This window comes from Sebastes fasciatus, chromosome 15 (assembly GCF_043250625.1).
Source record: "Sebastes fasciatus isolate fSebFas1 chromosome 15, fSebFas1.pri, whole genome shotgun sequence".
In the NCBI taxonomy this organism is placed as follows: domain Eukaryota; kingdom Metazoa; phylum Chordata; class Actinopteri; order Perciformes; family Sebastidae; genus Sebastes; species Sebastes fasciatus.
Window position 1 is genome coordinate 12,068,813 of NC_133809.1, and position 144,179 is coordinate 12,212,991.

The following is a 144,179-nucleotide window of genomic DNA, read 5'->3' on the forward strand; positions in this document are numbered from 1 at the left end:
GCAGAAATGGAATATAATATTCATAACTATGTTTTCATTAGTGTATAATCACCTGAAACTAAGTATCATTGTGTTTTCATTAGCTTAGAATGAGCCATTCATATCTAAATAGGGAGCAGGTCCTCTTCACGGAGTCCTCTAGAGAGAGCCTTTTGCGTTTTTACGTTACCTGAAGGCCACCGTAGTTCTCCAACGCGCTTATGAAACTGCAGTAATGTGAGCCGCAGAGTGCAAAACCGTGGTACAGCCAGCCGCAGTCTGACTTCTGTTGCTCCTAAAATAGTGTTGTTATAATAAGGATGGCCTCTGAGCGAGGGGAACGGCGTGAAAAAATCTCACGTACTGTTTCAGCGTTTTATTCTTTATTTTTTTTTTTTTACTTTTGGAAAGAGCCAGGCTAGCTGTTTCCTTCTGATGCCAGTTTGTGCTAAGCTAAGCCTCATATTTAATTAACCCACACAAGAGTGGTATCGATCTTCTCGTCTAATTCTGAGCAAGAAAGCTAATATGTTTTTCCAAATGTCAAACTTTTCCTTAAATCAGATAAAATCTTGCTCTAATGTTTTGTCAAATTCCACTTCCACATTCTCCGATTCAGTGCTATGTGCTGGAAATGAACTTTTCCAAGTCACAATCACAGATCAACAAATACTGTACCTCCTTTATTGTTGATTTGACAGGCCCGAGCCTTGTCTTCCTGAACCACAGGGAGCTAATGAGAGCTAATAGGTGTCCGCAGGCTTGAGGGACAATGAGCAGTTCAACTACATGCTGGGATAAAATAGATCAGAGGCGGGACCCTGTCATCTTATGCCAGTCACTGGCTGATGTACAACGGCCCCTGGTCACAATTAGAGTCCTGTGTGCTCTGTGTGCAAGTATGAGCAAATGCACATGCCTATTATTAACCCTTAACCCCCCACGAGAGCTGGCAGGGAGCTCTTAGCTTTTAATGTCAACGTGTGTTTACTTGAATCTTTCCTCCGCGGGGGCACACGCTGCCCGTCAGCGTGACATGTCAGGACTGAGAAAAGACCCTCTACAATGGGGCATCAATGCTCAGTGGAACAGAAAACAGTATCTTGCTGTATGCTGCACTGAAGACTGCTCTCAGTGACACATGAGCGCACAAATAACTGAGTGCTGAACCATAGAGAATGATCTATTTGACCCTAGCTGCTTTGAAATGTAGTGGCTCTTCACCTCGCAGTATTTGATGTATCAAAAGTCAGTGTGTGTATGATTGTTGACAAACAGGCTGTGCTGTCTTTACAGCTCTCTAGTTCCCTCTTCTGGTAAGCAGATTTACCATTAACATCACGTAAATAATGATAATATCACTCACAACACAACTACATAATGACCTTCTGCTATACCATAGCGCTCATGAGCATTTACCTTCAGAATTCCTGTGGGTCTGGTCACATCATGGTAGCAGACCATACTTACAAGCTATATAAAGTAAGATGAAGTAGAGGCATTCATCCAATGACGTTCTTAGACTACATGTTGCAGATAGTTGGGTAAAACCTTAGTGTATCGCAGCCTTGAACAGGGAAACAATATCACCACTAACTACTAGATACTTACTGTTTCCAGTGAACTGATACTTGCAGCATCACTACTAGTGTAGACTCACACAGAGACATTAATCAACACTCATGATGAAGACAACAATGGTAATTTAATTACGGTATTTAACTCCATGTGCTCTTTTTTCTTAAAGGTTTCTTTCCTGTTCAGAGTGCTGAATGGCTTCCAGGAGGTAAAGTGTTCCTGTTTTTATCAACTGTCACTGAATTTGCATTTTTTTTTTTAGGTCTTACATTGACGAGACCAGTGGTTCCCAACCTAGGGGTTGATGAGCTGAATCTACGGGGTTGTGAGGTGATTACAAATCTAAATTTTGCTACACAAAGTTCTTTATATTTCAGACTTTTCTTTAATCTTTGCTATTTTCTTGTGAAATACTGGATATGTTTTATCTCCTTGCTCCTCAAAAAGTACAAAACAATAGTCTAATAAGAAAATATCTGTCTTGATTGAACTGCTAACAGTCAGAGACATCGCTGTTGCTTCATATTAAGGGGTCACAAGTGAGTATTTTGACTGATATTGCAATTGTGATATGATTTGCGATATTAGATGGAATGATCATTATCATCATCATTATTCTCATTTTCATTTAAAATCATATTAAAGTGATTATAGTGTGATTTCTGTGGGGATCTCTCTAACAAAGAAAGATGTTTTATTAAGTCTGTCTAATATGATTTGTTGGCCAGGACATCTCTGCAGCAACACAATATTTAAAATAAAATAGTATTTTGACACACATTTCGCATTTAACATTATTGCGCCTCCTGCGATTTGAAAATTGCAGGAGGCGCAATTGCGATTTTGATTGAAATTTGGTTAATTGTAGCCCTACCCTGGACTAGACTATATCCAAAAAATGTCCCATGTGCATTTCATAACATATTACAGATTAGTTTTAACTAGGCAATCAATCGCATGATTGTCCATACTTAATCGCAATTAATCACAAATTAATCACACTGTTATCTGTTCAAAATGTACCTTAAAGGGAGATTTATATGTAATACTCTTATCAACATGGGAGTGGGCAAATATTTTATGCAAACGTATGTATATATTTATTATTGGAAATCAATAACAACGCGAAATAATGACAAATATTGTCCAGAAGCCCTCACAGGTACTGCATTTAGCATAAAAATAAGCTTGAATCGTAACATGGCAAACTGCAGCCCAACAGGCAACAGCAGCTGTCAGTGTGTCAGTGTGTTGACTTGACTATGACTTGCCCCAAACTACATGTGATTATCAAAAAGTGGGCATGTCTGTAAAGGGGAGACTCGTGGGTACCCATAGAACCCATTTTCATCAACATATCTTGAGGTCAGAGGTCAAGGGACCCCTTTGAAAATGGCCATGCCAGTTTTATCTCGACAAAATGTAACAAAAAGTTGTAGCGCTATTTAGCCTCCTTTGCGCCAGGCTATTATGAAATGGTGGGTACCAATGTATAATATGATGTCAGTATCTTCACTCTCCCTCTAAAACTGAGCCTGCTACAACCTCTGAAAGATCGAATTGCGTTAATTTGTTAAAGAAATTAGTGGCAATAAAGCAAACATGCGCTAACGCCTTATTAACTTTGACAGCCTTAGTTTTAACATACAAGTTCACTTCACTCAAATTAAGCCCCTTATGAATTCTGACTGTAATAAGATTGTCTATCCTCTCCTGCATTGATGCTAGTATGAGGGCTGAAAGGTTAAGAGTTTGTTGGTTGGTTTGTATGTGCAGAGCAGCAGAGGAGAGGATGCTGACTGGGAGCAGGAGGGGGATTTGGCAGCAAGGTGTTGGAAGGTAAAGCCAGAGCAGACCTGGCTGATCGGCCTGCAGCCAGCACACGTGTGATAGCAGAACCTTGTGTTCTATACAGAGCAGGTGCAGAGGCCTTGTCTCTTCTCTTTTCATCCATCCCTCTCTCAGCTTGGCTCTTTGTCTTCCAGGCGATGCACTCCTCCCGGTCTCTCTCTCTGTCCATCTCTCCATTTCCGTCCCTGCACCTCCTGGCTCTCCCCCCCTTTACCCTACCCTCCACCTCTCTCTCACCCTGTATCATACTTCATTTGCTCCAGATAACACATCAGCTTCAACGCCCATCCACAAACTCTGTCACCATGATGCCCACAGATGGCAACTTCCTGTGGTCCTGCCCAGTGATTGGTGGAGAGACTTCCAAACAGAGAACAGCTGGTGAGGGATGATATATCACCGAGCGTTTGCACTTTCATTTTCAGGGTTGTCTTGTTAATGCTCCCAATCCAGCATCTGGCAGGAAATAGACACAAAGGCAGAGAGAGGGAGAGAACAACCTGTTCTTTGGCAGACCTTAACAAAAGGCTGACACATGTCTGATGAACACACAGAGAGCCGCAATAGAACAGACAGAGCTGCCGTGAATATGAACGAAAGACGCTTGACGCAAGTATAACAAAGACTAGATAAGAGGATGTGAACCTTTTCTACAAATACATCTCCCGAGGATCAGAAAACAGCATTAAAAAGTTACAATGGAAAAATATTGTTTGTCATCTTTGTACCATAAAGGATAGATAACTCAAAACTTTAATTGTTTTTTAGTCTTTCTTGGAGAAAGATGTTTAATAATTATTTTTATCATATATTACGGTCTGATTTAGCTCAAAGATTAATCCCCATAGGTGCCCTTCGTTTCTTTCGCCGACATCTTTGTGGGTTTTTTGTGCATTCACTGAATGACAACGTAGCGTACTTCTGACTGTTCTCGTCCAGGTGAATGATCAGGTCTGAACACAGCGAACGGACCACATATTCTGTTTAGCGGTCCTGGCTTCGTTTCTTGACTTTTCCAGCTCTTCAATTTCTCTCTCACTAATTTCAGCGTGTCTCCTTTCTTTTTTTATCTTCCTCTTCTATCCTGTCCATCACTTAGCCCACCCAATAAATCAAAATTCACAACAAAATATGACATTTTGAAACATTTTCTGTAGTGCATACTATCTTAATGCGGTCACAGCTATGTGTTAATAGAGTATTTTACAAGTTCGAACGGGGCTCAGCCAGTCATAATCAAGGACTGGAACTATCTGTTTTATAATATAACATTTTTTACATTTTTATGGCATTTTTTATTACTTTTTTGGAAATTCTTTATGATATTTTTTGTGACATTTTTATGGCATACTAGAATATACTGTGACTTTTTATGACATACCATATTATGATATTTTTTTACATTTCTATAGTATACCATAACTTTTTTTATACATTTTTTAAACTTTTTATGGCATACTATATTATGACATTTTTATGGCATTTTCAATTACTTTTTTTTTTTTATAAATAATGGCTTTTTTGTGACATTTTATGGCATGCTATAATATACCATGCCTTTTTATGACAAACTATATTATGGTGGTGGTCAACTTTTTTCAAATAATATTTTCTCCAAATTCTACCTACTACTGCTTTAAGGTTACAATGTATTGAGGATCAGATGTCTAGTCTAGAAAACAGAAGATGTGCTGATTAAGATTCTGATGACTTTTTTATGACATGCTATGGCTATGGTTTTACCATGACTTTTTTTAGTCCACACTATATAATGATATTTTTTGTATATACTATGACTATTGCGTTTTTTTTCAGTATGTCGAAATGTTTTTATAAAAAAAAGTCATAGTATAGTATGTAAAAAATGTTTTGAAAAAAAGTCTTAGAATAGTATATCAATCCATTTTTTGTAAAAGAAAGTCATGGTGTAGTATGTCGAAAACATTTTTGTAAAAAAAAATGTTAGTGTGTTGAAATTGTTTTTATAAAAGTCATAGTATAGTATGTCGAAAATGTTCATAAAAAAAAGTCATAGTATAGTATGGCGACACTTTTTATGTAAAAAAGTCATAATAGAGCATGTCTAAAAGATTTTTTGTAAAAAAAAAAAAAAATATTAGTGTCAAAACTTTTTTATTAAAAAAAGTCACAGTATAGTGTGCCGAAAATTTTATGAAAAAAGTCATAGTATAGTATGTTAAAAAGTTTCATGAAAAAAAGTCATAGTATAGTTTGTCGAAAAATTTATCAAAAAAAATTATAGTATAGTAGGTCGAAAAATGTCACGAAAAAAAGTCATAGTATAGTATGTTGAAAAATGTAATTAAAGTCATAGCATAGTAGGCCGAAAAATTTCATGAAAAAAAGTCATAGTATTGTATGTCGAAAATGTTTTTGTAAAAAAACTCATGGTATAGTATGTCGAAAAATGTATCAAAAGAAGTTATAGTATAATATGTCGAAAAATTTATCAAAAAAAGTCATAGTATAGTAGGTCGAAAATCTTTTTGTAAAAAAGTCATAGTATAGTATGTCGAAAAAAAGTCATACTATAGTATGTAGAAAAAAAGTTATATGGTATGTCGAAAAAAGTCATAAAAGTCATAGTATAGTATGTAGAAAAAAAGTCATAGTTTTCATAGTGATATCAATGTGCACAGCACATTGATATCATAGTCATTAAACGGGTATCTTGCCGGAAAGTAGATGGTCTGCGAGGCAAAATATGAGTAAAGTAAAAAAACAAAGCAAAAATTCAATTAACATTAGTCTAACATAGTTTTAAAATTATTTTCCATATTTTGTCATTTATGAAAAGACCCTAAATAAACATTGTAAGAGGATTACTTTATTATTATAAGCAAAAATAGTAGCAGTATAATTAACAGCATTTCTATAGGAATGAATCTGTCCCAAGCTTTTTTATCCATAGAAGCTGATGATCACTGTAACTGTGATCACTTCAAGCTGTTTCCACTAGGGCTGTCAAAGTCGCAAATTTGTTTTAATGCCACTAATTCCTTGAACGCATTAATGCACCGATCTTTTGGAGGTTTTAGCAGGCTCAGTTTTAAAGCTAGTGAAGATACTGGCATCATACGAAACTTTACATGCCCACTTTATGATAATCACATGCAGTTTGGGGCAAGTCATAGTCAAGTCAGCACACTGAAAGTTGTTGCCTGTTGGGCTTGAGTTTGCTACCTTACGATTTTGTCATGTTAAATGCAGTACCTGTGAGGGCTTCTGGACAATATTTGTCATTGTTTTGTGTTGTTTCCAATAATAATTCCCATATTTGCCCACTCCAATGTTGATAAGAGTATTAAATACCTGATAAATCTTTATTTAAGGTACATTCTGAACAGATAAAAAATGTGCGATAAATTTGCGATTGATTGGTATTAAATATATATAATAAATATAACATATATCAATCTTTTGATAGCCCTAGTTTCCACTATGCTATATATGGTATTTTTCAACATATTATATTATGACTTTTTTTTTGGACAAACTATACTATTACTTCTTTATGATTTTTTTGGACATACTACTATAACGTTTTTATGACATTTTTATGAAATTTTCAAGGTATACTATACTATGACATTTTTTTCATGGCATACTATGATTTTTTAATTTTTTTTCATGGCATGTTTTACTATGACATTTTAATGAAATTTCCATGGCAGACTATACTATGACTTTTTGTTCCATATTATACCAGGGGTTCAGAACTGGAGTTGGTGTTGAGGTCTTGAATTAAAAGGTATTAAATTGAACTTATGGATTCCTGCATAAACCCTGCTACAGGTCTCACTGTTTATGGAAAGGAGAACTATACACTTTCAACACCAGAGGGAGCCAATTTGAACCAAATGGACCACAAGACCTTATGGTAAGTTGGACATGCACAATTGTAATATCTTAACACACTGGTGTGATTGAATGAAGAATGCAGAATCACAAAACAACAACCTTTAATACCTGGTGTCACAGTGTTAGTGGAACTGTAGATATACTGAAATGCTGAGTCTAAGTACAGAACTGATCCGAATATGCCATTTTACAATGTTTATCTTTGTATCACCCAGGTCAATTAACTTTCAATTACTGCCTTAACTAGAGACATTGTTTACCATCTCTAAATACACAAGTCTGGCATAGAGACAGCATCCCCTCGGACAATAATCCACTTACTGATTGAAATTTAATTGACCAATCAGGTCTGAAGAATTAAAGAATTCTTAAAACAGATAATGCAAATACAACAATCTATGATGTAAAACAGGTGTATAAAAACAAATCAACAAAAAAAGTAACAGACACATGAAGCCAACCTGCTGAATTGAGGAAGGCCGACCAACGCTGTTTATCATATGGCTGAACATCAAAACATATTTTTCCAAACTAAAATAAAAAAACAGACAGCTGAGTGATAGCGCTACCATTCCAAAGATCTTTAGAGGCTATTTATTTAACATGTAGAAGTCAGAGAAAAATCATGCAGCTTCATCTCTTGACACAACCGGTTATAAAATATAAATTGCTGCTCATATCCAAACTTGATCTTAGGATAGTTGCAGAGTAGATCTTGAGCTTTTTGTAAAATAAACTTGACCTTGCTTCTCATTTAAGGGCCGAATCTTAGAAGCAAGCCCTTAACTCAGTCGAACTCTCCTATTCCAACACCTGTGCTGATGTTTCATCTGCTTAAGGGGCTATATAGGCCTTTATATTGAGCCCTGACAAGTCTCTTGTGTAGAAAACAATATGCAATTCGACACTGCAGTGATTGTAATGTTTGCTGTTTGGCCCTTTTTATGTTTGTTGCATAATACAGTATCTACCTGTTCAGTGGTGCCAGCAAACATAGGTAAAGGAGAATGTTGTGTAAAAAAGAAACAAATGGAAGTGGCGATGATTTTGTTCGACTTTAGTTAGTTTGTGCCTGCTCAAGACTTTGATGATAGTTTTGTGTTTAAATGAATATTTTTGCACTATTTGAAATTTATCCTGGTGATATCAGAGCCCTGACATTAAATTGTGAAACCCCTTAAAAAGTACAGTTGCAATCTCTCATATGTATTGACTTTTCTATCGAGTAGACATTGACTTCAGTTGCTAAACTCCTCTGTTAAACACAGCAGGCACCATACCACACACACATCACAGATCATATCAAGAAGTAAAACAATGAAAACCCATATACAGTGCAGCGTTTACATAAAGAAGCATTAAAATCGTTTTTTCCACCCTGTAAAAACTGTTAATACATTACAAATACATGGTCAAAATGCACATACAGTAGACAGCTCCGTTTCCTTATCCCTTCCAGGAAATCTGCTTGGCACGATTGTCATAAAAACAACAAAAGCTTGAAGGGTTTAACTATGTTTGGGGGAAAGCACCAAACTTCAAAAGTAGAAAATTGGACTGGCTTTGATATCAAATTATCACACTCATACAGTAGGTGAGGTCAGCGAAAAGCAACGAAGGCTACAGGTAAGGTAGTCAAAATTTAAGGCTACTAATAATTCGGATTCTCCTACTCGATGTCGGAGCTAAATTTATGACAACTGGAGTGAGTTGCAGATTAGCTACTGTTGTTAACTATTGATTGACGTTTTTGGTAACTGTAGCCACACTTCTTATGAAATGCTACATAAACACTGGTAAATCACACCAGAGGGAAGGGGAAAGTAAGCAGTAGTAAATGGCTTATTCAAAACATCTGAATGGCTATGCATGGTAACAAAAACATGATTCGACAGAACACACTGAAATAATTTGTTTATAACAAAATGGTTTCAACCTTTTGTTCCTTTACGAACTTAACATAGATTCACTTTTTTTGTGAATATGAGACATTAACAAATGAAAAAATGGCCAAACGCTGTCCTGGTTTTCAAGCTCACAAACTTTTAAACATAGCTAAAAGACAGTTAACAGCAACACAGAAGATGAAAATAAAACGGTTTCTAAATAACTCCCTGATTAAATAAAGCCATGATATGCGCGTACGTATATGGTGACATTCTGCAGCTTTCACTAGATAAACCTACTCATGACATACAGTTGATTATGACCAATCAATAGCCTCTTAAGAAATGGTAATGTACAAACTTGCATAGATAAAGTGATATAGTATAGAGCAGCTTCTTAATTGTGTGCCCAAAAACGGATCATTCTTTTTTTATTTACTCTATAGGCTTTTTCTAATGCCCCTTGCAGGGAATAGCTGCTTGTTGTTGGAGGTCTAACTACCAACAAAACAAAAACATCGACACTCGGACCACTAACATATGCAAGTTTGCAAGTTGGGCAGGTATTTGTTAAGTCTCAAAGCGCGGGAGATCTGAGGCCTGTACTACGAAGAGAGTTCAACATACCCAGGGAATCTTCTCGTTATCTGGCTTAACTAACCCCAACAACTGCAATCACGCTATGCCGTCCTACAAAAGTTAATTATCAACTCGGTAAGTCAATCAACCCAGGGTTTCTCAATCTGGCTATGAGCGCGTTCACATAAAAGGGGCGGTGTTTGCAGCATATGACCAATCAAAAACATGGACAAATCTACAGTCAGCAGAGCGGCACATTTTTACAAAGGAAGAGTAAACTATATTAGACAAATACAAAGAAGTTAAACACATAATCCAGACTCAATTGACGATGTGCAAATGCGTAAATTAACAGACTTATTAATTTAACGGAATACTCAAAAGTCAGATATATTTGTCTAGATGGGGCCGTGATATATAAATAGCTTTCAAAACAAGATGAATGAATAGAATACAGTAGCCTACATTATGCTATTGTTAATGGCGTGCCATCTTTCAGCTGCGTCCACGACTTCAGCGGTGCGAAATGGACTTGGGAGCAGGTAAAAAAATAAATATAAAAGCATAATTCAAAGCGGTAAACACCCATAGCATAAATCCAGCTGTCCTTCCTGCATTTGTTAGTTTAAACTGTGTTGCATTATGACTTAAAACTTCTTTGTATTTGTGTAATATTATCATACGATCTGCGCACCAATCTTTTATTGGCAGTAGGCTTTTATACGAGTTGATCTCTTATCAGGAACTTAACCTGCTGCAGAGCAGGTTAGCTGTTCAGCATAAGTTACCATGGCGATCTACCCCGGTAAGAAGTGAACCACCGTCGTAGTACTGAAAAACCTGGGTTAACCTTGAAGTTACCTGGCTAACCCCAAATCCTGCTTCGTAGTACAGGCCTCAGATCGGAGTTAAGCTTCAGATCGTTGATGATGATGATGCAGCTCTCCTGCTCAAAAAGACTTAGGAAATACAGGCCCCAGGTCACACAAAACATCAGGTTAGGACAGTTTTTTTGTACAGTATGGCTATTAACAGTGTGGCATATGGATGACATCATAGAATCATTGAATATAAAGGGCTTCACTGACTGTTTGTAATGCTGTTCAACATGCTCTCCCTGGGATTATTTGGACTTTAACTCTTTTTAATGCACAGGGGGACATGCCTGATTTTGTCTCTTCTCAATTTAAGGCTATTCATTCTTATTTGGCTAAACCACCACCTGGGGGACTGGGAATTACAGGAGTGACATCTCTTTAAGTGTAGTATTAAAATGGTCCTCTAAAGACTTTAAATTAATGTTGAACTCAAGGGGAGTACCACTCAATTTGGAAATTTCTGCATCTTGGATCATAAAAATCTGTGTGACATCTTTCAGAAACACACTCTCATAAAGATGTATAATGTCTGGACACCTCCAAAGTGTCAAAGAGAATGAATTCGAGACATGTTGATAATGAAAAACACAAGCTGAAATTGTAACAAAACTTCTCTCCATTGTTGCTCGACCGCAGAAAATAAGTGTATTTTTTAGATTTGAGTGGCAATCCCCTTTAATAAGTGTACCTTACAGTTTGGAAAACACTCAAAAGTACAACACACAGACACTACTCTGAGCACAGTTCTATTAAAAGCAACAGGTTATAAAACATTGACATCATCAAGAAGGACGTGCTGTACATTGAGTTGAGTGACAACAGCCTCCTATCTCTACCTCAGTCGCGAACATGACGTAGGAATCATGTTCTGTGTGCAAATCGAGTGAACACCAATCATGCGTGGTGTAACTCTAATGCTACTGACTGAATCTGTAGAGCTACATCGAGTGTGGTGGTGGGGGAAAAAAGCTTTTGTTGCGTACGACAAACCGACAAAACAGAGCGATAAAGTAAAAAGTTCTTTCTAAGGTGGCTCCTGCATTATATTGTCAATACAAGAGAAAAGCATTTAACTTTGATTTTTCCTTTGTTTGCAGTGACCCGCCAAGATACCACACCACAGTAACCCACAACTAAGGACCACCTGAAGTGTCCCAGACTTCCTTCACGTCCCCAAACCACCAACGTCTAACACACGGACACCGTGGCCATTAGACAAGTCTGACCTCCTCTGACCTTTGATCCTGCAACTCTCTCCAGGCCAAGGTGTGGGGTCGCTTTTCAACCATGCCTCTCTCATGCAGAGCGATGGATCCCGAAGCGGCGGCCGGGGCTGGTGCAGCCCCCCCCAAAAAATGAAGCACTCAAAGCTGGTGGCAGGAGAAGAAACATAAAGGGGGTGAAAAGGAAATAAAACATGGCCCATCCATGAAGCGGCGCTGCGCTCCAGCTCTGATGGCGTGTTTAGGTTGGCAACGGGTCGTCGTCGCCTTTGCTGCACTTGCACTTGCAGCAGAGGACGATGGGAGTGGCCAGAAGGAGGAAGGGGGAGGCAACCAGCAGGAGAAGGCCGAAGCCAGCAAAGATCCCCACGACCTGCAGGGAGACAGCAGAACAAACACATTCATGTAAATACAACACGTACTTACCAGCATCATCCTGTAATACTGGACCAAGTATCAGTGCCTTACTTACTTTTTTGGTAACACTTTATAATAACCATCATTTATAAATGGTAAATTGATAGTTAATAGTTATTTTACAGTTAACAAACAATGAAATGATAATTAATAATTATTAGTAATGCTATGATTTGTTATTTTATCATTAGTTTGGGGAAATATGAAACAATTATTTATACATTATATATTGTATTACATCTGATATAAATAAAATCACATTCTGATTACATTAGTAAACTATTTATTAACAGTTTATTGTTGTACACATTATAACATTTTATATACTATATTAAGTATTTGTTTGTGATTACCAAATGATTTTTAAACATAAGAAATCATTTGTAAAACATCTATAAACATGACATATAGATGAGCCAGAAACCAATTATTAACCATTGACTAATGTTTATTGATGCTTTACAAAGTATTTATTAACCATTTAACAATAATCATCAATTGTAACTTTATGATAGCCATCCAAATGATGTTTATAGACCGTTTACAAACCTATAGTTAGTCATTAAAAATGTTTACAAATATCGGGTCCATCTATCTATGTAATATTTATAGATGTTTTACAAACAATTTCAACAAAAGGTTTACAAATCATTTTGTAATCGTTAACAAATAAAATTTAAATATAAAACGTTTTATTTTGTGCAACAATAAACCGCTAAAATAACAAATTATAGCATTACTAATAATTAGTAAGCATTATTAATTATGATTTCATGTTTGCTAACTGTAAAATAACTATTAACTAAATTTGATTGGTTATTTATAAAGTGTTACAGTTTCACAAGCTATTGCCTTGAATCCTTACAATGAAATGCAATACAACAAGTTGGCCTGCAGATGGCACTCAAAACAAAACTCTTTCAGCACAGTTGCTTCAAAACGCATCAGAAAGCTTTGTTTTCCATGTAACTCTGCAATTTAAGGCACTTTGAATTAAAAATAAATCGATACAGTATCACATGACATAATATGGCGATACTCTATATTTTCTTGCACCCCTAGTTATAAAGTGAGAGAATTAAAGCTTTACTGTTTCTCTGTCCCAGCTGTTGATGGACATCTGTAATTTGGGTAGTGAACACACGATGCTCTGAACAAATATTAACATATCCTTACTAATCATGGATTTAAAAAAACATGAGCAATGATTACATTATCAAGGTAAAACTCTTAACTGTTATGAGCACGGCAAGTTAGTAAATGTACCACATGGGGGAGCCAGACACCAGCGAGTTCAGAGCCACAAAATGGAATACATAACATGCAGTCACATGCCACAGTGACTTATAATAGCGCAATGCTTTTTCCTCCTGTTATGAGGGCAAAAAGACACCTTTCTGGGGTATCGCTTGCAAACAGGTTTCTGCCTGTTATGTAAGAACATATTACCGACTGTCCCTCTTGAAGCCAGTACACAGGCTGTAGATGAAAGCACAGTGTACTGAGCACACTGTGCTCTGATTAACAGACCATCATGATGTTTAGGACATGACCGTCCTTGATTGTACTGTAGACATAGACCCATGTTCTCAGATACATACTGGGAGAAGATAGGTTTTCCCCTGGTACATCTTGTATTTATGAGGGAGGCTTTTTAGATGTGAAGACGCGAAGGGGGTGAAATGAGGAGAGAGAGAGAGAGACAAAGGCACACAGAGCAGTGATGCTATAGCTGGCTTCCACCAGCTGAACTGTAATCATATGACTCAGTCTGCCCCACTGGGCAACAGATGCCAGTGTGTATGCTAATGTTGACAAAATAACAAGTATGTTGAACAAAGGGACGTGCCACCCCATGAATAGAATATTTGGCTAAGGAGGTATACTGAAGGCAAATTTGGGAACTGATTCGGTCTGTGGCGAAGACTTAAAAACACACGTCCTATCTAATCCCGATCATGTGTAATCCACCATTTCACATGTGGGAAATGACATGTCATATCCAATCCTCTATATGTAATCCGTCATTTCATTTGGTAACCTATCGGTAAAGAAGGACATTGGTTATGTAAACCTTTTTTTTTTTTATATATAAAGTGAAAGGTGTACATAATAGGCTTAGTTGAAAACAGCAGGACACTGACCACCAGGCACTTGTCGCTGAACGCGGATCAAGCTGTGCTTTTCCTATTGTGCTGTCAAGATAATGCTAGTCCATCACTGAATGTGAGTGTGTGAGCCAGGAAGAGAGAAAGAAGCAGGACCAGGGAGCACGTGTATGGCCACATGCTGCAGTGTGGTTTAAGGGGGGGGAGACCTGAATGAGTGTGAGAAAGGGGAGAGGGAGAGAAAGGAGAGGGGAGGAAGGCGTGTTTCTCACCTGTGTTCTGTGCCAGATAACCGACGCCCTGGAGTGGCCCAGTTTGTTCCGACAGGGCCCTTTGTCATAGTGGATCAGGAGAAAGTCGTCCTGTCACACAAACACACACACATGCACAACAGTGCAGATAAAAGATTGACCATTAGCAGTCTGAAAGACACGGGCAGCTGTTCTGAGAAAATTGCTTTTTAAATGACCTGTGTGGTCCGGTTGTCTGCACTCACACAATTAAGATTACATAAGGCACCACGGCTCATAAGTCACCCTTATCCAAGCTCAATTTCTAGAAAAAAACATCTCATCACTTTCTTATCAAGACCAAGGTTAAGCTACAATTTCCCGATAATGAAAGCTATTGCTGTCACAGGGAGACAAATGATGTCTACATCCATGATTATCACATTGGGCCTCATTCACAAATCTGTGCTTAAACTGTACAAACGCAAACAAAACTAAATTTAGAACTGTCTCAGACCATTCATACGCACAAATGATGAAGGCCTGGTCGACTGTCTTAATGTAAACATACCTTTTAAAAGGTCTTTTTTATATAGACGAATATTTTTTTTGTTTTTAAATAATACATCCACAGAGCTTTTAGAAAGGTGCCGAATAAAAATATGGCTTTTCCTGAGAAAAGTTATGACTGGATTAATCATTTTAAAGATTTTGGAAGGTCCAAAATGAATGTTTTGTTTATATTTGGGGATGATATCTGACGTTTGGTTCCCATTTCTAACAAGGTTTGTGAGCCAATAGTAAAACAACGTTGGTATCACGTGGTATCTCTGTGTCGTCACTTAGTATGGAAAAAACGAATAAATGGCTGAGGTTGACGGTAAGTGCCTGGCAACCACTTGTTGTGAAGTAAATGCAATGGAACGGGGGAGGGAGAATGCGACATCTAGTGGCTGAGTGTTATCAATGTTGTCAATTGTACCTTTAAATAAGATGCTTTTAAATAAATGCATCTCATATTAAAACCACATTCATTAAGAAAGGCTTTAATAGAAAACAATTTCTGAAACTGTTATTCTACTAAAGCACTGGCCAAATGTATTAAATAATTATGAAATTGACAGTCTTTCATCCTCATCAATTATTTTCATAATTAAAAAATATTTCAAAGCTTCTATTCAGGTTTTCCAATGAAGCTTTGAATGTCTGTCGTCATATTTTATGACAAAAAAGCTGTGGGCCACGCACATCCGAAAGGTTTTTACAGGTGCTGGATAAACATAAGGCAAAAAATCTGAAAACAGGATCTGCACACTGCACAGCTAGCTCCCAACAATTTTAATGAAGCAACGCTTCGATCTAACAGAGATCTTCGTCAGGCATTGTCCTATGTATTGATATATGCCATCAACTTAAAAAAAGGAAATAATAGTAGCAAATAACGAACAGTTTTTTGACCGCAGTGAAAATGTAGTTTTTGAAAGGCTAAACGCCAACAAATAGTAATTGGAAGCAAAATATTTCGTTAGATAAAAACATTTCAGAAATGATATAAATTAAATAAATTTTTACTTTTGGACTTTACAACACTCTGGAGTTAATTGAAAATGTTTGGATCACACGAGTTGGAAACAATCCTATGCAGCCACCACTGGAATTTAATTCTACAAATAGTATAAAACTAATAATATGAGTGTAACCTGAAAACAGTGTAACGGTTTAAACAGAAAGAGTAGACATGCAAAAAAACAACCTAAGCAGAATTCAAATGTTGATTTAGAATTTGAATGTCGACGTCATGAATGAAGCATCGAACTATTTGGTACAGCCCTAATACAATTATGAAAAGAAATGACCATCTGTAGCCTATATCTGGGGACAACCTGAACAAATTCACTGCCTCAGATAGTGCAGCCCAAACTTATTTTATTATCATCGTCACTCCCGTGGAAACACTTTGGAAAAATTTCCCTTTTCTGCCTTCCCGACTAGGCAAATGTATTTCCTTATATAGAGAAATGGGGGCGTGGCAGTACACTGTCACGCGCCTGTCAATTTGGAATGATTCTGATTCACTAACATCTGCACAGTGGTAAGAACAAAATTGGCCAGTGCACATGTGACATGAATCTGTCGGTTATTTTGTGCGCAAAGTAAGAACATTTCTATGCACACATTAGTGAATGAGGCCCATTGTGCAAACACAGTATCGAAATATTAAACTCTGGACATTTATAGAGATAGAAAAAACGCATCTTGCTTTCTAATGCAGTCAACATCAAGGAATAAAGAAATGATGAAGAACCAACTCACATCCAGGGACTCCAGACAGTACCAGCAGAAGGCATGTTTGCAGTTCTTGCACATCATCTGTGCACAGCCCTCGTCCCTCTCGATGTAAACTTTACATTTAGGACAGCGCTTGATTGGTGCGTCGTCCTCTTCATTCTTATAGAAAGAGCTGGGAGGAAGAAGAAGAGAGAGAAACAAGCATGATGACATTTTTTTATTCCAAACACGATATAAAATCCCAAAATCACTTAACATTCGCTTTACACTGGGGATGAGATTGTAAATATTGATTGCTGCATTGAAGCAGTCTTTGGCGTAACAGGATTGTGTGAAACCGTGGATAGCTTTAGTTTAGGAGCTGACGACTCTTCTAAAAACCTCCAGTCACCAAATAGCATTGAACTGCCTCCAACACTCTTATTCTTCCCTCCTGTCGGTGTCAGTATCCATTTCTCCTTTGTCAGTAAAGTGCTGACTCCAGAAACCTTGAGGTGAGCAGGTAGCTGTCATTCTGGGCATTGTCCCAGGACAACTAACAAGCCCATTCATTTCTAGCGGAGAGGGCTGTCATTTGTGAAGAAGAATCAGAATGAAGCTTTTAGAGACATCCTTACAGTGAACAGGTGTAGTTCAATCACTGAGGCTCTTTACTACTAAGAGCAGACCTGCTAATCCTCTCTCCCTCCACTGTGGCCTTTGAGCTTGGTGCTGAACCTGTGCAGATAGTGGAAAGCTCTGCAGAGCTAATGACGTTTCCAGAGTAAGAGGATATCGCAAAGAAAACGGGTCAGCCGTATATGTCTCCGGGCAGCCCTGTTCCAACCTCACGGGCAGATCCCGTATCCTTAAAAGCCCATCCCAGACTGCTGTACTACAGTTTAGTTTCAGCCGATTGTTTTATATCTGCCTATTAATTTGTGCTTGAGGCCTGGCTGATGCTCAACTGAACAGTGGCTGCAAAACCGCCAGGCAGGCAAGCTGTCAGTCTATATTAAAGACTCACTGAGTGAATCCTGCTGTATATTGACAAAGGGTTTAGAACTCCAGTCAGGTGAGCTCAGCTGAAAATGACGTATGTATTGCTTCTCCAGTTCTAAGGAACTTAATATAATTTCCAGGGATTGCATCTGCAGAAGCTTGCCAAAGAAACATACCAAAACGGGATGAATGAATATCTTTTTGAAGGTTGAAGAGGTAGTAAAAACGTTTAGACAAATTATTACTGGAGTGGATACTGCTGGTGTATAACACTTTCAACCGACGATGTAATAAAACTTTGAATAAATTGATGATTCAAGTATTTATTTTTGCTCTTTGTTGTTAAAAAAAATGATTCATATGTTTACACAGTTAAACATTCAAGTTTTAAATATGCTAATAATCACCTGCAACTTAATTTAAACATATAACATTACACTCTTGACTTATTTCAGATGATATTTTTATTATATTTTGTATCCTCTAGTTACTACTTTACTGGTTAATCTGTTAATTATTTTCTCTTGTGGTCCATAACATAACAAAAAAGTGTATAATGGCCATCAGTTTCTCAAAGCCCAAGTTGACATGTTTGATTTTTGCAACCAAGAGTCTAGAATTCAAATGTATTTAGTTTAATATCATAAAAGACCAAGAAAACCAGTAAAATATCCACATATGAGAAGCTAGAGATTTTTGGTATTTTAGCTTTAAAAAGTGTCTTAAATGATAAGTCCATTATCAAAACAGTTGCAGATTTAGAAGAGAAGCATGTATGAATGTGTTAATCAGAGTATGAGGTATGTCGAGGTCAGATTACAGAGGTAAGAGAGAAACACATCTGATATTCTAATATCAGATCTGATAAATAATAGATGAGAGAGAAATTGGTAAAACAAGAATTTCAAATGCAACAGTATTTTCATAGGAGCTCAGCCTCTTACTGTAAGCTTGATTTACCACCCCTCTGGTCTTTATATCCCTGCCTTTGCTGAATTATTTTATCTCTAGTGGGGATAAAATGTATCCCCTTCATAGTGATTAATGCTACTTCACCAATACACGATATGAAATACAAATATTTATTAAGTATGGGGAAGTGGGGGTGCTACAGTTTAACTGCAATGGAAATTATAAATATAAATTATTAATATATTTTTAATACTGTCTCATATAAACCTCTGCAGGGTGAATGTGTATTGGTAGATCCCTCACTCGTTTCCTGTATTAAACGGCTGTATCCTCACTGCCCTGTATTATTATAAACTATAACCTGCGGTCATGGCTCATCCATACACCGCCTCACTCTCTCTTCCTCTCCTCGCAGTTCTCATACATTCGCTCCGTGTTGTCAAGACGTGTTTCTGTTGCTGCTTTGACATACAGTATGTTGATATTCAATTTAGCTTTTTGTAAAATCAGGGATTTACCTGCCATTACAGCGCATTTTTGCAATGCGTAAAAACAACGTGGAGAGCATCCGGACTGGCTGACGCACGGGACGGCACTGGGGACGGGGGTGAGAACGAGGGTGCTGTAATTTATTGATACAACATTCACGTCCTGCTAAAGCAGTACATGATAACGCAGACGAAAGCGAATCATCTACAGTGCAAACAACAATCAAGACGACACTGCATCTAGTACACGTGATGAACGTCTCCACGCTACTGTTCATCTCAGTAAATGGACCACTTCCTTCCCTACGCAGAGATTTGCAGAGATTTGGGTAAAACAGGTGTGACACACTGCAGATGACCCAGCCACAGGAAATCAGAAAAAGAAGACAGAAGTCCGTCATCAAAGCAGACTGTTTTCTTAGTTTGACAAGTAGGCGTATACTGTAGCCTATTCATTTGTATGTTCACAGCACCTTGTGCTATTGCATTTTCAGATAATTTTCTATTAAACATTGAAGTTTATAAATAAGTGTTTTAGCACACCTGGCTAATTGGCACTATTCATGTTACTGAAAGGGGGATTTAATTCTGGCATTTAAACTTTTGTTGTGTATGACCATGAGGAAAGGAGCCATGGAGCCATGGGCCAAGAGAGTGAAAATATTGCGCTACTTGATTAAATAAACTACAAAAGAAAAAGGATTAAAATATTGCTGCAAATTCAGTCGTTAAGTTCAAGGTCCAAAAAGTTTATAATTATTCTATAAATGTTATTTTAAAAGCTGCAGGAAATAGCCTTGCAGGCTTCATAGTCTTCATAGGCCCACTGTGGTTCGTGATTTATTTTCATGAATAGAAACGTTTCAAAAACATCCCCCCCGCCCCCCTCTGATTTTTTCACAAATTGCACCCTGCTTACAAGTACACTGGATCGTAAATGGATAAAAGTCAGTACCTGTTTTCTCCTGGTAGGAAGGAGGTAATGGGCAGGTTGCTCTCCTGGCAGGCCTGTCCGGGGTGCCAGTTGGCCTTGCAGGCCGAGCAGAACTCGAGGGCACAGACGGCGCACTGGACCAGCTGGGGCAGCGCTGGAGAATCGGCTTCCTTTAGTTGGCACACGGCCTGGCAGGTCGAAGAAGGGCACCATGTCCGGCATGGGTCCAGCAGCACCTCTAATGGAACAAAACAAGAGCCAGTGTCAGGGACAGTAGCGCTCTTAAAGGCTTAGTAAACCGAAATCATAAAGACATTTTCATTTTGTTTTTTTTGCAGTAGAAGGTAGTTTTTCCAAAGGTTTCATTATTATTTTTTTTATGTTTTGAGCAGCACAGCTCCATTGTTGCTGATGTTTCAGAGGTATCTCCAAATCTCAGCACGTAAAACCCAGAACAATGTGCATGGATAGAGAAAATCATATTTTTGTGGGTGAATAGACATCTCAAGGAAAGGATAATTGACTTACAAAATGAAATGAAGGTAACCTTGCAAATTATTAAATGGCTTCCTACTCATACATATTTTATATAATAATGTGCAATTTTCAAGGTTCCTTTTGGGACCCGCTTTAGTTGGAAAATTGCTTTTATACAATCGTTAATTTTCGTCAAACTAATTTCCATGACTTCTCCAAACTTTTTTGGAATATGTGTGAAATAGACCAGTTTTAGTGTTTCGCCAGTTCTGTTCTAAGTTGGTAGCGTGATGCACTTGCCCTTGTCCCCTCTCCTTCCTTCCCCTTGCCTCTCTGCCAAGAACTCGGGAGCACACATTCCACATGCACTCTTGGCTCAGTCTGAGAAATATGGAACGGTTACAGCGAACTGTTCTGCCTGACCGGACTGGGACATTGATGAGACGGCTGACTGCCCTTATCCAGCATCAACAGCTATTTCTGAGGCTTTCTGAGGATTTGGATTCGTTTCGGACCCCCCTCTGTGTTCCTATGTGTATTTCTTTTGTCTTTGTGGTCATGCATTTATTTGTGCGAGTGCGATCTGCATGTTTCGTGTACAATTTGTTCCTGTGTGTAGGTGGAGAACCTGCAGGGCGAGTTCCATCAAAGAGTGATAGCGCGTCACGGTTACTGCCTTCTCTGGTAGCGAGGGAACTGTAATGTTACTGATTAGCATGTCTGCGTTGACAGCGTGGAGCGACGCAGACACATTATTTTCCCAGCAATGACATCCAGGCATTTTACCAGCCGGTTAGTCTACAAACAGTGTAAACTGCAGACGTTGAATAGCTGCGCACTGAAGCAGATATAAAAGGATTTAACTAAAATATCTCGCTGTGCTGAGAGACCTGCCCGCATCCGAGTCACTCAGACAGTTTACGAGTCGAGAGCCGAACCAATCCAATTACAATCTCTTTAAACAAAGTCTGGGAGGCTTTCACTTTCATGTATATTTGATGGGAGCTGGTGTTACACTTTTGATGAGGATGACGGGGTTGAGTCAGAATACTATAGTACAAATCAGACAAATGTTAGGTCTGAGTACCTTTCGCAAGAATATTCCTTTCCTGCATGATTATTTATGGTTCATGAATGGTATTGAATCCATAATTTTCAGTGTCAGAAGTCAAAATTAAAACACTTCATTCTGAAGCAGCGGACTTGCTGTTCAGCGCCGACACTGACGAGATGAAATCTACCGAGCAAACGAGCATTGCTCAAATCTTTTTCTATTAGCTTTCCGCTGACGCCCCGTGGCGTAATTTCAGGAGCAAGAATGTCCACGGGGGGTGAATGATTGATTCCAGACCGAGCGAGCGGCTGCACCTGCAAGATTGTCGTCATCCTTTTGTGCGTCACGATAAAATACAGTATCCTGGAAGGACGGGAGGGTCCACGTGAGTGTGTGGGATTGACAGCCATCGCCCGCTCACCACCCACTGAGGAGTGCTGGACATAACGCCGACATGCTGCGGCTGCTACTGCGTTGACTCACCCCTTTCAAACTGAAGCTTCTTGTATCTCTGCATCATCTCCGTGGCCACCATGCACTCAATCTACGGGGAGAGAGGAGACGAGAAGTGGGAGGGAAGTAAGCAGGTCATTGTGCATATTTATAGACAGAAAGCTGCAAGAGGCAATTATACATTCAGTATGTGAATAGCATTTCCAGAACAATGTCAAATTTCTACAAGATCAGAACTTGCTACTTGCTTATCAATAAGGCGTTTTTTTTTTTTTTTTTGCCAGAATGTATTCAAGGTGCATACGCAGGCCCACTCAAGGTTAAAGGCACTCGTTTATTGGGCAATGAAATGAGCATTCAGGCTTTGTAAAAGAGCAGTCAATTACAAGGTGAGGGCACGGCTGTCAGAGCAGACAGGGATGAGGCATGCTTTGCCTGAGTGGCAGGAGAAGCCGGGGTTCCATTAAGGGCCGGTGACACTGATTGATTAGAAACATAAGGCCGTGGTGTGCTGAGCCATGTTGTGCCTACGGGCCTCCGAGACCAAGTGAGAGACTCAGCGAGTCCATCAACCAAAACAGCCTGGAGGATGAGGAACGCTTCGCCCTCAGATTGACCTCAGCTGCTCATTATAACGGAATAAACACACTAGCAGGTGGATGTCTCCAGTCAAGCTTGAGCTTTTGAGGGGGCGTATATGTATTAAACTGTTAAACTAGATGTTAGTTTTAGCAACTTTTTATGTGGGAGGAAAAAAGAGCAGCATGATAGGACATACGTGACATGAGGAAAAATTGACCTGTAGCGATAACGCCACTGTTTTGCTCATTTTTTAGCACATTTCCAGTTATGCACGTACTACATTTGCATGTACAGCAGCCTGTTGTGCAAGTTTCATGCAAAATTCTGTGCGAGACCGTGTGAAAATAAAAAGGGAACATTGTTGGTTGGAAATTGCTGCAGTGGTTGAGTCCAGTCTATTAGACATTGTCAGACATGTTCACGAGCCTGAGGAACAGCAATGGATTGTTCTGATATTGGCAACCAGTCAGCACCTAAAGGGCAAGTTAATCTAACAACAATCAAAGAAAAAATCGAACTTTTGCTTTTTATCAATACCTCATTTTCCTGCAAGTGTCCTCTTTTGGGGCAGGCAGAGTCTGGACAGCTAATTGCAGTTTCAAGGCCTTCTTTAATCAGGAGCTCCACATACTGCTTCAGGCACTGAGGAAAAGCAGACAGACAAATACAACATTGACCCAGTTCAATATCCAGTCAGTCAGTCAGTCAGATGGAAAAAAGAAAAACAGAATAGTATGTAAACAAACACTGGCCTAAGAGTCCCTCTCTTGATCGCTATCTCTGTCGCCTCAGACAAAGCTAGCTGGTGAAGAAAACGGAGCATTCAACAGCTAAAGAGACAGATATTTCCCTTAGGAGTTGGAGGAGACGAGACCAAAACAGACCTTTCACAAGAGTGAATATTAGACTTCTTGCATTCTGTGTCGAGAATCAAAATGCTTAGGCTGCTGTTTGTCTGCTGGATCTTTAAATACACATTTGTTTGTTCAACTTTATAAGGTGATGCAAGGTTGTGTTTACAAGATGTTCTGCTGCCCTCCGGTAGCCCAAATTAGTTTTTAAATCAATGCTGCGTCACATAAAAACTTCTACTATTAGCTCTTTTTGGGAGAAGCCAGTGAGACATCTTCGGTTGCGAATTTACATTTATGAAAACAACAGATCCTTTACAAAGCTGACAAATCTAAAAGATTGTGTGATATTTTATGTGATTTCCATTTAAAAAGACATGCACTAGCATTTAATTAGCTTCTATTCTATATTAATTTTGCAACACTGTGTATTTTGTTTTCTATTTTCTTAAATGATTTAGAAACAGTCAGCATCAAATATGATGTGATAAAAAACTGTTGTACTTTATTATTTCCATTTTCTGCTACTTAATACTTCTACTCCACTACATTTATGTGACATCAGTTACTAGTTACTTCGCAGATTCAGATTATTAATACGAAATATAAATTAATTAATAAATTATGATGTATTAATATGGATTAAGCTACCTGGCAGTATTTAAAGTAGTTGAAATTACTCCCACCTTTACCAGCGGCAACATTAGTGATACTAATAGTAATGCAACATTAATGCAGCACTAATTATAATCCAGTGATATGTTTTTCTGAAATGGGAAATTCCACATAATGATTACTTTTACTACTGGTACTTAAAGTATATTTTGAGGCTAATACTTATGTACTTTTACTCAGGTACAGTTTTAAATGCAGGACACTTATTTATAACAGTATTTTTACACTGTGGTATTGCTACTTTTACTCAAGTAAAAGATCCGAAATACTTCTTCCAGGGTCCACCACTGTGAAAAAGTGTTTATATTGTGGTAGACCTCTGTGGAATAAACTGTACTAACTGAACTTTTGTAATTACCGCCCCCGCCCAGACTGTGTTCTAGGAAGTAGCTTCTATTTTTAGTCATTCTTGGATATTGTTTCCTCATCTCTGGACTACACTGGTTCAGATCTGACAGCCAGTGGGTGTTACTATCCCTGTGTCCCAGCCGATTCACACGGACACAGGAGGGATGTGAGATTTGCTATAGATATAACATAATACAATGAAAAATCCTGTGTGGCTCTTATTGAGTTTAAACATTGACTTCTGAGAATGCTTGTACAGCATATGACTTATGGCATATGGCTTCTGCTCTTTGAAGTGTATTGCTAGTGAACCATAACTTTTTTCTCTGAATCCGCTTTGAATATTGATATTTTTTATTTTTTATAAAATTGATTTGTAAATCATTTATTTTTAATTAAGTCCTTATTCTCAGTGTTGTCAACTTGCCGACTTTGTCACTTTATTTCTAAAAAGCGACTAGTGACAAATTTGGTGACATATCCACATCAGGGAAAAAGCAAGAAATATATTATATTGTAATTCATTCCCATGCATGCTGCTCACAGTAATCACAATCCACGGCTCTTCTGCCAACAGCACGGGCTCTCTCCCGGTTGTGTGTAGAAGGTAAACCCCCAAGTTGCAAAAAAATTGCGAAAACTGGGAAACTCGCTGCCCGGCGACCTATCCTAATGCCTCACCTTAAACATCTCATGAGAGTTTCGCAACTTGGGGGTTACCTTCTAGACACAACCAGTAAGCTTTATGCAAATTATGCATGATGACGTTGACTTTTAGCTACTTTTGGAGCTACTGTTAGCTGCTTTCATTGGAAAAGAGCTGGCAACGCCGATCATTCTGCAGGAAATGTGTCGCTGCTTGTAGAGCGTCCTGCTCACCAGTGTACAGAAGACACATTGGCACTGTGTGATGGTGGTCATCTGCTCCAGAGGGAACTCTCCAAGGCACAGCTTACACGAAACCAGGGGATCCACGGCCAGCTCCCAGGTGGGACGGTACCGTGCCGTGGTCATCTTCACCGCCACAGAGCTGAAAGAGGGTGGAGGGAGGGGGGGGGACAGAGAGCTACGGTTAATGAAGCCAAATGCATCCTGATATTAAGTGAACAAAGTGGAATGGGTAATGCTCATAATCCTGCTGATGGGAAAGAAAATCCTTCGAATATATGTGGCTCAGATTTGTCTGTGTCCGTCTGCATATTAAATCCAGAGTCCAAGCTGTGCTTTATTTGTTGTGACACAATCAGCATGACGGTATGAGCACAGACTGAAAATACATTGTGAGTTGTGTCCAGCGACGGTGCACACACCCACACACACACACACACACACACAAACAAATACAAACACCAGCTCTTGGCCTACATGGCTCTCGTCAGCCGTTCATTTTTATTCCAGGCCTTGTGCTTTCTGGCAAATAAAAAAAAACACACAGTTCAAAAGCTCCTGAAACTCCTGCAGCTATCAGCTATCTCAGCTCCGTGTGAAATGTTCACTTGGGATGAAATAACACTTTTTTTTTCTTCTTCACTTGCGCGTCATCGCGTCTCTTTTGTGCGAGTCAGAAAGGGTTATTTTAGGCCGTCTCGTCTCACTCTCTCCTTCCCTCTGCAGCCGAGAGAAAGAGCACCCACTCGGCTGTTTACAGGAAGTGGTACCGCGCACACGGCGACGTCAACACCGTCAAGCTCTCCCCGTGCTGCTTAGCAACCGGCTGAGGGAGGATTTCGGAGGTGGAGGGGGCAACGGATAGGAGGGAGAGAAGCGTGGCAGAGGAGAAGAGACGTGGAGAGATCGAGGTTTGCTTTCACTGGCCGTGGTACAGTCTGTCTCAAATGTGCAGCTTGATCACAGACATACAAGAAGAGGACGGCGAGTGGGAGGGTTTAAGAGTTCACATGACTCTTGTGTGCTGTATACATGTGCCACCAAGAGAGGGGAGAGAGAAAGAGAGACAGTATGTTCTGGTTTAACAGATATGTTATCACATCACACCGCCCTTCTCAACACCACCTTTCATCTTTTAAGGAGGAGGAAAAAATGCATCACCTTCACTGCAGTGCCAAGTAAAGTCAATCCACAGATGATACATGATGCCAGAGCAATAAAATCCAAACTGAGATGGAGACCAATCTGTTGTGATAATGAGGCAAATCCAGGGAGTCATGTGATGCAAGGTGGTGTGTCAAGAAGAACACGTCTCCATCTCATTTATTTCATATCGTTATTCCTTTGTCCCCACGTAACACAGAAACATACTGGGTCTGTCTTCTCACTTCTCTTACTGCTGCTCAAGGAGAGAGGAAAGGGGGAAGATTCCCAATGGAGACTTCAGTGAGGATAATAATAATAATAATAATAATAATAATATTAGATTTATATAGCGCTTTATAATATTCTCAAAGACGCTTTAACATAGTCGGGGGGGAAAACGGTGTGAGACAGACAGACAGGAGACGAACGACAAGAAGGATACATGAGTACATCAACATGTGGAAGTCTATTATTAGACAGACACTCATTGGAAATCTGTGAGTGACTGGATACTGCAGCTGATGAGGTGAGGTAAATCACTACACTTCTCTGTTGTAAACAAGACCACCCAAACCGAGACCAAGTAATGACCAAGACCAGAGTGGATTGAGACCGAGACATGACCAAGACTTTGAGGGGTTGAGACTTGGGCTGTGTATTGGCAAGAATCTGGCGATACGATACGATACGCATCATGATACAGGGGTAACGATTCAATATATTGCGGGATATATTGCTATTTTTTAAATAGAATTTTAGGAAAACTGTCATAGTCTAAAGAACACACTGCCATGTGTATAAAATCGGAGTAAAAAAAAGTTTACTTTTTATGCAATCAGAACAGTGGGATCTGCATTTATCACAGTCCCTGTAACATCCAACATCACAGCACTACTTTGAGAGGTCACATACACTGAGAGGGCACATCTCGTTAATCTTTGCATGTAAACTATTAATTAAAAATCAATACACTGTTTTTGAGAATCTATACAGTATCACTAAACATAATAGTGCAATATTCAATATTTTCTTACACCCCTAGTTGAGACCAAGTCAAGACTAAGACCAGATAAGTTTGAGTCCCACACTGTATGACACACTTAAGACAAAATGTGGAACATGTATATCATAGGCACGTTTCTCAAATTGATCTGAAAGATCCACATTCCCATAGAAAATGCCCACAGAAAACAAATAAATTCCTCTCCATTCACCTCTTTTATTACCATATATACTGTTTATGTGTGTATGTGTAAGTGTATCATCAGAAATGTAAAGCTGAGACTCTTGTGGATCCAACGAGTCCAATTGTATTCATGTGTGATGATGTTAGTCCCCATAGTAGCTAGGGCTGTACAATTAATGGAATATTAATCACAATCACGATTTTGGCTTCCCACAATTAAATGAAGATGATCGACTGCGATATTGACGTTTAAAATGCTCCGCTCATAGAAAACTCAGCAGCATATCAAATCAAGCGCTTCCTGAACTAACAGCCAGCCACCAGGGGGTGATCAAGATGTTTTGGCTTCAGCTTTTGGGGAGCTGTCATGCCTGCTGTGCCTGCAACCTGCAACAGCAGCCAGTGAAAAACTTTTTGGTGTAGTCCAGAGAAGAAGACTAATAACAGAGAGCATACGGGCAAAACGAAAATGCACTGAAATTGGCAGGAATGTAGCACAACATGAATGTGAAAGCAGTGCTCTGTTTAGATGTGAAAGTGCAATAAAAATATTTTGTCCTTAAAATCAACGAATAATTGTGGTAAATAATCGTGATCTCAATTATATACGTGTGTATATATGTGTGTATTTATACTATGAAAAATCGCAAATATGACACCTTGCTTATAGTATCGCAATATATCGCAATATATTGAATCGTTACACCTGTATCATGATACTTATCGCATCGCCAGATTCTTGCCAATACAAAGTCCTAATCAACACCTCTGTGGTAGAGTCTCACTGTACAGCTGCTGACTTGAATGACAGCAGTTCCACGAGGACTGAAATGAGTCTGCTTCTTTATCTCTCTCCATGTCTAAGCTGCTGAACTCCATTAGCCCTGTGGCAGAAAAAAAAATTACGGTAAAAAGTAATTCGCACTGTACTGTGTGCAGGACTTTCTAATGGACTTCCAGTGTGTGCTTTTACATTCAAATCTGTTTCTCTCCTCCCAGACTTTATATTGGCTGTGCTAATACTGACAGACTGGGTCGATGGGGACAAATGAAATAGTTTTGTGAGGATGGCCTGAGGAGAGGAGAAGGTGGGAGGGAGAGAGAGAGAGAGAGAGAGCGAATAAAGGAAAATGAGTTTTCTTGAGAAAAGGTGGTGCATTGCCATCCCGGTGCTGCATTATTAACTAGATAGTCCATTATCACTGCGAAACACACACACATATACGTTATACTCCCGAGCAATGGCACTGTGCATGCAGGCCTCTCATGCAGGCCTCTCATGCTCTCTCTGTGTGTGTGCTCGTTTCAAATATAGCCCTCCAGAATGCTATATGTCTGAAAAGGTCATGTCACAGAGCAATAAAAGCGAGAGTCAGAAGTCAAACATCCATCCTCGGCAGTGGTCACCATGCGTCAGTCATCAGTCTGAAGGGGCTCCACTCATAGCTTCCCTAGCTGCAGCAGCACTTATGCGATAATGACTCCATAACCAAGAGACAAACACGCACACACACAGGCGGGCATGCATTAACTATCCATTGCATAACCGGGGTGGAAATGGTCATAGAGGAGCAATTGAGGAGAACTTCTCCGGGGAGCTTGAAGTGAGAGATTTCTTGCTGCAGTATACATACCATCCATTAAAGCTTCTTTTTTTTTTTAAAGCTACGTCATATGTTGTATAGTCTCACATAGCTAGACCTATCTCCACAGCTAACTGGGAGGGCAGCCCTACTAAATTTTCTCACCCCAGTGATGTCAACTTCTGCTTAAAAGGGTCTTAACACAAGACCAGACAAAGACTTACACACATAAAATATATTGAATTTCTTATCTCATTACATTTCGGAAAGGACTGGCTTCCACATATCCTTGTTTTCATAGTAGGTCTGATTAAATGTATGGATAACATGCTGCTTCTAAGAGATATCCCACATTGCACTGAGCAGTACTAAAACATTACTTGTCGCCACATGCCTTTGATAGGTTAAGTGCAGATGCATAATACTGTCAGTTCAGTTCTTGATAATGTTCGTATAAGCCAGCCAAACAATTTGAAGATGTCAAGGCTCCGGTCAGTAAAATGTACAATTACAGTTTTACAAACAATTAACTGAAAAATGATCAACAGATTAAGATAGTTTAAAATTAGATTCAAATTTGAATGAGACTACTACCAGACTGATATTCAATACCGCACCCTTAGTATTTCTGCAGCCCTTCTCTGCATTCAAATAAATGCTGCTTTCTACCATACAAAGAAAACAATAGACTCCGACAGAGATATACGGCATGATGAAGCCTCACGCTGCACAGCGATGCAAGGCTTCATTCACGAGGAACTAAACTCAACTAAGTGCTCTCAGTGCACCAGTGTGTGTCCACTCTACCTCGTCACGTGCTCCTACAGAGAGAGAGAGAGAGAGAGAACACTGAAAAAATGTGAGAAAGAGGAAAAAAACAATCTTTCAGCTCTCCATTTTCACCTGGTCTGACAGCGGTTTACTGTTTGTGCAATTATATAATGTCACATCAAAGCATTGCATAAGACTCTATTTATATACCTCACCTATGGCTGATGTGAAAGAAGGCTGCTAACAACTGTTAGCTGATCTGGGAGTGGGAGCAGCCTGCATGTTTTCCTCACTCACTCATTCTCTTGTCGACACATAATACACATTCTTTCAACGCTTGCACAAAGCTGTCCTTCAGCCGATTTACAAGAATGTGCAGTCTGTCAACCAATTAGACAAGTCGGAGAGGATGGAAAGTGAAGGCCAGCTAGAGACGAAGGCTTACTATTCTACATAAAGTCTGGGGACTAGCCAATAGGGTAGGTGTTCAATTGTGTCATTATTTGCTGCAGCAGAATTAATGTAGTGAGAAGCACGATATGATACCAGCTGACTGGAACAAACTTTGTTCTGATCGGGCCTTATCAGCGAAACCGAATCTAAACTCGAGTTAGATTCTTGTCAACATTTCTGTCGGGCATACTGCTATAATCATTTGGTCTCGCTGGACTTGCGGCTGTAATTATATTCCACAAATACATAATGTATATTCACAAAGCATGAGATTTCATTCACCTCAAAATCCACATATACTGAATCACCTGAAATCACTGCACAATGAAGAGCAATTTGATCTGAGGGAGCTCCGTATCTGTAATAAGCACTTAGTGTGCCGTCTGCTCTTCCCTCCCGTGTTCCTTCCTGCCATTCACCGCCTCAACAGCCCAGCCCTGCTCTTCATGGCCAATTAGTAGAGCATTTAAGTTTCATGTATGTCATATCCTCTCCGTGTCCACTGCTCCAGAGAAAACGGAGAGAGACCGAGTAAAAAGAAAAAGAGAGAGAGAGAGAGAGGGGGACATCGGCAACGTGCCAATTTTGTCCATTTTCCAGACTCCCTCGGCTCGCCTTTACTGCCTGCTATTACTTCTAGTCACCTTGTTGTGAAAGCTCCTATGGGCAACGGAACAAACAGGCCGGACAGATCACAGAGAAAACACACACTGTGAAGCACATGCACACAAATGTGGTTCTTAAAATCATACTGTAGGTGGATAGAAGCATACTGTAGACTGAAGCAAATAATCACATGGGAGATGTCAACATCAGACTGTGGGCTTTAGAGTCTAAGGGGAGCATGCTGTATAGACAACATTAGCAGGGCTAATTAATTTGCTTTCATTCATCGGCTGCCATGTAATCAACAATTAATTGATCCCCAAAAGTATAACATTTCAGATTTCTCCTCTATGAAAGCTTTATTTAAAAAAATCACACTGGACTATTTTTTCAGCACAACAAATGACATCATACAGGTGCGATGCAAAAAGCCCCCGAAATAATCTTAAATAAGAGACTGAGATTGAAACTACTGATATTCTGTTTTTCCACTGTATATATTCTGCGGCATTCTGGGAAGATTTGCAGGACTGGCTGTCAACCAAAATCCAACTATACTTGCTCCTCTCACAAGAGAAAATATTGTGTTTGGTATTAACATGAAGGACATTAAGAGTGACTTGATATTGAACAATCTGATACTGCTGGCAAATTTTTTCATCGATGCATTTTTTTACCATTTTCAAAAGGGACCTTGTGGACAATCATGTCAGTGCTTTAAGACTAATGAAAGGACAACATGCAAAGTGTCTCCTCAGAGCTTATGAAGAACTGGACATATATGATGATGAGCCCTAGAGCTACTATGGAAGAGTGCAGTCTTATTATTTATTTATTTATTTATTTATGCATTTCTTTTTTGTTCCTTTAATTATTTTCTACCCCCTCTTTTATTTTTGTTATTATATTATTTTTTATAATTTAAGTTATCTTTCCTATCCAATTGCGCCTTTAATGTTAGAAGTATTGAGTTTAGATTACAATGCCTTAATCCCTCAGATATCGTGGTGTACAAATATGAAACACTGAAATACATGTTATCAAGAGCTCGTTATCCTTAGAACATTTTAAAAGGAAATTATCATCACACTTAATTAATGATGTCTAATTATTTTTTGATATGTTTAGATATATATTTTATTTTATTCTGTACTGCTTTTTTGTATGTATTTCATTGTTTTTATTGGATTGTTTTCCACTGTTTGGTTAGGTTTTTCTGCACATTTTGTGTACTTGTTGTTGTTGTTTAACTTTTGTTGTATTTTTTAAATTATGTTAGTTTAGATCTTTCTTCCTTTTTTGTTATTTGTTTGTATAAGCCTGTGGCTTCTTTACCTTTCCTGACACATTTCTTGTTTTTCTTCATTGACTGGATTTTGTGCAGTTTTATAAAATGTATGTGAAAATACATTTTTAAAAAAAATGAATTTTCTTCAATGAAAAAAAAAAAAAAAAAAAAACTTAAATAAATAAGTAAAAAAAAAAAGCTTGAGTTTTTTTTAACTATTTTTATAAAGTGTTGCCTTTGGTTGTTTAACTTTTAATTGGTTTCTATCACACTCGCATCTCTAGTTCGGTTATCCAGTACATATATCTTACTTTAGCAGAGGATCTTGCACCTAACAAACAGCTTCTTCAACAGGCGGATCTCACTCTATTTTCGTCTTGTTTTGGTAAAACACCTGCCACAACTAACCGTGCAGGTACATTTTCCATCAATGCCACCACTCACCTCTCTTCCTGACTGCTCTGCGTGACTTCGGCCAGGTAAACAACCGGGACTGGAGCCCCTAAGACGGCAGCTTTGGGTCCCAGAGGTTGTTACCGGTGTCCCGGCACTGCGCCTCCAGGATGACCAGCTCCATGTTGTCAAGACAACGCCCACATCATGTCACCGCCCTGGTTATACAGGTGACTCCAACTGTCATTGTTCACGTAGGTAACGTTACGAATGATATCCGTAGGCACCAGAGTGTTAGGGGCGGACGGGTAATCAGCTTTGACAGGGGGGGCATTTTTTTCACCCCATATAGCCTTTATTAAGTGTATCTTTAACATAATCATGTTTCATGAAAGTAATAAACTGACAGAAAGGTGTATACGTGCTGCCACTTATGCGCACAGGCGCGCGCGCACGCATACACATGCTGTTATGTCCACAAAAACAGATTATAAACTAACACCGTGTCCTAACTCGATGCAAGCGTCCGACTATCGCGCTGCATCGCGTAGCATCTGACGCTCTCTGTCCACTGAATACGTTAAATCTGCACTCCTGTTACATCATGTAAACAAACCAGGAACATATCAGCTGTGAGCTCCAGATCAGACTGGAGCTGGAGACATAACCACCCATCCATCCATCCATCCATCAATCCATCCATTATTACAGTTATAAATGAGTAAATATACAACTCTCAATATATTTACCTAGTTTATCTCCTTCTGAATTATAACATTGGTGCAATAGTCAAATAAAATCAATGTGAGACATGTCACTACAATACAGTGAGGACATATCACTGCTAACATTGCCTGATGGAAAAAATACCATTGATAAATCATGCCACCGTCTATTTCGAGCACATTTATTGTGGGCAGAATGTAGGCCATGAGTGTATATGGGCCATAGGTTGATGTAGATCATACAATACAATACAACGCCATGACCCAGCATGCACTAACCCACATTCATAACCCGAAGCACACGCATAGGGGACTTTATTTTTGGATGACTCAATCGCTGAATGTGAAAGGTGACATGCCTTCATGGAAGGGACAGCGATTTGGGGACAGTCTCCGTCTGTCCTTGACATGGAGGGGAAACGCTAAGAGGATAGCTTAGAGTGGTGATAGGCCTAGTTTTTCCATGCCCTGAGGACTTAGACAGAATCACCCAGATGTATTTTGGCATTGTGAGTGGTGCGGAGAAGCTATTTGTGTGTCTCGTGGTGTCAAGCAAGTCAAAGTCCATTTTGCAGTTTGGGGCCAGACAGACGCCGAGAGTGGTCATGGCTGGGTATGTAGGGCAAAAAACCCGTAGTCTCATGCCTACTTGGTCTCTTGCCACTTTTCTGCTGCAATGCAAGCTAGATATCCTCTCTCTGCAGAGTATACAGCTACTGCAAGAACTGTGATTGGTCTGTTTGAGCTGGTTTCTATTTACTTTACTTGCCAGTTCAGTTGGGTTTGTTGATAGTGAGGACTACAGGCTGGAGAACAGCTGAGTAATCAGTTTTTTTCTCAGTAATGCTAAATTTGTTTCTTCTGATCTAGCAAAACCTAGTTTCATCTTTCTCCTCACAACTTTCAATAAATGAATGAGAAATGTAGACATGATTGATGATGACCATGTCAGCATAACCACTATAATACTTAAGAAGTACACTGTGACCTCAAGGACCAGTTTATACTCTTATCAGCAAATATGGCAAATCTGCAGTAAATTCACAACAATGAAACAATGGCATAAAGCAGCAGGAGGTAGAATTAGAGCAAATGTGATTAAAAAAGTTATTTTTATAAAACAGTCACTATATCCTGACAGTAGTGCATGAGACAGGTCATCTCAGTGTCCTCCGGTGCTCCTAATGGTATCTGCAAGATTTCACAGACCGGAGGAAAACAACCAATCAGAGCCGAGCTGGAGCCTGCCGTTTATGAGCAGCTGTCAATCACTCACAAACTCAAATCAAATGGTCAAACTAGGCAGCGCTGATTGACAGTTGCCTCCGTTGAATGAACAGCCAATAGGAACGCTCTCAATATGAAATGACCTGTGATTGGCCAAAGCCTCCCGTCACGGGCTAGATTTTTTTAAAGCCTGAAAACAGAGCCATGAGGAGGTGTAGAAGTATGGTTTTCTCCCAGAACACTCGAATTACAATATGCTGAAAGGTTATTATGGAATATTTGCCCAATGATGCCAAAAACATTCTGCTTACTGCCGCTTTAATGGTAATTACAGTGTGTTTTCAACTGTGTCAACAGGTAGAGGAAACTCTGTGAGCTCACAAAGCTATAGCACATTTACCACAAAAACACTGTCTGTAAGCAGAGATAAGAGTCTCACAGCGTTAATGCCACACAGTTGTAGAAACCGCAGTTACCCTGAGACAAAAGACAGAAACAAAGCAGAACAAAAACAGACGAGTGAGTTGAGAAAAAAAAAGAAAAATAGGAAGGAAGGAAGATGGGGAAGGAAACGTCAGTGATAATGAAAAAGAGAGTGAAATGTGGCAAAAAAAAAGAAAAACAGACGGCAAGAAAATTGGAGGAAACGCAAGAAATCATGTGAAATTGAAATTGAAAGAGAACAATTTTCCACACCCCTAAGTGCACTCCTAACAAGCTGATGCTTTGGCAGTACTTAATGACTGACTGTAAATATTCATGAGATTCAGTAGCAATTTAAATGTTCTGAATTTATTCCTTTAAGTTACGAAAGAGTCTACATCGAAGAAAAATCCAATGCTTGCCTAACTGGATCCCTGGTTGGGCGACACTTTGGAATGTATTTTTCTCACTTGAATTACTTCATTTCCACTCCCTAGATCACGTCTCGGTACCTGGAGGAGACGGCGAATACCACACCGTGCTGTTCTGATTCATTAGAAAGATAGCAGACTTTAAAACATATTGGTGAGCAACATGCAGCAGAGCAAAACGTTCAGGCTAGTGGCTGAAGCGAGAGGCAAATCTTGCCCACAAAGTGTTATTGTTCAGGGCGTCATGGCCAGACTTTACTGAACATACAGTTCTCTATAGCACAAAGAACAACCAAGAACATAAAATACAAGATAAGACCGCTAGAAGAACGTCCTTATTGGGAAGAGTCATATATTGCCAACTCCACAAGTGCTTAAAACAAGGCTCTAAGCAGTGACAATAGGCTTGTTCTCCCCTCCAAAAAGCCATCTAGGCTCACAGTAGTGTCTCAGAAGCTAAGTGAAGATGACAGGCGTGCCACATTGAGCCTATTTCTATTGACAGATGCAGAGAGCCCGAGCAAAGGCTCGACTTTGCTGGCAATCTGTTGTCACTCATTGCTCTACAGCTTCACTCATTGTGTTTACATGCACACTATAACCAGATTACAGTGAATAATCTGATTAAGCTCTCAGGCCATTAATGTGGATGTTCTGACAATCTTGAAATGTTACCTGTGCTGTATTTATAGCAGTGAAATCTTTCACGCAACCCGATCCAGCCATTTTTTATAACGTCACGAAACCGCTCGGATCAGCTGGCTGTAAACGTGTTTGGACTCAACTGTTCTCTTATTTGTGTTATCATGGGAAGTTATTTTCAGTTTGACATTAAAATATCCTTCCATCCAGAATTCCTTTTGCACTTTCATCCAAAACTGAATCCAATAAAAATAAACTGGCAAAATGTACTGTTTCGAAACTCACTCAATTGGCTTGATTCAGATTATTTCAGTGTTTTTCTGCCAGATTTGTTTTTTTTATCATCTTTGAAATAAGCCTCATTATAATTCCTTGTGAATTTCCATCCAAAACAACATGCAAAAAAAAACCACCAACTAACCCACTTGTTTAGTAATTGAGGCTGAATAGATTTAAATGGACATTTATTTTCTCCAAAGAAATCTCAATCTCCATCAACATAGCAAACAAACACGAGGCCACACCCACCGAGGGCTGAGGCTTAAACCAACAAATAAGGGCTGTATTCACAGCCTGTCTGAGAGTGACATAACTGGTGGGACGCTTTAACACACTGCTGGCAGTGTTTCTGAAAGAAAAAAAAAAAGGCTGCTAGCCAAAAAACGTGTGGCAGCCCTTAGAAAACCTATAATTAGAGCCACTAAACAGGAAAAACAGGATATTTGCTGAATTTGAACCGATGTAAACTGTATTTAATTATTTATTTTATTTTCTATATGCATATAGCAACACTGCAATTGCCATTAGTGAATTCATGTATCATGTATGTATCAACATGAACTTGCATTTATATATAGCACCTCTCTAGTTTTCTGAACACTCAAAGCACTTTACACTACATGTCAGCATTCACCCATTCATACACATTCATACACTGATGGCAGAGGCTGCCATGTAAGGTGCCAACCTGCCCATCAGGATCTAATCTAAATACTCATTCACACCGATGTCACAGCCTTCAGGAGCAACGTGGGGTTTAGTATCTTGCTCAATGACACTTCGACATGTGGACTGGAGGAGCTGGGTTTCGAACCGTCGACCTTCCGATTGATGGCCACCTCTGAGCCACAGCCACTCCTTAAAAATCCAGTCATGCTTACTAAATTCCTACCTTGATTTGACATCACCTGATTGAAATGTTTAAAGGGGCAGTGTGTAGGATCTTTGCTGATTTGCAACCAACTCAAACTTGTCCCGTGTGCCAAGTGTGTAGGAGACTACGATGGCTGATGCGAAAACGCGAATGGCCCCATCTAGAGCCGGTGTTTGGTTTGTCCGTTCTGGGCTACTGTAGAAACATGGCGGCAGGTTCCGTGAAGAGGACCCGCTCCGTATGTAGATATAAATGGCTCATAAAAGGTAAAAAAAAAACACGATTCTTATTTTCAGGTGATTATACACTAAAGAAAAGATACTTATTAATATTATATTCTATTTATGCCAACAGATCCCCCTAAATGTTACACACTGTCCCTTTAAAACATGAATATTGCCTTTTGTAGAGGGCTGCTTCTACACACCATGCAGAGGTTGAACATTCAGTGCGTGATTGGCATATCTTCACTTTTTAATGTACAGACTGCTTCATCAGCTTTTTCATACACACAAATGGGGACAAATCCATTATGCCACATGCAATGCTAAGTGTTACACATATGGAGGCTAAAGGAAGTGAGCAGTTCATGGCAAGATCTGCCAACAGCTTACTGTAACAAGGCAAGAAGTAAAGAACAACATGTGGTATTTTACCTCACTTTAAAAAAGTCATTGCATAGTACTGATTGCGACACTTAAATGGTGTAATAGCACATCAACAGTTTTGTCCTTTCACTGAAATGGCTGATGAGAACACTACATAGCTAGTACCACCAAACTAACGGATGTGACTGCTGCTCGGTGAGGACTGCCGTCACTCTACTGGACAATAGAGTTTTCATGGTCGCAGGAGGAGAGGGCCACTCCAACAGAGAGGCACTCAGAGCCTAATCTGCAGGGTACGGTGGCACTCTTCACCAGCAGCGGACAAAACAATTCACAAGCAATTTCAGTAATCGCCGAGTTGGGGCAATGCAGACAAAATGAAAGCATACAAGAATTTCCACGTTCTGTGTGTGTGTCATCCCAGGCATCCTCTTCTGCTACCTTCCTTCAGTCTCCATGGACACTCCAACATATCATCTTCCACAGAGGGCTCTCTCACATCTTACATATCTCACCACAACAGCACAGTCTGCCTCTCACTTATTGTTCTGCCCTCCACGCCCTCATCCTTGCTGTTTGGCGAGCTACTGCCTTGTAAAGCGAACCCAGTCTCCGAGTCCCACTGCAGGAGAATGGGAGGGAGGAAGCCAAAAAACTACCTTAGGAAACGCGCTGGCATCCTGTTGTTAGGTTTGTTGCAGATACACAAAGGATGCAAAGCCACTAAAAGTGAGGAGAGGAAACACTCCAAAGGCAGATTTTTCTGTGTGACTTTACACATCAAAAGAGTGAAGAAAAGAGAAATTGCAACACCGTGGTGACGCATTTCAAGGCAGTGCTATGAGCAGTGCTTGCATTCATCTACAAAACCTTTTCACTGATGAAATTTCAGTGCATACACTTTGCTGTTTACTTGGCCTTATTTAAGACTTTAAAGTTTATATTCAGACTAGGGCTGTCAATCGATTAAAATATTTAATCGTGACATGGCAAACTCAAGCCCAACAGGCAACAACAGCTGTCAGTGTGTCAGTGGGCTGACTTGACTATGACTGGCCCCAAACTGCGAGGGATTATCATAAAGTGGGCATGTCTGTAAAGGGGAGACTCGTGGGTACCCATAAAACCCATTTTCATTCACATATCTTGAGGTCAAAGGTCAAGGGATTCCTTTGAAAATGGCCATGCCAGTTTTTCCTCGCCAAAATTTAGCGCAAGTTTGGAGCGTTATTTAGCTTTCTTACCGACACAAGCTAGTATGACACGGTTAGGTTTTTCTAGTTTCATATGATGCTGGTATATTCACTCTAGCTTTAAAACTGAGCCCGCTACAACTTAAAAATCGCAAGTTGCATTAATGCGTTAAAGAAATGAGTGGTGTTAAAACAAATTTGCGTTATTATCGTGTTCACTCAGGACAGCCTTAATTCAGACATGACATATTCTCTTCTTAAGGTAGACCTGCCACAAGTGAGGCAGTGAGTATCAGGGTTGGGACATAGTGAATTATACTACAGGGATATCAGACAGTAATAAGCATGGGAGGAAACTGTTATCAGAATCACTGATTAAACTATTATTTTCAGATAACCTGACCGAGCTGAGGTTTCATTATCCCTCCTAGGGTCATGACACTGCAGGTCAAACTCAAAGAGATAGCAGTGATAAAGACAAACTGATCAAATACGCTGTGGCTACTACAGTACATGTAACATCACAGAAGGACAAAACAACTAGTTAAAGGTACATTGTGTAGGATTTGGCAGCACCCCTGAGTAAACCTCCGCTCACTCCTCCCTTTCCAAAACTGTGGTAACGTTGTTGGCCTCGCTCAGAGGCCATTCTTGCCATAATAACACTACTTTAGGAGCAACGGAAGTCAGACCGCTAGAGCCAGTGTTTGGCTGTGCAATTGTAGACAAATGGCGGAGCAACATGTCACGGAGCCGCTCCCTATGTAGATATGAAGGGCTCATTCTAAGCTAATGATAATCACAAGAAAATGATGAATGTAATTCAGCACAATTTATTTTATTGCCTCACTGTTCACTTCAAGTTACTGCTAATGCAAACAGAACATTTCCTACTGCTGCTGCTTCACATTAAAAGCGTTCAACTGACCAAATATGTGACAACAATTGGTTCTCAAAAATGTGTCTACAAAACAAGACGGTGGTTGTTTTATGCAATTTTGTGGACAGTGAATCGTTTTTTAATTTTCCCAAGGTAATAATGGAACAAGAAGGAGCAGCCACATGAATCAGGTCGTGGTTGCAATTATTTTTAACTGTCTTCTTTATTAACACTCCAGAGTTTGTTTGGCTGCTGGCTAATCAGAAACATGATTGGCTCCTTTATTGTATTTCTGACAAAGTAGATGCTCCGGGAGTGTTCGCAGTCGTGTAAAAACCTCACTTGCTGTTACCATGGCAACCAATGGTGTTGCCAAATCAATCAGGACCAAAATCTCGAGGATTACAACTTTAAATCTTTTGTTTAGTTTGAGTGAACAAGTCTTAATGGAAGGCTAACAAGTGTCTCCAGTGTTTAGACCGTTACTGTGTTCCAAGTATTAGGCAGGGCCCTTCCAAAGGGAGACAAAGAACTAGCAGGAGGTTTTAGGAGCATATGCCTAAAGACTGCTAAGTCGTAATGTAATCAGATCTGGCCTGAACATTACATACTTATTGTGCCGTTCATCTGCTTTCTTCCCCCGTGGCGTTGGTGCCAGGTTGCACCAGCTTTTGGCTCGCCACTCCCAGATCCCGGCCTACCTCCTGACTCATCTACTTTTTCTTCAGTTAGTGATTTCCAAAATTTCAGAGAATGACTTTCAGCAGAGTACGAGCCTGAACGTGTTTATTCTGCTGTTTTTTGTGTGTAGGTGGGGAGCATCAGCGATAGAGAGACATAGTACGAGCAAAGGGTTGGCTTATTCCCAGTCAAGCTGGAGTGTGAGTTGTACCCCTTTAATGAACATGAAACATCATTTGTTTTTGGCCTACAGTCTATTGAGGCTGCCGTGGGTGGAAAAACTACTCTCTCCTCCAACACATTCCTTCCTGACTTTTTTCCAAATTAGTAACTTTAGAAAGAAGCCCATGCAGTGTGCTGTGAATGCGTGGGACGGACGCCAAAATTGGAACAGCAAAAAGCTTTTTCTAAATTTCTTCTCCTCCTGTAAAACTCCATTATAGCTGCACTGGAAATATCTCGACTATAATGATGCTGCATTATCTATTTTCAGGCCATTTTCTGCAGGAGTCAGTAAATCTGCCACCAAATAAAAATGGATCCAGAGTTGCAGTGACATCTGTTTCTAAAAAACATGACGGCTGTGGCCCTCATTAGGCAGTCAGTCAGTAAGTATGGATGGATGGTGCAAAAGTATCACGGATTGAGAGCAACTCGACAGTCAGTATGACGCATACTAGGAGTGTAAGAATATATGGATACACATGAGTATCGTGATATTATGTGTTGTGATACTGTATCGATTCTCAAAAACACTATTGATTTTTAATTAACGTCTTAAAAGTCCGGCCCGGCTGTTATTCTGTCTTTTTTCTGGTAACGTTATAGCATGATGAGTAAGGGTGGGGGGCTCATTCAAAGAGTAGCCTTGGAACCCCTGACCACCTTAATCCGCCACTGGTAGCGGAGTCAGTTTTAAAACTAGAAAACCTGAGGAATCCAGTGGTACTAACCATGTTTTCTACTAGCTTATTGCGAAGGAGGCTAAATAACGCTCAAAAGGTGCGCTAAATTTTGGCATGGATAAACTGGCATGACCATATTCACAGGGATCCCTTGACCTCTGACCTCAAGATATGTGAATGAAAATGGGTTCTATGGGTATTCCCAAGTCTCCCCTTTACAGACATGCCCACTTTATGAGAATCACATGCAGTTTGGGGCAAGTCAGTCAAGTCAGCGCACTGACACACTGCTGTTGTTACCTGTTGGGCTTGAGTTTGCCATGTCACGATTAAATATTTTAATCGATTGACAGCCCTAGTCTGAATATGAACTTTAAAGTCTTAAATAAGTTTTTTGCATGCATTACAAACGTGGTATTGTGTGTTATTTTCGCCTATTTTAAAATGATTTATTTCTGGTGTGTTCTTTATATAATGACAGTTTTCCTAAAATGATATATAAAAGAAAAATATCACAATATATCGCTCTATAATATCTCAGTATATCGCAATATATCAAATGTTTATCCCTGTATCATGATAGATATCTTATCGCCAGATTCTTGCCAATACACAGACAGAAGAAGATGAACACATAATTGTGAGCTCATAGCCAGATGAGGTTCACTTTTTTTTCTTGTCTTAAATGACTTGAGTGTCCGACTCACTCAACCGCCCAAGGCCTTGCTGCAATTTACACATTCCTGAAATGCTAATTCTTGGAAAAGTGTCAGACGAGTCAGCAGAATCTGTGGTGCACTTATTACACAACACTGTCTCACTTTACTAACCCTACCTGCTGTCTGAGAGGAACGGAGCCCGCGAGAGCAGTTCAAAATGCCAAGCAGCCGTCTGGAAGAAACACGGCACACCCGAGCGTCGCATAATGCTCTCAATAACAATCCCTATCTCATCCTAACTAGCTGGATGCAAGCCATAACACAGCGTTCTCTGAGCAATGAACATCATTTTCCAGGAGCTATTTAGAACTCCAAGTGATTGCATTGTGGACTTTCTGGTTCGTACACTACCTCCCTTACACCACCTACACACACACACCTGGAAACCAGCACCACCCACTCACAAAAACCCTGCTGAAATGGCATTTTAAGATGTTGCATAATCCTTGGCAACCCGACTGCACAAAGGCAGACAACAACCCCTGGAGTCAGATTACACCGAAATGACTCTTCTGGATGTGGAAATGTTACTAGAACAAAAAGGAATGATTCAACAAGTGTACACTGCAGTAATGTACTGTACATCAGCTTAATGCCAGTTACCTAACCGCGGAAGATTTACATTCCTGCCCTCACAGACCCTCCTCAAATCTGTGAAACCACTCTAATAAGACTTAAGCGACAAGAAACTGACACTAATATGAGTTTTAATTACTGGTTAAGCTTATCTAAACAAAATGTGTGTCACTTTTCTAGATCAACTCCGTCTCAAGGCTGACTTAATCTCCTTAACGTGAGGTGCTGCTGTGTGATCTACAGGCGGATGGCATCTTCAGGTCTGGAAAGCACTTCCTTGTTTATTCCCCAGACACACTTGTGTGATTGCAGCAGAATGCAAAATGACATCCTAAAAAATCGAGCACCAGAAAGCGTTCACAGTATAGAGTGCTCCAGGGGTGACGTATTTTTGTAAGCCAACCAGAAAGTTAGCATCGCCCTGGGTTCACTCGACAAAAAGCCAATGGGATTTTTCCATTGGCTTTTTGGATTATTGCAGAAAATAAGCTCTGTGGCAAACACACATTTAGGATACTTACACATTTTGTTCAGTAAGATAATCTTCACAAATGAACACCACTTTCATGGTTTTTGGAAGTGTAAATGAAATCGCCAGAAGTAAAAAGCTAACGTTAGGATATGAACTACATCACGGTCGCAAGTATACACAACGTGGCTGTAAAGGCGGACGAGTCGGCATGATGACGTTTAGTAGTCTCATTTAGCCGTATGTTAGAAACCATCATTTTAAAGACTCATAAAGGCTTTAAAATTCATGAGTGGGATATTTATTTATGTATTTTATATCGTAGAACAAAACGTTAAAATATGTTAAGCTTGTGTTAACCACAGATCTTATTTCAGGCATCTGACTCAAAACCCATTTAAAAAACCCATCGACTTCCAGACGAGGGAACCGGAAGTGCTAATGTGCTAACTTATTTCAGAGTTTTAGGACTCATGGTGCCTGCAAATGGGGTTATGTTTCCGTGTTCGCGAGAAAAGTCCATATGAACGCCCCCCTCTTGTGGTATTCATGACCTCGGAAGTGGAAAGTTTCTGAAAGCTCCGAGTTCACGACTTATGATGTGTTTGTTGACATTGTCAGAAATGGCGGAGGCCTTGGAAGTTCATTTTCAGCGCATAATAAGTATTGTAATTTTAGTTGTATATTGTAATTCTTCATAATTTTATAATATGTCTAAGGAAAATATTGATATTCCCACCTGCCTCATCGCTTTCCTCTGTCATTATGCCTTCGCATTTCCTGCATTATGTTACCCACTTGCTAGCTTGCTAAAATGTTAGCCTCTAGTGGCTTCTAGACGGCGACAGTAACGTCGCCGTTGCTTAGCAGCGGTGTTCTCACGACTTAACCACTTAAACGGCAAGCATATTGTGTACACGACTTACCATGTACTATGTACAATGTCCTTCAAATGAAACTTGGAAACACGAGTTCACAAGTTTCATTTGAAGGACCATCATTCCTGTAGCACTCTATAGGCAACAATGTTGCTCTTACTGTATTACTTTCCTCCATAAAACTACAAATCTGTCGGGTGCTTTGTTTTGCAGAACAACAGTTTAAAGACTGCATGAAAAAGGCCCGACCTAAAGCTGAGTCAATGTAAAACAAATCCAGTTACAGAATTTCCTGGAATCAGAAAATCTGTTAGGTTTACCAACGTGCCTTATCATCACCGGCACAATAACATAATCAGCAGAGATCCTTTTCAAAACGCAGCAGCAATATTGTTCAGTACGTGGCGATGCGAAGGTCAGGCAGCCCCGTGAAAGGCTTAGATAAACATTAAGTGTTTACCGAGAGAGGGCCTGTGCTTTGTGAGGCTAATACAGCACTACAAAGCAATCTCATCCCCTCCTCGTCTATATAAAGCCCTTCATATGCACACGCCTGTGTACGTATATGTTTCCATGTACGTTCATGTGTATTTTTGACCTGTACTCCCTCTGGGTTTGCTACGGCACGCTGAGCTCCGGGCATCATAACCTCATTCCTTCTCACTGTTAAGTAAACTCATCTCCACTTCCCTCTGGGAACGGGCTGCTGGTCACTCCGAGGAATGCGTTACTGTTTTGTACAAGACCAGCTTTTCTCTTGTTTTGAACAAATCTGCAGCAGCAGCAGCAAAGTAGTGGCTTGATGCATTTATTCCCCCGGTGGGACAAGAAGCGATTGCTGAGGAGAGGGGAAAAAGTGCATCACAACATCGCCGGCATGTCACTCAAATTCCACGTGGATCATACAACGATCCCTAAATGTGTGTGTGTTTCACTGTGTTAGCTCCCGTGATATGGCTCTAGAAGCATGACATTGGAGAGAGAATCAATAGCTCACAATGAGAGGGATCTTAAAAGGTTTATAACAGGATGTACCTCCTATGTTGTATACATTTCAAGCTGGCACAGGGACAAACACAGGAACTTGAACACACGATGCATATGATATTTAAAGCAGCAGTAGGTAGAATTGGGGCAAATATGATTTAAAAAAAAGTTATTTTTATAAAATGGTCACTATATCCTGACAGTAGTGCATGAGACAGGTAATCTGCAAAAAACATCATGTGCCTCTGTGTCCTCTGGTGCTCCTAATGGCATCTATACGATTTCACAGACCGGAGGAAAACAACCAATCAGAGCCGAGCTGGAGCCTGCCGTCTCTGAGCAGCTGTCAATCACTCGCAAACTCCAAACAAACGGTCAAACTAGGCAGCTCTGAACAAATATGAATCAATATTCTGTTACTGTAATGCCTATTTCTCACCTCAAATGTTTTCAGAAACCTCTTGTAGTGTACTGTTTAGCTGTAAACTGAGAAAGTTTGTGACTCGGCAGCCATGTTGAGATCAGTTGAGGAAATACCAAGCACCGCCTACCAGCCGGAGCACACTTTTATTCATTTTACAGCTAAACCTTACACTACTAGAACTACAAGATGTTTCCGAAAACATTTCAGGAGAGAAATAGGCATTACAGTAACAGAATATTAATTCATATTTGATCAGCGCTACCTAGTTTGATTGACAGCTGCCTCCATTGAATGAACAGCCAATAGGAACGCTCTCTCTCTCTCTCTGAAATGACCTGTGATTGGTCAAAGTCTCCCGTCACGGGGCTCGATTTTTTAAAACCTGAAAACAGAGTCATGAGGAGGTACAGAAGTCTAGTTTTCTCTCAGAACACTTGAATTACAATACACTGAAAGGTTATTATGGAATTTTTGCCCAATGATACCAAAAAAATTCTGCCTACTGCAGGTTTAATGGACATAATGCCTTTGCAGTAAGCTGACTACATTGCTTCCTTAGCTGAAAAAGGTATAAAACATGTACCTGAGAGGAGATATGAGAACACGGTGTACAGGTATAGGACAGACATTAAAAAATGATTTTCATGGCCTTGGCCAGACTGCAGGAAAGCTCTTGTTTGTCTAGTCTAGTAACCTGGTTTCATCGCTTTACCTCTAATCTGACAGCACCCCTTGAAGGAAGGGGACTGCTTATAATGGAATAAATAGCAGGATACACAGGAGTGACCTTTTCACAGCTCCAGTGGAGCATTTATTCAGTTCAGATGCAACACTCTGCTGCTGTTATATGGGGGAAACTAGTAAGATTTAACAACTCAAAGTCAGTATGGGCACACTGAAACCCTTACTGATGTCATCCTGAAGCAGCCACAGTGCTTTGTCATCTATTCCACTACAGCTGTTTGCTCTCCAAAATAGTCCCAACAAACAATCCTATAAGAATATTAATAATTCAATTGTTTTATTCTTATTTTATTCTAACGTTTTTTATCTTTTCTTTTGTTATTACACTGTTTACTTGCACCAACAAAACCAAAGCAAATTCCTAGTGTATACCTCTTACACCTGGCAATAAACACGATTCTGATTCTGATAATAATAGTGGGTTGGGCTGTAAAAAGGAATAAAAATGGAGAGAATAAAATGCTTTATTATTCTAATAGAGACACAAAAAAAGCCTTCCTTACCTGGCTTTGTGGGACAGCGCCGTCTTGATGGTGTCACCTCAGGAAAAAAGGTTGCAAAGATGATCTCCTGAATTGGGTTAACGAAGAGGCGGCCAACCAGTCAGTCAGGCGGAGGAAGAGGAGGAAGAGGAGGAGGAGGAGGATGTATGTGATGAAGGGGTGAAGCCCATGTTCATTACGTGTCCCTCCAACATTTGACCTGCTACTGTCTGTCTGTCGCCCCTCAGCACCCGGAGATCAGCAGGCCTCCCTGGGTGAAACACAAACAGCAACAACCAGATGAAGAGCTGCAGCAGCTGACTCTCTCTCTGCTGGGTTTGTTTGGACACCGGAACAGCGTGTCTATAATCTCGATTACTGAAGAAGGAGTGCGCAACGTCCACAGCTCGTCACGGCTACAACGAATATGTGGCGCAAAGAAAAAAGCAGGATCTTGTTGCAGAGAGAGAGAGAGAGAGAGAGAGAGAGAGAGAGAGAGAGAGAGAGAGAGAGAGAGAGAGATCCGTGGGCGGTGTGTGTGTTGTTTACCTCTCCGACGTCCTGCTCGGGAGGAAATCAGCTGCTCTGCACTGGAGAGACGCCATTTGTTGGCGAGAGGAGGCTTCTCTCCGTCTGCTGCTGCTGCCGCTTACAGGAGAGAGAGAGCAGAGACACCACAACAAGCTTTACGCACACGACAGTGACCTCTGCTGTCCAAATACTGCTGTCACCCTTTGCTAAGAGTCTCACTTCCCTCTAGTGGTATACAGCCATGCAGACACTGGTTGCAGATACTTTCCAGGTTTTGAGACCCTGGATAACTAATATACCAGCCAACATGTGTATGTGGGGCCCATGTGGGTAGTAAATGGGATGCAAAATGCGCCCTATATGGGATTGTCCATGGGTTCCATAGTGGCCCCATGCCAATTGCCCTTGTGGGTTTCATGCAGGAGTACACTGGGTGTTATATGGGCCCAATCTGGGCAACATACACCAAAACCCATCTCGGCCCCAGGTTTAAGTTCTATGTGGGTACTACATGGGGACTCCATGGGCTGAAATATGGGTTGTATGTGGGTTTTTCCACAGTTTCCATGTTGGCCCCATGCACTAATTTCCCAGTAGTGACCCAACTAGGACCCACACGGGTAGCCCACATGGGGAGCCCATGTGGGACCAATTTAGTTGATCCAAGTGGGCGCCATTTGTGTTGCCCATTCTGAGCCCATGCACTAATTTCCCATTACTGACCCACCCAGAACCCACTTGGGTGGACCTACTTAGTTGATCCAAGTGGGCCCCAGATAAGATGCACATTTTGGGCCCATACCCACTTGGTACCCAGATACCCCCAGCATAACCTATGTGGGGCCCACATAACCATGTTGGCTGGGATATCCCTAATGCAATGGAGGTGAGTGGAATTTAGTTTTTGGTGTAATTTTCACTAGATTTTGTCTGTATTGGGATGGATATCTCAAAAAACCTGAGCAAGTAAAATCAAATTAATACACATGCATAAAAAAAATTTGTTTTTAAAAATGTGCTGTTAAATCAGAGTAGGTTTTCTTGAACTCGAGGGGGCCTCAAGTCTGCAGAGACTTCCCAGCAAAATGAGGTTCAGTTAAGTTTCATTTCATGCACTTCAATGGCATACAAATAACAACTAGTTTACATCCAAGTTGTTTTTTGTACTGCAACTATAACATGGACGATACTACAAGTAAATGTATACTCATGTATATCATGTTAGTTTACTATTTAAAATACTTGTAGTCCATTTTTTAGTTTGTGAAAGTATACTTTAAACAATACTCTCAGTAAACTACTGCAAAGTATACTTGTATGTTTTCTTTACGTTAATTTATAGGACTTAGCGAAATATACTTTTCTGTATACTTTTCAGTATAAGCCAAGAATACTTCAGCTCTCAGTTGCAGGACTGAAGTGAAACCTTTGATAAATGTAATGTATAACCTCTGCAATCGCCTTTTTCCAAGAGACGGTTCAATATACTAGTACAATATTTACTCACTTCCCTCTAGTGGTACTTTGTAGTATACAGACATGCTGTAGTTTGCAGATATTATTTTTCCAAGTTTTGAGATCCAGGACAAATTAATACATCCCTAATGCAATGGAGGTGAATGGAATTTAGTTTTTGGTGTCATGTTTCAATATGAGCACCAAACACTACATTTATTTTGCCTCCTCTGTATTGGGATGGATATCTCAACACACAAGCAAGTAATACCCAAACTATACACATGCATAAAAACAATGTTGTTGTTGTTTTTGGTGAATTTAAAAAAAAAAATCTGCTGATAAAACAGAGAAGATTTTCTTGAACTCCAGGGGCCCTCAAGTCTGCAAAGAGTTCCCAGCAAAATGAGGTTCAGTTTAGTTTCATTTCATTCACTTGAATGACAAACAAATACGCTCTCATCTGCAGGACTGAAGTGAAAGGAAAGGCAAAAATAGAAGAAATACAATGTACAATGACTGTGCTTTGATTTGTATACTGTACTTGTCTACCAGGTTGCTAAGACAATTTAGAAACTAGAGACCTCAACAGTATGGATAACAGGACAGAGCAGTCTGCTCAGCAGGATAGACTAGTTATTGAGGATTACAATCTTAGAATTCATTTCATTTGTCAGAGTCAGCCATGGCAACTGTTCAACTTCCTTTACACCTTACAAGAGCCAGGGTGACTGGTTTCTGCTCTGCTATAATGGGATGAAATGCCAGGAAACAAATTGTTCATGAGCAAAAAGTAGTTATATTAAAGTTGTTTAAACAAAAGTCATGTAAAATGTATTTTTCCACATCAGTTTATAGCTGTTTTTCTTATGCCAGGAGCTTTAGACTGGCCTTTAATTGGCCATAATGTAATAAAGTGACTTTTTATGATAATTGAGGGTGCTACATATGGAGCAAAATAAAATGAAATAAAACATAATTTTTTTAATGGAAAAATATTTTTATTAAAGCAGATTTGCTCACACAAGTGTCTACCGTGCAAGAAAACAATATACTTTATATACAACAATATATATCTATTTATTTATCAAAAAAATATTTTTTAATTTCTTAACACTTTTTTTAAACAACCATAAGCAGTGCAGTAAGTGACAACAGTTACAGACATACAGTAAATAAAGATAAAAACACCCAAAGCTCAACAAAGGTAAATCAAGCGGATTTTCACCACTCCAGCTTCATGTCAGCTTTGCTCCACACATATTTCCCTCCTCTCTTGAGAAACATCTTTTCATCGAAGCCGCTAAAGCAGATGGCCTCCTTCACGCCGACATCGAGGATGGATTTAGACGGGTCCTTCCGTCCCTCTCGACAGTCCAGGAAGCGCATCTGGAAAATGAAGAAAGAGGAAATCAGCTATAAATGCTTTAAATGTGGTACGCTACCTGTGTATTGAACAGTTAGAAGACAAAAAATGAAAAGTAGCAATATTAAGAGGAGTCTTTTTAGTCCATAAACAATATACGGTACTTACGTATTCATCCAGGATCAGGTAGGAGTTCCTCATCTGTGAAGACAAAGAAGACAACAAACTTCAGTTATGTTCGTCTAGCATCTGATTCCTGATATTGTCACACTATTTACACGCTAGCAACACTGCTGATGTTGCTCCACTCCAAATAGAAAATGTCCTACAAAAATATTCCAGTATTATTTCTGACAAGATTCAGGATGAGTTGGGCCTTGGGTCGGGGGCAGACTGGGACTGAAGTTCAGCCCAGGACTTTGAGATAGAGAGGCTGAAAATATTTTGGCAGGAATTTAAACACTAATACATTTTTTTTTGTGGTACAAGGGCGTAGGTTTGTTTAGTCATAATAACTTCCGTTTGATGGGACCAGATTAAACCTGTCTAACCTCAAATATTTACCTAGTGTTTCCTGATATGATCTTCTCCTAGCCCCAGTGGTGTCCCTACCTAACCTACGCCCTCATTGTGGTATAAAGAAAATATGATGATGACCTAAAAGGCACTTTAGGATGTCTCGCTGACACCTGTCACCTCAGTTTGTACAAGCACGTCACCACCGCACTGAATCAAAACAAGACCAGTCAGGCAAGCTGAGGTGAGCTTGTGACAGCTTGTGATGGTCACGATGAAAATAAACAGATTTCAACAAAAGTGAGGATCAGTCCAAATTTGGAGGGGCCGCTCGTATCCCCCCCTCAATACTGAAAATATTAGATTGGCCTAGGTGTACATTTCAACTTGTTAAAACTCAATAAAGATCTCTATTTATTTTTTTAAAAAGACAAAAAAAAGAAAGACAGGACCCTCACAGGACCCGTAATAAACTAAAGGTAATTTTATACTCCAATTATGGGACATCTAATTTGATTTCTTGCTTACTATCTCTTTCCCATTCACTTTAAAATTCCACTGTTGATGTGCTTAGTGTGATGGGAACATTTTGATGACAGTTAATACATTTAGCCACAAGCGGTATTGTGACCATTGTTTATTTCCCATATTTATACCCTGGTTTTGTGAAAACAGAGAGGCTTATATCTGGGCAGGACACCCCAGGTGAATGGGAATATTATATAGGAATGAATAACATGGGTATCATAGCATTATTTTGATATCAATATGTACAAACTATACAAACTCGCGCTTCATTTTTCACTCGTTCAATAAAATGGGACAGATTTTGGTGAGATTTGACTAGCTGTCATTCTTTTAGAGATGTCACCGTATCTCAATAAGAGAATTTTGTTACTGTAAACCATATAAAGCCCTAATTTCATGCATTGATTAACTGATTCGCTGATGTTTTTGTAAAGTTACTACCCAAAATCAGATGTTTCTAAGTCTATGGGTATAAGTTTGTGCATGTAAACATATCTACAGTCATATTTGTTGCCACTGATAACAATCTCATGTCATACCTTCTCATTGGACTCAGGAACGAGGCAGGAGACGCTGCTGTGTCTTTCCAGAAACTCCTGAAACATCTGCTCGCTGATGACGAACCTCTCCGCCTCTCTCAGGGCATCCTCTCCTGCATTTTCCCCGTCGATCAGCAGACACTGGAACACCTTCCAGCGGACCGGGTTGAGCTGGAGGATGTTCTCCGCCATGTCTTCGTCGATGTTGAAGGTATTGATGACCGAGTTGATTTTGAACGCCACTTTGTACTGCTGGCACCAGATGCGAATCTTGTGGAGGTTGTCAATGTGGCTCTTCTTGCCCTGAGCTCTGCCAATCAGCTGATTGGTCTCTTCATCAAAACTGTCGCAGGAGATGGCCAGGATGTCCAGATCATCGCCTGGTGGTGGGGGGAGAGAGAGAGAGAGAGAGAGAGAGAGAGCAGCATTTTTAAGATGATGCATAACATTTGCATTGGTGCATTTTTCTTCTTAGACCAAAATTATGCTCCCAACTAGTGTGCAATATGGTAATACAATAAGAAAATTGAATTGCCCCCCCTTGGTGCGAATGAAACGCCACAAAAGTGCCCTCTTGGATGCACCTATGATAGATAAAACATGATAAAGTGTCCTCTAGGTTGCCCTTCCAGTGGAGAAAACAAAATAAAGTGTCCTCTAGGGTGCCCTTCCAGTAGAGAAAATGTGATAAAGTGCCCTCTTGAATGCCCCTAAGATAGATAAAACATGATAAAGTGTCCTCTAGGGTGCCCTTCCAGTGGAGAAAATGATAAAGTGTCCTCTAGGGTGTCCTTCCAGTGGAGAAAACAAGATAAATTGCCATCTATGGTGCCCTTCCAGTGGAGAAAACATGGTAAATTGCCCTCTTGCATGCCCCTATGGTAGATAAAACATAAAAGTGCCCTTCCAGTGGAGAAAACACGATAAGGGGGCCCTCTAGGGTGGCTTTAAGATAAAGAAAACATGACGCAGTGCCATATAGGCTGCCCTACATGCTAGAAAACTGTATCACATGCAGTTGGTGCCCTTTTTTTAATTTGTTTTTTTCCGCCCTTGCCCCTGAGACAGCCTGAGCCCGCCACTGGTTCTTACCATATTTCTGGAACCACTTTTCTCTGATCATGCTTCCATTGCTGACGATGCTGACACTCGGGAGCTGGAGGTCCTGTTTGCAGAACTGGACTAACTTCCCCAGGAAGTCTCCTTTCTCGTGCAAGAAAGGCTCTCCTCCGGAGAAATTGATCTTCTCCATGCCTAACAAACAGAGTGATGTATTTTTAATTGAATGCAAGATGTTTGACACCACACACACAATAATATATCCTCCTGGGAACTGAGTTAAAAAAAAGTGTCTTCCAATTACTTTTTTTTGTGATTTCCTTCCTATTTAGGGTTAAAAGAAAATCTTAATAATTTATGCTTGTTAAACTTTATTTTTATTGTCCACTGTAGTGGACTACAGGACTATTTCAGTGTGAAAAGATTATGGCTGTATGTGATATTAAACCAAGAATACATTCAAATTAATTTAAAAAAAACACACACATGCCATATCACTGGAAAGCCTAGGAAGTCCTCTTTACAATACACCAGGGGTTGATAGAGTAGGTCAAAAGAGTAAGAGGATATGCATGTGGACAAAATGTCCACTATACAGAGGACACATGTCAATGGACTGGGTCTCAGGAGGATATAGAATATATACTGATCATATTTACCTGATTCCTTCAGGAGTTTCAGGCCCTTCTTGGCTTCATCCAGAGGCAGCACGAAGGATGTTTTTGCAGTGTGGAAGCAAAAGCCACATTTGTAGTTACACTTGCGTGTGAAATGATAGTTGACACTTGTTGGAGTGGTTGCATCTCGGATTTTGCATTCGTCCACTTTTCTGTCGTCGGGTGAAACGGATGATTTTGCAGGTGTCCGGTAACAAACTTTAGAAAAGAAGCTTGCAAAAATGTGCTGCAAGATGTTGATGCAGAGCTGCAGCAGCAGCATCGGAGACGCGACCACAGAGGAGAATTGCATCTTTTCAAACCGGTCGTGGATAACAACACCTGCTACTGTCGATGTCGATGTTGATGCGTCTTTATATAGAGAGGGCTGCAGGCAGGGCAGAGATGGAAACTCAGTCAGCTGGTCGGCTCATAGTTTCTGTTTACAAACATCGAAAACGAAACCCAGCTGGGATCAGAGAACGTGCGGTGAGAAAAACATGACGCTGCAGGCGAAATTATAAAGCACCCATTATTTATGATAGATTGCAGTCATTACACAGATGCAACAATGATAAGAATTAGGGAAATTTATGTGATGTGAGATGCTATTTGAATATAACAATGCTGAGTTGTAACAATGCTTTTGATAAACAGAAGAAAATCAGTCAAATTCCTGCATCTTCAACCACATAAATAGTTTCAAGTTTATTTGTCATATGCATTTAAAAGTACAGTGTACAGTGAAATGCAATGAAATGCATTTTACCCTGGCTCTCTCTCTCTCAGCCCTTAAAATCTATAAATAGTACAGTTGATAAATACTCAAATAAATAAGACAATACCTGAGAATACAATTATAAAACAACCTAAAACATCCATAAAACAATCCACAGCTCTGCATTCATTTAGTGCTACAGTTCAGTAGTCTGAACTAATAAAAGATTATTGCAGATTTCAGAGCTATGCAGTTTTTTTTTTGTGTTCTTATCTGCAAGCCTTTCACCTTTATTCATCTCTGTTAATAAATAATTTCACCACAAGTTCCGTTTCTTCTATCTACAATGTATTTATCAGTCCTGCCCAACCTGAAGAAGTATGCACCAGCTGACACCACAATGAGGTCACCTAACTGTGACACAATTACAGAACAACTAGTTCTTCAGGTGTCTCAGACTTTTCTATAAACATAACTTAGAGCCAAGGCAAGCATTTCTCAACTTGCACAATGCACCCATTATTTATGACAGATTGTAGTCATCACACAGATGCAACAATGATGAGAATTAGGGAAATGTATGTGATTTGAGATGCTATTAAATATAACAATGCTGAGTTGTGATAAACAGAAGAAAATCAGTCAAATTCCTGCTATGCAGAGGATTTTTTTTTTCAATATTATATTTATTGTTTTTTTATTCATTTTGAAACAACAGAACAAACATTCACAAACGTCCCCAATAATAACATTATGCAGAGGATTTTTTGTTTTTATCTGCAAGCCTTCCACCTTTATTCATCTCTGCTTATGAGTAATTTCACCCCAGGTTTCTTTTCTTCCATCTATAATGTCTTTATCAGCCCTGCCCAGCCTGACTAAGTGTGCACCAGCTGACACCAAAATGAGGTCACCTATGTGTGACACAATCAGCAACTATTTCTTCAGATGTCAAACTCAGACTTTTCTAAAAACATAACTTAAGAGTCAAGACAAAACATTTCTCAGCTTGCACCACCCTATAGGAGGCTGTAAGTTTCGTTTTCCCTCCTCAGCGCAGTTAACTTTCGTTTTCCCAGCAACTCCTCCTCTCAGTCATGCGCATTTAAAACCAGATAGGAAACTGTTTCAGTGCGTAAAAACAAACATGGCACGACGCATAACATCTCTTCTGCCTCACCGCTGGTCCTCTCGTGTTTTCTCAGTGGAGCTGGATGGAGGAGCAGACTTCTACTTTACAACTCAAGAGAAGCACCGAGGAGGAGGAGGAGGAGGAGGAGGAGGAGGAGAAGTGCCGCTGGTGTTCAGAGAAGTACCGAACCGTGCTCGGTGTTATTCTCTCTTTGTATGCAGCAGCGACAGAATCAGACGTGCCAAGTTTTACTGGGAGCTCAAAGACAAATTGTTGAGAGACTTGCCTCCAGAGTGTCATTTGTCTCCCATGTCCTCGTTTCTGCCAAATGTCAGGGATTCTCTCTTGAAGGGCTACTTTTTAAAAGATCATTCAGAGAGTTCATCCCCAACAGAGCGACTATTGAGAGACTTAATACAGCAGGATCCGGTGTTAGTGTGTTCATACTTAAGATGTGAGGACAGCCAGATGTGGACTCAGCATCTGTGGTCTCCTGAAGACAAACAAACCGTGGACATGTCAGAGGGTTACTATGTGGTGCCCTCAGAAGAGCCAGAATATCACCCATCTACTCTCAACATCATCAACTCTGATGTTTTCTACAGTGTTGAGGAGGCCTGTGAAGTTCTTAAAGAGGTTATTATAGTCTCACTGTGATATGCACACACCTGTTTTACAATTACATAAACAAAAAGTGTATCAAATTTGTTCAAAATGTACCTTAAAGGGAGATTTGTCAAGTATTTAATACTCTTATCAACATGGGAGTGGACAAATATGCTTTCTTTATGCAAATGTTTGTATATATTTATTACTGGAAATCAATTACTAACACAAAACAATGACAATTATTGTCCAGAAACCCTCACAGGTACTGCATTAAGCATAAAAAAATAGGCTCAAATCATAACATGGCAAACTGCAGCCCAACAGGCGACAACAGCTGTCAGTGTGTCAGTGTGCTGACTTGACTATGACTTGCCCCAGAAACTGCATGTGAGTATCATAAAGTGGGCATGTCTGTAAAGGGGAGACTCGTGGGTACCCATAGAACCCATTTACATTCACATATCTAGCTAGTATGATACAAATGGATTCCTTAGGTTGTCTAGTTTCATATGATACCAGTATCTTCACTTCAGCTTTAAAACTGAGCCCGCTACAACCTAAAAATCAAAAGTCGTGTTAATGCATTAAAGAAATTAGTGGCATTAAAATGAATTTGCGTTATTATCACAGAATTATCACGTTAACTTCATTTGCAAGACTAGTGCAGTGCCGAGTGTGAATTGGATTGGATGAACGATTCTGTGAATGAGGAAATGGAGTGATTTAATATGACATACATACATACATACATACATACATAGAGAATACTTCCTTTATGGTTACATGATGCTGCTAAAGTGCCACCTATTGGCCAAATGGGACCAAATTTGCCATGGTCACTCAGACATCATATCTACACATGTCCACCAAACGTGGTCACAATAACACAAAGCGTTCAGGAGAAGTGACATTTTTTGTAATATAAGCCCTGCCCACAACATTTGAGCTAAATTTGAGGGTCAACTATAGCAGAACTGTATGGAACAGCAAAAATCCCAAAAAGTGAATATCTCCGACTTGGTCCAGAGATGCTCTGTACCAGATTTGGTGACGATTGCTCAAAATTTGTAGGAGGAGATGCAAAGAATCTGATTTGGATAAAATTCAAAATAGTGGAGAATCCATCTAGACGTAAATGTGCATGGCTTGTATAAATAGATTTGTCTGGACCCAGAAAATCCGTGAAAAAAATAATTTTGTTTCCTAGACTTAATGTTCAAAAGTTACAGGCTAAAATGTAAAGTACATTGCTATAGCGCCACCATCTGGCCAAATTGCACCACATTCGACTCTGCACTTCCTCGGGTCCTGAGCAATACACCCGCCGAGTGTGAAGTAGATCGGCGGTTCTCGAGATATGCGGAGGACATACAGAAAGACAGACAAACAGAGATTCCTTGCTTTATAGTTAGACATATAAATATTGCTTCATTTGCAAGATATGGCAAAATGGCACACTCTTGTGGTAGAGGCAGGTATAGCACCTTGGCTCAAAGTGGTTCTTAATGCTTCCATTTATCTATCAGTGCCAGGTGGCCCACAGTAGTGTGTGTTCATGCGCACCACAGTCAATGACTCCCTCCTGCCTCCTCTCACAGCAGCAAACTGATCTTGTCTGTTCTGCAGTGCGGTGACATCATCCCAGAGGCGACGTCTGCGCTGGAGCTGCTGCCCGGCCGAGCGGAGGCCAGAAGTAAACCAGACTTCCCTGTTATTGTCATAGAGGGCCTGGATGCCACAGGTTAATGCCATTACCTCATAAATAAATACGGGATCAGTTTGATGTATAGATGTCTCGCTAAAGTGATGGCCAGTTGTTCTCTGCTAAAGCCATTATCTGCCCAGTGAGCTCCGCCTAATGGAATATCATGTATCATGACCTCAGGAAAGTTACATCATTGTGAAAATGGTTTATTGAAGAGCTCGCTCGTCTAATGTTCTTGGCAAAAAAACCTCGTGAAAACTCAGCCGTGTAGGTTGGATGGGAGTTTTCAAGAGTCACTTCAGTTCTTTATTACATTTTAAAAGAAAGAAAAATATAATGAATTCTACTTTTTGTTCTCTGAAAACTCTCCCAGTCTTTTGAGTCTTCTTTCCTCCCTCCCTCTTTTCACATCACAGGTAAGACCACTCTGACCGAGTCTCTGAGGGATGCTCTAGGGGCCTCTCTTCTGCGCTCCCCTCCGCAGTGCCTGTCCCCCATGAGGGCCCGCTTTGATCAGGAGCCGCCCCTCATCCGCAGGGCCTTCTACGCCCTGGGGAACTACATCACGGCAGAACAAATAGGCCAGGAGGCCACGAAGACACCTGTCATCGTTGACAGGTAAAAGACAGCTGAGATGTCGCAGGTGCTGTGACGTTTGCCTGTCGTGTGACCCATTTTGAGATAGAAGGGACAATAGATACATCCCACTGGGATCTAGACCTACAGTTTTAATGTTTAACATCTCCTACTCCACACCTGTGAGTTCCTTGATCATCCATCCATCATTCACCTTTCAATCCGCCATCCATTATCCGTCCCCAGATTCTGGCACAGCACGGCAGCGTACGCCATCGCCACGGCAGTGAGCGGTCCGGTGGGCAACCTTCCAGCGGAGGGCTCGGAGGTTTACCGTTGGCCCGGTGACCTGCTCCAGCCCACCCTGGTGGTCTTACTCACTCTGGACCCTGAGGAGAGGAAGAGGAGGCTGAGGGACAGAGGTCAAGGAAAGACCGTAGAGGAGCAAGAGCTGGACCACAACAAGCTTTTCAGACTCAAGTGAGATATTACATGTTATTAAATGTACATAATGTATGGGTATGATACATACATGTTTAAGGCATTTAAAATACTGGGTGGAGCTAATTGTTTTCATTATCAATTCATCTGCTAATTGCTCCTTTGATTAAATGATTTATTGTTTAGTCCAGTGGTTTTCAAAGTGGGGTCCAGGGACCCCTCAGGGGTCCTTGAGGGGTTCCTGGGGGTCCGCAGCAAAAAGGGGAATAATTTATTTTCACTATAAATCAATCCATTAGTAACACAATGACATAATGTATGACTATTTTGGTCATCGGTTTCATACACTTTCTGTAATTAAACATCTAAAAGCAAAGATCCTGTCAGACGGGAGACCCTTGAACAAAATCTTATCAAATGGGGCACCATGGTTTAAATTGTGTCAGTTTAGGGGTCCTTCTTGATGTGAAAAAGTTGGGGAACCACTGGTTTAGTCTACAAAATGTCAGAAAATTGTGAAAAATCACCAATCACAATTTTCCAGAAACCCAAGGCGATGACTTCAAATTGCTTGTTATGTGCGTCAAAAAGTCCAAAATCCAGAGATATATAATTTACTGTCAGAGAAAAGCAACCAATGCTCAGATTTGACATAAAGAATACATTTTTACTTGATGTCTTAATATCAAAATAGTTGGTATTTCATTTTCTGGAGATTGATTAATCAACTTTATCATTTCAGCACAAATACTGGGATTACTTTTCCTAAAGCAAGTGAAATAAACTAGGCAACTAGGGGGTGTTAAGAAAATATTGAAAATATTGAGTATTGCGATATTACAGTATGTTTTATAATACTTTATCGATTCTAAAAAACACTGCATCGATTTTTAATTAATAGTTTACATGCAAAGATGAACTCGGTCAATACTTAATTTCATTTGCAAAGATATGCGCCCTCTCAGCATATCAATCCCCGTTCTGATTGCATAAAAAAGTCAACTTTTTTTACTCAGATTTTATGCATATGGCGGTGTTTTCTTTATACTATGACAGTTTTCCTAAAATTAGTTTTTTAAAAAATCACAATATATCACCTTGCTTAGACTATCGCAATATGTCGCAATATATTGAATTTTAACTCCTGTATCATGATACGTATCGTATCACCAGATTCTTACCAACACACAGCCCTAATTGCAACATAAATATAGCTCTGTAGGTGTCTTTGAGATTGCATTGTACGCACATTCTATTAATCTGACTGAGGTCCAGCGTGACAGTACTACTGTATGTTACACAGAGTGGGTAATGACGGGAAGAGAGAGAGAGAAAAAAACCCCACAGTAGACACACTTAGCGATGTGACATGTGGACAAATGTTCTACAGTCTGTGATGAAAAAAGTTCTCTGCGAGTGTGAAAACATGAAACCACAGATGGGCTGCTACAGACTGTACTGCACGTTCCACTGAGTCAGGTCAGCTCAGTCTTAGTCTGATCCATCAAACACTTAACAATCAATTGCTGTCCCGTGGGGGAAGCGGCTGATGAGAAAGAACAGGTGATTAGTTGCTGAGCTGTTGTGCTCCATTAAGCTGGTCAAAACTCGGGCAAGGCGCTGGCTGCCCAGATAGTCGCTACGCAGACAGGTCGATGGCTACTTTCATTCATCCTCCGTCCTGACATAATGGCCTTTCCACACGGGACAGCCAGATGTTTGGGCCAGCAGAATTAGAAAATGGTGGGAGTCGACTGTCTGCCGCTGAGAGAGTGAGAGATTCTGCAGACTTGGTCAATCACTATCACAAGGACTATTCTTCATTTGTCTCCGGAAACGGCTGCGCTCGGAGCCATCTGTGTTGTTTCTCGTACTAAATTACTCACATGTTGCGCATTTTATCACTCTCCTCGCTGTTCACCAAAACTGTGACCAGTCAAAAAACACTCCTGATTATTCAGTGTAATGTAAAGTGTCATTTTGCTGTGTTTATATGCTCATTCTCTCCGCTTGTTGACCGATGTGTTTGTGTGTCTCTGCAGAGTGGAGAAGGCTTACCACAGGATCAGTGGCCCAGCATGCATCACTGTCGATGCCGGTCCTTCTGCAGACCAAGTGCTCCAGCAAGTGCTGCTTTTAATTAGGGGCAAATGCCACTTGTAAACAGTTCTCCATCTCCCCTGCTGTCGGCCAAAGCATCAAGTGGATGCAGTACCTCCTTTGGCCACTGGGTGCCAGTAAGGTGCTGTGAATGCGCTGGTTAGTGGGAGGAACGGTGGCCAGATTGGAGTGTGGAGAAGAGATTCTTTTCAGAATGAGTAAAGGTTGAATGGCCAGGGGCCAGAGCTGCATGCTACAATCAGAAATACATATTCATGTAGACACACACATTCAAGCACTGATTCTGACACACACACACACACAAAAGTATTGTAAAGAAAAGTGTGCACTTACAGTAACTGCTGTTGTGACCTCTCAGAAATCAGACCCTTCAGACACAGTGTAGCTGCACTTATGGATTACCACTTGAATTTGGACCGACACAGAGGAAATGGATAGAAACATTTGTGTAAACACCAGTCAGTTAAGCACACAAACAGACAAAAATCAAAAAAGATTAGGGCTGTCAAAATTAAAGCGACAACGCGGAAACGCAAATTCGTTTTAACGCCACTAATTTAATTAACGCATTAACGCAATCAATCTTTCGGAGGTTGTAGCGGGCTCAGTTTTCTATCCATTGGTACCAACCATGTCACACTAGCTTGTCGCAAAGGAGGATAAATAACGCTCCAAATTTGCGCTACATTTTGGCAAAGAAAAACTGGCATGGCCATTTTCAAAGGGGTCCCTTGACCTCTGACCTCAAGATATGTGAATAAAAATGTGTTCTATGGGTACCCACGAGTCTCCCCTTTACAGACATGTCCACTTTATGATAATCACATGCAGTTTTGGGGCAAGTCATAGTCAAGTCAGCACACTGACACACTGACAGCTGTTGTTGCCTGTTGGGCTTGAGTTTGCCTTGTTATGATTGGAGCAAATTTTTTATGCTAAATGCAGTACCTGTGAGGGTTTCTGGACAATATTTGTCATTGTTTTGTGTTGTTAACTGATTTCTAGTAATAAATATATACATACATTTGCATAAAGCAGCATATTGGCCCACTCCAATGTTGATAAGAGTATTAAATACTTGACAAATCTCTCTTTAAGGTCAATTTTGAACAGATAAAAATATGTGATTCATTTGTGATTAATCACAATTAATCATGGAAAAACACGATTAATCAGGATTAAATATTTGAATCAATTGACAGCCCAAAAAAAATATACAATAGACCGACAAGACTGAAAACACTGAAATAGGATCCAGTTAACATTCAGATAAAATACTTTTAAATTGTTGAAAAATATGTTTCAAATTAAAGAAAATAACACTAACTGTTTGGGGGTCTCTCCTTGTCTTACTTACATAAGCATACCATAGAAGTTATACAAACTGTATGTGCTTATATAAGTGCATATGAACTTTCTGTGAACACTGTTTTTTTCTTCTTTTCAAAATAAGAGTTTTTTTTTCCAGTGCACTGCAGATGGCAATTCCCTCATGTTCAACTGTGTGCTATTGACACAACTGATGCCACTCGTATTGATAACCTGTGTGGCTCACAGTGGAGCTATAGAGTACACTGAGAACATATAGTGCTGTTTGTACTTGATGTTCTCATGGGCGCAGAGGCACTCACATAAATGTACATATGCACTTCTACTTGTGTAAACACACACACGCACACACAAGCTTGCACATTTACTAAGAGCATAGACTGTAACTCATATAAATATATATGTGGAGGAAGTGTATATTTGGCCTATGTGATGGGAAGATTAATTGGAGGTTTTAGTAATTATGAGCTTGGCAAAGCTGCAGGCTGGAGAAGACAGAGTGACCCATCTCTTTTACTGTGATGCATCAGCAGAGCGCCAACCACTGCAGACCCTATTCATATGGCAATTAATGGAGCGCTGTATATCAATGTCATTCCGGCGCTCCCCCACATAAGCGCGTGGATTACTCCTACTACCAATTACGGCAATCCAATGTTTTACTGAGTGGAGAGGTGCTGTGGATGCAAATCACGCCATCACGTGTAATCACATAAACTAAAATAAGGTGTCATTATGTTTATGGAGTATGGATTCCCTACGTGAGGTAAGTATCTCAGATGGGTTTATTGAATTCGTAGGCTGCCTGGTGACGCTGCGATATGACACAAAAATTAATGTGGCGCAGAGCTGCGTGGAATTTTGATTGCCAATAACACAGTAGCCTCTGTCTCAGGAGAGGCCAAAATTTATGAAGTAGGAGAGCAAAGCAATTAGGCATTTACGCCATACATCATACCTGAATGCAACGCTGTGTGTGCCTGTGGTGCCGGCCATATTTCCACGTCAGATGTTATGCGTTGTTGTTCTTGGCAACAAAAAGTGAGTGGTGATATCATGGCCCTGTAATATGACGTTAATGGCCCATAATCACAGTACATTACACATGCACTGAAATAATTCTCTTTACATTTGTTAATAGTGTTTTTTCCATGATGAGACATTAACAACTTGTTCGGTTGTTTTTGTCAGATAGCCAGAATACACTCAGAGGTCTTAACAATAACAACAACTTGCACGTTGAATATTTGTGTTTCAAAGTTGAACTGTGGTTTGAGGGGAAAAAAAGTTGATAACTAATGCAATCTGTGCCCTCATTACTTAAAGCTGCAGGAGGTAGAATTGGAGCAAATATGATTAAAAGAAGTTATTATTATAAAATGGTCACTATATCCTGACAGTAGTGCATGAGACAGGTAATCTGAAAAAAACATCATGTGCCTCGGTGTCCTCCAGTGCTCCTAACGGCATCTATAAGATTTCACAGACCGGAGGAAAACAACCAATCAGAGCTGAGCTGGAGCCTGCCGTCTCTGAGCAGCTGTCAATCACTCACAAACTTCAAACAAACGGTCAAACTAGGCAGCTTTGCCTATTTCTCGCTTCAAATGTTTTCATAAATCATCTTGTAGTGTACTGTTTAGCAGTAAAATGAGAATGTTTGTGACCCGGCAGCTATGTTGAGATCAGTTGAGGAAATACCAAGCACCGCCCACCAGCCGGAGCAAACTTTTATTCATTTTACAGCTAAACAGTACACTACAAGATGTTTCTGAAAACATTTGAGGCGAGAAATAGGCATTACAGTAACAGAATATTAATTAATATTTGATCAGCGCTGCCTAGTTTGACCGTTAGATTAGAGTTTGCGAGTGATTGACAGCTGCCTCCGTTGAATGAACAGCCAATAGGAACGCTCTCTCTCTCTGAAATGACCTGTATTTGGCCAAAGGGCTAGATTTTCTAAAGCCTGAAAACAGAGCCATGAGGAGGAGCAGAAGTCTAGTTTTCTCTCAGAACACATGAATTACAATATGCCGAAACGTTATTATGGAATATTTGCCCAATGATGCCCAAACAATTCTTCCTACTGCAGGTTTAAGTTTTAAGAGTCCAAACCATGTTTATGGAAAAACTAAGATCCATACACACAGATACAGTATACAGTAGTCTTACACTACACAGCACACACACACACACACACACACACACACACACACACACACACACACATACACACCTCGCCCTGTATGGGGCCACTTTGCACTACACTCCTCAACTTCAATATTTCATCTGCACAACAGAGAAGGAGCAGCAGAGAGGAGGAAAGCCCTCCATGAAATAATTAAAGATCCAGCAGGGATGCAGCAGCACAGCAGCCGCCGTCCCATCCTAAGTAATAGATCAAATGAAAGCTGTCCCTCAGATCATTAATAATGAGTGTGGTATGGAGACTGAAGGGGGTAGGGGTGGGAGGGCACAGGGCTGGTACAGGTTGGGGGAGGGATGGAGGGCATCGGGGGAGGCACAAGGTGTTTTTATGTATGTGTGCTATGGAGTGTGGTCGGGTGGAGGTGGAGGGGGTTGAATAGTAGTCTGGGTCCCCTGGCAAACACCCCAGTGGGCCTCACTTGGCAGCCACATGAAGCGGCATGGCAAGAGGAGTCATGCATATGATTTGGCACCGAGTGTCTGCCAAACTCTAAAGACCCCTACAGCAATGTCTATATACATCCCCTGTCAAATAAACTACATTTTACACAGTGAATGAGCAGGTTAGTAGGGGCTAATAATGCTCCTTTCAATCAGTGGGCCCTCAGAGCAGTGGCTGGATGTGATGGTGGATTTTTTGGGAGAGCTGAGTTAGCTAGACAGGCAGGCAGGGATGGGCTGTCTGCGTTTGGGGGAGGGGGGGATAAAAGAGGGGAAGAGGAGCCGAGGGGAAGGCTGGAAAAGGAGGAGAGGATGGCGGATAGAAGGGGGGGCAGAAGAGAGTGAAGGGAGATGCTGTCATCTGTGGGCTCCAGTCCCTCCAGATTCCTCCAGCTGGCAGGTACAGCGTATTTCCCAAACACTATCCTCACCCCCCAAATACAGTATGTAGTGTTCCCCAAGCATCTGAGGTCTTTCCTAAATATCCACCAACCTCCTTAAAATCCTAAACAACTGCCAGGGTCGCTGTGTGAAGGCATTACACCAAATTGGATTAGAAAAATCTGGTTGACTGCAACAACAAAATTCCCAAAATATGTTTAGGAGGGCATTTAAAAGCCAAGATTAAAATAGCAAACTCGAGTAACCTCATATTTTAAAGGCGTTTAAACTAGGGCTGTCAATAGATTAAAATATTTAATCCCGATTAATCGCATGATTGTCCATAGTTAATCACGATTAATGCAAATTAATCACATTTTTATCTGTTCAAAATGTACCTTAAAGGGAGATTTGTCAAGTATTTAATACTCTTATCAATTAACAACACAGAACAGTGACCAATATTGTCCAGAAACCCTCACAGGTACTGCATTTATGCTCAAATCATAACATGGCAAACTGCAGCCCAACATGCAACAACAGCTGTCAGTGTGCTGAGTTGACTATGCCTTGCCCCAAAACTGCATGTGATTATCATAAAGTGGGCATGTCTGTAAAGGGGAGACTCGTGGGTACCCATAGAACCCATTTTCATTCACATATCTTGAGGTCAGAGGTCAAGGGACCCCTTTGAAAATGGCCATGCCAGTTTTGTCCTTGCCAAAATTTAGCGCAAGTTTGGAGCGTTATTTTATCCTATTTTATTATCCTTTGCGACAAGCTAGTATGACATGGTTGGTACCAATGGATTCTTTAGGTTTTTTCTAGTTTCATATGATGCCGGTATCTTCACTCTAGCTTTAAAACTGAATCCACTGCAATCTAAAAATCGCAAGTTGCATTAATGCGTTTGCATTAAAACAAATCTGCGTTAACGTGTTACTATTCAAACAAGATTGAGGAGAAACAATCTGATTATATCATTGAGTTTGAGTTATCCAATTAAAGGACATGATCACAATTACTGTTTCTCAGCTTTCTCTTGACCCACACTTCCTTCCAAAATTTTGCCCAACCTCCTCACACACTTCCATAGCTGCACACACACACACACACACAGCACTACCACCTCCCTCTGAACACAGCAGGTGGTGGCAGACACCGCAGCCCTGCTCTCTGTGAATGACGGGTGGTGGGATGTAAAAACACGAAGGGGTGTAGGAGTTGAACTGATCGGTGGTGAAATGTTTGTCAAAAAAGCGTACAGCAAAGCTCCAAATGAGGTGGAAAAGGCAAAAAGCGAGGCAGAGATGGAGGGAAATGCTTTGTTGGGAGAAAAAAAAAAAGAAAGTTTTGAAAATATCCCATCAAAAAAACGATGTATAATTCAACAGCTTTTCATCATCATGCTCGCCCTTTGTCATGGTGTGTGAATACTTATTTGCGGGGGCATCTCCGTCGATAGGTGCGGGTATTAGGCACAGCAGGCTGTGTATTCAGGAAGCCATTATATATTCAGCTTGTGCTTATTTTCTGATGTTTTCAGGGGATAGGTGCTGTATAGTGTGTGATGATTGCATGAAACCTCACCAGTTTTTGCCTGGCGGCTGTTGGGGAGGCTTCACCAGGAACGGTTAAATATTTAAACACTGCTGTGAGATCTCATTAAAAACGGCACATCAGCCCCCATAAGGCCCCTACAGCACTCCCTCGCACACTCCCTGAAAACCCAGTTAGAACTCGGTGGAGTGTGACAAAACAGTTATTGTCTATTTACTGTGGAGAACTTGTGATAAATCATCATATCCTGTCAAATAAGGCAGCTGGCAGTATAGTGCTGACAAGTGGTAAGTCGTCATATCGGGGAAGGGAATGATTGAGAATTCAGTTCTGTTTTGACAGCTGCAAACACGCAGAAATATGCCAGAAACAAAACAACATGACAACTAGACCAGACTAATATTTCCATAACACACATATGAAAACAAGACGGAGAACAAACTTTGGCTCTCTGGAGTCTTCTTGCCTTTGCACAAAAATCTGGGCAATTAATTCCAACTCTATTGTTTTGGGGCTTCCCTATTTTTAGCCTGGCTGCCCTCTCAAATAAATTGATTTCCTGTGGCGAACTTGGAATGTTCCTTGTGTGCCATGTTTTTTTTTTTTTCCCCTCCTCCAAACACACAAATACCATCCTTCTTCCCCCAGAGGAATAAATCAAAGGCAACACTGCCAAGTTCTGCGCAGCTGTGTGTGTGCGCGCATCTCTTTTTATACTTGAAAATGGTTTATTTTTGTTTCAGTTCCATTAATGCTTAGGCATGTCTCCTACTTCATCTGGCATCAGCAGACAGCTGAGAAGCTACTTGGTTGACAGGCAAGTGGCTGACTGACTCTTAAAATACCTAAACTGACTGACTTGCTCTCCATCTCTGGTCTTACTCTTTGATTTGATCCCTCATGAGACGCAGAGGTCTGTATTTTTTTTGCGGTCCTTACCACAGAAATAATGGCTAGGTCATAACAGACTAAGCTCTCAGATCGCGAGAAGATATTTAAACACACAGCACTACACATAAATAAAAGTGGAGCAACTTGATCCTGGGTTCTTGTAACGGTGTCAGGGGAGCCACCGGTCTTTGATGAACACTACTAAAGACAGATGCGTAGCGGCTGGGGGAAGCGGCGCTCGCAGGGAAAGAAGAAATTACAATGCACAGACTTGACAAAGAAAGTGAGTGTAATACTGAGGAATATGAATCATTAAGCAGAGCAAATGTTTGCTCAACTTCAGCGGGACAAATCTGCAAAAGTGCACCACATACTGCCATATATCTAATTACTTTTTTAATTATAACTCTGTGTACCAAATGCTCGCTGAAGTTGAGGGCGTGTTGCAAATTCACGAGCGCGTTTTCTAAAACCAGATGACCGGGGATTTGGCGAGGCTTACGTTTCAATTTCTGTTGTCACAGTATGCCGTGTGAGAAGTAAAGGATTGTAAATAAGGCCTTTGGGGTGTGAAAACAGATAGTGATAGAGAGAAGAGGAGGGAGAGAGACACAAATGAGAGAAACATACCTCTAGATCCCAATTCCTTATCCTGACTAAGCCATCTGAATCCCCCTACACCCATTTAGCTTGCTCACTCCATGGCTCTCCTGCGAGAGAGACGAGGCGTTCGCCTACTTTACAGTCTTCTCACTGCACCTTCGGAAAATATTGAGTTTATAGCCGCTCATCTCCATAATCAACACCATATACCCGACAGCCTATAGGAGGGACCGCGAGCTAACAGGGGAAAGGGATTCACACTGGCTTTACCTCCCAACTCTTCCCACAAGTCACTCCTGCTTTCTAAACAGAGTTTTAGCGAGCAGTCCTCAGGGCCTGATATAAATGTTTCCACAAGTCTCACACTTATACTTACTTTGAAGCACTACCAATGCTGTCCATCTGTGATAAGGAAACTTTAAGAGTTAAGCCTGTGGTCAGCCATGTGTAGAAAACGATAAGGAGAATGGATGTTATTTAGGGCTGTCAAATAAAAACGCGCAAACGCAAATTTGTTTTAAGGCCACTCGTTTTTTTAACACATTAATGTAACTTACGATTTTTAGGGTGAAGATACTGGCATCATATGAAACTAGAAAACCTAAGGAATCCATTGGTACCAACATGTCATACTAGCTTGTCAGGAAGGAGGATAAATAACGAACCAAACTTGCCCTAAATATTGGCAAGGAAAAACTGGCATAGCTATTTTCAAAGGGGTCCCTTGACCTCTGACCTCAAGATATGTGAATGAAAATGGGTTCTATGGGTACCCACGACTCTCCCCTTTGCAGACATGCCCACTTTATGATAATCACATGCAGTTTGGGGCAAGTCATAGTCAAGTCAGCACACTTACACACTGACAGCTGTTGTTGCCTGTTGGGCTGCAGTTTGCCATGTTATGATTTGAGCATATTTTCTTATGCTAAATGCAGTACCTGTGAGGGTTTCTGGACAATATTTGTCATTATTTTGTGTTTTTAATTGATTTCCAATAATAAATATATACATACATTTGCATAAATCAAGCATATTTGCCCACTCTCATGTTGATAAGAGCATTAAATACTTGATAAATCTCCCTTTGAGGTACATTTTGAACAGATAAAAAAATTATAATTTTGGATTAATCCCGATTAACTATGGACAATCATGCGATTAAATATGTTAATCGATCGACAGCCCTGATATTATTGTAACATGCTACCATCTCACTCTTTCAGTGTTTCCTGCATCTTAATTTGCAGCCATTAAAACATATAAGATAAAGTCAACAGTTTGAGCCTCCGATGATGTACGGTGCCGTGACAGAAATGCTAAGAAACCTCACTTTCAGGAGACTTGAGACAGGAACAGTTCCACACAGGTAAACCCCGGCTGTAAAGAAGTGAACTAAAACTGCACCGGTGACACAAAAAAAAAAGAAAGGAAAAGAAAAAACACATCTTGCCTTCCAAACACCCTCTACAAAGCCAAGTGATGATGTAGCTGGCGAGAGCCTGGCTGGAGCAGTTATCCATCTCGCCCTGTGCTGCCAGCTGTCAGAGTACACAGCTCCAGCTAGCCGCCAGTGGCAGGTGTAATCAATATGGACTCCACAGAGAGTTGCACTACCAGAGGCCAGTCTCCACTCTCTAACCCATCTCTGTCTCTCCAGGGGAAACAGTAGGCAGGCGGGCAGGGAGAGTACGTTTGATGTCTCCTCCGGGCCGAGATGGAGCAGCCCACTATAGCGCTGTACTGTAGCAGGGAGGTGATTAATCCTGCCTACTGGATGCACCATCATGTTTGAGTTAGACGGAGGCGTGCTGCTGAAAAAAGTTGTCTCGTTAGAAATACTGTACGGAGTAAACAACTGTCACTTAGTGCCTATAAAGAACATTCAAGCTTAAGCCGATATATGTGTTGATTTAGTGCTTTTAAATAGTATGTCAAATGCAGTATGCCAAAAAAAAACAGGATGTCCTACTACATCCGGTCGCATTTTGCAGTATGCAAGCTAGCATGCTTTTTGGATATATGAGCAAGAGGGTCAAAGTTCAAGGCACAATGTTATGACGAAGTAGTATGTTCCAATTGTATGCATACTGCATGCAACAGTGCATACTTTGTAAGGGCAGCTACAGTATGTACTAAAAGTATAAATCAAAAGTATGCGATTTGGAACACATCCCAAGTGGACGTTTGTGCCATATTTGAAGAAATTCCCTCAGAGATAACGCCTTCATGAGAATGGGACGAACATGATGTCACAATGACCTTGACCTTTGACCAAGAAAATCAGTTCATCCTTCAGTCCAGGGTGGACATTTGTGCCAAATTTGAAGAAATTCCCTCCAGGTGTTCCTCAGATATCACGATCACAAGAATGGTACGGATAGATGGACGGACAACCCGAAAACACACAAAACCCCCAAAACAAAAACATACAACACTATAAAAATTGTAGTAACCTTTTCCATTGATAGATGGATTCCAGGACTTTTTTGTTTTACAGTTCACGTCACAAGCAGTACATCTTTTTGCTGGTTTTAAGTTTGTGCATGCACTTAATTTCGTATTAACCCTATCTTGCTTATATACTGTACAGAGTCATTAGTATTAATGGTAATATATGGTGACAACAGTATAGACTTATTAAATATTCATGCTGCTGTCAAGTTGTGTAGGAGTTTTGACTGATGCATCATTAACACTAATTTGAGAGAGGGACAGACAGTCATAACACATACGTACACACACATTACCACACACAAACACACATACACACTGTAGCGCCCCCGAAGGTATTCACTTCTCCACCTAATTTAAAGTGCTCTCAAAGCAGAGCGATGGAGAAGAATAAACAGTGAATTTAAAATGATCTTTCATTTTAATGACTTGTTGTTGTCTTTAAAAAATCATTTTCTGAAATGTTTTCAGGGGATCTGTGGAGGAGTCAGCTAATTTAAAATAGTGTAGATCTTGCCCGAAGACAGAAATCTTATGTATTTGCATGTACTGTGCATTTTTTATTTCAGCATATTCTACTCCTTATGCACATATAGAAGCACTCACGGGAGTGAAATATTTAGGTAAGAGAACTGGGATTTCTTTTCCCAATTGTGATGTCTCAGAGGCATTTGTGCTGTAATTACTACATTCTTGGTTTTGCTGTTTAGCAAGAAAGTAACTTCTGTTTGGTCTAGAATTAAGTTTGTTTTGAACACCTGAAGTCTGGCAACAGTTCTAGTTGTTTTAAAGGTACATGTAAGGTTTGGCGACATCTAGTGGTGTGGTTGCAGATTGCAACCAACTGAGTAACCCTCCGCTCACTCCTTCCTTTTCAAGACCGCAGTAATGTGAGCAAAGGGTATAGAAGCAAAGAGACAAAACTCAATTTTGTTGTTCAACACAGGCTCTTTTGCTAGAATATGACAATAGAATAGAAATAATTTTGTTTTACTTTTGTACGGCACTTTGTAGGCGGACGTTTTACTGGCGTCTGGTGGTCGCTTTCAGTCCAAAATGGCAGAAGCGTAGCGCTGCTGCTGGGCGCTGATGTTGCAATGGAATGAACAATTCACTCTCACTTCTTGGCAATATACGATCTTTGCTGTGAGCTGCCGAGTGCAAAACCGCCTTGCTCAGATGCCATTCTTATCATAATAACACTACTTCAGGAGCAAAAGAAGTAAGACGGCGGCTGGCGGTACCACGGTTTTGCAGTCTGCGGCTCACATTATCGCAGTTTCACAAGTGTGTCGAAGAACTACGGTGGCCTTCAGGTAACATAAAAACGTAAAAGGCTCTTGCTAGAGTCCGTTCTGTGCTAATGTAGAAACATGGTGGACTACGCTAATGAAAACATAGTTATGAATATTATATTACATTTCTGCGAATAGATCCCCCGAAATATTACACGCTGTTCCTTTAACGACAGCTTTAAAGTGTATAGTGTTGTATTCTATCACAATGGCCCGGCATTCCTAAAGAGCACCAAACAAATGGTATTAGTTCAAAAGTAATTGAGTCATCTTTTGCAAAAAGGGTTAAAGGCAACTGGTAAATCTCAAAAACACATGACAAAGCCTGACCTCTGGGTTACCCTGAAGGAAGTCTAGCAACAAAAGGCACAGATACTGTTACAAGGTTAGGCCTATCTTTCAGATGCATACACCCCTACTACCCCCTCCACTCACACACTCATTCATTACAGGGGAGGAAATGCCTCTGACAACCATGCCATTCTGAAGTAGTGGAGATGGAAAACAGTATAACATAAAGGAGTGATAATCTAATGTAAGACTACTGGCCATTAAACTGTTTTTAATATGTAAGCAAAACCAATTCTAGATCAACCCCCCCACACTGAGGTAGCTCATGGATACTCGCCAGTAGGCGAGTAACTGAAACAGCCTTAGGGCGTAATAGTCCTCCATCTCGGTGTGATTAATATGCGCAGTGCAACATTTTAATTTGAAAAGTCACTGGTCCATTGGATTTCTCTGTTGCAGCCATGTCAGCCCAGAGACAACCCTCACTGCTCTCCAGGAGAATCTGACACCGCGTTGGTTTGGCCAAAAAACACTCTCTTGTCTTTCCCTCTGTCTCTTCACATGTTTGTCTTTAATCTCTAGTCGTTTCTAAACTCTTCTCTTTCACCCTGTCTCATCTCATCTTTCTTTATTTCCAGACTTGTTGTAGGAGACCTCGTGAAAGTATCAGCGGGGAGAAGAAGCAGCCAAAAAGCAATAGATTTACTGTGTGCTTTGGCGCGATCGCAGCGAGAGAGAGGAGCAGAGAGAGATGGAGATGAAGAGAGGTGAGATCAAATGGTGGTAAATTAGATGGAAAATGATCTGTATTACACAAAAGGAAATGTTCTTTTACAGTCTGAAGATGAAGACAGGGAAGTGCAGCTTGGGAGAGAAATGTTGGAAAAATGTTCTTGAGTGTTTATTTTGCACTTAAATGCCAAGCCAAAGTTGAGTTCATTAAAATCTGATGTCAGAAACCTCACTTGAATCTGATCTTCAGTTTACTCTGATGTTTCAAAGTACTCTCATTATTACCAAAGCACGAGGGGTGGGAATCACCAGAGGCCCAACGCTATGATATCATCATTATACTTAAGTCACGATACAATTTTATTGCAATTTGAAACATTTTGTGATATGCTGAGTATTGCGATAAGATATATTGTGATTTTTCAACTGCAAATAATGCAGTTTGTCAACATCTGTTTTATCTAATAAGAAACAGTTTTCACTCTGTTCATCTCAGAGTTTTCATTCACATATCTTGAGGTCAGAGGTCAAGGGGCCCCTTTGAAAATGGCAATGCCAGTTATTACCTTGCTGAAATTTTGCGCAACTTTGGATCGTTATTTAGCGTTGAAATATGACATGGTTGGTACCAATCGATTCCTTAGTTTTCTAGTTTGACATGATACCAGTATCTTCATTCTAGCTTTAAGACTGAGCCTGCTAAAACCTCTGAAAGACAGAATAGTGGCTGTCGGATTGTTAGGAGGTTAATAGTTTATATTTGACGTCCGTGTATCGATACATCATTGAAATTGCAAAATATCGCAATACTATGCTGTATCGATTTTTTTCCCCCCACCCCTACAGAGCACTGATAAAACAGTAGATGACAGGCACCTACACTGATCTACAAAGTCAGGAGAAGGTGTATGCAGCATCTACAATGAAGACCACCGTAGCAGTGTGTGTGTGTATATGTGAGTGCCGGGTTCGTGTCTTTCTATCACTTTCACTCCTCTCCTCCCACACTCCCTCTCCTCTTTCCCTCTGACCTCGATTTTCTGCCCTCCTAAACGACTGATCCTTTTCCCCTGACCTCAAACTCGTCCGACTCGCTCTGAGAATGATGGATCGGTGCAACACGGTGGCCCATTTAAAGTTAAGTCCTCGACTTTACAGCACGTCTGACGCAATAAAGCTCCGCGCCTTGCAGTGTGCAAGTGTGTCAGCTTGCTACATGCACACACAACGCGACACAAAAGCCGCTGAAGTTTATTTAAAATTCAGACAGTATTTATAGGACGATATTCGCAAGCTGTTATTATACGGCGTTGAGGAGACCGTCATTTGGATGTACTTCAAGGAGAATGTGTTGTCGCAGCCCGTAGCAGAATCCAAAGCTTGATGTCTCTTATTACTTCTCACAATTGTTTGAAAGCAGAGAGGCAGAGTTCACACCTGTTCACATGGCATAAAAAGGCTTACTGGAGGGCTGTTCCCGACTCTAATGTTTATACCATCCTTTGCGTCGTCCCCACAGGCCACTGAAAACACTGTGGATTATTTAATAGTGCTGTATACTGATGGCAGGCTACAGTTTCACTGCCACTTTATGATCCAAAGCTGGGAAAGCTATCTTTCAGCTGAAAAGATGGGGGAATGCGCGAGAAGGAGGCATCATTCATCGCCGTATACAGTGGGCTTTTGCTAGTTCCTTATGCCGTTCCGAGGTGTACACAAGTCACGGGGCAAGACAACCTCCCTGTGTACATTAAATCTACGTCTGCAGATAAATTGGTCGGAGCTTGGCTGGAGATTGCTTTGATTTACGGCGTAATTACAGAGTTTTGCTGCAGCATTGATATGCCCGGCTGTCTGTGCTCCTCGGCTCTTGTGTATGGTTAATAACAATGAAGCTGTCAGGTCTCAGAGGCAAGCAGACAGGTCTGATGTTACCGGTGGTATGATGTGTGTGGTGGCATATCTCATGTAGCAACCACAAGTCATATAGGCATGTTATATTACACTGCAGTCTCCAGTATGTCTGAGCATCCCGGCTGAGGAGAGTAATCAGATAAGATAATGTAGTCAGGAGAGAGAGAGGGAAAGAGAAAGAGAGAGCGAGAGCAATGACTATAACACTCATTGTCAGGATGGTAGTGCATCCCTGGGAGGGACGATCTATCACTCTCAACACTCACATACACACTTAAACACACACCCACACACAAAGTCGAGCTGAAGAGACGAGGCAGTGAGTGCTAGTCGCAGACAGGGAGGATGTTTATAAAGCTACCAGGCTCAGTGCATCTTTCAGGTTGCATTATGGGTGCTATCTAATTGGTGGTGGTGGAGGCAGAGGTGGGCCTCATTGGAGGTTCAACCAGAGGCTAGCAGTCTCAGAGCATCTCGGCAGCTCGTATTTCACTGCGCTCAGTGTGCTAAGAGGGTCAGTCTGTCTGTCGCTATTATACATACACACACACACACACACAAACACACACACACACACACACACACACACACATTAATGTGTGCACACTTAGATGCATATGAGTGAATATACCTGCTCAAATGCAAAGTTAAAGTTCAATATATAATGGATATACAGGGACACCACAGTCATGCACAATCACCAACAAATTAACACTCTTGCAGATGTACTATGTATGTGCCAAGATACACATGTGGATACCGCAACACACACACACACACACACACACACACACTCAAACTTCCAAATTCCTTCCACTGTAAGCACTTCAGTGACTCAATGTTAAGTGCTTTTCTTCATCAACAACATGAGTGAGTCAATCGCTTTTTAATTGTGTTACTTTCTAAGTTAACAAACTTTAATCAGCGTTCTTTACTGTAGAGTTTTAAAAGTCCCAACCTCAGCAAAAACGGACTGGCTAATTGAAACAACAGGATTTAGGATACTATGGAATATTAAAGGTAGGGTCGGTAATGCTGAGAAACTAGCAAGAATACACTAGATCAGTGGTTCCCAACCTTTTTTCCTTGAAGCACCCCCTACATGTATCTAAGAAAAGCCCAGCCCCCTCCCCATATTTACCTCCGCCAAGGCCAAAGGCCTAGGAAGGAGGTTATGTTTTCACCGGCGTTGGTTTGATGGTTTGTCCGTTTGGAGGATAACTCCAAAAGTCTGCGATGGATTTGAAGCAATTTGAATGATTTGAATAAATTGATTTAGTGTTCAACTTTAATGACTATAACTCGTCAGTGAGTGCCTCACTTTGTGTGCAGCAAGCAGGAGAGCAAATATGTTTTTGACCGCAGTGAAAATGTTTTTGAAAGGCTAAACGCCAACAAATATGGACTGAAGCAGAATAGTTCATCAGATAAAAACATGGTATGAATTTTGGAAATGATTACGTGTATCTTTTTTCAATATATTTCAACTTTTGGTCTTACTAGTAATGTTAGTGTAGCCTAATCCTTTGTGTGTGCACAAAAAACGGATTTAAACAGAATGTGGCCTGTTAAGTGCGTTATTATGATTTTAGTTATACATGTGCAAATCTAATTTTGACAACCCCAGCAGACAAATCCTGGCGTACCCCCTGTGATCTTTGGTGGCCCCCTGAGAGGGGCCTGGACCCCAGGTTGGGAACCATTGCACTAGATATGAAAAAATGATCCAACTGAAAAATCGAGCTCGGTGTTACCAACTCTTTTCCAATGAAAGTAACTAGCAGCACCAGCTCCAAAAGTCCCTAAATCTAGCGAGAAAGTCGCCAACACTGACAGCCCGTCCTTTCAGGCGTCCCACCAAAGCCAATTATCATTATGAATGTAAACAACGAACATGGCTATTGGGTCGAGTTAAATGATTGCACAAACTTATTACAGTCCTGCAACAGCCAGAGATTACTGATCCTTTTCTTTTCTTTTGTCAGAGCATTTGTTAATTGATTGATGTCGGGATGTAAAGAGAATTACAACAAATAGAACAAAAAATGTATTTGAACAGCATTACCAACCCTACAGTTAAATATGTTTTGAGTTTGTTGTAGTTGATATGTTTAACCCTGTATTTATAATATTTATTAAAATGCACTTATTCCTTTTGAGCTTGCCTGTTCAAAATCTCCACTAAACTTAGTTGTTAGCTGGCAACGTATAGGATAATAAACTGCATTCAATAGCTGAAAACATGGTCTCAATATGCAGATTTGGAGCAAAAGCCTAACAACATGGTACGGATTTAATTTTGAATAAATGAGCTCTAATTTCCGCACACAGAGAGCTTTCCCTGCCTTATACTTCTTCAAGTTTATTATGCAGCTAAAAATAGAGAGAAAGACAATATTTCATTATCTCCTGATGAGAGAAACAGCACGGTTTTATAACTGTTTGTTCATAATAACATATTTCATGTTTATTATATTGCATTTTTAACAGCAGTGACTGAGTTCATTGCATTATTATTATGAATGGATGTTGCCCTTCTTTGTGTAACAGATTTTGTGTTGTTACAGCTCTTCCAGTCAAAGTTCTCATTGGTACTTTGGACCCTCCGGCCATTCAGACACTACGGAGATACATTTAAAACACTGTTTGCATCTCAAACACGGTTGGGAACACGAAGAATGAACATGGTTCTTTCTACACAATTGCACTCAGATCATTTCTTTAAAAAGCTCTCTGTCTGCAATTAAACACCAAAACAATAAAACAGTTGCTCTAGAGAACAATTGTACATTACAGTCCTTGTTGTGACATTGATAGCTGATGGCTTAATGCTCCTTTTGGTCAGCGATTTTGTTAAAATATATATCTCAAGACAACCTACGAATGTTCTCATTGACATATCTCATTATTTATTTTGGCAGCATACATTAAAAATGGTGCTTTGATTGTGGGCCATAAAAGCTACTGTACTTCCTACCCAAGTCGTTTCTGGACTGCTGGAATAAGGCACTTGATCACAACACTCTTTCATGCTTATGCAATCATATAACAACAGACACAAAAATGCATGAATGGAGAGCTGGAAGCAATAAAAACTGGTTCTTACTGCTGTTGTAAGTGGAAAAATGCTATATGCAACAATGTCTGTAAGCTAATAGTCATACAGTACGACAACATTTTAGAGAAGCTTCATTTTCCCAGTCCATGCAATAAGAATACAGTAACTTTTTCAAATGGATCAGCCGATTAGATTGTTATCAGGCCATTAAATAGGCATTATCGTTCGCCATAAGCACCATAGATGTGGGTCAATAGGGGCCTACTACACCCACTATTAGGTTTTATAATCTATTCACATAGTAGATCACCGAAAGAAAGCAGGGCTTGACATTAATGCTTGTGTTCGGGCAAGTGGAATTTAGGACTTTCCGGTAGAACAGGTTTATTTGAACCCAAATGATGATCTTTTCCTAAACCAATCCAAGCAGGTTTGTTTTCTAAACAGTCAGAAAAGGGCTTTCTGTCAGAAATCCCTGAAGGAAACTTCTCCCATGTAAATAAAGGCACCTAACAGCTAATGTTAACAGATGTTCCATTAGGTGTATGGTGTGTTCCATCTCTGCTCAGTAAAAATGAGCATTAGGCAAATGTAAGTTATAACGCTATCATGATGTGTTCAAATGTAATCTTGTAAAATGTAGTTCTTGGAGAGAATCTTGAATAAATCCAGTTGTTTGAAGGAGATGTTTTCACAGCAATATAAACCAGATATTAGAGAGGTAATTATGACCTGTTTAACTTCCTAACACTACCTCAAAGCAGCAAAAGCGGAAGTCAGGTGCTGTATAGTATAGACAGCGTGAAACTCCATATGGGTTGGAGGTCGGGGGGCTAATGATAGTACACAAAACAGAGGGCATTCACCCGAGAGGCCGGGGTTTGCATCCCGTGTGAAACCAACAACGTGTGGTTGTCTTTGTGTTCACAAGCGTTAAGATTCACTTTCATTTTTAAAACGTATTTATTTTAAGCTGAAACGTGATGTTTTTCCATAAACTTAACTTGTTGCCTAAACCTAAAGAAGTCCCTTTGTTTGTGTTCAAAACATAATCCAGTTTTACAACATGTTAGAAAGTGTTGCTTTTAAGTTTCACTTTCACTTTTTCAACGTAGTAGGCGTAGCAGGCCCCTAATGACCCATATCTATGAGGCTTATGGCGATCGATGACGCCTATTTAATGGCCTGATAACAGTCGAATCGGGTGAATGGATCCACTCTTATGAGCGCTTTTGAAAAGCTCAGTTTTCGGGGGTAGAAAGTGTGGATAGAGGCCCAAATGAGAGAAATAAGCTGTGGCTGGTGCACATATTGCACTAATAGACCTCTGTCTGTGTCTCCCCTACTCTCTTTTGTCTCTTTTCAGTCGGATTCTTTCACTGTCTTGTTTGAATTTCCACTAGATACGGATAATTTTTTTTTTTTGTTGCATCAAATATAATACATCCACTGCCCTCTCCACCCCCCCTTCCCTTCCCCCCCCACCAGCCAGTACTCTGCTCTAGTGCGAAGTGGCCAGCTCTGTCTGATCACTGGGCTGAGCAGCAGATCCCACTGCGAGGGACTTGAGGGGCTCGACTGTGTGATTAAGCAAGCCTCGGTTCCACCAGAGGGCCACCGGAGCAGATGTTCTCATTAAAAATGCAGGCTCTGTGAGCGAAGGAGATTGCCTTGTTCCAGGCAGAACCTGGCCGGAGGTTTAAAGCTCTCATTCCTCTCACTTGTAAGGCCGGCCAAGTTTCAGTGCCTGTACACCCTTTAAGCAATGTGGCAACCACAAAAAATGAATTATTCCAACAGCATCGCACAATCTTGGGTTATTCTCTTTAGTTTACTGTTAAAAGGAAAAGAGTGTTAAAAATTAAATTTAAACCGTAAAGCTTGTGGTTTTTGAGGCTTTCCACTGTTTCTGGCATCGCTGCTTTACAGATCTCAGCGGGGCGCACTTGTTGAACATCTCGTTTGGTGATAAAGAGAAACAAACATTTTAGCATTTGCAGCTCAATAGTGAAGTGCAGACTGGCTGAATTTGAACACTTTGGGGGCTTCAGAACAAGCTGCTGATGACAGCTTGGGATATTCCATCCTTTCCAGCTGGCACCTAGATGGAGCCTGGTACAATTAACAGGAAACTACAGAGCACTAAAGAGTGATGCAGCACTCCAGAGGGTATACAGCTACACCTACAGTACACAGCTGGTTAATAGATTCAGGGGTATCCATCAAAAGCTTGTGTAAACCCACAGTGAGACGGCCAGCGGCCTTAATTCTTTGTTGAACTCTGAGGATAATCCCCGGGCATTAAATATTGTCAACACAGAGACACAGTTTGGCCTATAATGCTAAAGTTGTTGGAAAGTTAAAGGGGGATTTGTGTGATCTGTAGGGGCATTCTGGTTTTCATCAAACAACAGACGCTGGGCTGTGGGGTTACATGAGACCGGTTGTGTGAGTGTACAGATGCATGCTCTGCACATGGCTGTATGTGGGAGGAAAGGTTACTGATGGATTATAGCCCTCACCTTTGGGGCTGACCCCATTACTGCCCTTCACCCTCCCTTTACCTTCCTCACCAGCCCTTATCCTTCTCTTCTCCAATGTCCTCTCTTCTGTCCTACCATCCCAACACACACACACACTGGGAAACCTGCCCTAACAGCAGCTGCCATTGTCACACGAGCGCACACACGTGAACTACTGGGTTGTGTCAAGAGGCAGAGCACATATTCAACTTGACATGCATGCCAATTGGAGGTGCTTCCCCGCTGCTGGTGGCTGTAAACCAGAGAGGCTTCAAGCTTACTGTATGTCACAACGTTATTTCCAAAAAGGTACGTCCCATTTCACATGTTTGTCCTGCAGAGAATGGTGTCAAAGTTTTGGCTTTACCTGGCATGGACGTTTCACTTGCACGTTAGGAAGTGTCAGGATAAGGCCTACAGATATTATAGTAGGGCTGTAATGATACGTTTTTTTACAACGATACGATGCGTATCACTTTCCATGGTTACGATACGATTCAAGGACGATATTTGGCTAATCTAGAGCGATACGATACGATAAGATTCAATGACTTGAAATGGATACAGTAACTATTTTTTGCCCAAAATCTTGCTCGCTATCAGCCATGCTTCGTTTTGTTGTCGTCTTTCTGAGTTTGGCACTGCTGGCGCATGTCGATGGCGCCTGTCGATGGCGCGTGTCAATGGCGCATGTCGATGGCGTCAGGAGAGTGAACCGTTTAACATTTCTTAACTATTAGAAGTGCGCAAAAAATACATCCATACAACGTTTGTGGTGCCTAAATACAAGGTGCAAATTCTTAGTATCGATACAATAGATTATTTACCTTGCAAATCGATTTTAGATTGATATACGTATCCCGTGAAGGACAACTTGCTGAGTACCTATCAAAGTAGTTGGATTGTAGGACAATAAATCTATACATCGATGTAATAGATGAATCGTTACACCCCTATATCATGACGATGAAAGATACCGCGGGTGAAGGAAAGTTCAAATGTTGTCAAGCGCTTCAGCCTTGCTTGATTTCTTTCTCCAATTATTTTTACAGAGCATCCTGGTAAACGCTTTCATACAGTAGACAGAAGAAAAAAAAGTTATTGTGAGATGCTTCAATCGAAGCTTTACACGAAGAGATCGCTGGCTGCTCTTGGGAGACACACAAACGGTCACAGGAAAAAGCTAATGATATCTTTTGTTAGTAGAATTATGTGTAGCTAGTCTCAAATTGGCACACAGTGACCCCAAATGGGAAGACATGTCAGCATCATTAAGGAAGGTTTCTGAGACTAGTGTTTAGTCTAATGATACAAGCGCACTCACACACACACACACACACACACACACACACACATTGGCATAATACACATATGCACACACAATTACAGAAACACAGATTTATGAAACATTCGTGTTTGTAGCAGCAATCTCAATGATGCTCTCTAATGATTTACCACAGCAATATGAGGTGGGAAATACTGCCAGACATTTTACATAATTCACTTTTTCCCCCCTTAAACACGGTGCTGATGTCACTTTGCAGATTATTGGGGAGGGAGGCGGTTCATTATGCTCGGCTATATCTCTCTCGCGCTGTCTGTCTGTTGCTCGCGAGTCTAACTCGGAAACTTATATAGTCCATAAAACAAATGGCGGTTGTGTAGAACAGATTGTGTTGTTAAAGCAAACACTGTTTGTGACATTCGAAGGCAAGCAGAATTCAAACATAAAAAGAGCAATAACCTGTATGCTGCAAAGATTTATGCATCCCTGGATGGCGTGCTTCCTCCACACTGAGGGTTGCCAGGTAGTAAATTAGGAAATGCCTTTTGGCAAAGAGTGTACCCTCTACTCACACACAAACGCTCACACACACACTGTATGCATGCTTACCACTATGTTTAGTCACAAAATTGAGCAGCACTATTAGGGGGACCCAACAATTAGGGGGGACCTATCTATCTGGCAGAAATGGAATATAATGTTAATAACTATGTTATAAGAATCGCTGTGTTTTCGTTAGCTTAGAATGAGCCGTTTATATTTTGTAAAGTGAGAAAGAAACTGAAAGTTGTGAATGTGAATGAACGTGACACATGGGACACAAACAGTGGTCCCTCCCTCTCCTACCCACCCTTAGTGTGTCTTTTTTACTCTTTAAACTTTGTCACCACAGTCGATCCCTGTGCATTTTCTCGGAGCCTTTACTGTTGCTGCAGATGGCATTCCATTATAGTTAATGGAAAGCATGCTGCGTCTCATACCGCCGCTAAAGGGCGCCTTGACAAAGCATCGGTATATGACGCCCTGGGAATGAGAACGGGCTGGAAGTACACATACAAATAAATGTTAAAGGTGCAGTGTGTAGGATCTGGCGGGAGCTAGCCGTGAGGTTGCAGATTGCAACCAACTGCAACTTCTCCAGTGTAGGAGAACTATGGTGGCCGATGCAAAAATGTGAAGGCCCTATAGAGTCAGTGTTTGGTTTGTCCGTTCAGTGTTTGGTTTGTCCGGTTCCGTGAAGACGACCCGCTCCCTTTGTAGATATAAACATCTCATTCTAAAGTAACAAAAACATGACAATTCTTATTTTCAGGAGATTATACGCTAAAGAAAACATACTTATTAATATTATATTCCATTTCTGCTAATAGATCCCCCTAAATGCTACACACTGTTCCTTTAAAGAAACCAGTTTTCAATCTTTCAACAAAACTCTTTTTTAAGGGCCCATTACGTCACTGAAAAAAAGGGGCTTAGAATCACTGTGGAAAAACACTAACTTCCTCACTCTTACACATCCCTGGGAAAGAAGCCCTTAGGATGCCCAATAGGGGAGAGGGATATTAGTGACAGGTATTAAAGGGTTAAAGTGAACTGAGAGCTGTTGTCTGTCACATTCACATACACACACATTAATTCCCAGTATGACTATGCTTTATTGATGGCGAGACAGGGCTTCATATCTAATGGCGTTAGCGAGAGAGAGAGTGAAGAGGCTGCTGGGCGTGATCCATTTATATGCATGCTAATAACAGAGCACATCGGGCCGGGGACGAGCAGGACGATCTCTCTATAATCGACCATCCATCATTAGGATGCGACTCTCCGGTCAGACATCATTACTCTGCACACACACACACACACATGCACAAACACACACACACCCCAAAAACTCTTTATCTGCGATTGTTCATTTTCTTTCATCACCTCTCCACATATTGTTTATTTGAATAAATCAGGGAGAATAAACCGCTAGTGAAAGTCAGCAAACTTTAACGATGGCACAGCTCTGTTCAAAAGGTCCTTTGTAAGCCAGACTTCTCTCTCAGTAATGAAGCATGGAGCAAAAGCTAGCACACACACACTTTGTCCACACACGTATACAGCTTATGAGATCACTGAGAGAGCAGTGAATTCCTCTGCACAATAAATGTCGTCCACGTCTTCCGAGCGAGGGCGGACCTCAGGAGTCTTGCGGTGGTTTGGGGGTCAGGGTTGAGGCTAGGGTAGCTGGTCTCCAGTGGCCCAGCGTCAAACCTCAGCTCTCACAGCCTCTCGCTGCTCTCGGAGGAGGAGCTGGGTATCGGGGATTTGGCTTTTCGCCCAAGCAGTGAGAGCAATGAGGGACCCTTACGTTCTTGGAATGCCACACTGTGTACACCGCACCCGCCAGAACAGAGAGAAACATAAATGCGTTGGATTAAATGAGCATAGTTTGAGTGTGATTTCATCCTCTTTTTTTACCACGGCTGGAACCCATTGCGGGCCTCTTTCTTATCTTTTATACTGCAAAAAGCGCAATTCAGGAAAGTCATAATATCTTATTTTAGGATTATAACATTTTAGTTTTCCTATCCAAGATAAATAATCTCGCCAAGCATCATTGGAACGAGAACTGATCTTGATTTTTTTTTTTCAGCGGTAAAATTGCTCTGCGCTGGCTGTGCTGTTGTTTTCCTATGGGGAGAGCGGTGCCGCCCAACTGAAAGTGCTACCTTTGGCGTGGCGTACTGCTTGAAACTGTCAAAGAAGTTCATATTATTTAAACTTTGACCTTGCTTGCCGCTGACTTTTTTTTAAGCACAACCAATGAGAAAACAGAAGCAACTGTTGCTGTTGTGACACGAGAAGGTGGTGCTGAATAAGACATTTTTAGGCAACCAAAATGTTACAATTAAATTTCATGAACTGAAAACACTGTGAAAGGGTTAAAGTCGTAAGACAAAAATGTAGACAACTACCAGACCGGACAACGCCGTGGCAACGACCTGTCAATCACAAGGTAGCCACGCCCTAAAGCATACCCTCCCCTATCATCTATTTTACTCTAAATGTGACCTTAATCAACTAAATGAACATCATGCTGTATTGAAAAAGATTAGAAACCAGTGATTGAGACCATAAACTCATGTTTACAATGTTTACTGAGGTAATAAATCAAGTGAGAAGTAGGCTCATTTTCTCATAGACTTCTATACAATCAGACTTCTTTTTGCAACCGGAGGAGTCGCCCCCTGCTGGCTATTAGAAATAATGCAAGTTTACACTTTTCAGACCCGGAGGTAGCCCAGTGCTCAAGAATTCACCTTGTTGGCTAAACTGAGCAATAAAGAAGATTTGTCTTGAATTTCTGAAAGCTTTATTGCTGCTGTTACTTTTTTTTAAAGTCTTAGGTCAGATAGTGTTTTGAAATGACCTGATTTTTTTGTTTTGAGAAATCTCATCAAGTTGCTAGATGTTTTTGATATTCAAACATTTCCTCATCGCATTTCTCTACATTACACAACGTTTTGCTCATTTGTAAAAAGTTTTGCATTGTAAACCCCCTGGGCTAAGAACAAATCCATTTACATCGACTCCGTACACACTCACACATGCATCATTAAAACACGCGCACAGTCACACAACTTGCTCACCCTCGCTCGCACCGAGACCTACATATGGCAGACCGTGAGCAGGCGAGTTGGGCAGCTGGCCGGTATTAAATTGGATCCCTGGGTTCCCCGCTGCTCAATGGGACTTAAAGCCATATTAAAGGCATCTCCTACAGTCCTGCACCAGTGGGAGAGCATGGACATTGGCCAAGGAAAGCAGCCCGGTGCCAGCCACACCCCTGGAGGACTGCATCTGCTCTCACTCTGCACCGTGGCCCCTTTATGTTCAGCATGACATATCGTCCCATGCGCCCATATGCCAGACTACACAGGCTTTAACACGAGACCACGGCGCTCCACGTTGGTAGTAAAGTTCTCTGACTTTGTGTATGTTTGTGTGATAGATGGACGTGGGAGATAGTGTGCGTTTATGCATGCACGGGCCACCTTTTCTGCAATTTATGGGTTAACATATAAATGCCCGCATCGCGCTGTCTGCTGAGAGTCCAAATTTGGTTGATGCCCTCCCTTTCTTTAGAATTTATGTTGAGCATTATTTAATCTGTTGAGTAGAAGAGGGGAGTGTGTTTGTGCTTCCAGTGGCTGCCGAAGACCGGGCCACTCAGCGCGGTGCAGATTGCGTGGGCAGATGCTGCTTTATGCGCCAGGCTCATTTTTTATCACCGGCTTGTACTGTACACCAGCGACATAAAGCTAGTGGTGCAGTCATGCCTGAAGAAAGTGAGAAGGGGGTGCTTGTGGAATCATTTCCCTTTGTATCTCGCACATAATTGAACGGGGCTCATTTCCTGCCAAAACAAATACAGAGGCCGCATTTCAGAAGTGATTAAAAAGGTTGTGTGAAAGAGCAAGAATGAGTGAGTATCGTTCCACACGAGGGCAGTCATCGAGTGAGAGTTTGTGCATGTTTTTGACCAGAATCAGCATGCCAAGGTGTAAATCTACAATACAAACGCTGTCTCTCAAACTGCCACTTTAGCGGTGGCCCAAGGAGAGCGGGGAGGATAATGGGAGTAGTCTAATAAGTTTGTTTGGCTTGTTAGTGTGATTGTTTTCTCACAAAGCTAATTAACTGTCTTGCCCTTAGGGACCTTCCTCCGTCCTATATCACCACCCATCCACACATATATACATTCATCTATCCATCCCCTACCTTGCTCATCCCCCCCCCTCCTCTCTCACCCTCACCAGCGGCAGCTCTCTGTCTCTCTGTCTTTGCTTCCTGTCATGTTTAAATTGATGGAGGGTCTAGTGATTGTCTGCATGGTCCCAAGGTGCCTTTCCCCGCTACACAGGCATCCTCCGGATTTCTTCCTGGTCCACAGTTGATTACGATGAATCAATCTGAGGGGTCAAACACTTGGACTGGGGCACCGTCATCTCCAGTGGCTGTGGGGGTAAGCCGGCCCGGGATAAGAGGGCGTTTCCAGAAACCCCCGTGACCCCCTAGACCACTCTCGTTTCCGCGGTGAGACCTTCATTAGGGGACAAATCTGTCCCCGTAGTTAAAAAAAAAAAAAAAAAAAGAGAAAGGGGGATGCTCTTGTTTTTCATCTCATCCCTCTCTCGTCTACCTCTGGTGGCCTTATTTCTCCGTCTGGTAAGGGCTGGAAACTGACAGGTAACGGCAGAGCAGAGCAATAACGCCATCCCCCTGGCCTGTACAGCAAATAATGCCGGAGATTTAATCAATGGCCGAGAGGAAAAGCAGGGCCAAATCAATAGGAGCCTGGCTGTTTGCTCCCCCGCTTTGAAGGTGAATCCGGGCCTTGCTACATAAATTGGACTAATTGAAGAGCATGCTAGGAAACAAGCCCCCTTACAAAGCATGTCTGTGTCAGCACGATACTTGTATGTGAAATTCATCAACCCAGAAGTGCAGAGGCTAGAGATAATAAGCTGCCATAAGCCTGGAAAGAGAAGTAGAAGGGATAAACACAATATTAGCTCGCGTTTGAGCTGATAACATCCGTCCGCACTCATTTAGGTGATAAGCGTGGGTGTGCTGCGGAATTGCGGCTCACATTTCATTTCGCAAGTAGCGGAGTAGGATATGTTTCATGGCACTATGCATCCTCTTCATTTATCTATCACAGAGCAGCATCAATGATCTATGTTTTCATACTGCACGATGCGTGCGAGTGTTAAACGGGCCCCTCACGTGCTGAGCTGAGGCCATAGATGATAGTGACAGTGATACATCTCGTCAGCAGAGACAACAAATTAAAAACACTCACCCATGAGACACTGCTGTTCAATAAATTGGCCTTATTTTCAGGGGGGAAAATGGGGCATTCTCCACACAAAACAATCAATCACAGTAAATGACCCTGCTATTCACAAGTCTGTCACAGCGGAGCGTTGCTGTATTAACTATCAGCCCCTATCGGCTGGTCAAGTCGAGATCTTCCCCGAGACCTCATTCCATCTCAGGTCTCTCGTGGGGGGGTTGGGGCCCTGAGGTCTTAGTCCTCGGGTTGGCCTTAATTAATAAGTTTTGTAGTAATGGCGAGAACAACAGGAGGTGTTAACCCTGTTAGTAGAGTGGCATGTTATAGCATTAGGCTCCTCTGAAGGGAGCAGGGGGAGGGGGGAGAATTAAAAGATCTCCGCCGTGGATTGGCTCACAATGCACCAGGAAGGAGATTTGAGCCCAAATGAAATGATTGTATCAGATAGAAATCGATAGCAATCCATGCCTTCCTTAATCCTGCACTAGCTCCCAGATCACTCCCCGGCGCAGGCAATCTCTCAGCCATCATTACGACACGTGGATCGATAGCTGGGCAGCGAGGCCGCTGGTTAAGTTTCTGGCTACACTGCAAAAGTGTGCTAGAAGACAGAGTAAGGGAGAAGACGAGACAAGACGGTGAGAGAGAGGCCACAGGGTGTTAGCGTGGCTTTGAGTGTGTGACAAAGTACCGCCGTGCTGTTGTTAGAGGTAATTAACAAGAGAAGACAGCAGAAAACAGGTAATCTACCTTCGCCAAAAAAACAACTTTAAATCCTGCCAAAGCTCCGAAGCACAAAATGTTTTGTTGTGTTATTATCTCACAATAGGGGATTTCAGTTAAGCGCCAAGCATATTCCGCTTCAAGAGATGGATGATGAAGCTTGGAACTGGGTTTTATGGCTGCGATCAGAACAGGTGCAAATCATATATCAAGGCGTAATAAAATTTTACAAAGTGCTTTCTTGTCCGCGATACTCCTGACATTCTGTTTCAGGTTTACGCCACGACCAATGAGAGAGACCATCTTGTACGTCTCACTGGCAACATCTCAGGGGATCCGAGTGAAGAAAAACAGGCTTGAGTTATTATGGGGGGGGGGGGGGGATTTTGGTTGGGTGGTGATTGTGTGATGTAAAATAAGTGAAACAACAATGATACATTTTGCATACTGGGAGCAACACCTGCAGAAAAAAAACATCACAAAGTAAATAAACTGAACTTTGATGAGATGTTTGTGCACAGAACTTGTGCACACTGTCACGCATTTTTCCTTCTTGGGAAATTAATTGGTGTATTTATCATTAACACCAGTGGCCTTAACAGCAGGAAGATCCATCATTAACACCAGTGGCCTGAGCAGCTGGAAGCACGGAGAAAACGCCGTTGGGTTCGGCCTCCTGCTTTCTGCGTTTTGTAGTCAAGTCACAGTGTCTCTTTAAAACCCCTCAATTAAAAACAGAGAGTTGGGCGCCGCTTTAATGATAGCTGTGATTTTAATCAGGAGCGCGGTATTCCTAGTAGGTCCTGGAGGTCTGGAGGCCTCGCTGCACACATCAACTTATCTCTTCCTTAAAGCTCCCTTTCTAATTTCCCACCTCCTTCAAAGTCTGCTCTGCTCTCTTGGCGCTCACCTCCGTCCTCTTCTCCCCCTCCCACCCCCGCCCAACAGACCTCGCTGTGAGGATGTACATATTGAAAAAAAAAATACAACACACCACAAGTAATTAATTCCATTGGCATCAATATTCAACTCATGAGCAGCAAACACAGGCAGGGAGAGCCGGTACAGGAAATCTCAGTGATGGGAAAGCATAGTAAGGGGATATGAGTGGGAAGACGGATAGAAAGAGGGAGAGAAGGATTGTTTACTCTCTTCCTATTCTCTGTCTCTGTCTTGCCGTCTTTCTCCCTCCATCTCTCCCTCTCTCTGAAGAAGCCTGCTGGCGCGAAGGAACTTCTCCCAGCAATTAAGAAGGGCCGCAGACGCTCAGCGTAATTACCGCCGCACATTGCTGCTGTCACAAAACTCAGCTTGCCCTCTGGTCATAAAAAAACACACTGAAGAATATTTAGAAATGAATTATTCAGAGTGATTGTTCGCACTCAATTATTCATGGAGCCCCGGCGAAGGGAGATTTGCATCTCAACGCTGTAAATATTATTAATCTTGCCAATTACAAAATTCTCTGCCGCTCCAAATTCTTCAAATGATGTTCCAAATGTGTGTGGCGTTTTATAGCCTTTAATGTTTAAGTGGCTTGAAATGAATGTGCTGCAGCTTTTACAAATCATCTGGAAAACAAATCAAGCTCTCTGGAAGGAGATTTCTCATAGTGTGTGAAACATAGTTATACCACAAAACTGCCAAATGCTAACATTTAAAATTGACACCTAATGGTCAACCTGTATGTAGCCATAAAAAATAAATTAAATTTCTTGATGCTGATCTTGGAAAGAAGACATCGTAATTGAATGACATCATTATCACGTTTACTTAATGGTATAGAGTGTAGGATTTGGCGGCATCTAGTGGTGTACCCCTCCGCTCGCTCCTTACTTTCCAAGACTGCGGTAACGTGAGCCGTAGAGTGCAAAACCGTGGTAACGCCGTTCATCTCGCTCAGAGGCCATCCTTACCATAATAACTCTACTTTAGGAGCAACGGAAGTCAGACGGCGGCTGGCGGTACCATGGTTTTGCACACTGCGGCTCAGGTTACCACAGTTTCACAAGCGTACCGGAGAACTACGTTGGTCTTCAGGTAAAGTAAAAACAAAATGCTCTCTCTAGCGTCAGTGTTTGGTTTGTCCGTTCTGGGCTACTGTAGAAACATGGCGGAGCAACATGTATATATCCTCCGAAATGTTACACACTGTTCCTTTAAGTACTTTCATATTGCCGCAACTAAAAAACAGATACGCTGCAACACAACACAACAACATGTCTCTGCCTTCAAAGAGGTCTGATACAGTATTTAGCTATTTTTACGAGTTCTCAAAGCAGCATAACACAACTGGCGTGTTCCAAACATTCCAGTTTGGGTCCAGGTGCATCAGCTAAAGGGCGGCCTATAATCTACAGTGTTTCATGCCAACTGGTAAAGGAAGCCTCATTAGTTGATACAGTATTTCTGCATGGTTGTGATGTGTCCAAAATATATGTGAGAGAAATACAGGTGAATATGAGGCCATTGTGTAGAACCAGGTGCAAAAGCCTCACTAATGTGTACATACTGTATTCAAATAGTCCCCGTACACACCCCATCTGTTTTGCCTTCTTTTAAACATGAAATATAATTTGTTCATTATCTTTTATCTCTTTTAGTCCCTCCAAATGCATGATAGAACATATAATTTACGGACTGAGGTCCATGTCCAGACACTTAATTAAATCTATGTCAACTCTGATATTACAGTAAGCCTTTCTGTTCTTGAACAATGTCACAGATCGTAATAAATGGAATACATGCTGGGCTACAGTAATAATTTGTCCAGGCTGGTAGAAATCTCACTGATTAGATCGGAGGGGTTGGTGGCCAGAACACTTAAGTTGGGCATCTGTCCTTGTCTGAGTTAACCTTGCGTGGCTGCTGGATTCTCGTCATGTCACCAGATAATCGCGGGATCACACGTCACACAAAAGTCCATCTTGTCAGGCTTCAAGTAATACGTTTGCGTCCCCTCGCTGTTGCTTCCACACAATTGTCCGTGTAGAGACTGTCAGCTGCTGACTAACTTAAGTGACCTAATGTAGAAAGTAGCCTAATACACACCGGTAGACCAAGGAATGCACAGTTTTACTCACATGTACCACGTGCCAGAACATTTTCCTAATATTTTCGTATTCTTATGTCTTATGTAAATCCCCAGTGTTATGTCATAGCAGTATAACTCATACAACCTGAGGGGGAACCGGAGGGTGGGTGCTACGCTTCCATGACGATACCGTCGGTCGAGATGGCGTTATCAGCTGCAACTACCGTATGAAAGCAGTGCAGAGAAGTGGCCGTGAGCTTGCCAGTGGGGCATGCTCACATGCACTAAAAGTACATGCCGGCCGGCCCAGTTATGTCAACAAAGCACGGAGAAGCTCGGATTACAACACATACAGAGGAAGAGTGACTTCATTCTCTGCTCAGGTAGACATTGCTCCTCTATATCTTTACATACCAAATAGCTGTTTGCCACTATTAATGCTCTGGATGTCATATAAAGCACCTTTAAGAAACTAAGAAAAATTAGCAATTTTTTCCCAATTAACTACTACATATATTTCATTAATCTTCTTGGGGTTACATATGTGAAAAAACACATATAAAATTGCAAAACTGTCAACATCTAATAACAACTAATACGTGTGTTTATTACACAAATACCTATGTACACTTTAAAATGTGTCTGATGCATAAATTCCATGGCATTAGCGATGATTTACAGTAAGGCCACACAACAACCCTCCAGTGCTATTGACCTATAGGGATTAAACTCTTTATTTATAGTTAATGGTAATGCACCATCTTAAGTGACTCCATAAAAAATGGCCTTGGAGGAGCATTACTGTAAAGCTAAAGGAGGGCGCATCCCTGTTGGTAAGTCAGATAGTCCTATAGTCAGCCGACTATCCATCTACCCATTCATAAAGGCATCCATCCATTGAGCGGTGTACACAGGACATCAGCAATCTGGATTTTAATAGTAACCCCGTGTCTCTCGGTTGCCTGCCTGCTGCCTCTCTGGGTCTCAGGATGAATGGGAGAGTGACACTCTGTAATGCTTGAGGCTGAAGAGCTCACTCTAATAGGCCCAGACTTAATTAGTATGGGACTCCCCCTGTACGGAAAGATAAATCCTAACCCCTTGAAAGTAAGGCTGCCGACGTACAAACACAAACACACACTCGCACACAGATTCAGTATAGATGTATGCATTCATTTCCCGCCTTCAGTGCCCTTTGAGCTGGCGATGTGGCGCTGATAATATTTTAAAGTTATACAGACTTCCCCCTCTCGCCCTCCCTCCATCCCTATCCACTGTATCTTTCTCTCATTGCCTCGCAGGCTGCAGAGTGATGTGTCATTTTATAATCCTGTGCTGGCTAAATTACATTTGGAATATCCTCTCATTAATTAAACCCGCTATTGGCAGCACCTGAGATAAAACAGATTATAAGAGCTGAGAGTGAAAACACAGAGCGCGAAATGCCAGCGTCAGCACTTTGCATGTGTGTGTGTGTGTGTGTTACTGAGAGCATGGGGAAGAGGAGGAGAAAGAGCAAGAGAGAGAGAGAGAGAGACAGGAAGAAATGGTACAGTTAAGATCTGTTGGTGTGCCTTTGTCTATAGATGGTGCTGCGGCAGCTTCACATACACCATGTGTGATTTAACGTTTATCCTTTCAGAGATGGTGTATCCATAACGGGATTAGTTTTAGGGTTAATGGACGCGATTCACATGCTCTTTTGCACTAGCTTCTGACAGGTGGTATACATAGAGTCCACGGTAAAACAACTCCTTTCATCAACACATTCTGCTACTCTGGCACCAGCTGCGAGTTAAGACTTATATTCCCTCAGAATGGTACTAATCTACTGGAAATACCTTTTGTGATTTAATCTTTCAACCGAAGGGATTATCTCCACACAGACATGTAATATCTGTGCAAGTGCAAAACGTGCATTTCACTTACTGAATATGAAATTCATCAGGTGTTCGATATACTAGTCTGGCTTTGGAGAGAGTATTCAATTTCTTTTTTGGGGCTCAACCAACACTGGAGTCTATGTAAGGAAGAATCTAAGCAGATACCCCATTAAAATGTATCAGAGATACCTCCTTCAAACAAAATTAATCATGATAAAAATTCACATTAAACACACTCTTCTCGGTAGCTGTCAAAACTGATTAATGCAAAGGAAAGAGGAGCGAGGGGAAGGGAGAGAGCGGAGAAAAAACTTGTATAAATATAAAGTGAGTCCAAGTGGGAATGCATGTTGCCTTTGTATGCACACCGTGTAAAGCCATTGTGGAGTTCACGCGGGTCCCTTATAAACGAATAAATCACTGCCTTCAGACAAATTAATCAAAGTGCCCAGCTGTTGCTGTGCATGGCTAACTGGCGACAGAGCCAGCAGAGGCTGAGACTCCTTCCCCGGGTGTGTTGTTTGCCCTCCCTTCCTCTCCCGAAGCAGTAGACCTGAAGTGGCAGATTGGGTTTGTCTCCCTCTGAGTGATGTAGTGCCACTTCCCACCTGATACTTTATCACCAGGTCAGATGTTTGTTACACCGATACGCTTCTCCCCTTCCTCCCGGAACAATTCAGAGAATGGATTCTGACTTCTGTGACCACTTGTGTAACACCGATTCACTCGTTTTCCCTCAAAACACACAAGCTATTTGACAATTTCGATGTTACACAATTTAAACTGTAAAATTTTGTTATAAATTATGGGGTCTATTCTTTAAGCCAAGAACAAGCATCTTTTTTTATTTTTATTTAACCTTTATTTAACCAGAGAAGTCTCATTGAGATTAGAAAATCAGTTTTTCAAGAGAGCCCTGGCCAAGACAGCAGCAAATCTAATGTAGCAACATGACAATCCATCTTTTGCTGTAGGCAAACAGAAACATTTTCAAACTTTTTTTATGGATGTGTGTAAAAGGGTCAATGTGTCCTGCAAAACAACGTATCCTCATACAACAGTTCTTATGCTATCGTAAGAAAAGTTATTCCTCATTTCTCGTGCGTTTTTCAATGAATGTCCAGCAAGGGTACAACATGGCTACATTTAGGCAACAAAACTACCTAGTTAGGTTTAGCAAAAGATTGTGGTTTAGGGTTAAAATAACTCTGGAAGTGGCGTAAATTAAGAACAGTACGGAAGTTACGTGACAAAAACGACTTAGTTAGGTTTAGGAAAAGATAAACTTGGTTAGGTTTATGCAACAAAACTACTTATATAGGTTTAGGCAACAAAACTACTAAATTAGGTTAAGGAAAAGATTGTGGTTTGGGGTTAAAATAACTCCAGAAGTGGCGTAAATGAAGTACAGTAAGGAAGTTACGTGACAAAAACTGCTTAGGTTAGGTTTAGGAAAAGATCAACTTGGTTAGGTTTAGGCAACAAAACTACTGAGCTAGGTTTAGGAGAATATCATGGTTTGGGTTAAAATAACCCTGGAAGTGGCATAATTTAAGTATGGAAGTAACGTGACAATAAATCAACATTGAATTCTGGTTTCACACGGGGTACGAACACCGGTCGTAAAAACACCAGTGTTTTGCTCCCTAGACGGTGTTTGTCGCTGTTTATACTTCCTGGTTCATGATTACAAACAAATTGTTTTTGTGGGATATATATGAATTATAGTACATTATTTTTCGTTGGTATAGCTTCGAACAGTATATGAGAACAGCCTGTGCAAGAATACATACTCTTAAAAAAGGAAATTGCATAGATGGTCTTTCAGAACCTTTCAGTTTTCAAAATCTGTAAGACAGAGGGAACAGTAAGTGCTCAATGACTCACTGTATGTCTTTTGCTTTAATTCACCCCTGTACCCTTGAAAAACACAGCCAGGATAACCCTACACTTGTACTGCAAGTCAATGAGAGGGTGCCAACATCATGGATGACAGTCATACATGTGACATGACTGTCACCTGCTCTGCCTCCAGCGTCACCATGCACTTAAGGTAATGGAGACGCGCGACATTTTGTCCGTCGCTTGCTCTTTCTTCTCATTTCCCCTCCGAGATCATTTAATACCTTCCGACCATATTCCTGAGCCGCGCTTTGGACGTTGCTATTTTCTCTGATTCCTGAACTGATTGTGAACCCACCGCCCGACCCTGCTCTTTCTATTCTCTCCGTCTTGCTGACTGCTGATGTCCTCTGCAGGGGGAAATCACTCTAAGAAGAAGTTTACTTTGTGCTAATCTCATAAATGCCCTGCGTCTCCCCTCCTTTGTCCCCCCATGATGCAGGCACGCAATAAACCACTTACATAAACCTCTCCTCTGAGACAGGCCTGAAAAAAAAAAGCTGACATGTTCAAAGTTCCACTCTGCCTCTCTCTCTCTCTCTCTCCGGATGCTTGTGATTTCCACCAGGAATGCTTTATTTGGATCCTTTATAACATGGGCTGTCCCAAAGTCTTGAAGGGCGGTTTTAATATGTGAATTCTCTGCTTTGTAGCGTGTGAAACAAGTATGAGGCGCACTGAAAAACATTGACATTTATGAGCACAAATGCATTTCACGGGGACACTTGTTGTTAAGTGATCAATATAGGATGGCATCAGTGGAGGTGATGTAAGTTACTGCTATAGTGGCGAGAATGGGATATTTTACATCCTGCTTGTAAAGTCTATGATGTGATTTTTTGAGTGTGCAATAGCTCAACAGGAGTAGCATGGGATTACTGGAAACTATCAAAAATTTAGAGGAAAATTTCTTCTTCTCTAACAACCACTTTGACGATACAAAACAGAACATGTGTAGGCACTGTTCCAAGTAATTACCACATTCAACAGATAGTATGCTTTCACCGCAGAGCACCACTAAACCCTTCATGATGCTGCCTTTTCTGATTCTGAGTCTGTGCAGAGCCACATGTGTTTAAAGCTGAACTAATCAATATTTCTATATGAACGATGGGTCAAATGAGCATGTGGAATCTGACAGCTCAAGAGCCAAATATTTCCCTCAAGAGTTGGTGGGGACCAAAACAGAGCTAAAAGGTCAGTCTAGGGATACTAATTTAGAAATGTCTTTCTGACTGATCATTAACTGTTAACCGATGAGATTAATGCCTTGCTTGTAGGGGTGCTGTGGTTGACATCGTTTTCAGGGAAACATGCAGCCACTTTCCCAGTAAGCCTCCTAGTTTAGCTGGAAGGTTGTCAGCTGTGTGTCTGCATAAATAAATGCTACAACTCCTCAAGACCCAAGCCAAGCTCCTGTGTCTTGCTGGTCACCTGCTGATTAAAGTAAAGGGAGTTAACCCCAGAGTTAACAACAAATTCGGCCCAGGCTCACTTGAAATGGGCTGACCTTTAAGGTGGACCAGTTATTCTCATTTGAGTGACAAGCCACTCCTCCAAATTATGCTTGACTGTTTTTACTAGCCGAAACCGCAACGCTGGTATTGCTTTCACCTTGTGAGTCTGTGGACAGATTTTTGTGACCACGATGGCGTCACAACCGTGCAAGATGCAGTCCCAAAACTTTACAGATGTGTTGTTGACATAAAAATGAAGGTCGAGTTCAAAGAAAGTGTGTGGTCCGAGCAAGGGCGCCGGAAGCTTTGGGGTAGGAAGTGGTAATGGCCATTGGCCGCACCACTTTACGCCCGTGGACTGATTTGGCATCACAGCTGGTGTAATCCCATCGCAAGACGGTCTCTAGGTCTCTTTAGGTTTTAATATATTGTTGTAACTGTTTAACTGATAGCATTAATTGGTAAGAATTCTTATTGTCGGTTAACGGTTAATTATTATCATCCCTAGGTCAGTCTATTCACTGTTCAACATTATCAAACCAAATGACTTAATACACTTATAACCCAACAAAATAAACTAGTTGTTGAGATTTCACAATATATAGATATATTATTTATCCATCCAAGCTGTCCATGCCCATATACAACACAGAGCTGATCAGATTTTTACCCAACTAAACTGACAGATGTGATCTTTCCGCTATTTTCCTGCATTTTTTAAATGGCGTTGAGGATCCCAGGAGCAGCCTCACATTGGTTATATGTCATGCACCAAATGTTTTCCTCCCGTATGTGTGGAAATTACTTGAGAAATATGTGAATAGCTGATTGTTTTGAATTTACTTATGAAACACCTACAATTATGTGCATTGACATTTCTTGGTCTATTACCCTATAATGAATCTACAAAATGGAACACAGCTAAATATCAAAGAAGTTTATTGAAGTCAAATCTAATATTTGGTTGCAGAAGTTGCCGGTTGGAGAAAGATCTCACAGCTACCACACAAACAAGAAATGCCAAGCAGTTATCTGTCAGCAGTAATGCGACCAAGAAACGGACACTCAACAGAGAAGTCCAATTCCAATATAACCTTGCTGTATTCATTCTCAGGTCAATAAACTTTCTATGCAGGTTTAAAAGTGATAACATAACAGAGGAGAACTAAAGCATTCATGCGAAATTTTTCATTGTTATTCTAATCCTGACTGTGTGTGTGTGTGTGTGTGCATTTGTTGGCTTCCAGGCATCTTTCCCTAATTTCCACTCGACCTTGTATTAGAAAGCCTGCGCTCAGACAGCACATTCTCTTTCACTCTATTCTGATTGGTGAGCCAGGACACATAGGCACCATCATCATTCATTACCTCTTCTTTTCCACTCCTCTTCTCACATCTTTCTATACCCTCACACACCTCTTTCCATCTCCTTTAGTCAATTCTCTTTTCCCTCCATCTCCACAGAAGCTCCCACTCCACCCCGCGCCGTGTGATGCGCCATCATTCACCTCGAAGGAGCTATTCTCTCTCTGAATGGGATCATAATCGGCCCAGCTTTGCTTTTAATAACCAAAGTGACAATACCTTGCATGTGCATATGGGCGAATGTATGTGTGTGCGTGAGTCTTCCTGCGTCTGACACCTCTGTGGCTGCATGGATGAGCACGGACAGATGTGCCCACTGGAGCAGAACTGCCTGCGTGTGCGGAGACTTGGACATTAATGAGATGGTGACAAAACTTGCACTCTCCAATTAAAGAAAGTGAATGGAGGCCATTTAAAACAGAAAGACTGGGACAGATGAGAAATGACAAGGATATCCCGTTGGGAAGGTGATGGTATGGAGTGATGTGAGGAAGAGTATAGCTGTAGAGGTTGAGGGGAATTACCTCGAACAATCCATACACATTCAAGGATCAAAATAATGCTAAATAATAACACAATTGAAGACAGATAGAATTTTGCCACCCAAATGTTTTTGGATTTCTTAAACTTATTATATTACCAATGGCAGTGTCCATAAATTTACTTTATTTAGAGCCTGTAAAATGTGAAGACACTAACTATTGTCTGAGGTATTTGCATGCTGCTGTTCTGTCAGGCTTTATCTTCAATCTTTCCACCTCAGCTCCACCTCATTAGAGGTGTAGGGGCCTTGAAGTGTTACAGGGTCCAATATGTGATAACACCACTCTCCCTGCACGCCTCTCCCCTCCCCACAATCATGCCTATCAATCTGCCGGTATGTGCTCTCAATCAAATTACTGCTGAGGGGCTGGCTTTCTTGGCCTCCTCAATCATTTTCCTGCTTTTATTCTCCACTTTGTCAGGTGTTGTCTTATGGGCTCCACACACACACAATGCTGTAGGTGACAAACAACAAAGTTTAGCAAAAAAAATGCACTGTGCTCTAGGTCCAGCTTCCTTCAACCAATCCGTGTTGGTATTATGGTTCAGGAACATTTAAAAGACTTGTTGCAGGAGTTGTTTGAAATTTAGACACACTTCTACATTTCTGTTCCTACCATTGATCTTTGAGAGCAAGATCACACGGTTTTTCATCTGCTTTGTGTCAAACAATAATGAAGTCTGTTCCTTTCTTGTTTTGCTATGAAACAGCTGCAGGAAATGATCATGCGATCAGCAGCTTTACAAATCAAGAATAAGAGTCTACAGCCATGCTAGCGGCTCTGTGGGGCTGTAATTGTAAAGAAAAACAAACTGTTACATAGATAAATCAAAGTATTAGACCTATAAAAATGTTGACCCAATGATGGCACCACAAACATTAAAAGTCGGGGGATCGCAAAAGTTTATAAAGACCATGAGAGTTTGTAAAGAATTCGATGGTAATCCGCAAGACGTGCCGAGACATTTCTCTCTGCATCACAAATGTAAACTTGCTTAGGGGATCAACAAGAGGAAACATGAATGTCTACAGCAAAATGTATGCCAATCCATCATGCAGATACAGAAATATTTAACTAGACAGGCTGTTCTCATACACCGTTGGTAGCTATACCTATGAAAAGCAATGCACTGTAATTCGTATATATCCCATGAAATTAATTTGTATATCATCCATGTAATTATGAACTACGAACTGTGTACAAAGTGCGCCCAGGAGACCGGTGTTCGTACCCCGTGTGAAACCAGAAGTCAACATTGATTTATTTGTCATGTGACTTCCATACTTAAGTTACGCCACTTCCGAAGTTATCTTAATCCAAACCATGACCTTTTCCTAAACTTAACTAAGTAGTATTTTTGCCTAAACCTAAACAAGTCGATCTTTTCCTCAATTTAACTAAGTAATTTGTTGCCTAAACCTAAAAAAGTTGTTTCCTGTGAGGACGGAAGTTTAATTTGAAAAGAGTGGAGCGCAAATTGACACATGTGATGTTGGACATTCGTAGGAAAACACAAGAAAAATTAGGAATAACTTTTTGTAAGCGATACGAACCGTTGAATGAGGATACGTTGCACTAGATAGGTAACATTTTTGGTGGCGCTACATAAAAGCCAAATCACCAAAGTCATATGGATTCATCCTCTGAGGACCATTAAAGTCCGTAAAAGTTTTTATGGTAATCCATCCTATACTGTTGATATATTTCAGTTTGGACCAAAGTGGTGGACCAACAGACAGATCGACTGACTTATCAACAACACCGCTAAAAAAAAACCTTTGCTGCTCTTTGACCTCATTAAAATTCTTTTAATTTTTCATTACTATATTATCAATCATGTACTGGTCCCATTCGACGGTGCATGGTTGGCCGGTTCTGACCATAATGGCAAAACGTGCCTGGCTCATTGGAGGATTGCCTTTATATCCGTTCAGTAGTTTATCTTTTCTCAATATAATGTAGGTATTGACTCTGATCTCTCTGTGGATTTTTTTCTTGGTGTTCTAAACATTCATAATTAGTGTGGCGTTCCTCACCTGGAGATATGATGTAGGTGTTGCACTGGGTGGGCAGCGTGCATAACCTTTGACCTATATCTTACTTTCACAGATCATCACAAGGCTGTGTGTTGTTACATGTGTGGGTGGTCACTCTTGTTATCTGCACTGTGCAGGGGGGGTTTGTTACAAAATAACATAGAAGTGGTATGTAGGTACATGAGTGGCAAAGCCCTGCTTCCACCATGTACATATAATGTGTGTTTGGTATGTTGCACCCCTCTGCAGTAGACATTGATCGACCTCCCTCCCTGGACACTCGATGCAGCATGACCCCTCCAGCAACCAGCCAGTAATTGATCCTGTAGTACTGTTGTGGATTCCCTTGGCACGCCGAGTCTACATGTATGTGTGAGTGTGTGTCTTCCACATCTTCCTTTGGCTGGGCTCCTAGCAGCACGTCCCGCCTTGCAACCCTCTCCATTGCATTCAGAATGTGTCCAAAGGCCATAGTGATGGGCAGAGTATAAGCCTGCACTTACATACATCTATTTTCACCCGTCTCTCTTTTGCACCTCGCTCTGCTCTTATTTATTTATTTCTATACAGTCCGCAGCTCTTATCCGACGCCTGATGAAACCTCTCTCCTGTCGGTCAGGTTTCATTCAGATGCCGGCGCGGGTTCGCCTGGTGATCAAATAGCCCTGTGATTTCATGTAGATGAAAGTAAATCACAGCTCCTCCAAGTTGTTTCAATGCTCCGCCACGCTCGATTGTCTAGCCATTTTGAGCGACTCGCTCACCATAAAAGAGCCCATTTCACTTCCATCCAATTTGAGACAGACGGAGAAAAGAGGGGTGTGCCAAGCGAAAGCCTCAGTCTTGCTTTTGGTGGAAGATTAGCAGCTGCCAGGAAGCTTTCATATCCTCTAAGGAAAAAAAAAAAAAAAAACGCATTCACACGTATACTACATATCTACATGCATGGCCAAATCCACACACTTCTTCTATACAAGTGAACACATACATACGCACAGTCACACAATCAGACACACACACTTCAATCAGAGCCTCGTCAGAGCAGTTGCATTTTCTTTCAGCCCTCTGTAGCAGTGTATCTGCAATTCAAAGAGCTGTGGGTTTTGCTTCTGCCAAATTACAAGCTCCATTTGCCAGCCTAATTAACGGTTCATAGCATTCAGTGAAATTTATTGCCGCAGCCCTGGCGCATGCCAAACCAAACAGGATAGACCTCACAGATAACCGTAAACTTGGCTATGGAACCTGACACCTTGAAAAAACAAACTTGTTACAGGGAGTCTGTTTATATACTCCTCTTTCCCTCTCTCTCTCTCTCTCTCTCTCTCTCTCTCTCTCTCTCTTCTCGCTCCACTGTCTCGACTGACAGTTACTTGACTGTTTCACTTCACGGTCTCCGTGGCGATGGTTGTTAAGAGGGAGAACCCAGACTCACGACCTATTCCTTTTGACCGCAATTCATTGTATGTTTGTCAGCGGGTGCCCTTGTGGTCAATACTGTTTAGATGCACGGCTGAAATGTGAATCCGGAGGAGAGGACACAACAGGACAACACACGGCATGAATTTCAACCTATCTCGCAGACATCACCCAAACAATCTCCTCGGTTTCTTAGAAAACGAAAATCCACTGGAACATAAACAGCTTGAATATAAACAGTCACACCTTGCGAGTAAAGTCAGCCTTTCACACTGTGACGAAAGTAAAAGATTTTGACACACTGAAAAGAAAGGAGGCTTAAAGTCTGCCATAAGAAATCTGCCAATGTCTGACACACATAACTGTGCCCACACACATGTACGATCACTAAGTGAGGAGTAAAAAACACTCTGCCCAGCAACTGACAGAGTGGAGGTTCCAATCCAGGGAGCACCAATTGCTTCCTCCTGCGCTCGCTGTTGCGACAGAGGTGCTGAAAGGTGTCCGAAAGGGACCTTTGCCATGTTGCCGGAGCGTTCCGTCAAACTCTTGCATCATGCAGGTATGACATTGTCTGGCCAGTGTAGTGCCGTTGTCCTTGGTGGGTCTGTTTCTGACTGCAGGAGAGACAGCTAAACAAATCATCTGGAGAAATGTTCAGCCCGCTGACCTGTGATACGTCCTCAAGATAAGCGTGTTATTAATGCCTCAAAGTTGTGACAATTTGTCCGTTTAAGTAAGTAAAATGTCACAATGTGTGGTTGTAGGGCTGCTTTTGTAATCCATCAAGGAAACTTTTTGTCCTCTTAAAGGAACTGTGTGTAACAATTAGGGAGATCTATTGGCAGAAATAAAATATGATATCAATAAGTATGTTTTCTGTAGTGTATAATCACCTGAAAATAAAAATTGTTGTGTTTTTGTTACCTTACAATGAACCGTTTATATCTACATAGGGAGCGGGTCCTCTTCACGGAGCCAGACGCCATGTTTCTACAGTAGCCCAGAACGGACAAACTTAACTATTCCTGCTTGGGCCGGAGCCGATAACATTACTCGCTCCGGCGATAACACGGGAAACCTCTGTTGGTCTTGAGGAGCTGCAGCATTTATTTCTGCACCAACTTCAACTTCCATTGTTCATTCACCTGATATTCTCAAAGATAAACTAACTCGTCTTCTGCTCCACTGCACACTTTCGCCGTCTCTCTCTCTCTTGCTTCACCACTCACCTCACATATACACACACACACACTCTATGCATTGACTCTGCTATTCAAATGACCTACTTTTACAACTGACTCTAGATAGTTTTCGCGTCAACCACCTCCGTGTTATTGTTTCATAAATATAGGTGCATCTCAACCCGTTCCACACAACGTGATTGATTGATGCCTTTATTCGTGGTGCGAAAGCTCAGAAAATCTAAATGTTGCTTTCTGTATGAAAGTATTTGTGACAAAAACAAAAGTTCGGGAAAATATATTGATGTGAAAATTGCTCGCACGAAAGAAAACGGCCTTAAACAAGGGTTGGAGTTAAATGGTCATTTGATGGATAGCAAGGTAAACTCATTGTTGACTAGGCCTTGGTGTTTCAATCCCAGAATTCCTCTAAATCGTCTCCTTTCTATTACCTGTGGTTTTTGTTATTGGACCCTCACAGTGGCTTTCCAGTTCTTTTGGATTAATTTATTGATTTTTGTCCAAAGTGTCTCAGGTAGACCTTGGTACAGGGTGTGGAGCATTTCTTCCTGTAATGTCCTTTGTATTTCAATTGAATAGAAATACTGATCTGTAGTTTCCTCACAGACACATGCTCATGTCTGCCCTCACACACATGTAGTTTCAAGTTGGACATGGACGAAACAGAAAGAAATCTTCTTGCTCCCAACTCTGTCTATTAGATTGCCTCCAAGTTGCACCACATGAGTAACCCTCTCCTCCAGATGTGACAACTACCTTAAGTCTAGAAAGAAAGCAACAGAGACAGACAGACAGACAGACAGAGCCTAAAATAATCAAGACAAAAAAATCCTTTTCATGTTTCTAGGCTAGTGTTGCGAGTCTTTGGCTCACTTCTCATGGGAATGGCTTTTTGTTGTAGGTAGAATGAGTGTATCAATCAAAGCGAGGTCTAAATGAGACACAGAGGGATGCAAACGTAGCTGTGTTGCTAATTGATCGATAGCTTGTTCGAGGAATTAAAAAGAGGAGGCTTGCTTCATTAGCACACATGTTCTAAATCTCTAGCTCTACCTCCTTTCGGTGAATAACGCCAAAGGGCACAATTCCAAAAATAAATAAATAAAGAGAAAGAGCAAAGAGGAGAAAAACATCCTGAGTGAAACAATCAAGGATTTAAAGTGAATTTATACCGACCCTCGCTGTCATCCTTTTCAAACTGTGCAGAACTGAAATGGATTTTGTTTCTTACATTTTTAAGCTGATGCTGTTATCAAAGAGGATTCCCTTTCTTTCTTCTTTCTGCACAACAACGCACACTTTCTAAAACTAAAATTGTCCCCGTAATATCCCCCCCCCCATATCATACATTTGGGCCACATAAAAATAAGACTTTACAACAGCACATGTCATATTCTCCTAAGAGGGTGGCCATTAGTAGAAAAGAAACTGGACCGGGTTTAACTTGTCAGGCGGCTTCAAAGAAGACTGTGTGGGCCTCTCGGAAGCCTCCCCGGCTGATGGAGAATTATTGATTGTGTGTTCAGATATCTTGAGGCGCTGGTGTATAACACTGGGGTTTAAATTCAGCCCTAATGCTCAGCCCATGCATAATTTATGTAGTTCCCATCAAAAGGTAGTAGCAATGCAAACTAAAGAGGTCTCAAGAAGCTTTTTGTTGAAAGTTTTCACACATCAACAAGCTCAAAGCTCAGTATGATTTACAGCAATAGGTCAGAATCCATGAGAGAAAAAAATGTAAATGTATACCAACTGAGCGGAGCAGCACTTGAATATTGGCGGCAGCTTTTGATCTAGCTGTGAGAAATACACCATTATCTGTTATATACGTGGAGGAATAACATCATCTGCAGAGTCTTAACAACTTATTAATAGCACATTTTAAATGCATGGTCTATTGCTTTTTGTGGTTAATTCCTCATGCATGTGTAATGAGAGTGGTGCAAGTAACAAACACACAACTGGTGTTAAAGGGTTACACTATTTTTATGCTCCTTTGCTTTTCAGTCTTGCATGTAAAACCAACATGCATTAGTTGAATAATGAAAGGACCATTCACTTATTGATCTGTCTGTCCGTATTGACCAACGCTGCCCCCGGCTATGCTTTCCCACATGGTAAAGACATTTATTTAGATCGAGAGGCACATTTACTTGTAATTACCGAACACAACTGAAAAATGAGCGTTGCTTATAGGAATATCAGCATCATAAAACCGGAATCGGAATTGTCCGCGCTGTCTTCTGTTGCCAAAGTATGTCCCAATTGGAGATGGCGTAGGCGGAGGTGCTGCCTCTCAGAAAATCTGCTTCACAAAAACTGCCTCACCAAACTCTTCATAAGAATTATTAAAGATAAAAAAAGGACTACTTTTGTAAAAACAAGGTCACTTTTCTTGTCTTCTTGTTTGGTCACGCTGGGGAAACAAGCCTACTAGCACTTTACCTGAAATGAAAATACAATTTCACTAACACTGTACAAGGGAGAAGTGTCCCAGTTTACAAGCGCACCACCTACAACAGCATCTTATCTCATGGACGGGGGAACATTTCTGCCAGCACATTTGTCGATAAAACGTGTTTTAAAGCTGTCTAGGGTTTATTGGAATATATCTACTGACCTGCTCGTGACCTCCTGCTATAAGTAGACGTGCAGCTCAGTTTTGGGCCTTTCTGACTGAAACTAAAATACTCTTTCTTCCTCTCAGGTTACTTTCAGCTTGACTGGGTGAGTGTTTCTCTGACACAGTGTAGTTGACAGTTATGGAATATCTATATAATTATATGGACACTTCATTATTTCAACCTGGTCTCACAGGAAGGCGTATAACTAGCACATTACACGGACATTCAGCGTGTTAAGAGGATTCATTTTAGGCTTTTCACGGGTCATTTGCACGCCACGCAAAAAAAACCATGGTAACGTCCGCAGTTAGGTTTAGGCAACAAAACCACAGTTAGGTTTAGGAAAAATGTCATGGTTGGGCTTAATTTAAGTACATACACTAAGTAAACTATGTATGGGAACAATGTAACCTAGGTACAAAAAACATGTAACAAACGTCACTAAAAAGCACGTGACAAACGTCACTAACTTAACTATCAAAACAAAAGACGGTACCCATCCACCTCCATTCCTGTCAACCGTGAGTGGTCTTTCTCACTTTTCTTACGCTACGTCATTAGCTCTGAGCATGGCATATTTACGTGGATGCGTTTACATTGCATCATCATCCACCTTTTTATAATCCTGCATTTCATAATAAAGTGTCATTAGCTGAAGGGTTTGGCAAAGAGATCATCCTATTAAGGGATTTTAACATCAATTGTGTCTACAAGTTAGGAATGTCAAAGTTAACGTGATAATAACGCGTCAACGCAAATTTGTTTTAACGCCACTAATTTCTTTAATGCATTAACACAGTTTGCGATCTTTTAATTAACCTCTTAAAAATGCAACGGGCAGCCGTCGGGACCGGCCGCTATTCGATCTTTCGGAGATTGTCGCGGGTTCAGTTTTAAAGCTAGAGTGAACATACTGGCATCATATGAAACTAGAAAATTTAAGGAACCATTGGTACTTCACTAGCTCTGAGCGTAGCATATTAACACGGACGTGTTTACATTGCAGTCAGTACAAACTACATGGTGAACAAATGACACCAAAAGCCAGAAAGGCGTTCTTATTGCATGCTAAATGCCTTGTGCATTATTGTGTCATTCATACGCCTTTTTGTGCGAACACGCTGATTTACATCGCTCATTATCTCAGGCTAAATTACATACTCTGAATCCAGCAATAATTAAACAACAGCACTTGAGACAGTTTCAAACAGTTGATTGTTCTAGAGTTATTTGGGACCACAAGGCGAAGCCCTGTGGACAAATGGAGAGCCACTTAAAATGACATCTCTGCAAAGTGCAACGAAGTGAGACACAAATTTGGACGTTTTTTTGTTTATCTCATATGTGGCTGAATTCTCTTTCACCGTAAATGCCTGTTATAATTAAGGGAGTGTTATCATCCAGCTTTGCATAATAATGCATTTCATGATACATTGTCATTAGCTCAAGGGTTTGGCTAAGAGATCATCCTATTAAGAGATTTTAACATTAATTGTGTCTATAAATTAAACAGAGAGAAACTAAAAATGAAACTCATTTAAGGCTCAAAAGGGTCACTGGAGATACTAAAAGTACAAATTGATCTGATCTCCAGCAATATTACAGGGTTTGTTATAGGATTGTCTGATCATAAAATAACACATATAAAAATTACAAAAAAATTAGGTTTAATTATTCACCTAATGAGTCATTTTATCAGGTTGGATTTGTAAGTGTGAGCTTAACAATTTAATGAATGCACTAAATGGAAAAAACGTGTCTCTTTCCAGGCTTTGTAAAAATAATGTCAGTGCTTTTATTAAAGTAATTCTTAGTACCCTGAACAGCTTTAGGAGGTAAGTGAAAAATATTTCTAGCTGGCAGAACTCTCTTCCTCGGCTGAATGGAAATATATGGCTTCCATAAAACAAAGAGACCACGCTCTTAAATGAAACTTCAAACGTAGAATGGAACATGATAGGCAGACCTTTAACTTGCTCAGAAACTAAGTGATAAGTGAATTTCAAAAGCTGAAGCAAAACTTTTTTTATTCGCATTATTAGCAAAGAGTGTGATAATAAATCTGCGAGGAAAGTTCAATCTTAATTCAAAAGGAAACTGCACTCAAGACCTCAGCGTAGTAGTAGATGCGTTTGATAATCATTTTGTAGTTACAATAAAACTCACACCCACACACATAGTTTTTTGTTAATACTGATTTACCCACATTCTCTCTTAAGAGTCCAAAGTTGACAAAATTATCAGATTCCGTAAGAGCTATAGGGCCAAAGACAAATACAGAAAAGGCCCATAAAGAATCACTAATCTGTCCCTTAACCAAGGATATTAATCTGTCCACTACCCAGGGAGGTTTCCAACTGTGAACAAATGCATTCATTACTCCTATCCATGAATCAGGGAATAAAGAGTAATCAGCATTCTCCCACCTTGTCATGTCCAAAGTTGCTGAGAAATGGGGAGTAGAATAAGTCTTTTTACAACAGCTCAGTCTACATCGTGTCTTGTGTTTTTAGGAAACACTTTTCTGCTAAAACTTTAAACAGCTTGTTTTTTGGAGATTGTGAAAGCTATAGAGGATGTTGCTGGTACTTTATTTCATCATCAGGATGCGTTAAAATGGTCGGAGTACCACAGGGGTCAATTTAAGGTCCACTAGAGCTGCATCGATTAATCAATCAGTCGTCAACTATTAAATTAATCCGCAACTATTTTGATAATCAATTAATCGGTTTGTGTAATTTAAATTCTCTGATTTCAGCATCTTAAATGTGAATATTTTCTGATTACTTTACTCCTCTATGACAGTAAACTGAATATCTTTGAGTTGTGGACAAAACAAATTTTTTGAAGACGTCATCTTGGGCTTTGGGAAATACTGAACAACATTTTTCACCATTTTCTGACATTTTATAGACCAAATAACCAATTAATTAATCGAGAAAATAATCAACAATGAAAATAATTGTTAGTTGCAGCCTAGGGTCCACTTTTGTTAAGGTTATATGTCAATGACCTAACAGATATTTATCTCTGCCGATGATTTATTGTCTATGCTGATGATGTTGTCATTTATGTCCATGTTTGATTCACAACTAGCCTTTCAAAAACAAGGCAAGAAAGTTGTCAATACAGTACATTTTTGTATGAATAAATTCTGATTCACTGGAAATAGTGAATAGACTGAACCGGCAGTAAAACTGCTGATGAAAGCAACACTTTGAGTTTAACTACCTGGAAATTGACATGTAAAAAAACCCTCAAGTCTTTTGAAACTGAATACAAAAAACTTTGAAGACAGTAAACAAAAAGCCCAATTGTTACCTTAAAAGTGATATTTTAGTATAATATAAAAGTATTATCTTTCATAAGATTTGGTGAAATATGTAAATGCACCATTAGTTTTAATAATACTAATAACACTAAAATACTAATGTTAAAATTCCCTGGCTAAGAGACATTACTTTTTACGCTAATCTGTCTATCAATGACCATTAAATATATATAAAATTGAAACGCTACATGTTATGTGTAAATATATTGTCTTGCATGTGTATTTACGTGCTTTGTGCCTGTAGCTTGTGCTTTGTAATGCTTACTCTTGTGTTAACCTGTATGTGCTTTAGTGTTATTTATTTATCCTTTGTCTTGTCTTTCTCCATCTTTTTTAACATTTAACATCAACCTGCCCGAGGGACGGCAGATGAAAATTGGCCATTTGGCTAAATCTGTTACATTGACACCACATAGATGTCAATTAATCTGCATTGCCCCTGAATAAATTGAGAATAATACATCTATTAACTGTAAATGTGGCTGCTGGATTTCTATATGCACTACACCAGCTGTTGTGGAAAGCATCTTGTTATTTGAGTTGTCTCTCTTGAACAGCACTCGACACCTTTGATGAGCCTTGTTGAGCACAGTCCTCAGCATTCATTAATAAACGCCACTGGACATTTGAGTGCATATATTTGCACTGAAGGTGTACACTACACTTCATGCGGTATATATAGGAGGGGGCTGTGAGGCACCAGACAACACGGCCGCATGCTGAAACGCTCGGCTCGTATCATAACAGGTGGTGGAACGAAGCAAGAGTTTAACTATTTTTCTTCTTCTTTTTCCTTTATTTATACGCGCTGCTCATTATGCCCTCGTGTGTGTGTCTGGCACAGCGGGAGGCTGGGTTTAGACAGTGCCCGTCCTCATTACTGGCAGGCGAGCACCTGAGAGATGAGATGCATCCTGACACCCGGGGATGATTCTCACCTCCATTAACACCAGCAGGGGGTCGCCATGATCTGATTACGGGTGGGGGGGATGAATAAGGAACAGAAATGTACGGAAACAAGAGGGGAGGGAGGAGAGATGAGGGGAGAAAGGGCAGAGGAATGGACATGAAGCAAAGGAGAGAGGGAGGACAGGAAGATGATGAAGGGGGGTGGTCGGATATGCTGGGGGGGGTTGATGACAGCAGCACTTGTCTGGAGTGCATAAGCCAGCAGCCGTGGGGCCCAATGATGGAGGTCATTGGCGCACAGATCTGTAAGGGCGGCTAGCTGTGATCAATACCACCTGATGAGGTGTCTGAGTTCCCTCTGATGTGCATCAAAATGGAATATGTTTTTCCTCCCTATTTAATCGATGGGAACAGTGTGAAACTAATTGGGCAAAATTGCAGGGGCATTTATTGATTAATCAAGCAGAAAAACGAGGGGAGCATATCAGGAGCCGGGGCCTCGACATGTGAGGGCAACGACATGGTGTTTTGATTGGTGAAATTAATCGATATCTCGGAATCATTGGCTGGCGCATAAAAGTCGGAGGGGCATGAAATATTTAAAGGCGCCGTGGCAACAGCACCTGCAGATCCACGGAAAGCTGAATAAAAACAGACTGGCATCAATTTTGAATGCCAGACAGTCACATATACTGGAGAGCGCTCCTCTGTGCATGATGGGATTTTTTCCCTTTAGAATGTTATCTTCCTTCTCCCATTCTTCTCATGTATACAACATTTTCAATATACAGTCAATGTGGTGCGCTTTAGTGAAGAGCGTGCCTTATAGATTCCTGTATCTTTTCACCACCATCACAAAAATCTCATGGTGCTGGCCCTGTTTTGCATTGCGGGAATGTGTCTGAGAATGGCTTTTGCATGGTGGAATGTCACAGTGGGGTCCTCTGAAGGACAGGAATTGTGAGTCTATAATCTCTCGTCTCTGTAGCGTTGAACCCCCAGGGAGAGTTGGATCAGGCCACTTGATTCAGTCTTTTAGTTCCACTATGGTGCACTATACCATACGCCGGTACAAAAGCCATCTCCCTTGTCGAAGAAGATGGAAATAACATCGGTTGGGGATGAGGGGGCGGCGGTGCTGCCACTACCACCAGTCCGCCGATGTGTTCCACATCAGAAAGCATTCGTATTGTTCTGCCCTCAGAGCACATTTGTAGTGTTATGTAAAAATACATTAACTGAAGGGAACCACAGCTAACCTTACCTTCCCTATTCACTTCACAGAGAATAGATAGAAGATGAGAAACAGTCATTTACATTATGCGATTCCCCCCTCCCGACAACGGTCAGCAAAGCCCGAAGATTTTTTGATAGTTCTAAAGATTATAGTGCTGCACGATTTTGAAAAAATATGTAATAACGATTATTTTGACTGATATTGCAATTGCGATATGATTTGTGATATTAGAGGGAATGATCATTTTTTACATCATTATGCTCATTTTCACTGAAAAATGTGGGATTTTGCAGGGATCTGTACCAAACAAAGATGTTTTCATGTTTTTTCTTTTCTTGTAGATTATGATGTGTAGGCCAGGACATCTCTGCAGCACCACAAAATTTCATTTAAAATGTTATTTTGACACACATTTCGCCTTTAACACATATTGCAATTTTAACAAATACTGCGATTTGAAAATTGCAGACGGTCATATTGCCATGTCGATAAAATTTAGATTAATTGCGCAGCCTTAAAAGATTATCTTTCCAGATATTCCTGTGGTGTGCGGTTTGGAAGTCCATCCTTAACGCACTGATTTAAAATTGTAAATATTAAACATGTTCAATATTTACGATCAGTAGTCTGTTGTGTGTGGGGATCTCCGAGGACAGCCGATGACGCAGTCATGTGAGAAAGAAGCCAAGAGAGAACCAAGGTGACTGAAGCGGAAGGACAACCACCGCCGTCATAGCGGCCACGCATGAGCTAATGCAAACGTGAAGCATGAAGTCGTAAGATTGACCTCAGAAATGGAGGACCAACTTGTTGATATGTGGCAACAACACAAGTGTTTATTTAACATGTCTCCATGACTTCAGCAATTACTTTCTTCGTCAATTTTCAGTACAAAGTAGAGCAAAAACATCCCTAATTCTTCCTTGTTTGTTCACATGTTTGATCGCAAGAGATTTACGTCTTTTTTGGTGGGACTCTTGTTGTTCCTCCTGTTAAATTTAACATAACATGTTGTTATGTGTGGGCTCTTTCACATTTTCAAAATCTTCTAAGATTTGAAAAATGTTTTAGTTTTGGTATAACTGAAAATGGGAATAGAGAAACGGGTCAAGAAAAGGGACGAGGAGGGGGAAATGGAAGGGAAATCCAGGATGGGGCTAAAATTTCTGGATGCTTTTTCTTTTTTTTTTTTAGAAAATGAGATGGAAACAAAACAGAAACCATGATGAAATGAATAGCAAGTACAATCAGCCAACGTATGATGGCGAGGCAGGAGACAGGAAGAGAGCGATGGATTTGAAGAAGGGGAGAAGAGGGAAAATCAGTGATGCCTGCTGAGGTCACTGGAGTGTCAGGGCAGAAGAACACTTTGTGACTTGCACACGCAATTTACTTAAGGAGATGTTAACGGTCTGGAGGCTACTGGGAGGCGGTTGATAAGTGTCTGGATCATGTATTGACCTCTCGGTGGCCTCACAATGCTGTTGATTGCCGGCTGGAGTCAGCGGGGAGGCTGGTGGTCTGGCTCTCACAGCTCCCGGGCTCTGAATGTCTGTCAGTGGAGAGACTGCAGGCCATATTATTCTGAGTGGAAGTCCATTGGGTCTTGTTGTTTTGACCCACTACAGTCCTGTTTACATACTAATGAGAGATTTACTCTTCAGACAGCACAGGGGACTGAACAGTATTAACGGTTCTCTTCACTCGCCCAGGAGTTGGTGTGCGCGTATACAGTAATCCATAAAAACACAGCAATTTGAACACGGGTTGCATATCGTGAATCTCAAATGATCAACGCTGGAGCATGTTTATGGATGCAACAGGGTAAAGTTGAGGCAAATCAATAGACTTTTTAGCTGCTTGTTAGGAGTTTAGCTGGTGAGCGAGAAGAAGTTGTCATACAGTGCTTATGTCCAAAATCAATGCTTCCAGCTCATTTTGATCTACGAACTTTCAGAATTTTCATGGATATTATAAAACATTATAAAACTTAAAGAGCACTTGTACATCATTTTCCAGTGTGTAAAAGTGTGTAAAATGTCAGACACTAGCCTGAGGTGTGAGGTCAGGTTTGCCTACATTTGCTTCTCTAATTTTAAGGACGACTAAGTTCTTTTTTTTGGTCTGTTTTTTCTTTACTGACCACCTTGCATTTGGGATAAAAATGGCTTGGTACATACGATTAGACTATAATTAACACTGCAAAAATAGCAAATGATACATTATGATGCTACTGGACATATATAGAAACAGTACGGGTTACAGAGGCACTCAGGTGTCAATTATGGTGAAAGGTATTGCAGGATACTGCCTAGGCAACGTGCATTTATCATTGTTCGGCACCTGGAACCCAAACTACGGTAAATTTTGGCGGCACCTGTCCCTTTCCTTCATGCAGCTGTTCTTACTGTGGTTCATACAGACCCACTGTGACTCTGACACAGCCCATCATCCCCAGGAATTACGTTCACATTGGACGATTCTGCACCTCATGATTTACATCCAGCACCAGGGCTGCTCGATTGTGGCAAAAATCATAATCCCGATTATTTAGGTTTATATTGAGATCACGATTACTCACTGACTTTGGAAGCATCATGTATTTAGAGAGAACATTTTGTAGCATACATTTTAAAGTTAAATGCATCAATCTGGTGCACTTTGAGAGCAAAATTATTAGGCTAAATCTATGAAGAACTCAACCCATTGGTTGTAGAGATATTAATAGTGAAGACACGGCAAACAAAAGCGTGGTTAACGAGACATGGTCTGTGTTTCAAGACGGGTTGGGTGGCCACGGTTGACAGTCGTGTCAGTATCAGGGAGCTCCATCCCCACCACCCCCGCAGGCAGAGAGGGCACAGCGAGCACCAGGCGGCGAGGAGTGTCGTAAAGCGCCACCTTCACTCCGGGCCTTTCCAAGCTGACCTAGAGCTGGTCGCAGCACACCATAACGGTGGAAATACAGCTGGCGAGAGGACCCACCAGAGGGTCCTCCCACGCCGAGCGGCTATTCGTGACCCGCTGAGCGGGAGACATGTGCCACTGTAAAGGAAAGGGGTGCGCTGGATTTATAACACAACATAAAACAAGAGTGTCATTGCGAAACAGAATGCAGCACAATTGTTTTATGATGATTATCTTGTTTACATAATTGTTGGAAGCCAAAAATCGTAATTGAAATTGAAATTTGATTAATTGCACAGCCCTATCCAGAGCCAACGTTCAGTGAAAGTAGAGTGCCCTTTATGTAGCGAGGCCAAAAGTAGGTTTGTGGAGGTTAGGATGGTGGATGGACATGTATCACATCTGACCAGAGGTTGTGTCCCGTCATAGACCTGCTATTAATATTAACCGACCATAGCCACAATCATTCCATAAACTTAATCAAGTGGTTTATTTGCAACCCTAACAATAGTTTTGCCAGAACCAAATTGTTTTTTCCCAAACCTCAAAGGTCCTAACTGACGAACTGCTTTACAAGCACTCCACATTGGAAAGAAAAAACAACAACGAAACTTATCAGAACTTCTGTCTTCCACTGACATATTCCCAGAAGTCTGACTATAGTCTGCAGCTACAATTGCAGGACACATTTTTCAGGTAACATTACACACAGGATAAAGTGATAGAAATTCATGTCACTTAAAGCACACACACAGGTAATGGTATTGCGACACGAAAAAAAAAAATTCCAATAAAAATCCAGTTACCAATTTCATGCTTTGCGTGTACAGGTCATGCATATTTTTCTTAAATGAAGAGCTGCTTCAGTGACACCAGGTTTGAACTCGGTGACCAGTCAAGAGTCAAGGAAGAGCTTTAACCCGAGTGGTGTCTAACACTCTTGGACACTTTATTTGACAATCCCCGTGTTACAGTGACTAACTCTGCCTCATGTCTGGCAGGTACGCAGCCCTCAGAGCAGCCTCTAGCAAATCTGTGAACACTGGGAACTCAGGTTTTAGCAGGGCAATGGGGATGTAGACAGAGGGACTAGAAAGGCAGACCTGCATTTACAACCTGTTTGGGATTTGGCTATCGCACCGTGACTAACACCCCTGCTGTACCACATATGCTGCTGAATTTTAAGTCTGGCGTACTGCAGGAGGTACAGGCCTAGTAAGACCAGAGAAAAAAATGCCATCTGTTAAATAAACAAACACGAAATATCCCGCCATCATTTTTCCACGCAGGAGGAAAAAACTTTTCAATCCTCGAAATGAATGCATGCCATTACGCCTCAACTCCAGACGGACAATTATGTTTTATTCTGGCACTTAAAGTTTGTGAAGGAGGGCAGGATATTGCCCATAATATATACACAAGCAGGCTGCCGCCACAGGACCACTGCTTAAATGGGCCCCTTGGGGGTCCTGAGGTGGGGAGGGAAGGTACCACCTGCATGTGTCTCCTCGTACTGTATGTGCGCCAATTACTCACTGACAGACAGAGAGAGGAGCCTGACAGGCCATCGCCGTTTGGCAGATGCCACGCACAAATGCTTCGCACCGGCTCGGCGTCAACGGACGAGGCCTCGGCCTGACAGCTCGGTTGGACCAGGGCCAAGGAGGCAAATATAGGAGTCATGGCAGCGGTGTTAGGGGGATAGCCGAGGAGGGGTAGCGGGAGGATTAATATTACATTTGTCTGTCTAAAGAGTGTGACAGGAGTATGACAAGCAGCATATGAATATTGGGAGAAAGTTTGTAGGGCTGTCTCAGTGTTTTGAGCGTTAACTATTTATGAGGTAGACAGTGCGAGATGGGGGATTTTAGCGTGTTTGCCCGAGGCTATGTGGTAGCTTAGTGTTTGAAATTTGGATTTTACGTAAACCTGGCAGTTGTCATACAAGCTAAGAATAAACGGAGCGGCAAAAATAATGAAGCACATCCTACCATCCCCCCCCCCGCACAGAAACACTCTCCATCTCCATCCCTCTCTCTTTTAGTCCATCTGTCTTTTCTCTCTGTTTTGACTACCGACCCCCCCCCATCCCTTTCTTTTTCTCTCTTCTGTATCTAGTATTGAATTCACGGTTAAAAACTGTCAGACATGGTCGTAAATTTGCTCATTGTATCCTGCTATTGTTATGCAGATGAGGGGGGATTCTGAAGGCAGCAACTGTATCCTTTTAGTTACAGTAGCACCAGCACTAACAGACACGCTGCCGATAGTTTCATGGCTGTAAAGACGTTGAGATACTTTGATTCCAGCTCAAATATGATTCTAATGGAAGATTTCTTTACTTTCTTGTTTTCTAGGACAACATTAACAACAGATATTTGTTTTTTTGGAGCAGCTTCCTCAACACATTTGTTCCCACAACTGAAATCTTTGATTTCATTTGGTTGTAGTGTTTTCTGGGCTTGCTTCAAAATCGGTGTTGAAGTGTTGAACCGCTGAAAAGTGAGTTTTTCTTATCATACTATATATCTAGTATTTGGGCACATGATGGGATTACTGTTTTTGCAATAGACTCCATTATATTTTAGTCCCCAAAGACTAGATATAGTATGATAAGAAATGGCTGTATCTTAGAAACTACAAGGAGCACAATCAATGATTATTGCGATTTTTGTTAACTTTTTTAACTCTAGACCATGGGAAAAAGTTAACGTAGTCAGATATGTCTTGAAGTCAAATATGTCAGTCATTTTTTCCAACAACCCAAAAATCAAAGAATAAAGACATTTCCCTCAAAAATGTGTGGGGTTTTCTTTTAAATGTATAAGGGACATGTAATATTTTATAGTTCTGGTGAATAAAATCTTATTAATCTTATTTCTATAAACTATATGTATTTTGTACCACGGAGATGAGAGTGACGGCTGGCTTGACCGCACGTTACCGCAATATAATAACATTTCCTGTCCATGACAGAGTTAGTATGCAGCTTTAGTTATGATGTCAAGCCCTGCTTTTCCTGGTGAAGTGTGCAACCCAAAGTGTTTCCATACTTTACTGTATGTGAAGTGTTTACCACTGAGAGGGTGCAGGTCGTATCCACGTGGACCCTCCACCATTTACTGCTTTGTCGTTTCGGCTCGTGGTGGTTTGTTTTGGTTGACGGATACGGAACGGATATGACATCACGTTAGTCTGACTACCACAATAAAAGCGGTAACTTTCTTCTACTTCCACATAGACTCAAAAGAAGCAAATCTAACGATCCTGGCATTAAAAAATGTATTTCAAAATCATAAAAAAACAACTGAGATACATAGGGGAATCGCTTTTTCCCCACCCCTATTCATTTTGACAATATTTTCATAGCAAGGCCATGAAAAAGCAGGCCTACGGTTATAGTTCCAGTTATAAATTCATGCTCAGTGCTAGTAGTGAGAGTAGAGAGAGTGTAAAAGAGCCCCAGACAGGCAGACAGGCTCTTTGTTCAGGGTTCAGTTATTAAGCAATGCCACTGTGAGATCCAAAAGAGAGATTCAAAAGAGTGACACAGACAGATTCTGTCCCGAATAAAAGGGAGCTCCGGTGTGAATCCAAAACAGCATGTGCAGTGGTAAGATTGGATGGAATAGAGGAGGAGAGGGGGACGGATAAGCACTCTTATCCTCAAGGTGCTTCTATGTGCCAGTGTGTTGGAGAGCATGCACGTGTGAACAGTGTGTTTGTGTGTCATTTCAAAAAGGTAGAAGAATGAAGAGGGCCTCCCCTGTGACATCGGCCACCTCTGTCATTCATGTTTCATATATGACATGATTTACAAACAGACACACAGATGCACAGACACAAACCCGCATGTAACAAAAGAGCCTGGCTACTGCTTTGTCTGCATGTCAGTGGCTCGATTCTCCCAGAAGCCTGGATGGGGTTGCGTGACACCGCCACAGTATCCCAGGATCCCCGCAGGCAGCCTTGGGACAAGAAGCTCATCATCGCTCCTCCTCGGCACTCCCAGGTGAATGGCAGGGAGAAGGGGGGGGGGGGGGGGGGGTCACACTATGATGAGGAGGATGGGGTGGAGGAGAGGCGATAGACCCGAGGCCTGTTGTGGAGATGGAGAAATATCCACATCTGCCACAGCGGCCACTCATACAGGCAGGGGTATAACGCACACAGAAATGCACGCCGAGACGAGAAAGCTACTCAGACGGGCAGTTCTGTCACCAGCGATTACCCTCCTGCCACTCTGACGTGGAGAGATTGGGGCCATATGAACGCCTCTGTAGCCCTAAGCGATGTTTAGGGGGCAGGAGTTAGAGAGATGCTCCAGTCGCTGCTTATGAGGGGTCATAATCAGATGTGAAAGCTGTCTTGTACGCTTACAGGCAGCATTGTGGCGAAAAAAAAAAGCGCTGCTCGCTGTAATATTGATGCCGATTTTCAGCGGGTTGCACTAAGAGGATGGGAGGAAAATTGGAAACACATTAGCAACACCTGATAGCTTTGAACTCATACGGAGAGAGGGCTCAGAATGTTAATCATTCAGCGGGATTATCATCCCAGTGGGTGAACGATGGAGGGAAAAATCCTAGCACTGGTGACTGCATGAAGAGATAGTGGCTTTAGTAAACATGTCCTGTACTGTTGAACTGATTATTGTGAGACAATAATAGCCTTTAGTGTGCTCCCCCCACTAGAAAAGAAGAGAAAATCACGCTACATATTTTGCTCTCATCAGGCATGCAGCAATATTTCCCTTTTCCCTGTGGTTTTGACATAAAAATCTAAATGCAGACTGTGGAACAGGATGAGATGTTTTGTTTTGCCTGCCTCTTTCCCAGGAGTCATCACAGTGGAAACTATTTATTAGCTAGATGCTGTGTTGGCCGGTCAGTCGGAGCTCCGTAATAGGTGGGGGGGAAATGCTTGTGGAACCTTAGATTTATTTGATGCCACTCTCCGGTTTTCCAATCTAGTGCTTCTTGATGGCTCCAGCGCTCACACATATAGAGGGGGCCGAAAATAGCAGAGAGCACATCTCCAGATGAAAGGTGCCTCAAGGGTGGCTATCAGGACTGAGGAGGAACACAAAGTAAGCACCTCACTCACATGCACACTCCAGCCCTCGGGGTCTTTGGGAGTGATAAGAACTGACAGTGGTTTGTGTGTGCAATGACTACTTCTGCGTTTGTGATCCACAGCTACTGGGCAAGCCGTCTTCTCCTAGCGAACCTCCAGCATCCGCCGCTGACAACACGAGCCGAAAAAGATCTTTCTGAATCACAGAGGCGAGGGCTTTCTTTGTCTAAATCAAGACACAGGGGACAGTGTGCTGTAACAAACAAACAAACACGCCAAGCTTCCAAAATGTTGCAACCGGCAAATTGTCAGCGCGGCGGAGAAGCTGTGAGAAATCAATGGTAGCGGCTAAAAATATGTTCTTGGGAGATTTAAAGGGCTACAGCGAGGTGCGTGCATCTTAACCAGCATGCATAATTAATATGTGCATTAGACACTAAACAATGGTTAATGATTTCAAAGTGCTGACCAGTAAAATTGCATGCATTTAAGACTGTCAGATGAAGGTCTAGGAGGCAATGTAATTTTGAATGGTTACACTGATGCACCTTCTCCGTGAGATGCATTCATGTTGGAGTAATGGGTCACCGTATGCATAAATTATGAGATAGCTCTCCCTTTTTACATTACATGCAAATCACTGAAGGTACAGTATAGATTCTTCAAATGCTCGCAATTTTAAATATTCCATATCGCACGAAAGTAAAAGTTGACTTTTGTATAGTTGAAATTTTTCACCTTCGCGTCTCATTAGGGCACCCGTGAGTATGTGGTTTGCACCGTAATGACTATGAAAAATCATATCAATTAATGACACATCACTGTCATTAATTCATATATGCAAATGCCGCGCACAATACCCATCGTTTCAAATAGCTGGAAATGATAAATTCATCCCTATAATTACGGTGATGATTCAAGTCAATGAGCAAACAAATTTCATTAATGGATTAAAAGCTAAAAATGGTCTGTTATCCAGCACTTAGAGGGAGGGGATTAGCCGGCAACCATATTAGACTTATCTTCATATGCAAATGAAAAATGATTAGCAATCACTGGTTCCCCTGAAAGCAACAGCGGCAAATAAAGAAAGTTACTGAGGTCGAAACAATAATGTTAACTACTGGAGAGAAATTAGTTATGTTTTTTTAACTAGGAGGTACAGTCAATCAAATGCTAATGTCCTGCTGATTTAGAACTTGTTGGGTGAATCGGAACAAAAGGGGGAGCACAAAGCAGAACAACACAGCTGAAAAATCCACTTAGTGTGAATCCGGCAGAAGTAACTACAGTGATAAACTATCTCTACACCCGGCGCTGTGAGACAATGGGTATTTCTTGGCACAGACGACTGCATCAGTGCCATGCATCTTTCTATTGGCATTCCACTTACATTGGCTCCACAATGGCCTTTGATGCCTGCCTGAGCTCGTGTTTAGGTCTCCGTGCCTGTCGGCGGCGGCTGCTGCTGCTGCTGCCCTCAGCATCAAAATGCAGCGCTTCCCTCTCAGCGGAGCCGGGCAGCTGATAGCCCTTATCTCATCTCCAGCAGCACGAGCTGTTGGACTGGGGGGCACACTGTACCTTCCCCGGTCCCTGCAGCTCTCTAACAACACTTTCTCTCTGGGTGAACGGTCTCTGAGGGCTCAATTTAGACTGTGGATGGTCACCCCTGCCTCAGATTAATGTTGGAGCGCTGGGCCAATTCACAGGGATTTGCTCTGGCATGTTCAGTAGGCTGTGTTAAAGGTCTGGGAGAAACAAACTCTGACACGCATGTAATGGTTATACAACTGGATTCACTTGCATGAACAGCCTAGTGGCCACTGGCTTGCCGGATGCAGTCTCTCTCCCCTCTCTGTCCCTCTCACAACGCTTCAATATTGGACCCCGAGTTATCCTCAGATGTATCTGGCAGGTTCGAAATCTTCCCTTCAAATTGGATGTGCAGACAGACCCTGTTGTTAATCTCGAATTCATGAAGGAAAGCTTGAGCGAAACCCTAATCCCCTTGCCTCGTTATAAAAACATCATGGCACAAATTATCTACAGTATTAGGGCATGGTGGAAGTTCTTTTAATCTCCAGGGGTCCACAAAGTGCTCTGACTGACTGAGCCTGAGTAGAAAAACACACACCCCGGGAGGACTCACATTGACTACTTGTCAAAGTTTCTTAGTGCAGCCAGCTCTAGGCCGGCAAGCACCTCTACCTTATCATCCACCTTCTGCTGCGAGGAACCAATACAGCGTGGAGAAAAGCTTTTCCCTGCCACAGATGACTGAAAGGGATCAAGCGAAATGGGGAGCGGTCGCATTGCAAATATGAAATCAAACAATTTGGGCTTCGGCATTGTATGAAAAATGAATGGATATTCCCTCGTTTGGTGGACTACATGTTAATTTCCTCCCTTGGCATTATCAAGACTCCAACATGTGGCCGCAATTCCTTCTCTTCTCATCTTACTCTTCCATAAATAATATATATAAGGTTTCAGTCAATTAATGTATAGAGAGGTAATTATTAATTTCAATGCAGGGGAATGGTGGCTTGGGATAAACTCGGGCGACAACCTCCAGTTCTGAAAAGTGAAGCCAATTAGTCTTGCATTCTTTCTAATAGCCAGCAGGGGGCGACTCCTCTGGTTGCAAAAAGAAGTCTGACTGTATAGAAGTCTATGAGAAAATGACCCTACTTCTCACTTGAATTATTACATCAGTAAACATTGTAAACATGAGTTTATGGTCTCAATCGCTAGTTTCAAGTCTTCTTCAATACAGCATGATATTCATTTAGTAAATTATGGTCCCATTTAGAGTCGAATAGACCATAAAGCAGGGTATGCTTTAGGGCGTGGCTACCTTGTGATTTTCAGGTCGCTACCACAGCGTTGTCCGGTCTGGGAGATGTCCATGTTTTCATCTTACAACTTTAACCCTTTCACAGTGTGCCTTCCGTTCATTTCCGTTCACTTTGGTAGCCTAAAAATGTCTTATTCAGCATTCGGTTGTACTTAGCTCCACCCTCTCGTGTCACTTCTAGTTCCAAAACACCAAGAAGGCGAGGGCCAAAAACACTATCGGGCCGATACTTACTCAAATATCTGGATTGGATATTGGTGATAATGGGGCCGATCCATCAAATTCAATTCAATGTACTGTATATACTGTTTACTATATACATTATACTGTATACTGGAATTTGAAATCCTGTTTAAGTTTTGACCAATTTGTTGTTGCATTAAAACGTTTACACATAAACTATAATCCTATTAATTTTTAAGATTTTTTTAGGTTTTTCTTTTCACAATTTTTTAAGTTAAGTTAAGTTGATTTATTATTTTAATAATAAATAGCAATTTAGTAAATTTATATCTATCGAACGCAATGTTTAAGTTAAGCCTGATGTTGCCTTACACATAAAAGAATGATGTCAGTCCCTTCCACACAGTGAGGCATACAGCTTATTAATTAAACACTGGTATTGGATTGGTACTTGGCATCGGCCGATACCCAAAGCCCAGGTATCGCTATTGGTATTGGGACTGAAAAAGTCGGATCGGTGCATCCCTAAAAGCAACAGCCAAAAACCAAGATGGCAACGGCCATAATGCCAACTCGAGACTTCAAAACTGCAGTAAACAAACCAATGGGTGACATCATGATGACTACGTCCACTTCTTATATACATCTATGGATGAACTCCATTGACTCCACTTGTAAGAAACCGGCACACATACCCTTGTAGTCACTAGCCATATATTTAACAAACACTTTAATGCAAAATCAAAGCAAAAGAGAGGGCAGTTAATCCAAACAAGCTAGGTCTACGTCTCATCTACTTTGTGAAAGCAGTCGTACCAAACCAAAAACTCTAAAACCTTTGTGGATCTAAAAGTCTTCTGTAGTGCTTTCACTGTTTAAAAGGAGATAGCAGCGTTAAAGTCGGAGTAAAAAGTCATGAAACCACTTAAACATTACACATTTAATTTTTTTTCTTTTACCATATAACTAAGTGTAACATGCTCCAAAGCAGTGTTTGACAGACGAAACTAAAATTACTGATGCTCTCACATTCTAAAATCCTATTACTATGAAAGCCTCTTATAATTGAGTTAGAAATTTCACAGTCTATCACTAATCATGCACTGCGAACATGTTCAAAGTCAGTTTCCATGTCAGACACTGTCTAATCCCTCCTTTTAATGTATCCGATCCGACGGTCCCCTTCATTAGGGCGCCTATAGGTTCCTCTTCGCCTCTGTGCTGTAATGAAAGGCGAGCGTATGAAATAGGGGTGGAGAGAGTGTTTGCTCTGGAGAGAAACAGCAAAGTTTTTCTCTCTCTTTAGACTGTGTCCTTATTAGGGCTTTTCTTTCCAAAGCAAGGTCAGAGCGTCTACCAACTTTCAGCTTTATTAGCCGTGGGCTTGTCCTCAGGCGCTAAATGGCTCTCACGCAACACCACAGAATGCAACCTCTGATTGTGCCTTATGTCTCACTCTCCTGTCTTTTTTTTTTTTCACGATACGCATTAGAGTTTTCTCCCTCTCAACTCATCTTCCTCTCAGTTGCTTTCTGTATTGAAGTTTTCCCGCGGCTCGCCTCTTGCCTCCACCCAAGCAGCAGTATGGCTCCTCTCTCCTCCAATCCTCCTCATTAGATTCTCCCTGGATAACCTGAGAAAAAGAGCTCCTCTGTCTTCTTCTCCACTCCATCATAGCCTCTGCCACCCCAACCACAGGATTCATCTGCCGGCGACGGGTGACCTTTGACACCGGCGCCTCGCAGGCAGGATTACCATTGAGTCCGGCTCAGGCTTTGTTCCTGGTAGCCGAGGGAGCAGAGAGGGTCTTTAATGAAATTCAAACTTTGGGCATGAGGAGCCATAGACATCTGAGGACCTCGCTTCCCCTCACCTCAGTCGCAATGTGTGGAGATCAAAAAACCTTGAGCCAAGCTGCATAGAGGAATGTTGCTCCACTCCGTGAATGCACAATGATGATGAGAAACAATGGGAGGCTTAGGTGAGAACCAAGGGTTTTTGAAGGACTCAAATATTCTTGCAAGTGCTGTCAATTACCACTTCCATTTTCCTCTCGCTGATGGCAGCCAGTGGGCTGAAAACGACGAAGAGTTAGGCTGGAAAAAGTTTCACTAAAATAAGATACAAAAGGGGATAAAATAAGTCGTCGCACGTAATATAAGTTAACATCTCTCATTTTCATTTAGTGCTCTGGGAAATGTACCAAACGGGCCGAGGCCACTGGGTTTATCAGGCTGTCAGGCACATCTGTGAAGCCATCCATCTTCTCACTTGAGGTGCAGAGCCATAATAACTGTGGATTCCATATGTTTCCTCGCCTTCTTCCAGATTGTGTCAAAGAAGTTTAAGTGTTTTCATTTCCACACAGTTCTTCTCTGTGCAACACTGCAGGTGCAGGCTTAACTCAACACAAGGCACGCGCAGAGCAGCTTAGTGTGCGGCGTGTGAGAAAATCACAAACTAGTGCAATTTCCCCCAATCAGCTGTTCATATACTGTACATATCTGTCTGTAACGGATTACTGGAGATGCGTTAAAAAGACCACCTGGCAGAAGACACTCATTTCTAATGATAGCTAATATATTTATGTCACAAGGTGGAGAGTGTGCTGTTAGTCACTGATATACCGCTCCTTTTAATAGTAACATATAATCGTATTAAATTCATCGCATACCCTAAACATCTACAATTAAGAGTATGCAATTCAATCCCTACAGCTGGCCCAGGCTTTCACTGTAAAACCTGTGTGAAATGTGTGATAATATTTTTCTATTGGAATTGTGGTTGGAAACTGTACAGAATAAAACCTCGCCATGGCAACAGCTGTTGGGATTATGGTGCCTGCTGTACTGAGATCTGTCAATGGGCCTCAGAGAGCTGGGCATCAGTAGATGTGGAATTCCCAAATCTGAAAAAAAAAAACTGGTGAGCTACAAATGTAAATCATCATATAACTGTTAGACATTCAGCAAATCTTACAAACATCTACCATCTAAATATAAAGCAAGGAATCTATCTCTGTCTGTGCCTCTGTGCGTTATTCAAATATCTTGAGAACCGCTTATTCGATTTACTTCACACTTGGCGGGTGTATTGCTCAGGACCCAAGGGAGTGTACTGTCGAATGTGGTGCAATTTGGCCAGATGGTGGCGCTATAACAATGAACTTTACGTTTTTACCTGTAACTTTTGAACAATAAGTCTCAGAAATATTGTTTTTCCTGGCTTTTTATTGGTCCAAACAAATCTATCCATATAAACCACGACCATTTGCGTCTAGATTGATTTTCTACTTCTGATATTTTTTTGCTATTCCTCCTACAAATTTTGAGCGATCGTCACCAAATTTGGTACAAGACTAGGATTGTGTATTGGCAACAATCTGGCAATACTACTACTGATATTATTTTTTCAAGTCTATTTTCAGGAAAACTGTCATATTATAAAAACGTGTACATATGTACAAAATCTGAGTAAAAGAAGTCACTATGTGAAATGGCTACTATTGGGACTAACATCATTACACATGAATACAATTGGACTCATTGGATCCACAAGAATCTCAGCTTTACATTGATACCCAATACATGCAATTCCAAGACTGTTAGGTACCTCAGTTTGCAGAAATATTAAAATACACCCTTTTAGAATAGGTGAAAATAATACATGTACTGCATAGTTTTTGCCTGAAACTGCATGGAATTAGCATAAAGTGGGCATGTCTAGAAAAGAAAGACTCGTGGGTACCCATAGAACCAATTTTCAGGTCAAGGGACCCCTTTGAAAGTGGCCATGCCAGTTTTTCCTCATCAAAATTCATCTTAAATTTGGAGCGTTATTTAGCCTCTTTTGCGACATGCAAGTATGACATTGTTGATCAATGGATTCCTTAGGTTTTCTAGTTTGATACGATGCCAGTAACTTCACTCTGGATTTAAAAGTGAGCCAGCTACAACCTCTGCAAGATAGAATTCTCATCAACGCTACAAGTAGCACTTCCGGGGGCCAAGCAATCGGCCCATTCCGGACGGGCACTGCACTAGTAAAGAAAATAACTGTGTGAAAGATGTTGTTTCATCATAAGATAATTAAACGTTCATTTTAATAGCCACACTAATCATGACTTTAAATCAGAATCTTATTGTCTATACTGCTGACGTATACAAGGAATGATTTGCCTGGAAACAAATATTGTAAATCACTCCTTCCATCTTTCCGGTACACCCGTCAGAAAACTGTTTATTTAGAAGAGGACAAAAAAAAGAAGCATGATAAGCTCCCTCGTAAATATATTGAGATGAGTCTCCAAAATCATAAAAAAAAAAAGAAAAGGAAAGAAAAGAAACACAAAATCCGAGAGGCCTCATCAATCATCAGGGAGGGGGCTCCGTAGCTTGAAGCCCTGCTCTGGTTTTGTCATTGACGAAAAATGGCTTTCCATAGAAAAATGAGCGAGATCACACGCGCGCACACACCCTGGTCTTGTATTGATTTTTATGGCGGATGGAGGGGCTGGTGGGTAGTGGAGGCAATGCTCTTAGAGCAGATGTCTAATGGTGTTTAGAGACTCTCCACTTTATCAAGCCAGGCCAGCACTGACAGTTAGATGCTGGAGGGCAATTAAAATTAAAGCCTGCCTGATTAGAATATCATATTCATCTGGATGGTAATTACTATGTCTGGCTCCGTATAAATAATTAATTATGCAAAACCCATGCAGCTGCCACTGGCTAGAGTTAACTGACTTTCTGTCAACGTCTCACAGTTCTAGAAAGGATAAAGAGATTTGGGAAATAAGCTCTTTAGCCGCTATCTGGGAGCCCGCTGGGGTGTGCATGCAGCGCCCATTGAAACAGTGGCAGCCTGCCCTCTGTGTGCAGGTGGCTTCACCAAGACGTTGTGGGGTTTCCTTTTGAAGATGTATTTAGTTTTAAAAAGAAAACACTCTCTTTAAGGACATCCTCTCTTTCGTCCCCTCTGACTCCTTCCTCGGCTCACGCTCTGCTCTCGTCTCACTCGGTGACATAGTCTGCCTCTCTCCGTTATTTATCTTTTTGAAAAATGAGCGCATGCACTCTGTAGCGCATGATTCTCTTCTTCTCTCTTTCTTTTTCACTGTCACCGCAACATTAAGTGGAGACTCAGTAATTAGTCTGCATTAGTAATTAGTCTGCATTTCCTGCCTCTTGTTAAAACGCATTGATGTTTGATTGCATCATCTCTGTCTGTGTGCGTTGACATTCTTAAGCTTGTTAAATCAACGTGTGTGATCTTACTTTGTTAATATAACAGCTGATTACTGATTATGCTGTATTGTTGTTTTTAGCCTTCTGTATATTTTACCGTGAACAGGTTAGCATTTTGTTTATAAAGAGGAGAAATATTGTCATTGAAGGGATCTTAGAGCGTTTTATAACGGTAACTACGGTGTAAGAAAGTATCAAAATATTGAGTTTTGCGATATTGTATTTTTTGATACTGTATCGATTCTCAAAAACACTATGACTTTTTAATTAATAAAGCAAAGTTATGTGCCCTCTCAGTGTATGTGCCCTCTCAAAGTAGTGCTATGATGTTGGATGTTACAGGGACTCTGATAAGATAAGATAAGATAACATATTCCTTTATTAGTCCCACAGTATACAGCAGCAAAGGGGTTATTGCAGAAACAAGAAGCATCAGTAAAAACAAAAAGAAAGATACAACAAAAAAGAAATGCAAAAGCAGATCCCACTGTTCTGATTGCATAAAAATGTTAACTTTTCCTAAAATTTGATTTAAAAAAATCACAATTATCACCTTGCTTACAGTATCGCAATATATCGATTCATAACCCCTGTATCAGGATACGTATCGTATCGCCAGATTCTTGCCAATACACAGCCATGAGTGTAACTCTATCTTCGAGTTCCAGTTTATAAGGGACACCCAGCTAAATGCACTCTGGACCACCGTTTTTGAGAGTGTTTGAGGTGCTGTTAAAGTGTACTGCATTATTCTGAGAGGATTTTGTCAACACCATTTATATCAATGAGGAAGACTAAACATTCTAAAACACCTCTAACACAATACGATTTCAAAAGCACCACAAACTAAAGTCTTCAAAGTGGACATTAAGTTGATTCAACACCACCTAAACCAGCTTCAACTAAAACTGGAGATATAACCTTCATGAAGGTGGGATTTATTGCAGTGCTGTTGTGTTAAACTGCAGTCTCCATACTGAGAAAACAGAGAAACTAGCACAGCTTTGAGGCTGGCCCACACTAAAAGATTTTGTTTTTTTCAGGTGTTGAAAATGTGAGCGACCCCACACATAACAACAAGTTATGTTAGATTTAACAGTTTTGTTCTTATAGTGTGTGGAGAGCAACAATTACCAAAACAATGCACCACACACTAACCATTTATGAACAAGAGTCCCAACTCTAAAAAACAGAAATCTTTCAAAATCTCTCAGGATCAAACATGACTATAGTGTAAACAAACGTGGATGTTCATTTTTGCACTACTTTTACTGAAAATTCACTAAGAAAAATAAAAAAAATAGGTTGTTGCCACAAATCAACAAGTTGTTCCTTCATTTAGTACTACTATATGTTTCACGTTTAGCCTTAGCCGCGGCCGCCATGTCTTCGGTTATTGGCCTTTCTTCTTCAGTCAGCTTGGCTATCGTTCTTTCCCACGTGACTGCGCCATTGGCTGTCCTCGGGGTTCCCCACGCACAACAGGATATCTGATCGTAAATACTGAACATGTTTAATATCTGTGATTTGAAATCTGGTGCGGCCAGGATGGACTTCCGAGCCGATCGGGGATGTAAAAAACACTCTTAACATACCTCACACCACAGGAATATCTGGAAAGATAATCTTTAGAACCATCAAAAAAATCAAGGCTTTGCTGATGATTGCTAGGATGGGGCATCGGGCCCAAAATTGGCTAATTACTATATATATATAATACTGGAGTTACTCTGCACTATACTCATTTTTAACAGTCTCTTCTGCACTATATTCACTTTTTTAATAGTCCTGTATCACAGCTGTTAACCTGCACTATATTCAGTTTTAACATTTTTCTTCATCCCCTTGTATTTTTATATCTGGTATATTTGTTTTGTACTTTGTACTACTAACTTTTTTACTGCCTTTTTACTAACATGTTTTGCACTATGGAACTGTGATGCTGGAAACTTGAATTTCCCTCGGGATCAACAAAAGTTATTATCTATCTATCTATCTATCTATCTATCTATCTATCTAATTCTCATGTAGTGTGCGCCCAGGATTAGCCATACAGTAGGTATATTTTTCAGGATTTTTAGATGGTCCTGTAGCACTTGTTGGAAAGTGAGATGTTTCTCAAATGATTCCCATTGATTGATTCTGACAGATGAATGTACTGTAAATGTATGAACAAAATCCAACTAAAATATACATTTTTGCGCCGGTTTTCCTCGAATACCTCAGTGTAGACGTCTGCTGTTCAGGCAGTTAGCCAGACCATTAGCAGAGCACCACCCCACAAAACGTGGTCCCACCATCCAACCATCTCTTAAATATAACAAGGTGAAATTGCCAAGAGTATCTTGTGTCAGAGGAGGTAATTAGAAACACCGGCGGAGGAGAGAGGGGCGGGGATGGTCAACGCAAAGAAGAGAACGACAGCCACAGGTAAAGCGCATGACGTCCAAAGTATTCTTTCCTTATTACAATTTCCAATCACGCAAATATAAACAATTAGCAAATGTTTAATAAGTGAAGCTGAAATCATGTTCTTGGTGTAGACTTCATTACTGTGACCTTCTCCAAAGACATCCATAGCTCACAAATTAGCTTCATGCTGTTAAGGACGTTAATATGGTAATCAAATGCAGAAGGTTATATAAGCAGCGAAGGTTATTCCATTTCATGTGGGAGAATGTGGAAAAGGAAATTGAAAACAGAGCAAAAAGACCTCCAGATCACTTAGTGTATTTATCAACCTTTACATGTCTCCTCGGTTACTCTTTCGCATTCTCTCGCGCAGCGTTTAACCAGAGCTAATTGTAACATCATGCAAAGGGGAGCGCTGCTGACGAGCTAGAAAAGTTAGACAGAGAAGCCAACCATGCTGCATAAATCATGTGATAAACATGTGAGTGCTTATGAACTCTGCGCTCCAAAGTTTTCAGAAAACCAAATTTTATTGGCAGGGAGCCTGTGCAGCATTACCTTCTGAAACCACAATTGCAGCTCGGGGACCAAGTTTGCCTGGAAAAAAAATCTCAAATAGAGCAGCTGTGGATCCACTTTGACGGTATCTGCAGCTTTTCTTTACAGCAACAATAGCTTGATTTATAATTCAAGAGAATCAAATAAACAATCACACTCACTTTGCGTTAGAAACCTGTTTTTCCAGAAGCATGCACTGAGGCGCTGGCCCTGCGTGTTCTCTGTTGATTTACTAATGTTAACCATTGATTTTAAGGTTCCAGTGACCACTGGGATAAGGTAGCTAATTATGTTCGGCAATGTTTTACTTGATGTATGCATGTTTTCCCTCTTAGCCTCGAGGACTCTGTGGTGAGAGATGACTTGCTACATGCGTTCTTTGATAATCTTTTCACAGTGGGAGGTTTGGTGATTATGGAGATCTCAAGGCTGAAGCTGTGGGGTATAAGCTCCAAATAAGCATCACTGTAGAATTGGCTTCAAGACAATGCCCAAGTGGCTTGAGAAAAAAAAGTTCAGATTTTAAGTTATATAATGATGTATGCAAGTTCTGTATTTGATATATTGGTTTAAAGTTTGTAAGTAAAGTTGGATAAATCCGTTGGCCTTGAGAGCTCAACACACGGCAAATTAAGAAAGCACATGCAATAGACACAACACAAGATAAATGAAGAAACATCTTCACCAACTTGACAGCACACGAAAACAGCATTTAGAAAAAGCGCTGCAAATAGAGAAGCTCCAAACACAGCGGAAACTGTTTCCAGAGGACACTAAAAAGCCTTTCTTCCAATTTTTTCCAGTGGCCACTCGCGGTTTTGCACGAAAAATCCGCCTTGTGGCCCAAAAAGCACTTTCCCCATAGACAACCATTGTAAAAGAGACATCCATAAAATTGCTGACAGGACACCTCAGACTGCAAACAAGGTCAATTATGACTTTTTCTGTTATTCATTTTTGACCCATGGAGGCTTTATATTTGTAAAACTTTCCTTGAGCTGAGAAAAGCAATTTACAAAATCTGTGACATCATCACGATGTAAAGTGTTTGGGCTAAGCGGGAACTCGCGGGCAGAGCCAGCGGGAGAAACACTACAGCGCATAGGCTATTATTTTTTGGCGTATGCGCCAGACGATCAATTCTCATTGGACTGAACAGGCGCCATCTTGGGGTCTGGTATCCAGTTCTTATTTACATCCATGCACGCTTGTTGTTGCCATGGTTTGTGGCTTATGAAGTTACTGAATTCTGCTTTTCGTCACTGTGATCGCATGATTCAGATATTATAATAATAATAAGCAAATGGCTAATGCTAGGTTAACAGCAAGATATCTGCAACAATATGTGAATCATGCGATTACAATGTTAAAATCAGGCAAAATAATGTACATTTTAGGTCATTTTCCAACACCACTGATGGATAGGCAATTTCAATAACTTCATAATCCTCAAGTGCTGCCTGTCCCAGCAATGTGCATCACCTTTTGTTCTGTTGTGCTGTAAGCTTCTTGCAGCGCTTTTTTCGAAATGCTACGCATGTGTCGTCAAATTGATGTTTCCGTGTGTCGTCAAATTGGTGAAAATGTTTCTCCATTTGCTTGTGTTGTGTCTATTTGCATTTGCTTTCTTAATTTGCAGTGCGGTGAGCTCTCAGGGCCACCGTAGTGGAGCTGCCCTCGACCAAAGAAATTCTTAGTCGTCTAACACTCACAATTTTGTTGACTAATCTTTTTGTTGATTTAATCGACAGATCTGTGAAATTGAGTTCATCCACAAAGAATCACACAAAATCACCACTTTAAATCTTGTGTTTCCCAGAGATGTGCTCATAAATATCTTGGAAGTAAGTAATTCAGCATGAAAAAAGTATAAAAAACGACTAAATCGACTAAAGAAATCTTTATTGACTATGACAAAAGGACCGATTAGTCGACTAAGATGGGGCAGCACTACATCGTAGACTCAGTTGTTGATTGCTGGACAACAAAACCGCAAACTATTGGATCAATGGCTCAAAAAATTAATAGATGAAGGATGAACACATATAAAATTGTTTAACAAGAAGGAAATAAATCTGCTTTTGACATTTGAATATCAAAACAGAATGTCTAATATGCACACGTTATCATGTGAGCCAAGCGCACTTTGCCAAATGTATTGTTGACTCAACAGACGTCTACAGAAAATCTGCAAATCACTGAACTATCAACCAGAAAATCAGTCAATATTGTCTTTCCTGTGCTCTCAATTCTAATGTAAAACAGCCCCCAGGATGGCAGCCCAGCGCTCCATCCGAGCCTCCACAAACACTTCTGGAGGGGCACCTGGCGTTGCTGGCACACTGGACCTCACCATGGGGAAGGAGGGTGAGGTTTTGGCTCAGACTCTGAGCTTCTGTTTGCAAGGTCACAGCTGCCTCATTGGTGGCTCCCACTGCCGCGTCTGGCACCGAGGCGGCGCGTCTCCTCCGCTGCCATCCTGCAGGAGGCGAGGCTTCCCAACTTCCTTGTGATGGCAGTTTCAGACAACGTGTTAGCACATGTCATCAACCCAGCACACAGTCGCACCACGGAGGGGGCTATTCTGTGCCAGTAGGGGGAAAAGGATTACAAGCAAAAGGTGAAGAACTGGACTCGCGGTATAGAGATGTATCCTACACATCAGCTAGACGGACGCCTTGAAAGACTGGATCTGTTTATTCAGTCTCAGTGTTTGTAGAGTGATAGATGTGGATCTCTCAGACATCCACAGAGAAGAGAAATAGGCATCCACCAACACAGACACAACAGCTGCTGATAATAAGGTGTGTCATCCAGCTTTGCCCAGAATAAGACGAATGACAGTTATGTGAGCAGAGTATAAATGAAGTTCCCAATACTTCTCTTTCAATATCACTGCTATCTTTGGGCTCGGCACGGCACCTGCTGTGGGCAGATATCGACTGGAGAAAAAAAAGGGGTGGTTGGGGGGGGTTTAGGTGCAGGGGGATCGTGGCAACCGTCCACAGAGCACTTCCCCATTCCTTTGACTGCATGTTGAAAGGCGTGATTCCAGCCAGGGCGGGGTGTGCGTTGAGGGGGGTGCGTTGGGAGGTTGTTTGAAGACTTAGGAAGAAAAGCTCAGGGAAAATAAATCAAGACTGTTTCATGTAAGATATGAGATTTGCATTGAGCCTTTTCAAATGAGCCCCTTTATGTTTGGAAATGACTGACAGTCATAATAGCCGGTCGACTCGCAGAAAGAGGAGAATGGAAACGGGCAGGGAGCCAAATCTGGTTTTCCTCATGAAAAACACAGCATCCAAAATAAAGCAAAGCAGCACCGGACCAGCTGATTTCAGTTTAGCACTGCTCATAATGTGGAAAAAACTGGGAGCTCTTGCTGTCCATAATTGCTACATATCCAGAGTTAAAGGGAAAAAAAGAAATATGTTTTGGTTGCCCTGAGTGAAATAGTTCCACGTGCAGGAGCCTCCCCGCTAACAAGATCGTAAATTAGCCACAAGGACAAGGAGATGGAGGGAGGAGGAGGGAAAGAGGGTAACTGGTGCTTGTTGGAGGGAAGAAAAATAGTAGTGGACCATATAGGTGCATGAGTTAGCTGCTGCTGAAAATATAAGATGGATGTGCATTCCTCATATTCGGCTACTTTTTTAAATTGCAGTCAGATTCTCTCTTGTGGTGTTAACTTTGACTGCTACTGAATACTAGGGGTGTAAGAAAATATCAAGAATATAGACTATCGCAATATTAGTTAGATATAGTTATGTGTAGGGCTGTCAGTCTATTAAAATATTTAATCATGATAAATCACATGATTGTCCATAGTTAATCACAATTAATCGCAAATTAATCTCACATTTTTTATCTGTTCAAAATGTACCTTAAAGGCAGATTTGTCAAGTATTTAATACTCTTATCAACATGGGAGTTGGCAAATATGCTTGCTTTATGCAAATGTATGAATATATTTATTATTGGAAATCAATTAACAACACAAAACTGTGACAAATATTGTCAAGAAACCCTCACAGGTACTGCATTTAGCATAAAAAATATGCTCAAATCATAACATGGTAAACTCAAGCCCAACAGGCAACAACAGCTGTCAGTGTGCTGAATTGACTATGACTTCCTCCAAACTGCATGTGATTATCATAAAGTGGGCATGTCTGTAAAGAGGAGGCCCGTGGGTACCCATAGAACCCATTTACATTCACATGTCTTGAGGTCAGAGGTCAAGGGAGCCCTTTGAAAATTGCCATGCCAGTTTTTCATCGCCAAAATTTAGCGCAAGTTTGGAGTGTTATTTAGCCTCCTTTGCGACAAGCTAGTATGACATGGTTGGTTGATTTTCAAAAACACTGTATCGATTTTGAATTAATAGTTCACTTGCAAAGATTAACTCAGTCAATACCTTATTTCATTTGCAAAGACATGCGTACATTCAGTGTATGTGACCTCTCAAAAGTAGAGCTATGACGTTAGATGTTACAAGGACTGTGATAAATGCAAATGCAGATCTCACTGTTCTGATTGCATAAATAAGTAAATTTTTTTATTCCGATTTTATGCATGTAGTGGTATGTTCTTTTTACTATGACAGTTTTCCTAAAATTAGATATTAAAAAAAAATCGCAATATATCGTTAAATATTGAATCGCAATCTCTGTATCATGATGCGTATTGTATCACCAGATTCTTGCAAATACACAACCTTACTGAATAAATGAGTGGACAACCCATAGATGTGCTTATCAGTGATGTGTGTCTGTGTGTACATGTTTGTAGACTGTATTATACAAGCACACAATCACACACACCCACACACACACAGCAGAAACTTTGATGCGCTCGATCACCAGACTATGACCACTTTAACCGAGGCAGAGCTACTGGTTGATACGGTGTTTCACTCACATGGTGTTGATTCCAATTACACCGGCACCAACATGTTTGAGATACACAGAGGAGCCATGCATTTGCAAACAGCCTGTGTTGTAATTTGATGCCCCTGCAGTGGATGTGTTGTTGGTAACATCATCCTGTCGTAGGTGTCAGATCAGTTTGAGGCAAAAAGGAACATTCAATTTCCAATTCGCAGAACGGGCAACACATAACCGCCACAATACATTGTGTTTCATCACCAAACTCTGTGAGGTGTTGCGGGAAAAATGGAACAGGAACAGGCCCGCTAATTGAAGCGGTCACGCTTCCTGGTTTCCATTAGGGTAATTGGCATATCTATTTAGGACATACATATTTTGTGGAAAAATGTGCAACTGAGCCGTAAATGACGTATGAAAGCTATATAACGTGCCACAGTCAACAGCTACTAAGCCATCAGTTCAAGAAAGACATTTTTTAAACATGTTGCCCGACTTATTTAACCGATTATCTGCAACCTGATCGGGGCCTTAGCTACCACTGAAAACACTGAGCTGTCGTCTGTCATTTTTCTGAAAATTTGGTGATTATAGCAAACTGAAACGCAGCTTACATGTACAGTGGAAAGATACACATGGTGGGTTACTGTTTTACAGTTAATAAGCTGTGCTTGAATGGAGTAAGGTGCTATAGGTCATGTGCAAAGGGACAATTAAATAAAAGCATGGTGAAAAAATAAGTTAATAACGCAATGGGGCAGAATAAAAGAACAATGATGGAGTAATGGTTGATGTTATCCATGCACAATAATCAGGTTAGAGGGCTTTATTTTCTCAATAATTGGGTAATATCAGTACAGACTAAAAATAATAATGGGGATAGTTTTAAGGTTGGTTAATATTTTATGAACATGTGCGGTAATAATTGGGTCATGTTTTCACAATTTGTTACACAGGTGTAACTTATAACATTAATGATGACGGCATTACATTTACTGTAGGTGCGCCAGTGTCAGGGTCCTGCTATTACGTATGCAGTATTGAACATCTAAATGGAATGGAGCCATCCTCAATAATGTTATTAGTAGGGCTGTCAAAGTTAACGTGATAATAACGCGTTAAATGGAAATTCTTTTTAACACCACTAATTTCTTTAACGCAACTTGCGATTTTTAGGTTGTAGTGGGCTCAGTTTTAAAGATAGTGAAGATACTGGCAGTATATGAAAGTAGAAAAATCTAAGGAATCCATTGTCGCGAAGGAGGCTAAATAACGCCCCAAACTTACACTTAATTTTGGCGAGGAAAAACGGGCAAGGCCATTGTCACAGGGGTCCCTTATGCTCTGACATCAAGATAAGCGAATGAAAATTGGTTCAATGGCAACTGTTGTTGCCTGTTGAGCTTGAGTTTGTCATGTTATAATTTGAGCATCATTTTTTTTATGCTAAATGCAGTACCTGTGAATGTTTCTGGCCAATATTTGTCATTGTTTTGTATTGTTATTCGATTTCCAAAATAAATATCTACATACATTTGCATAAAGCAGTATATTTGACCACTCCCATGTTGATAAGAGTATTAAATACTTGATAAATCTCCCTTTAAGCTACATTTTGAACAGATAAAAAAGGTACGGTTAATTTGCGATTAATTACGATTAAATATTTGAATCGATTGACAGCCCTAGTTATTAGTTCTCCTGGTATGGGACGAGTCCAAATGTCCGCTGTAAGGAAGGTGTTTCCTGCCAAAGTCCGACTTCAAACGCTATGACCTGGAAACACATATGGTAGTTTAAATGTAAAACCATGAGTCAGGGCTGGAATTTTTATGTTGATGTGAGGCAGTAGGCTAAGTAACTAGTGCCCTTGTGCTACAAATGTGCCATCTCAAACCTGACATTCTATTCAATGACTTTTTAAAAGATCTATAATGTGTTTCTGTTCTGTCAAAGCTATCTGTTATCTTGAGTTCTCTAAACTCGCTTTGGCTGCCAATTCCAGTGAGCTGGCACACTGGTGTCTTGGCTCATCCCTGCATTCCTTGAATACTTGGTGGAGATCTCCTATCAGCAGTCACCTGATGGTGGTTGGTGGTCTAATGGTTGGGATGACCCTGTGGAAACGGGCGTAGTGCCACCCTGGATCTTTCCCATCTGCTGAGTACGGGGTGCAGAGCATTATCTAGTGGTGCCCTTGAACGGAAATGGGATCAAACAAACTCTGTAACCAAGGATAGGGATAACCAGTGAGATTAAAACATGTGAGCCAAGGACGACACGTTTGAAATGGTGGATACAAAGTTTTAAATGTCTTTCATTAAAGCTGCAATACGCTATTTGACCAATAGGGGTCAGAAAAACTCCACATCAAACTCACAACAAGACTATTAAAGGTGCCCTGTGGAGTTGTTGACCACTAGTTGCGCTATGGAGCAATGTTTTTATGGGTGGGTCCCCATTTTTTTGTATCGTGCAGACACACAAGGATTCACGCTTTCACGCTATTCTAAGTCTGATTGTATAGAAGTCTATGAGAAAATGATCCTACTTCTCACTTGAGTTATTACCTCAGTAAACATTGTAAACATGAGTTTATGGTCTCAATCGCTAGTTTCAAGTCTTCTTCAATACAGCATGATGTTTATTTGGTAAATTATGGTCCCATTTAGAGTAAAATAGACCATAGAGCAGGGTATGCTTTAGGGCGTGGCTACCTTGTGATAGACAGGTCGCTACCTAAGCGTCCTTCTTTCAGTATTTGCAAATGTTTTACAAGGTAAGAAATGCATTCAACAGGTTTGTTAGACTTCAAGGAAACGCACAACGCACTTTGGTGAGAAACACGTAGTCCTTTCATTCGATGTGAATTTAAAAATATTGCTTGACTGAGCAATAAAAGCATCATTTTGAAAATATTTTCACAAGCAGGGGTTAAGAACAGATGAAAAGATTAAGATGAATAAATGGCCTTGGTTTAAACAGCATTGTGGGTAACCCAGCCACGCTGCCCACATACTAACAGACAGGATGACAGTATGACCACTTCTTTTGAGAACTAAGCGGTTAGAAAGGTATGCTGATAGAACGTGACTAAAAAGGAGTTCATGTCTTTATGCTACGGTAGAAACCATTTAAATGAAATGTAGGTTAGAAGTGATCATGTAATGACAGCTTGGTAGGCTACATGAACCAGTCAATCAAAAATAACATCACCCACACACACAGAATATTCACAGGCCAGGCCTTGTGCTGTAATTGTTTACATAATTTTGGCTCAGCCTTTTTCTTTAAGCGACTGTACATTCGCTGCCTAAGACTCTCATTGTGTTGGTCCGGGTATACTATTCTTTTCTCTTCCTTCCTCACATGTGGAGGCAGCTATCTGAAGCGTCCACGCCGGTGGATTATCCCACTAACCACCAATCCTTTTGCAACAGTTGAGAGGATGAGAGCGCCTGTTGGATCACCTCCAGGGCCTGCTGGTGCCTCTTCTTCTACTCCCCTTCCAGAGCAGCTCCAGGCAGGCTGGGGCCCTCCGAATCCCCCATCTCATCATCCACTCTGTGCCATCTCTCGGTCCAGGCCACACCCCAGCAGCGACTGGCACACGCCGCGTTCTGAAGCCTTCTAAAGGCTGAAGGGGAGAGAAACTGCAGGCCCAGATGGTTTTCTTTTATATTGGTCCGTCCGTCTGTTTGTCCGTCATCCGCCAAGTCAAGCTTCTTTGCATCTGTTTGAACATTAGCCTGCACCTGTCAGGAAAACGCAGGTGGAAGTACAACTACCTTTTAACATACAGAGAGGGGGTGCATGCATGCCACACGCAGTTATGTTAAGACAGATGCACAATTACATGTGCCTATATGCAAATAACAAATATATATGCGTGTTTAACCATAAAAAAACACCTGCTGCTAAGATATAGAGAAACACTCCCACACACATCCTGTAGAGACACTGACTGTACACACTTTACTGTATCTCACACAGTGCCACCCACACACAAGCTATCCTCGACACTCACATCTGAGCTGTGTGAGGTCTGTCTCCATTCACTCCATTAGAGGTGGCCCCCGGAACGTTCCACACACATGCTAATGCCTAAAGAGTTAAGACAACAGAGCCGATGATGAGGAGGAGATGGGGTTCTCTTGAAGCCAGGATGCATGTGCAATCAGCCTGCGGGGCTTTAGTTTAAACAATGCCTAATCAGACAAAATAACTGACAAGGACATGGTAGGAGTGAGAAATTGATGGATTGTAGGGGTGGGGGAAAAAATTAGATTCGCCTCTGTGTCGCGATTTATTTTTTTACGATTTTGAAATGCATTCAAACGACCCCAATGGAGCTGACCATGGATGTATAAAGAGAACGGAGCTGACGGGAGAGCTAGAGACGGACTTGTACTGAACTGTATATACAAAATACATATATGGAAATAAGATTGATTGGGTTATATTCACTAGAAGTATAAAACATTACATGTCCCTTATAAATTAAAAAGAAAAAACTACTAAATTGTGAGGTAAATGTCATTATTCTTTGATTTTGGGTTGCTGGAAAAAATTCAATAAATAATGCCTAATATATTTGACTTCAGGACATCTCTGACTACATACATGCTGAAAATCAAACATTTTAATGTAGTAATTTAGATATTTTTCAAATTAAAAGTCCCTAGAAGTGTATGATTCAACTTTTTCCAATGGTCTAGTGTTAAAAAAGTTAACAAAAATCGCAATAAATCATAATATCGAATCGCAATACTTGTAGAATCGCAATACATATTGAATCAGCAGCCAAGTATTGTGATAATATCGAATCGGGAGATAGATGTATCATCCCAGCCCTAGTAAGAGTGAAAAAATGGATGGATCGGTAGATGGAGAGAGTTGTGTGTAAGCCTGCATCAGACAAATCCACGCTCGCTGACAGCCGGTCTGTTATGTCCAGCTTTCACTGGTTGTCTCAACATAACGAGGTTAATAAGTGGACATCTCTGAAAGCAACTCACTGTGGATAAACTGCATAAATGCCTCCATGAGTACAATCACACTTTCAAAAAACATAGCGCTGGGTTTGTGCAATTAACACAGACGGCTGTTAAATCAATTCTAGGAAATGAGCTCGCACACAGAGGACAAAAGCAGGAAAAGAATAAGGAGAAAGATCTGAATAGTTTAATAAGCTACAATTTTAGGCTAAGTTTACAAGATCATGCTGGTGTATATTTTATAAAAACAAACTCATTTAAAGCTGATTTATATGCAGTTTTTTAGCCGAGACCTTAACGCCTCCACCAGTCACAGAGGGAATGGACAGATTGGCTTCTAATGGTTATCCGATACTATGCAGCAGTATACCTATGTGTTGTTTAATAAGGTGAACTGACCTTTCATCACGGTTATAAATCAATGACATTCTCCCACATTGAAGCACTGCATGCAAATGCATAATATTATCTTCCCACACTTGCGCACACACACACACACACACACACACACACACAAGGCAACATATTCACAAGAAGTCAAATGTAAAGATTAATACGCATGTTTCAAGGCCTGACGTTTGTGCTCGGTGCCTTTCAAAACGCACACAAACAAAGCGCCTTCAACCACAGTGGTCAGCGATTAAATAAAATTCATCTCCTGTTGCTTCCGTGCAGTTTGGGATAAAAAGGCCTCCGAAATCATCTCGGTAAGTGGAGAGGGGTGAGGCAGAAATAGATGAAGCGAGATTGTGTTTGATTGCAGGTAAATGGTCGATGTTTGTGTTCAGGGCCTATGATGTTGCTTTTGAAAGAACCTGCTGGCCTTTCATTTCTGTGATTCAAATTCTACTGCCAAGTCATAATGGCCGGGGTACAGCTCTGTAATGAAGGCATTACCAACAGCAGAATAGAGTAACAACTGTAATGTCCAGATTCCACTCATTTACCTCCCACATAATACTTCACCTCGCCCCACAGCGGCGGCAATAACGGCAAAATCACAGCTAATGCCATCTCGTCTGTCAGAGGAAACAATATAAAAACAATGTATTTCTTATTACTCCGTCTTGCGCGCCGCCGCTCTCTTTCTCTCGGCTTGATCACTATAAGTACAACCCTAAAGCACAACAGAGTGCTTCCATTGCCGACATAAAGTGGCGGGGCTTCTTCCTCCTGCTGCTGTTCGTTCTCCAAATCGCAATTTATTTTTGCATCATCAACACAAAAGAAGCAGCGATAAACACTCGCTGTGTGCCTAGACATACTTTCTCCTCATGGGCCCTGCCACGGGCCCAGATGGAAACATAGGTCCACACACCGCTGTGTGTCTCATTGTGAGTGTGTGTGTGTGTGGAGGGGTGGGTGGGTGCAGGGGAGGAGGAGGAGGAGGGGGGGTGTATTTGGGATACGTTCCCTGCCTCTCTAATAAGCCACCGGCTTGATGCCACTGCTCTCCTGCATGGGAGGAGATAAGAACTGGCAGAGCGGTGGTGTGGGCTCCCATTGAAACCCAGTGTGCTGCTAAGCCCCCTCACAGCCCCCAGCAGAACCTCAAAATGCACACACACTCTACAACCACACACGTGCACCTCCACACGCACCTCCACACACAGGCTACAAAGGCAGCCCCCAATGAGGTAACGTTGTGATTACAGATGCAAGAGCCCAGACAGCGCGTTGGGAATATGAGGTGGAAGGAGAGAGAAAGGAGAGGGGAGAAAATAACAAGTATTAAGTCCACTGAGACGGCATTAAAAAAGCACAATGCTCCGCTTGCTGTTCAAAAAGAGTGAGACTACTGAACTGAGGAATCTCTACTTTTTTTTTTTTACCTCGTGCAGCCTTTTAAAAAAACACCACACCAGCAAGACTCGTCCCACCCTCATTTACTATCTTGCCTTTTTTTATATAAATATATTTTTACATGCTTCAGCAGCAGTAACAATTACCTTATTGAGGAGAGTTTTGAATTTGTGGGGGGCAAAGGGGATGTCATTTGCATATCAAACCTTGTTTTTCAAGCCACGGGGGAGTTGAGTTCTCTTCTTTAATCGGTCGAGATTAACCCCATGCAAATGGAGCAGATGCCAAACTCCAATAAATCAGCACTTAAGAGAGCCTACATCTGTGGAAGACATTGTTATGAAGGCCAATCCGAACCCTTCCACACCCGGTCGTCAGTAATTGCGAAACTGTTGCTTATCCATCTGTGGAGTGTTTTGTAAAGGAAAAAGAGAGGAGTCAGCTATTATGTAGGAGGGGAGGCTGAAGTGCTACTTTGCTTTTGTGGGGAATTCTATCACCTCGTTAGCACATTCACCAGCGAGTGACCATCAGCTGTCAGCCGTAAAAAATCAGCTGCCCGAGGCCTGTCTGTCACTCTACTGTCTTTTCTCTCTGTGTCTGTATTCACTTGCAAATATTTTGGTAATAGACTAACAATCAAGCTTTTAACATAGCTGACAGTGGGTGCCCTTATCAGCTGAAGTGTGTGGATGCCTGCAGGTGTTAAAAGTCTAAATGTGCTACCTGAATAGAGACTTTAAGCTTCGCTCTAGAGAGAACTGAAATAAAAGAAATACACCTTTTTTTCCTAGAGCCAGTGTTGAATTCTCTGCTTGTAAATGTTTGTAAAGAGTGGTGGTAAAATAATGAATAATGAATAAATAGTTTTCACAAGGTTTGGGTTACAAAGTGAGCTGTGATGCAGCAGAATGATAAATCCGTTGTCACCGTGCGTGGCAGTGTGGATTTTATTGATGAAGACAAATCTTCAGTTATTTCAGAATTTGAGGGGTATGTGCAACAAGAACGAGTACAGTTCTCACTCTTCTCGCCATTTGATCTCACAGCACAGCACAGCACAGTAGCTCCATTTATAGTGAAGAAGTTGGCACGGAGGATGAGTAAAAACTTGTTGCTGTACTCTACTGGCTCTAGTCGCGGTGGAGCAGATCTGGGCAGGCTCCAAGCTACAGTAGCTCAGTATATTATGCCATGCAGCTTTATGCTCCTCCAGATGGGCAGGTTGTAAAGAGCCAGAGGCATCCAAAGCAATACTGGTGGGAGAGAGGCTTTTAAATGCAGGGCACTCCAGTCCGGATTAATGCTTACATACTAATTGTATTCGAGAAGCATAGCTTGCATAGCTCAACGAATGTAACTGACAACCTAAATAAATGTAATGTTTTGTGTTTTGGCTGACCTTATTAACACTTTGGTTTCTCTGCTGTTAGGATTGAGATAATAACTGTTTTATGGGCGAACTTCTTTTTCTAGATTTATATTAAGAAATTGGGATTCTTTGACAAAGATTTTAATATAAAAGACCATTTGCTCTATAGATATTTGTTTGCTTATGTTTATGGAGCCGCTACAGTTTCCTCTATGGAGGCTATTACCAACCCGGTCTCACGGGAAGAAGGCAGATAAATTGCACAACATTACAGGGACACATTTTAGGCTTTTCTCGTGGGTTGTTTGTACACCACGCAACAAAACTAC

General features: G+C 41.1%; 3 protein-coding genes across 3 annotated transcripts; 1 reads left to right on the forward strand and 2 right to left on the reverse strand.

Annotated features, from left to right (window-relative positions):
* Nucleotides 1–7,374: 7,374 nt before the first annotated feature.
* On the reverse strand, nt 7,375–47,804 carry rnf144aa (ring finger protein 144aa). Its single transcript, XM_074661460.1, has 9 exons — nt 47,666–47,804; nt 47,138–47,387; nt 25,535–25,685; nt 23,319–23,423; nt 22,230–22,290; nt 20,237–20,453; nt 16,925–17,072; nt 14,654–14,743; nt 7,375–12,229 (listed from the first exon to the last, which is right to left on the reverse strand). The coding sequence occupies exons 3-9, from the start codon at nt 25,667–25,669 to the stop codon at nt 12,098–12,100; spliced, it is 888 nt and encodes a 295-aa protein (XP_074517561.1). The 5' UTR covers nt 25,670–25,685; nt 47,138–47,387; nt 47,666–47,804; the 3' UTR covers nt 7,375–12,097.
* Nucleotides 47,805–50,081: 2,277 nt separating this feature from the next.
* rsad2 (radical S-adenosyl methionine domain containing 2) lies at nt 50,082–54,142 on the reverse strand. Its single transcript, XM_074661459.1, has 5 exons — nt 53,770–54,142; nt 53,144–53,305; nt 52,052–52,431; nt 50,637–50,669; nt 50,082–50,491 (listed from the first exon to the last, which is right to left on the reverse strand). Exons 1-5 carry the CDS (start codon nt 54,077–54,079, stop codon nt 50,327–50,329), a joined length of 1,050 nt encoding a protein of 349 aa, XP_074517560.1. The 5' UTR covers nt 54,080–54,142; the 3' UTR covers nt 50,082–50,326.
* A 1,446-nt stretch (nt 54,143–55,588) lies between these two features.
* cmpk2 (cytidine monophosphate (UMP-CMP) kinase 2, mitochondrial) lies at nt 55,589–62,399 on the forward strand. Its single transcript, XM_074660719.1, has 5 exons — nt 55,589–56,252; nt 57,852–57,966; nt 58,347–58,548; nt 58,753–58,986; nt 60,990–62,399. The coding sequence occupies exons 1-5, from the start codon at nt 55,632–55,634 to the stop codon at nt 61,108–61,110; spliced, it is 1,293 nt and encodes a 430-aa protein (XP_074516820.1). The 5' UTR covers nt 55,589–55,631; the 3' UTR covers nt 61,111–62,399.
* The last annotated feature ends 81,780 nt before the right edge of the window (nt 62,400–144,179 follow it).

Excerpts from the sequence above, each read along its gene's own strand:
- cmpk2 (XM_074660719.1), top strand. The coding sequence starts at position 55,632 with ATGGCACGACGCATAACATCTCTTCTGCCTCACCGCTGGTCCTCTCGT. Across the intron at positions 56,253-57,851 it reads CCTGTGAAGTTCTTAAAGAG|TGCGGTGACATCATCCCAGA; the intron begins GTTATTATAGTC and ends TCTGTTCTGCAG. Across the intron at positions 57,967-58,346 it reads AGAGGGCCTGGATGCCACAG|GTAAGACCACTCTGACCGAG; the intron begins GTTAATGCCATT and ends TTCACATCACAG.
- rsad2 (XM_074661459.1), bottom strand. The coding sequence starts at position 54,079 with ATGCAATTCTCCTCTGTGGTCGCGTCTCCGATGCTGCTGCTGCAGCTC. Across the intron at positions 52,432-53,143 it reads AAAGTGGTTCCAGAAATATG|GCGATGATCTGGACATCCTG; the intron begins GTAAGAACCAGT and ends CCCCACCACCAG. Across the intron at positions 50,670-52,051 it reads TTCCTGAGTCCAATGAGAAG|ATGAGGAACTCCTACCTGAT; the intron begins GTATGACATGAG and ends TTGTCTTCACAG.
- rnf144aa (XM_074661460.1), bottom strand. The coding sequence starts at position 25,669 with ATGACCACGGCACGGTACCGTCCCACCTGGGAGCTGGCCGTGGATCCC. Across the intron at positions 22,291-23,318 it reads GACACTTGCAGGAAAATGAG|ATTGAGTGCATGGTGGCCAC; the intron begins GTATTGATAAAA and ends CTCTCCCCGTAG. Across the intron at positions 14,744-16,924 it reads ACTGTCTGGAGTCCCTGGAT|GACGACTTTCTCCTGATCCA; the intron begins GTGAGTTGGTTC and ends TTTGTGTGACAG.